At 43.9% G+C, this 144,179-nt stretch overlaps 1 protein-coding gene across 2 annotated transcripts; it reads right to left on the reverse strand.

Moving 5' to 3' along the window:
• Positions 1-18,375: 18,375 nt before the first annotated feature.
• Positions 18,376-101,349, reverse strand: EXOC3L4 (exocyst complex component 3 like 4). Of its 2 annotated transcripts, none has more exons than XM_063439620.1 (12): positions 101,216-101,349; positions 80,583-80,658; positions 77,314-77,695; positions 75,541-76,198; positions 55,783-55,885; positions 53,294-53,394; positions 51,197-51,292; positions 32,226-32,340; positions 30,645-30,767; positions 22,548-22,700; positions 20,368-20,489; positions 18,376-18,653 (listed from the first exon to the last, which is right to left on the reverse strand). In XM_063439620.1, exons 3-12 carry the CDS (start codon positions 77,666-77,668, stop codon positions 18,488-18,490), a joined length of 1,992 nt encoding a protein of 663 aa, XP_063295690.1. In that variant the 5' UTR covers positions 77,669-77,695; positions 80,583-80,658; positions 101,216-101,349; the 3' UTR covers positions 18,376-18,487. The 2 variants fall into 2 exon arrangements, with proteins under 2 accessions (XP_063295690.1, XP_063295689.1); XM_063439619.1 differs by having other exon boundaries at positions 101,209-101,349.
• Between the last annotated feature and the right edge of the window lie 42,830 nt (positions 101,350-144,179).

The following is a 144,179-nucleotide window of genomic DNA, read 5'->3' on the forward strand; positions in this document are numbered from 1 at the left end:
CCCCACCATCACCCCCCACGACCCTCAGCCTCACCCCCACCACCATCACCCCCCACCACCCTCAGCCTCACCCCACCCTCACCATCACCCCCCACCACCATCACCCCCCACCACCCTCAGCCTCACCCCCCACGACCACCATCACCCCCCACCACCCTCAGCCTCACCCCCCACGACCACCATCACCCCCACCACCATCACCCCCCACCATCCTCAGCCTCAACCCCACTACCACCATCACCCCCACCACCCTCAGCCTCACCCCCCACGACCACCATCACCCCCCACCACCCTCAGCCTCACCCCCCACGACCACCATCACCCCCCACCACCATCACCCCCACCACCCTCAGCCTCAACCCCACTACCACCATCACCCCCACCACCCACAGCCTCAACCCCACTACCACCATCACCCCCACCACCCTCAGCCTCACCCCCATCACCACCATCACCCCCACCACCCTCAGCCTCACCCCCCACCACCCCCCACCACCCTCAGCCTCACCCCCACCACCATCACCCCCACCACCCTCAGCCTCACCCCCCCACCACCATCACCCCCCACCACCATCACCCTCACCACCCTCAGCCTCACCCCACCACAACCATCACCCCCACCACCCTCAGCCTCACCCCCCACCACCATCACCCCCACCACCCTCAGCTTCACCCCCCACCACCATCACCCCCACCACCCTCAGCATCACCCCCCACCACCATCAGCCTCACCCCCCACCACCATCAGCCTCACCCCCCACCACCACCATCAACCCCCTCAGCCTCACTCCCCACCACCATCACCCTCAGCTTCACCCCCCACCACCATCACCCCCACCACCCTCAGCCTCACCCCCACCACCCTCAGCTTCACCCCCCACCACCATCACCCCTCACCATCACCCCTCCCCACCATCACCCCCCACCACCCTCAGCTTCACCCCACCACCATCACCCCTCCCCACCCTCAGCCTCACCCCCACCACCCTCAGCCTCACCATCCCCCATAACCCCTCCCCACCCTCAGCCTCACCCCTCCCCACCTTCAGCCTCACCATCCCCCATAACCCCTCCCCACCTTCAGCCTCACCCCCACCACCCTCACCATTACCCCTTCACCCTCAGCCTCACCCCCCCACCACCCTCAGCCTCACCATCCCCCATAACCCCCACCACCCTCAGCCTCACCCCCCCACCACCATCACCCTCCACCACCCTCAGCTTCACCCCCCACCACCATCACCCCCAGCACCCTCAGCATCACCCCCCACCACCATCACCCCCCTCAGCCTCACTCCCCACCACCATCACCCTCATCTTCACCCCCCACCACCCTCAGCCTCACCCCCCACCACCCTCAGCTTCACCCCCCACCACCATCACCCCTCACCACCCTCACCACCATCACCCCCCACCACCCTCAGCTTCACCCCAGCAACATGACCCCTCCCCACCCTCAGCCTCACGCCTCACCATCCCCATAACCCCTCCCCACCCTCAGCCTCACCCCCCACCACCCTCAGCCTCACCATCCCCCATAACCCCTCCCCACCTTCAGCCTCACCCCCACCACCCTCACCATTACCCCTTCACCCTCAGCCTCACCCCCCACCACCCTCAGCCTCACCATCCCCCATAACCCCCCACCACCCTCAGCATCACCCCTCACCACCCTCAGCTTCACCACCCACCACCACCCTCAGCATCACCCCCCTCAGCATCATGCCTCACCACCCTCAGCATCGCCCCTCACCACCCTCAGCATTACCCCCCACCACCCTCAGCGTCACCACCCTCAGCCTCCCCCACTCACCATCACCCCCTCCTTCTCACATCACCCCCCTCTCACTCTCACATTACCCCCTCTCAAATTACTATCACCCCCCGCTCCCTCTCACATTACCATCACCCCCCGCTCCCTCTCACATTACCATCACCCCCCGCTCCCTCTCACATTACCATCACCCCCCGCTCCCTCTCACATTACCATCACCCCCCGCTCCCTCTCACATTACCATCACCCCCCGCTCCCTCTCACATTACCATCACCCCCCGCTCCCTCTCACATTACCATCACCCCCCGCTCCCTCTCACATTACCATCACCCCCCGCTCCCTCTCACATTACCATCACCCCCCGCTCCCTCTCACATTACCATCACCCCCCGCTCCCTCTCACATTACCATCAACCCCCCTCTCCCTCTCACCATCACACCCCCCCGCTCCCTCTCACCATCACACCCCCCCGCTCCCTCTCACCATCACACCCCCCGCTCCCTCTCACCATCACACCCCCCGCTCCCTCTCACCATCAGCTACCCCATACACATAGGGTCTCAGAAAAAAACGCAAACATGCTCACAGAGACATACATTCGCACACACAAGGATACTCTCTGTCAGACACACTCTCAGGCACATACACAGGTAGACAGTGCATCAATGTGTATATGTGACACTTTTTTGTTAGTGGGGCCTCATGTTTGCGTTTCGCCTAAGGCCTCATAAAGTCTAGAGCCGCCTCTGCTGTCAGACCTGAACATAATTCAGCCAATTCCTATGCTAAGATATTCACTCCTTGTTACAGATACAGTCTTAAGACTGAGTCAGGTCTACCAGCCCAGGCCACACTAGAGCCCTTAAGCAGTGCCCACTGATCCAGCCACACACAGTGCCGTAATCAATGGGAACCATCAATGGGCACTTGATGGCGTCGAACCGAGGCCCTCCGAGGTTGGGATCTGTGCTGAGTCTCTTGGCCCAGAAATGTTGTAACGGACTAGAGGTGTCTTGGGGAGTCAACACAGAGACGTCAGCTTGGGATCCAAGACTTGAAGCCAAGGTGAAACACCAGCAATGTATTGATGCAATTTTGCCTAAATTTGTAAATAAAGCTGGTCAAAAGCGTGTAGAAACATATCCATCACAGAGGACAGATAGGTAAGCCATGTTGAAAACGAGTCAAGCAAAGCTGGGCAACAAGAGTTTCTCAGGAGAGGCAAAGTAATCACTCCACCGGTGACCAGAATATTCCCCACTGGTTCAGAGGTTGGGGGAACAGGGCCCAAGTGAGAGGTACAAACAAAGCTTGGGCTGGGGTTAAGCCATCTCTTCTACTCCGATTGGTTCAGAGTTGGATCCATCATGTGTTGCCAGCTAAATTCAGACTAGTCTGGTATTCCCAAGGCAAGTAGAGCAGTGTAACAGCTGAAATTAGTGATTCAGGTAAAAAATAAACACTTAAAATCAATTGCTTCCTCAGGAGCTCCATACTGGTGTGACTTGCTTGATCAATGAGTGAGATTTTCAATTATTAACCATCACAATAAGGAGCTTGTGATGGTTCCAAAAACACCTGGGGCTTGAGCCCAAAACAAAACTTACTGACCCCTACAGTAACAGAGAGGTGGGGTATGTCATGACATATCACAGTTTTTTTCTATGTTTTGTCCTTCCTCTTTACCCATTAACAGCTTGTTGCTGATACTCGCAACGATCCTAATGACCAACCCGTTCTACAAAGCTGGGTAATCAATATCACGTCACCGCCCTACGTAACTAATAGAGGGGTGTGCAGCTAAGGTCTATTTAACAGCACCCCCTCCTGACTGTCATCTAACAGAACAACATATAAAACATGTATATCATAATGTAAGAAAGTGCCAACTGCAGGCAAAAAACGAAATATTTATATTTGGGGACATTACTCGACAAGATTCTCTAATGGTTACAATGCAATGTACAGTTTGGAAAACATCACGTTACTGGCATTATTTTTGGAACATAGTACAGAAACCCTTTATCAAAATCAAATATGGGAAATTCCTTGAACAAACCACAAAGTCATCTCAAGCCTACACCCATCTCTTTCACCATGTCAAACTACCTAGAAACTTAACCTGAATTTTGTTCTTTGGAAATGTCAATCCATAGAGTTCTTTGGTCATATAGATCCTATGTAATAAGCTGCCTGTTCAATTTACACAGTTTACAAAGTTTACTGGAGTAATCAGTGAGACATTACCATTTTGAGGAATGAATCACAGAAGCAATTAGGATGTATGAGAAATGTTTTGGTAGAGGTGAAAGTAATATTAATAATAAATAGAGAATTAAAAGGCATTCTGTATGTGGAGTCCCAAAGGATGACAATGTCATAAGAAGGCCAAAATGTCATATCAAGTGCGTGAATGGTTGACGGGTGACTAAGCACAATTAACATTAAAATATATGATCTGCACAGCACAAACACCTGGAACCGACGCATTGTCAAGTATAGGCACAAGTAGACAACAAGACTTTTAGGTAAATGGAAATTAAATGCTATGAGAAGTTAATAGGTATCATGATTAGTGTTATAGTGCTTTGATTGACCAACCAGGGATTTTATAGTATACATATGGTGTTAATGCTTCCAGAGTAGTGTTGGCAGTGTTTATTTCGAATGACATTGTGATCTATTAATTAAATCTGTTTAATTAACAATAATATGGAAAGTGTTGAAGAAATGTTATGGAACAATGTGGTTGTGGTCGCATCAGTTTTTAGCATGCGGTTAACTATCGAATGATAGACTGTGATCGAGGCTACAATTAAATGCGACAGTTTTCACTTGAAATGTTTGTTGCAATCTAGTCAGTTTAGGGCTACAAAACCTGACCCAAAAGTTGACCCAGTGAGTAGATATATATACCAACAGATTGTATACCAAAACAACGTAGCTGTACAGGTGATAAACAGTATGAATTTACTTGGCATCGAAAGAGAGATTACAAAAAATGCATGTCATGACCACATATAATATAATTACCGGTATGTTATAAAGGGTTAAAATGCAAAAAAATTACTGTTAATAAATTGAGACATATGAATTGAGCCATCATTATTTTGTTGCTGCAATATAACCATGGGTGCAAAGAAGTAAATAAATAAATAAAACGAACACTAGATTCTTGAAAATGATTTGCAATATAGTACTGAAAATAACAATTGTATTTTGGGACTATAGGCTCCCTTCTGTCTAAGTGAAATAAATTTTACTCACCTCGTTTCCAGCACTGGGACTCCTCCTCCTTTAGACGTTGTTATGGTACTTTTTGAAAGTAAACCAAAATGTTCAAAGTCTATCTGTTCCTGTCCAAATCAATAAAATTAAATTGCGTATATACGCTGAAGTAATTAAGTCTGACACACGAGGTTCAGGTTAAAATAACTTCGAGAAAGTTTATTGGCAAGTGAAGAAAAAGCGGGCGCGCAGGCCCTTTTAAGAGGCATTTTGCGTCATCATTGATTATTAGAATATCAGCAAATAAACACCATCAATTGGATTAATTGTTAAGTGACGGGGTTAGTGTCTTACCTATTGGTTCGTAAAATTAAGAGGTTAGTCCCGTGCCCACCCATCAGAGGTGGGATTATTCTGGACACGGGTGGGGGACAAGGGGGTCCTAAGCGTCATTTTACACGGTCAATGATATCAGGCTTTATGTCCAGGTGCAAGGTCTCTTATGAATAGAACATTTCATTACTACTGTGTTCTGTGGCCTTCAAACTGTACTATCTTACAAGCTCTAAGGAGTAGCCAGCAAGTCTTAAGGAGTAGCCAGCACCTCCTGGTACTTGTCCTTGAAGGAAACACGGTCTTTGTCTACTGTATTAATTGGGTTGAGAAGTTCAGTCACGTAATGTAGTTTTAAAATGAACAAGTTAAGTCATGAGGACAAAATGGAGGATTGAAGAAGTCAGGTTAGGAGGACAAAATGGAGGACGAAGTCACAGTATAAAGTTAAAATGGAGTTAGTACAATAATTCAATACAAGTACAATAAAGATTTTTAATAATTCCACATCAGTCCCCCCTATGAAATGTTAGATTCTAAGAGATAAAACTTTATTATATTAGTATCAGAAGACGTGTTAACCCAAAGGCACAGAAACCCCGTGGCCGCTAGCTAGGTGTTAATGCAAAGTGCAAGGCTGTCCCTAGATCTGACCCTAATAGGCTAACCATCCGTCAGTATGGCTCTCGAACGCTTCACACCCAAGGGTATCCCATGGCAGCTAACCCACCACTTCTCCACATGGGGTCTTTACCATTCACTGACAGATGCTGTCCCTGAGCTAGTCCCTTCCTAGAATTCCTGCACTTTATCAACAAAAGGGAATGTTTGCAGCGGCAGACAGGGTGAGTTGATGTCTTGGAATTCTTGGTCATCAACTTCGAGATGGGTCAAAGTGGGTGCTGCTTGGTCAACAGTCTTCATGAGGGATTTTCTCAGACATGGGAGGACACAACAAAAGAGAAGAGCAAAAATAAAAAGAAAAATTAGTATAGCCATACCAATCTGTATTAAAGCCTTTTGCCATCCTGTCATCCAACCAAACCATCTTTCCCAGGGATCTTTTATCCCCGAATTCCTTTTTAACTCTTCAGACAGGTCATTTAATTTTTCTATAGCTAGTGTGACTTTACCATTAGGGCCTGTGTTTTCTGGGATGTAGGTACAACATGTCATAGTGTCGGGCAAAATCTTACAAACCCCTCCTTTTTCGGCTAAGATCATATCTAGGGCCATTCTATTCTGGAAAGTCATTTGGGATGTGGCCTGCAACTGTTCGGCCAACCCCTGGAGGGCGTCTCTGGTGTAATTGACAAAACGCTGTTGATTATAATAAATGTAATTTATCCAATTTAGATTCTTGTTTGCGGTAACTATGGTAAAAATTGATTCAAATCCTGCAGCAACCTCATCTCTTGCTTTAAACTCATTGGGCACCCCCCTGGGCACTCCAATGGCATCAATGTATACATGAGGATCAAAACTTCCTTTCACTGGGGCGTCACGTTTAACCTTAGTGTGGCTGAACTCATGGGTGTTGAGGTGTGTGTCAGAAATAATATGTATAGGCATAATGGCCTTAGTCAAAGTACACTCTCCCCACCATTCTGTGTCCATTCTGGATCTTAGCTGTAAATCCCCACACAACCAATAAATGTCCCCTAGTGACCTAGTGTGATGTTGCAGCAAACGTACAGGGACAGTTCTGTATGTAGCACAATAGCCTTTGGAAAAGTTACCTACAAATTTACCAATACCATCGTACATGGCATAGCAAGTGTAATTACCTTTATATATGGTAATACCATCAGGGGGTTTGACGTCTTTGGCTAGAAGAGGATACTCCTTTGTCCATGCAATACATATGGACCTGTTAAAATTATAGTGATAGGCAAAAAGGCTTAAAACACATTCTTCTATATCTACGGGTAGGATTAAAGGTACGGTACCCAGGTGAGGCCGGGCACCTCCACACACATAACATGCGGTTCTATTATGCTTATTAGCATTATATTTCATCCATTCTAACCATAAATTTACATCATTAAAACCTGTTTCAGCGGCCATGGTATCTTCAAAAGTGGGGTTAGCAATGGCCATCATGTCCTGAAAGGTCTGGATATGGGGTTTTAATGGGTTAGGGACCATATGGGTGGCCCCTTGCCACTCAGAAGAGTTGCACATATCTTTGAGGTAGAAATGCCCTAATTTCTGGTAGGAACCCCTTTTCCAGTACATTCCCATCACATACTGGTCTGCATCTGTTGGGCTTGGGTGCTCAATGTTAAGGATTAATTTCATTGGTGTGCTCCCCCCAGGCTTTCTCAAAGTCATTCTCTGGAGAAGCGATCTACCACGATCATCTACTTTAGCTATGGCACTTTTTGGTTTGTAACCCCAGGCAGGCCCGGCATTCCACCCCGCCGCCCCCCAATGGTCACAATTGTGCCCCCATTGCTTGTCAACTACACAAACATATGGGTCTTTCGAATGAGGGATATCTCTATAGATGCTCTGGATTTGTGGTGTGGGAAATGGGCATTCTACAATATCACAGTAGTCAAAGGTATAAGTAGCCACCTGGGTGCATGATGAATTATACCAGAAGGTGTACCCACTAATGTCTTTGGTAATGGCTACTTGCTGGGCCTTCATAAGGCTAATTAAGGGGAAGATGTACCAGAGATACATGTTTGTGCGATATTCGCTTCCTCTGGGGCAGGAGATTTCTTGCAGTGGGAAGCGTGGACCCAATTTGGCCTACCGGCCAATTTGACGGAGGTTGCGGTAATCAGGAGAACTTGGAATGGACCGTCAAATCTTGGTTCTAGGGTATTTTTCCGCACAAACTTCTTGACCAGGACCCAATCTCCGGGGAGTAGGTTATGGGAACCTGTATCCAATTCGGGATCTGGAATTGAAGAGAAAACTTGGGCATGTATTTTGTTTAGGACATTTGCAATTTCAGTTACATAGTCTACTAAAACATCTGATTGGAGTTGCAACTGCTGCGGATAATAACAACCTAGTCTGGGTGCTGTCCCAAATAGAACCTCATATGGGGACAGTGAATGCTTCCCTCTAGGTGTGTGCCTAACACTAAATAAAGCTATTGGTAGGCTTTCTGGCCAGGGCATCTTTGTTTCTTGTGACATTTTTAACATTCTGGTTTTTAGAGTGCCATTCATGCGCTCCACTTTACCACTACTTTGTGGGTGGTAAGGGGTATGGAAGGCTAGAGTCACCCCTAGAGCAGTCCAAATTTCTTTAGTCACAGTTGCTGTAAAGGCTGGGCCTTGATCACTCTCAATGACTTCTGGGAGTCCGAATCTACATACAATATCTGTAAGTAAGCGTCTTGCGGTTGTTTTTGCAGTGATATTGGCCACTGGGTAGGCTTCTGGCCAGCCTGAGAACATGTCCACTATTACTAGTGCATATTCATGGGGCCCACTCTTGGGCATTTGGATGTGGTCAATTTGAATTCGTTGGAAGGGGTACATGGGCTTTGCCAGGTTCTTTGCAGGCACCTTGACTGGTCTTCCCGGGTTGCATTTTGCACAAATAACACAGGCTTTGCAGAAGTTGCTTATCAATGTTGTGATTCCGGGTGCTTCATAATACTTCTGTATGAGGGCGGCCATCAGTTCTTTTGACAGGTGTGCAGGCCCATGTGCCCATTGGACCACTGCTGGGTATAAATTTCTGGGAAGACAAAATTTGAAGTTGTTGTAATATATTCCGTCCTTTTGGACAGCTCCTTTCTTTTTCCATTTCTGGATTTCCTCAGGAGTGACTGCAGCTTGTTGTTCTTGTAAAATTCGCAAATCAGTAGGAAGAGTTTGCAAAGCAAAAATAGGGACTTCTTCTTCTTCTTCTTCTTCTTGTCCGGACACTTCTTCATCCACTTCCTGCAGATCCCTGGCCGCTAACTTAGCAGCTTGATCAGCCAAATGGTTGCCCTTTGCTTCATCTGTATCCAATTTCCCATGGGCCTTAACTTTCAAAACGGCCACTTCTTTGGGGAGTAGGAGGGCATCCATTAGCTCCTTGATTGCAGTGCTGTGTTTGACTGGTGTACCGGCGGTGGTAAGAAATCCTCTAGTCTTCCAAATTAGGCCGAAGTCATGTGCCACACCCAGGGCATATCTTGAATCTGTATAGATGTTGGCACGTTTTCCTTCGGAAATTTTGCATGCTGAAGTCAGAGCCTGTAATTCAGCTTCTTGCGCAGACATTGCTGGCGGTAAGGATGATGATTTAATGACTTCATCTGTTGTGGTTACGGCATATCCTGTGTGATATGTTCCACCTTCATCGGCATATCTCGATCCGTCCACAAACAGGGTAAAATCCGGATCTGGTAATGGGTTCTCATGCACAGTTGGTAAGTGCACTGTTTCCATTTTCATCTGTTCAAAACAGTCATGAGGTGTTTCTGGGTCATAATCATTCTTTATGACCAGATCTTGGAATTCCTTTTCCAGGAAATGGCGTGGCCATGCTTCTAGAAGGTCAGTTGTTGGGTATTTGACAATACCATTTTCCTGTAGCTGTTCTTCGTTCATGGTGGCCCATAGTTTTGCCATGGGCCCAAGATCATTCCATGACCTTGTCTTCAACTTGGTAACAGGAATATGTGGGATAGCAGTATCCCAATGACGGTAAAGGTAGTTAAGTTGTTGAGGTAGCTGGATCAAGACCATGCTATTGCCTTCAGAGTCACAATAGAAGTCTTGTGCAGTGAGCTTTACATCGGTCCGGTGGTAAAGCTCATCTTCATAGCAAGGTTCAGGAGTAATGTTCGGTTTGTACCACATGGTGCAGAAGGCGTGATCTGGGCCTTCACAGAGAGGTTTTTCGCCTTCATAAAATGTCAAATGTGGATGCATGACTTTCTTGATACATCCACAGAGCAGGTGAATGTAGGTTTCATCCGTGATAAATCCATAATAGATACCCCCCTCAGGGAGTGGAAGAAGAGTGGACGGATTAAGCACTTGACATCTTTGTATGGAAATGTTGTCAGGCAAAAGAAGATGACACTGTAAGCGCAGATGTCTGGCTGGAGACACGTGCTTGAGCTGGACTTGGTTGATGATGGCAGAAATGTCATGAGGGGCCAAAACAACCAGAGGGTGGCCAAGGACCAGGTCTGAGGTTCTTTCTATGAGTTCTCTCGCAGCAAAAACAGCCCTGAGACAGGAAGGAGTCCCTCTGGCCACAATGTCCAGTTGACATGAGAAATATCCAATAGGCCTCTGGCGGCCTCTTGAGTCATTAGTTTGGGTGAGGACTCCTGTAGCATGGCCTTGTCTTTCAGAGACGAATAATTTGAAAGGTTTGGAGTAGTCAGGTAGGCCCAAGGCAGGAGCTGAAGCAATGGCACGTTTTAAAGCATCGAAATTGTCCAGGGCGTCATTGGTCAGACAAAACGGGTCAGACTTAAGAGCGTCATAGAGAGGTTGCATAAGCAGAGAGGCTTCTGGGATCCATGCTCTGCAGTAGGAAATGAGGCCTAGGAAGGCATGAAGAGACTTTGAAGTCCTCGGAGGTGGAATGTCCAGAACAGCTCTTACCCGGTCCCGAGTAAGATGTCTGGTACCTTGAGATAGGCAATGTCCAAGGAAGATCACTGAAGATTGACAGAATTGTAGCTTGATGAGTGAAGCTTTGCATCCCTGTTCTGCCAAATAGGAAAGAAGACTGATTGAACACCTTTCAGTAGTGGGAATATCATCTCCACACAGCAGTAGATCATCCACATACTGAAGTAGGACAACTTCTGGGTGCTCAGCTTGCCATGGGTCAAGGATGGTGCCCATGGCCTTAGCAAATTGACTTGGAGAATTTTGTGCCCCTTGGGGCATGACAGTCCAGGTATACTGTTGCATTTCATGAGTGAAAGCAAACAGGTATTGACAGGATGGGTCCAGTGGGACACTGAAAAAGGCATTGGCCAGGTCAATAACTGTGAAGAATTTTGCAGATGGTGGGACTCCGGAGAGCAGAGTATGAGGATTTGGTACAAGAGGGGTGTCTAGGACGGTAGCTTCATTAACAGCACGGAGATCCTGAACCATCCTGTACTTCTCTGGCTCACCCTTTGGAGTTTTCTTTCTCACAGGAAATAACGGGGTGTTGCATTCAGATTTACATTTGACAAGGGCACCCTTCCCCAAGAGTGCCTTGATGTGGACAGAAATTGCAGCAGACTGTGCTGGTTTTAATGGATATTGTGGTTTTCTTGGTAACTTAGCTCCTGAAATAAGCTTTACCACCACAGGGGGAACATTTAGGTGACCTATGTCCTCTGGGCCTGAGGACCATAACTTAGCGGGCACCTGTGTTTTTAATTCCTCTGGGAAATTGGACCTTAATTCTGCTGCCTCCTCACGGGGCTTTTCTATATGCAGCATCAGAGGCAAAGAGCATAGGGCTGAAGTGTCTGATACAGACAGAGGTGTAAACATTTCTACCTGCCCATCCGGGGTAAAGGTGATGGATGCTTGCAGGCGTGAGAGAACATCAGCACCTAACAGGTTAATGGGGCATGTGGAGGATACTACAAAGCGAGCAAGCAGGCTAGAGCCAACTCGTAGTGGAGTTGTTAAAGGGCTACGTCTTGGCTGGCCATCCACTCCAACACAAGAGACATCAATACTGGACAGGAAGGATGGGTCTGGCAGGTCTTGTTCTCGTAGAACACTACGGGCTGCACCTGTGTCAACTAGAAATGTAGTAGGATGGTCTTCAATGGGCAAAGTCACTGTGGCAAGTGGCCCTCCCTTATCCCCTGTAGACGCTGCCATTACAGGGATTACAGACACAGGCTTGCCAGTTTCCTAATCATCTGGTTCTTCAATAATTGGAATCTTTTTCTCGGTCTTGGGGCCTGGGGCAGATTTAGAGAACTTTCTGGGTGCCCCAGGTTCCTTTTTAGGTTCCGGACAATCACTTCTGTAGTGTCCCTGAGCCCCACAATTAAAACAAGTTACATCCTCTAGCTTGGCACCCTTGGTGCCAGAGGTGATGGGGGTAGCGCGGGCCACCATGAGTGGAGCTGGATTGGGTCTTCTTGGGGTCTGAACAGATTCCAGACCTCTAGCAACTAAAAGCAGGGTATCCAAAGGAACAACCTTGTATTCAGGACGTGCAGCAATGATTCCCTTGCGTATAGAGTCTTTAACACCTTGGACAAACGCACCTGACAGCATTTGTGAATGAATCTTATCTGTAAGATCAAACCCCAAATCTGTGAACATTTGATACAGTCTTGCATGAAACCTTTCCACTGATTCTCCTTTATCTTGAATAACATCAGTAAGGCCAGCAGCCTGATCCGCAAGTTTGTCCTTAGCCCATTCTCTTAATTGGGTGCAAAAAGTTACTCCAGAGGGGTAATCAACATCACTGCTGAGCAGATCTGTACTGAGGTGTCGGGCCATGCTTGGCCAATATGCATCCCCTGCTTTTATAGCACAAATGCTCAGTAGATCACGCCATGCTGCGGAATAAGTCTTTTGAATTTGAACTATCCCTCGGTAGAAGGGCATAGGCTGTTTTTCTGGGTCAGGGAGTGATTTCATTAGAGCACTAGCTTGAGTGGGATTGAAAGCAACATATTTAGGAGGGGCCTGTTCTCCCCGACCCTTGTGGCCAAAGGGGTCATCGATAGAACGATGAGTTGGGGCTCCCGCGGCAAGCTCCGATGAGACATGGGACACCCTGTCCATCTCGTCATCATCGAATTCTATGATATTGGCTCTTTTGCGTGGTGCAGGGCCTGAATGAGGTGAGAGGATCGGTGGTTGGGAACGAGCCCCAGATGCAGGGGTGGCTAGCGAGTCATAACCTGGGGATAGGTAGTCACCGGGAATTACCGGCATCAGGGCCGAACTGGGGGCCGCCATATTGGTGGCCGGAGAAGGTACTACATTAGGGTTAAGGGAAGAAGTGGCGGCCATGTTGGAAGAGGGCACATCCGGGGCAGACTGTGCCGGACTGGGCATGACCGGAACCTGGGGCGTGGCTTGGGGAGTGGGGAGTGGATATCCGGGATAGGGCAGGGCCATGGGATATGGGAAGGGGTAGGGCCAGGCTGGGGAGGGGAAGGAGGTGGGGTATTGAGCTGGGGTGGAGATGGGAGGGAACGGAGAGGGATTGGTAGGGGTGGGTGTAGAGGGAGGAGCCGGGGCAAGGGCGGAGGAGGTGGTTAGTTGGGTGGAAGAAGAGAGGAGGGGGTCATGAACAGAGAGAGAGTGTAGGGCAGGAATGGCAGATGAAATGTTAGGGGAAGGTATAGCAGGTAGCGTAGGGATGGATGAGGATGATGGGAATGTTAAAGATGGGGCAGGGGAAAAGAAAGATCCATCAGAATTCAAGACCGGGCAGACAGGGGAGGTGATGGGATGGGTATTGGGAGTGGGGAACATAGTCAGCTGGCTATCACTAATTGCTGACTGAACCTTGGGGATAGACATTCCCTGGGCGCCGGTTTTGGGCGCTGGCTGAGGATAGACCCCAGCAACACAATTATTATGATACACAAACAATTTCACACCTTTGTGATTTATCTCTTCCTCAACCCAACCTTCTAGCTGAATAGCCTTCGCTACTCTATACCATGCTTCAGCAGTCTTTAATAAACCATTATCTGTAAGTTTGCCTTTCTTTTCTGTCAGTAACCTACGCCAACTTTCTGGTTGCAATCTTCCACATGTCGGTACAGCAATTCTACATACTTTTGCAATCTTTTCAACACCTTTAACCATTTCCTCACCCTCTCTGTCTTCGACTAAATCACATGCTAACCAGCCCTTACTGGGCTTGCTTAAATCCTGTCCCATAATCCCTTTACCCCTATACCAGCGTCCTAGATATAGGGAGAGAGAAGGAAAACTGAACAAGAACGTCTACAATGCTCGACTGCCACCCGAGAATCGTGGGACTTTCTCAGGTGCGTCTTCCCAAAACGTAGACTAGTCACTGAATCCGCCTACCCGGGGTGGTAGACACGGATTGGAGCGAGGTGAGAAGTGTGTGACCAATCACTTCTCTTTCAAGAGAAATGGGAGTGGATAGTATAATAATATAGGAAGTTTAGAAAAGATGAAAGGCAAGGAAAAAATCCTTAGAGACAGACACAGGAGTTCATGAGACTCCTAATAAAACAGGCAAGACAACAATACAATTGAAATACAGTGCATGCATTACAGTTCAAATAAAATCAACAATAATCCCTTTCCTTCTACATGTGCTTACTCCAAAGTCACCTTTCTCAACCTCGTAGTGTCCCCGCTCGGAGAACGACTTTCATAAGTCTCACTACCAGCGGCCAAGGATAACAGCTAACACCGGTCCGAAATCCTTTCCAGCCTCCCTCTACTCTGCAGTCCACAAGAATGTGGCCACGTCTATCCTCACTCCCGTAGTGCCCCTATAAAACCCACCTATAAGTCTCACTACCACGTGATGCGAAAAACAAGCAATACCTGCCTGAATTCCCCCAGGAAACAAAGTCCCCTGCCACAAGGCTAAGTCTCCTACCACGATTAAATAATCAGTGGACCTTCAGCTCAACTAGAGCCGACGGGTCCGGGTCAGGACGTCCCCAACTCAACTAGAGCTGGATGGTCCGGGTCAGGACGTCCCCAACTCAACTAGAGCTGGATAGTCCGAACGCGCACAGTGAAGCTAGCTAGGCTATCAAAGTGTCACAAACTTGGATCACAGGAAACTATGATTCTACACAGATCCCACAGTTCCACAAACTTCTTTTTCCTTACAGCCACAGCCACGAGGCTCCTAAAAGAAGTAAACAGGCAAAGAAGACCCCCCAGGAACACATCCACGGGTCAACCCCCCTTTTTCCTTACAACCACAGCACCGTGGTTCCTAAAAGAGGTAAAACAGGCAACAGAAGACCCCCCAGGAACACATCCACGGGTCAACCCCCCTTTATCCCAAAAGGGGTAAAATACAAACAGATAGACAGACACACAGAAGACCCAGGCAAGTCCCCTCAGGTCCACCCCCCTTTATCCCAAAAAGGGGAAAACAAGCAAGACAGAACCCCAGGCAAATCCCCTGCAGGTCCACCCCCCCTTTATCTCAAAATGGGGAAACAGGCAAACAATTCAAACACAATTCAAACACACCCAGGCAACAGATAGACTAAAATGCAGGTAAACAAGTGAGTAACGAGACACCGGGCAAGATATTACCTGTCTTTGATGTCCTCCCGGGAAGCAGTCACAGACACGTGGACGGGTCAATCAAAGGGGCCGGAACGTACCGGTGGCTCTGCAGAAGTCTCTACCGTGTATCTGGAGGTGATCAATCTCCCTTCCTTCCCCCTGGATTCCTCCGTCCACCCTTGTCTTCCTTAGGACGGCTCACCGGCCGGACATAGCCCGATGCCCCACGTTGGGCGCCAAGTTGTTATGGTACTTTTTGAAAGTAAACCAAAATGTTCAAAGTCTATCTGTTCCTGTCCAAATCAATAAAATTAAATTGCGTATATACGCTGAAGTAATTAAGTCTGACACACGAGGTTCAGGTTAAAATAACTTCGAGAAAGTTTATTGGCAAGTGAAGAAAAAGCGGGCGCGCAGGCCCTTTTAAGAGGCATTTTGCGTCATCATTGATTATTAGAATATCAGCAAATAAACATCATCAATTGGATTAATTGTTAAGTGACGGGGTTAGTGTCTTACCTATTGGTTCGTAAAATTAAGAGGTTAGTCCCGTGCCCACCCATCAGAGGTGGGATTATTCTGGACACGGGTGGGGGACAAGGGGGTCCTAAGCGTCATTTTACACGGTCAATGATATCAGGCTTTATGTCCAGGTGCAAGGTCTCTTATGAATAGAACATTTCATTACTACTGTGTTCTGTGGCCTTCAAACTGTACTATCTTACAAGCTCTAAGGAGTAGCCAGCAAGTCTTAAGGAGTAGCCAGCACCTCCTGGTACTTGTCCTTGAAGGAAACACGGTCTTTGTCTACTGTATTAATTGGGTTGAGAAGTTCAGTCACGTAATGTAGTTTTAAAATGAACAAGTTAAGTCATGAGGACAAAATGGAGGATTGAAGAAGTCAGGTTAGGAGGACAAAATGGAGGACGAAGTCACAGTATAAAGTTAAAATGGAGTTAGTACAATAATTCAATACAAGTACAATAAAGATTTTTAATAATTCCACATCAACGTAATGGTAAGAGATATGCATGCGCAGCCAAATGCCGTGCTCCTCCAATCAAATGCTGCATTGGTTTAAACTTTACTGCAATGTTTTACATGGAAAGGTTAAAATGACAGAACCATTTACACCTATGCAAATTCATTGAGTTAAAGTGGTCTAGCTGACTATAGTGTTTCTATAATTAATTTATCGATACTTTAAAGGACCACTCTAGTGCCAGGAAAGCATACTCGTTTTCCTGGCACTAGAGTGCCCTGAGGGTGCCCCCACCCTCAGGGACCCCCTCCCGCCCGTCTCTGGAAAGGGGAAAAGGGTTAAAACTTACCTTTTTCCAGCGCTGGGCGGGGAGCTCTCCTCCTCCTCTCCGCCTCCGTTCCTCCCCGTCGGCTGAATGCGCACGCGCGGCAAGAGCTGCGCGCGCATTCAGCAGGTCGCATAGGAAAGCATTTACAATGCTTTCCTATGGACGCTTGCGTGCTCTCACTGTGATTTTCACAGTGAGAATCACGCAAGCGCCTCTAGCGGCTGTCAGTGAGACAGCCACTAGAGGAAATAGGGGAAGGCTTAACTAATTGATAAACATAGCAGTTTCTCTGAAACTGCTATGTTTATAAAAAAATTAGTTAACCCTAGCTGGACCTGGCACCCAGACCACTTCATTAAGCTGAAGTGGTCTGGGTGCCTAGAGTGGTCCTTTAATTCTTCAGAATTAACGAGCATTTGACTGGCATGTTTAACCCCTTAAGGACACATGACATGTGTGACATGTCATGATTCCCTTTTATTCCAGAAGTTTGGTCCTTAAGGGGTTAAAGGTCCATGACTATGTAGTAAGCCAGCTCTGCGTTTGCAAGAGTAACGTACGTTACACACAAATAATCCGACAAAAAAAATCACACAAAGAAATATCTAAACAGCATTGCCAAGAGCAGTTGAAAGGGGTTTTGCGGATTTCTGGCCACAAGCCACAAGGTATCGACTACCCCACCCACCCTGTGTTATCTTCATATCCTGTCTGCAATACATTGTCACCATTTAGCTGGGGTCATGGATAAGAAGCCTTTTTCCTTGGGGTCCGGACTCAGGGGCTAAATAACAGGCATCTTCTGTGGAACATTGTGTATCAAGCAAGTGGCAACATTTCAACCTCTAACCAAGGTCATTCTCAAGATGATTTCCTACCACTTTCATACCGTGGTTTCATACCATGTACCATTTTCATACAGTGATTTCATACCACTTACGGGGCTTAGAATACTTAATTGAGAATTTAAAGTGAATTCTAAGAGAATTTCAAATTCAAGGCCAGAGTAGACTGAAAGCATACCCGACAGACCAGTTCAGCTATTTTGACATTAAATTTAAAATTAACTTTGAATTCACCTTGTATTCTTATTTTAGTGAATAACCCTGTTATTGTGTCCCCCATATATAGTTATCAAAATAAAATTTTGTATTTCACATGATGAATAAACGTGGTCCTTGTTTCAAAATGAGCATTATTTCAACTGCGGTGAGATCAAAAAGTTGAAAAAAAATAAATAAATTAGAATTAAATACATTTTTAGAAATACAATTTAATATAGTATCATAATTTTTTTTTTAAATTACTCTCTTTGGTCACAGCAGCCTTGGCAGATTATGTTTTCACAACTCTTCCAGAATGCCTTGCAAGTATGTAAATAAGATAGCACTCACAAAGCACTGGTATGGAAAAAAAAACATGTTATAAACATTTTGAAAATGGACCCTATGGAAGTCTGGTATTGAAATCTGAAAAAAACAACAATTTCAAGGTTACTGTGCCCAAGGAGATTTTTTTTTTTTAATGGTATATATGATTTAATATATTTAAAAATACTATTTCAGTAGATTAAAACCAACTGGCCTATTTAAAATTAGGTTTTCATATAAACTGACATAACAGGTGAACAAAATGAAAACTTTAGAAGCAAGTTGTTCTCGTTGAATTCTCGATCTCTGAAAACAGAGTTTGATTGGGGGGAGGATGGTGTTCCATCCTCTGTAATCCTCTAAAATAATTCATCAATAACGTTTTTTTGCTCCTTCGTATGCCTTGTAGATGGAAGATGGAATATATATGTTCGTCACTGTGAAAGAAGTGTAGAGTATTAATAGTCACTTTCTCTAAAATACAGATGGTTCAATTTTCACTTCTCTTCTCTGACCAAATAATGCTGTGTTACTAGATATAGTTATGCAAATATATCTTTTAGATTCCAAGCTAATGCAGACTATTTTTTTTCCATGATATACAGCCTGCTAAGTGGCTGACCATAAGAGAGACATATGATTTTCTGAATATTGTATTATATATTTTTTTCTATTTATTTCATTATAAATACTGTATAATATAATAATAATATAAGTTAGTTTTTCTCACTCTTTCTATGATTTTCTAAAGTGACTTCTAACTTCCTCCAAACCCAGTTCTCGCTAAAAGAGTTTCTCTCTACCCAGTTCTCTGTGTACACCTTATCTCAACCGGACGTTCTCTTAAGGCACTCAGCGTTCTCTCTAAATGTCTATCTCTTTAAATTAATCCTTAAAGGAACACTGTAGGCACTTATTAAAGTTGTTATAGTGCCTAAAGTCCTGCCCCCAACTCCACCGTCCTACTCCTCCAAAACTCTTTAGTTCACTAATTAGAAGGCTTGGAAACGAGGCTCTAAGTCACTCCTCAAAGCCATATGAGTATGAAAGCCGGCAATTTTAACTCATAGTTTTCATAGCGCAACGCCATGCACTGTGCTCTCACGGTCAGGCCGCCATCATGGTCAGTCATAGAGAATCATTAAATACAATGATTCTCTATTGAGGAATTGTAGGCGTTTGACTCCAGAATGATGCAACATGACGAGGGGGTAGCTGCTACGCCAAAGTAAGACTTATCACTGGAGAAATAGTGAGTCATTAGTTTTATTTATTTTTTATATTACACATGGGGAGCTAATTGATATGGGGAATACAGATATGTATTCTGAAAGCTATAGTGTTTTTTTAACCAATCTCGCTCTAACTCTGTAATTGACACCCAATTCACAAAATGCGTCTTTGATGCTACATGCCTCTCTTTTTCTTTCTAAACTCAGAGATCGTTGAATGTGTAGCGGAGAGATGATTTCCCACAACTTAACTCCACCAATATATTAAAAGGATGCAGGAACAAGAAAAAAAATCTTGGATATGTTCCTCACCCAGATCAGGGCTACCAGGGGGTACCATATTTAAAGATATATCACACATATTTGGGGTACATCTAAAAAGTGGGGGAAAGTATGTGCATTATAATTGTATTAACTGTGAAGCTAAGGGGAGGAGATGGGTGGGAGGTAACGTATATATGATTAGTGTAATGTATAATTGATGTGAATCCCTCCCTTGCATGGGAGAATCTCATAACAGCAAGAATGTTGCCATTAAACTTCAGTTCTACTCCTGATACTGTGTGTCGTCCAGTGATTGGGAAAGGTGATGGGACACTATTGGATTTTATTGCTGATTGTGCTGGATATTCTCTTGGATTTATTACTTGTTCCTGCATCCACTTAAAATATTGGTGGAGTTAAGCTGTGGGAAATTAGCTCTCCGCTACAGAATGCATCTATGTCATTACCTAGCTATGTCTGTCTCTGTAACCCAGCGAACTCTTTCCACATCCAGTTATCTCTAACCTGCAGCTCTTACACATGTGTGATGCCACCATCGAGTCTGGCTAACTTTTAATCAACAAATGACCTAGCACTCAGCATCGTTCTGTACAGTCAAAGACTTATCGCGGTTTACTGCATTAGAAAAATGTACCTAATATCTGGATACGTCTGGTATAATATATCGAGCTTCGATTGGATTTCTTCTCTTTTCCTCAAACAAAGTATTTCAGCAATACAGTGAATAGCAGAAAATAAATATTCGTGTGCAGAACCCTGGAAATTGAAAACAAATAAAAATACAAAGTGTATTAAGAGAGGAGAATTTAACACAGAACACAGGTGTTCCTAATATTAAATCTTCTATTGACCATCTGTTACTTAAAGGACCACTCTAGGCACCCAGACCACTCCAGCTTAACTAGGTGGTCTGGGTGCCAGGTCCTTCTAGGGTTAACCCATTTTTTCATAAACATAGCAGTTTCAGAGAAACTGCTATGTTTATGAATGGGTTAAGCCTTACCCCTATGTCCTCTAGTGGCTGTCTCACTGACAGCCGCTAGAGGCGCTTGCGTGATTCTCACTGTGAAAATCACAGTGAGAGCACGCAAGCGTCCATAGGAAAGCATTATGAATGCTTTCCTATGTGACCGGCTGAATGCGCGCGCAGCTCTTGCCGCGCGTGCGCATTCAGCCGACGGGGAGGATCGGAGGAGGAGAGCAGGAGGAGATCTCTCCGCCCAGCGCTGGAAAAAGGTAAGTTTTTACCCCTTTCCCCTTTCCAGAGCCGGGCGGGAGGGGGTCCCTGAGGGTGGGGGCACCCTCAGGGCACTCTAGTGCCAGGAAAACGAGTATGCTTTCCTGGCACTAGAGTGGTCCTTTAACCTAAAAAATATCATTACTCATGTAGAAAGTGTAGTATATCACAAGAAATGACATATTCAGCTTACAATATTGTTACAACGTTACCAATAATGATCTAATGATAATATAATGTTAAAATCCAATTTTTGGTTTTCGTGATCATTACGTATTTTTAGGGTTATTAACTAAAGTGAGCATTCAAGGTGAATTTAAATTTAATTTTAAAATTCTGGTGAAGATAGCCAAATTGAAAAAAAAAATCTATAAGTCAGCTATGCTTTCAATAACTCTGGGAGACTTTAGTGTCCCTTTGTAAATAAACCCAGGAGTGAGAATAGACATGTTTGACCAATGATGAACATGGAATGTTGTCAATTGTCAGTCTTGTACACATGTATCCAAGTGACAAGTTGTTTGAGAAACATTCCAGAGTTACTTTGGAGAAGATTACAGACTCTCAGGGTTATTTATTAGAATATGAATTGACGGGGAGTACTTCAAACTTTACGCCAAAACAGCGTAATGGAAAATGGTAAACTTGAAGAATTCTCCCAATTTGTCTACTGTGGCCTCAAATTCCCTTTGCAGATCTGATGTCACACACTAGTGATTGACTAAAGAGGTCTTATTTGAGGCCTACACTGTCCAAGGAAGACACGTCTAGCATCTCACACTGTCCTGATAAATTCCTAAGATTTATTTTATTTTCACAATATCACAGGTCGACATTCACTTCTCTTTTTGTAGTCTTGGTTTTATGCACACTAATGTATTTATTTATTTTTTAAAATGTGTTTTAAGAAGCACTATTTCAGTGATGCTTTTAAATAATAGAATATAACGTTTATATTCAGGATTTGGTATCAAAGGTTATTGCTTCTACATATTCAAAGACAACTTTCCTCTAGTGTAATCAAAAACACCTATTTCATATATTACTGACAAAAATCTACGTCATTTGTATTGTTCAAGATTTTAACAATAGAGTGCTCATATTGAATGCCAATCCTTTCACATCCAGTTTGACCTCTATGGTGGAATCCTTTCATGTCTAGTGTGACCTCTATGGTAGAAACCCTTCATGTATAGTGTGACCTCTACGGTAGAAACCCTTCATGTCTAGTGTGACCTCCATGGTGGAATCCTTTATGTCTAGTGTGACCTCTACGGTAGAAACCCTTCATGTCTAGTGTGACCTCTATGGTAGAAATCCTTCATGTCTAGTGTGACCTCTATGGTAGAAACCCTTCATGTCTAGTGTGACCTCTATGGTAGAAACCCTTCATGTCTAGTGTGACCTCTATGGTAGAAACCCTTCATGTCTAGTGTGGTAGTATCTTTTGGCATCCAGTTTGACTTCTATGTTGGAACGTGGTGGAAAGTGGTGGTGCTGGTAAGGAACATATTGCTTTGGGGCATATTTCAGTGATTTGTGTTGATTATATAGTGCACTCATGAGGTTATTCTCACCAGATCCTGTACTGCGGAGTTTAAGTCAGTACCCTCCTGGTTCATTATTTGAGATGCTTTTTTACGTTGGCTCATTGTTAAACTCATTTTTCTCTTCATGATCTCTGTGAGATATCCTTTTACAAGATGCTTGTGAACATCGTTGACAAACTCCTGTTGAACGAAAACAAGCATTAAAGCAGAGCAAAAAAAAAAAAAAAGTGTGGATATTTAAATTTTAAATGAAAAAAGGTAGGCCCTACAATAATTAAACAAATTAATTCAATTAGACCCCACTACATTTTTCTAAAATATACTTCTATACTATACAATACTTCTAAAATATAATAAAGCGTACGAGGTGTCTACAGAAAGAAAATATGGGGTTGACTTCTTTAGTTGATTTTCTTTTGTGATATTACAACAGCTGGATGGGTAATGTCTTATACCTTCTTTTGAGATCATGTATATATGTGTGAGACCAATATCAGGGTTATTCACTGAAGTATGAATTGTTCGGAATTCAAAGTGAATGTTATATTCCAATATTAAGTTCTTCAAGTTAGATTTGATTTTGATTTAGCCATTTTGTTTTTTTAAAGTGGCACTGTCAGTATCTGGGGACTTTGCAGAATTTGCTATGGTGACATCGCTACTGGCGGACCCATGGCTGGGCGGTGGGCAAAGGTGAGTTCTAATGAACTAAACCTGTCCCTCGTGGGCGCTGCCATTGTGTTGTCTAAGGTCCTCTTCAGCCCGTGATGGTTCAGCGCCAAGAACAAATGTGACTGCTGTACTCTTGCGCATGCAGCATTGAGGGTCGTATGAGATCGCAGGATCCTCCAAAGATGGGCTTAATTCCCAGCTGGTGGGATCGAAACCTCTAGATGGTAGTAGCTCCGCCGAGTGTCTTGAAGGGTCGGGCGTAGTTCCTCCTTTGTCTAAGTATATCTCTTGAAAGTTTGGAATTTCAATTAAATGACAACAGTCAATATGAGTATTTCATAAAGACTGACAGTGGTGACAGTATGGCTTTGAATGAAAGTTTCTTGGTTTCAAATTAGTTAAGGTAGATGAGTAACATTATATATAAGTACTGTTAATTGTGCACAAAGCGAACAAACTCAACATAGGGGGTATGGGGTTGCATCTGAAAAAGTACGGAGAATATGCATAACATACTAATATAATACATTACTAGATCATACTGGTCAATAAAGTGTCATAAACCGGGGCGTAAGCAGAATAAGTGCATCCCTAAAGGAGACGAGGTCCGAGCGGACAGACACTGATTGGTAGAGTAGTGAATCTAATCACAAGGACATCCGGAGTTATCATTTCAATGGTTACCAATCCAACCATGACAACCAAATCTTCTCCATTATTTTCCTCTGGGACACAGTAAATGTTGTTATATATTCAGATTTACAATTAATGTGCAGTTTGTATGGCCTTGAATTTTAAAGTCCGGTTGAATTCATTTTGAATTTCCAACAGTGGCGGTGATCAGTACTTTTAGAAATAAAGATGTTCGGGGATTATGTTTTTTGTGATGTCCAGACTGTTATTAGTGACATTTAAGGACTATGTTTACTCTGACATTGAGTCTCCATTAGGGAAATGTAAACCGCTGCAGAGATAAGGTAAGCCATTACTATTCTAGGATAAAGCCGATGAGGTCAATGCATAGTAAATAATGCTGACTCGATATCCTCCTTTACTGTGCCACCTCCTTCCTGACCTCACAGGTTCATGAATAGCATTGACTAGTGAACGTGTGCTGTTTCCGCTCTGTATTGTCAAAGCAGGTGGTGAAGAAGACAGATGGTGGATAGACGAATTAACGAAGGATGATTCTGATGTAAAAGAAAAAGTTTCAAAACGCAAAGTTTTCTGAGAAACATCATTGTGTGTATTGTAAGAGAAGGGGGTAACTCGGGAAGTATACTAACTAATATATACTAAGTATATTAACTTGCTAAGTAATTGCTTTGGTAACTGTATTTCAAATACTTATACTTATCAAGTTTCCAGGTTGGCAGAAAAATAAGATGCTTGGCTGGTGGAGATAAATGTGAGGGTGGCTTAATCTACTGCCAACACATTTCTTCTAACACATATATCTTGCAGCTGGTTGGTATTTACAAAAAAAAAACAACCAACACTTTATTGGCCTTCCTGCAGGACCCACTCTCTTGCCTCTCTTTAAGGGAGGACCCACTGGTGGGGCAAGCAGCTACAGTGACAAAAGAGCTCCTGGAGCTCCCATATGTAAGGTCCTTCCTGACCACATGCTTAGCAAAGTTCTTCTCCGTTATGATGAAATAACATTGTGCCCATGTGCTGCCTATTCAGACATCTGAAGGGTACGTGCAACGGACTGAAGGGTGTCATTAACTGGTAGCAATAATAACATAAATCTTTAACTGAGAAAGCAGACCTTATGACAGGCAACAAACTCATTCTGTCACCTCCATCGAAACTACCTGAGCAACACTGAAAATGGCACGGATGTCAAAGATAGAAAAATAAAAAAAAAATCTAAAAAACCCTAAGTCATGTGCAGGAAAGTGAAAACCCACATCGAACCTTTCCTGTACCTGTTTGACATAATCACTTAGTGCAGAACTGGTCATAAGGCAACACATCTCTTCTCTTTGCATCCAGATGTTAGTTGCAAAAAAACACAACCTTTCTAAAGGACTACTTCAAGCACCATAACCACTACCGCATGCTGTAATAGTTGTGTAGTACAGGAAAAGGACACAAAAAAAAAGTGTTTTTCCAAGCATCTTTCAGATATAAATATTTTTAACGCCGTATAGTCACAGTCTGTTTGCGCAATTCCGAACTAATTCTGACCCCCACCCAGTGAAAATTGTGCAGAAACCGGAACCATAGCGACATGAATCGGAGTGGGCTGACTATGTGAATTGTGGTGTTTATTATAACTTTCATCTTGTGATATTCACACATACAAAGCATTTGCAACGTCGGCCAAGAGGGTGCAATTAACACCCCCGCCCCTCAGAAATTGCCTTTTTAATTAAATGTACAGAGTGCGATGAAAGCAAATTAGTTGAGCTGGAGAGCAGTGCCCAGAAGGCCCCAGCTAAAAAAAGTTAAACTGTGCTAAAATGGTTGGACTACTTGCAAAGGTATGGCACAAGGGCACTCAGTGGCACCATAACCACAATAGTGTTCTGTAGTGGTTATGGTGCCTGAGTGTTCCTTTAATGGTTTTGTTGCAGGATCCACCCACCTGCCCCTCCATAAGTGAGGACCTTTTACACTCTGGACATTTCAAATAAAGGACAATTTCTGAGAGGGGATGCTGATTGCCCCCTCTTGGCCTACAATGCAAATACTTTTGATGTGCGAATATCACAACAGGAATATCATAATACACAACAACGCAGTTCGCATAGTCTGCATCAGTGTTGCTCCATTTCCAGCTCCTGCACAATTTTCACTGGGTGAGACGAAAATTAGATTTGAATTGCCTAAACAGATTCTAACTATATTGTGTAAAAAATATTCCTATCTCAAAGATGCTTGAAAAACACTTTTGTGCCAATTGTCCTGTATTACACCCAAGTATTAAAGGGACACTCCACTAGCAAAATACAAAATAAATAAAAATCACTGTTTAGTAGATGTTCCCCATAGGAAAACATCCATGCATTTAATTATGCATTTTCTCATTGGGGATATCCATAAAAGGCTTGCAGAAGCTGCAGATTGCTGCCTTTGCAAGCCCTCCCCTCTAGCCCCTCCCAGACTTTCTGTGCATGTCCAATCACAGACTTTCCAATGCAGCTTAATGAGAAGTCTTTGCACGGCAGGTGCTCTGGGCAATTGCTGCCTCTTGAGTTTAGTTCCATTGAGCTACCCAGACCAGGAAGTAACAGGACCAGTTGCCTGATTAAAAGTCAAATGGGGCTAACCAGGCTAATTTGTAAAAGTATAAATTTCTACTGAAATCTGCACTTAATACAAAATAAAAAACAGGACACACTCTTCACATATTAAGCTTTTCAGCAAGCTAAGTTTAAGGATCTGGAGTGTCCTTTTAAGTGCAATAAAGACACTTCCAGTGAATACAATTTTACATTATGTATTTTGACAATTAGATAAACATGAAAAGAAAGAGTTTTCTGGGTTTTTTTTGCCCTTTGATGTTTATTGGAAATTACGTGATCGAACATTGTATTCACTATGACTAACTTTATTGCACTTTATCACTTTGAAATATAAATGTTCAACACTTTATTTCATAACTGGGTAAAGAGCTGACGAATGGCTCCACTACATGTGCGGTGAAGGGTAATAAAATAATATGGACTTGGAGGTCCCTAAGTTGCCTACCCAATGATAACCAGTCCAGGGGATAAACCAGTCTCTTGTCTTAATAGCTGTAAGGCCAAATGATGCCCTACCCTCTGCCCAAGAAGTCCTCAAACTATTTCATAAAATATGTAACATAGAAGTTCAGAAAATTTGGAGAATTTTTCAAATTTGGCAGCTTTTTAAAAAAATGTTGACATATTCTGATCATTTATCCACAGGTTCTACCTTGTGAAATAAATCCCAACAGAAAAATTGTGCCTACACCCTCCAATAAAAAAACAAAAAAACAACAAACACTGAATACATTTATTTATTTTTTCTTAGGGCGGAAATAATTTTGATAGAAGAGAGTTACAGGAAATCATTTTTCAAGCACCTGGTTATATGTTTTACAGGAAATCACGTGACTGTGATCGCTGTTAAAAATAAGTGTTGAAAAAGTAACTGGTCCCTGGAGGCGGTGATGAAGACATAATGTCAATGGGACCTGCATGATTTGTACGCCCTGCAGTGCAATCTTAACCCTATGGATGCCAGGAGTGTGACAAAAACAGTATAACATGTATGATATTAAATGTTCTTTATATTTAAAATGTATTAATTATTTATAGAAATAATCATTGTTCGTTAAGCAAACACTCTAATGTTAAGAAGAAATAGATTCATTTTTAACGTTATTGTATTGCTTTTTGTCTGCACTACTGGGGTGGAATATTGCCTCTCCCGCCAAACTAAAAATGTTGTTGTTGCTGGTGTTATCTCTCTGCAGTGTCAATAACATTCTTTTGTTAGGGAAATTGCAAGCACATTCACTCACATTTATATACACACACACACACACTCACATTCATACACACACACACACTCACATTCATACACACACACACATTCACATTTATATACACACACACACACATTTATTTACACATATATATGCACACACTAACATTCATACACACACACACACACATTTGATTTATATATAGACATTTATCCCTGGTGTCTAGTGGTTTTCTGCTGGGATCAGTATGTGCACTGATTGCACAACTCCTTGAAGCTCGGAACTGACGCCGACACTGATCCCATCATTTTTTATTACTGTACCCCCCTCCACCAAAAAAAACCCAAACCAAATAACTTCTTATTGCAGAGGAAAACCAAGAAAATCACACAAAATAGCAACAACAACAACAACAAAAAACACACAATTTCTATCACTAAAGTCTTATACCTGGCATTGGGCAGTCAGCTTTATATTGAATTACCAGAATAGAGCCTTCTCTACTAGCATAGTAGCCCATAACAGTACATAAACAAACATTTGGCTTGATAACTAAACTAGCAACAAACTCCATTTAATGTATCCTGGAGGGAGATTCGCAGAGTCCCACGTAAATAAAAATAAACAGCGAAAAGAAAAGAAAAAGGAGAGGGCAGAAATAAATAAATGAAAGCCTGCGCATACCTCCGGAGTGTTGTAGACAATAAACAAAAAGCGAAAGAGTAGGATGCAGCAACTAATAGATGGGATGGAATACTGTATGAATAAAACAATATCTATAATAAGACAACTTTTAATAAGTAATACAAATAAAAAGTGCAAAATAGCCCCTGCGCTGCCACTCCCACCATATTTTCTTAAGTCTGTTACCTGGCCCTCCAGAGTTCATATTTCTACACCTGCAGCACGGCACTTTTACCTAAATTTCAGATATTTAAGTTACAGAGGACTTGACCATTTTATTAAAGTTGGGGTGGTTGGGGAATAGACATTGCTTATACTGGACAGGGTTTTCTTAGGGGTAAGGAGTGCCCTTGTTCCTTCTATTTCCCTGTACTCTCCTTTTCCCCTATCCCTGGAGTTTTGGATACACGCTTTGGCAAGCTCCAAATCCCCTCTATTACAACAAATATTTTGCTTTCTACCCCTCTTCGCCCCCCAATGGTGTCACTTTCTAATATAATCTGATATCACTAAGCACCATACTTGTCTCCTCATTCAATAGCAGATAATCATAACAAGGATCCAGAGGTGACAAGCAATACCAGCTAGCCCCCCATTACTTCAGGGGAGGCACCCTAAGAGCGCTTTTATCGTCTACATCTTGTAAGTGCAAAAGATTGCTGCGCATGAAATATTGTATTTTATAACAATATCACACTATGTTTTGTTTTATGTTTCTTCTGTAGATTTACACAGCCATATCCCAAATCTTCTTTTTTGGTTTACACTAATCATGCCATAGCCTCTGTATAATATTTATAAGTTACAAAAAGGAAGACTCACTAACTATCCTCGATATTGATACAATTATATCAATCACAGCAAGTGTGTTCACTTGCCCCCTTTATATTTAGTACTCTGTTACATTTACCAGACACAATTTACCAGACAGATCAGGCTTACTGCACTAAGGGTAATGTGAGTTCATATCACTATCATCACAGGGAATGTGCCGAAGTAGTTTTGGTACCATGCTATACTGCAGGGAAGTTTAAACAAAGAAAGGAACGTTTATCCACTAAACAACTACTTGTAGATGTGTTACCCTGTTTAATCATTATTACAGGCTAACAACCAACGTATATCAGTCACCAGATTTTTTTCTTTGGAACCTATCTTATTATAGATATTGGTGGAACAGGCTTAGCTGTTTTTTAACGATTGATGTTTTTTATTTGTTTGTTCGGTTTGGTATTTTTTCTTCATCAATATTTTGTACATAGCACTAGGTGTTCAGTGTTTGTAGTATACTCTTGACACAGTCCTATTTTGGACATTTTATTTTTATTACTTATTAAAAGTTTAGTCTTATTATAGATATTGTTCAATTCATACGGTATTCCATCCTATTAGTTGCTGCATCCTCCTCTTTCGCTTTTTGTTTAAACAGCGTATATGGATAATACCTTCGGAAGATATTCTCAAATGGTTTTTTAAATCAAGCTTATTTATAGTTAACATGGCACTTCAAGAATCTCTCTACGTGACTGAACTCTACTGTAGATATTGTGGGGTTCAATGCTGATCTAGCTCTTGAACAACCCTTTTAAAAAATGTATTATGAAAACTTATAAACGTGTATTATTTTATTTGGGTCTCATTTTAAGGAGTCTAAAGAGAGGCTTCAAGCACTCACTGGGTTCAATTATAAAGCGGTTTTGTTTGACCATCACGTACAGAGCAACGTTTCGACCTTAACAAAGACCTAGCTTGACAAAGACCTATGTGAAGGTCGAAATGTTGCTCTGTGCGTAATTGTCCAATAAAAGTGAATGCAAGGAATTTGCTGATTCGTGGAATGAGTACGGTCCTTTCTTTTTTTTTACTGGTAATCTTTCATTTTAAGGAGTTGTGCAAACTGTTTTCAGTAGACTTTATCATCTTGCCTAAATTGTTTGTCTTCTGGAGTATTTCATCAGCTATAAAAAGAAAATACAATTTTTTCACTAATAAAGACCCTAATTCCCGAAAGAATTTCAGTGAACGGGGGAGTATACAGTAACTAGAAAATCTATTTGTAATTCCGTTTTTTTACCTTTTAAACGTTGATTTATTTAGGTACGTCTTAATGAATCTATTCTACCACTGATTTACAATTTACTTTGAAATCTGGTTAGGGGCAGAAAATACTCGTTTGTAAAAGACTGTTTTCATGTACTATAAATACGGTCAGGCTGTGTGAGGCTACGAGGAATTCCAAATGGTTGCAGAGACATTCCCGCACTTAACTTTGACCGGTTACTGATAATTTCCACATAACATACCTTGTCAAGAGGTGTGATTAGATATTTTAGGTACTGGCATTGTTCCTTAGTAGATTTAATGACTGCATTGAAATCTGTACGTTGTGAAAGCCATTTTTTTGTGATGAGCTTTTTAAAAGACGGCTGGAAAAGAAAGTTGAACATCATACCATTAAGAAAGAAATATATGTATTGGATGTTTAAGTGAAAGTCTGGACAAAATGTGTACACAAAGAGAAAAAGAGACACAAATAAAAATGTATTACTTAAAGGGACACTACAGTCACCAAAACAGCTTTAGCTTAATAAAGCAGTTTTGGTGTATAGAACATGGCTTTGAAGTTTCACTGCTCAATTCACTGCCTTTTAGGAGGTAAATTACTTTTGTTTCTGTTTATGCTGCCCTAGCCACACCTCCCCTGACTGTGACTGACACAGCCTGCATGAAAACAAAATGGCTTCATTTTCAATCTGATGTAACTTACTTGAAAAGTTATTAATTCCTGCTCTGTACATTGAAATTACATACACGAGGCTCCTGCAAGGTCTAGCAAGCTATTAACAGAACAGGAGATAAGACTTTCTAAATTAAACAGAATTTGCAATAAATGAAGTGTAAACATTAAATGACTCTTTACAGGAAGTGTTTAGGAAGGCTGTGTGTTCTCACATGCAGGGAGGTGTGACCAGGGCTCTATAAAAAAAAAGTGATTTAACTACTAAATGGCAGGGAATTGAGCAATGTGACAGCAGGGTCACCCAAACCATACACCAAAACTGCTTCATTAAGCTAAAGTTGCTTTGGTGACTATAGTGTCCCTTTAATTTGAAGACGACGAGGCACAGGTGACACTATACAATGGGAATCACTGGGTCGTTAAAATTTCTCGCCTCATTCATATATGTGAAAGCACTAAATATAATGAGTCAGTTTCCTGTTAAAACATGATATAATATAACAGGAAAGCAATCTATTGGGAACAGAACATGATGACTAGGTTATTGTAAATGACATCTTTTCAAACCCCCTGCTTGGGAATAGTATCACTCTATTCGCGTTTAGCGATAGACAGACATATATTACATGATATATGTATATAATACAAACCTACTGGCTTTAACCATGGAAATTGTCTACGCTCCAATTGACCTATGGTCGTCCTAAATACATAATTGTCAGTAAGCATATGTTTACATATTGAAAATAAATTGAAATGTGTTCTTTTGAAACCATAAAAGTTACCCATTGTTACATACTTTAATCTATATTACTATATTATTTCCAAATAGTCGCTTTCTCAGCCTGCTCTATCTTCCTCATTGCGCTGTCCACCTGAGCATAGTTAGCCGTCTTTGCGCAGCCATAAAATGTAACAAATAATGTATAGCAGAACCAGCAGCGGTGCAATTAATTCAAGCAGTGCCTAAGGGCCGAATAGAGACTCACTCTAATAGTATGAAGTGTTTCTGGCTCTGTGTTACTGTATTTCCACTATTCTCTGGGAAGTAACGGTTTACAGAACTCCCGAAATTTTTTAAATCCACATGATTATTATCTAGGAAGGTGAGGACAATAATGTGGCGGAAACGATAACTGCTTACCAGTGTGTACGAACTGAAAACTTGGAAGAAATGCTTTTTCAAGGTATCATTGGCATTATCGATGCTTGTTACTGCCTGTGTGCACGGCTCTGTGTCGGACTGATTTGGGTTTTTCCTAAAGAGAGAACAAACATTTTATTTGTAAATAAGACCTTATTTCTCCCAAAGGTGTCCACAACATGTTTCCGGATTTGTAATCAAGAGTCACGTAGAGGTATAACGTGTAAGTTCTAGAACCCCGGTGTAGTGTATCAGAGTCCAAAAAATGTAAAGCTGGTAATTTACACAGAAATATCCTCAAATATACTTCGGTTTAAAAAAAATGTTAATATCCCTCTCTCATTGGAGGAGAAAACATTGGTAATACCTGGTGTCTAGACAATGTTGTGAAATGGGTCAATGAGCAGTACGCCTAGTTACATAGATATATAGGCTGAAAAAAGACTTGCGTTCATCACGTTCAGATTTCTAACGTCTGTTTAAGTAAAAGTCCTTTAAATAAAATGGTATGTAGCATTTGTTTATGCACCATGCAGTTTTGTAACGCTACCTTTATATATTTCACGGTTCCACTATCTCTGTGTGTGACACTGGATCGAGGATATAGACTGTTATATCCCCAAATCACTTCATTAAGACAAAGTGATTCTGGTGCTGATTGTCCCTTTATACTGATCCAGATGAGCCAGGTGAGTAGCGGAAATAAGTCTTTTGATGACATAATAGAGGAAACGACACAGGATATAATTTTACATGGGAAATGTGAGCTAACAATCTTTTATTTTTTAGAACAAAGGATACGGCTTACAGTTAGTTTCATGGCAATAGGGTCGAAAAACTTCCCAGGAAATCTGAACAACTCTCCTTTAATCTGTTCCTGCCATGAAAGATCGGACAGATGTGGCGTATACAAACAAGACAAGACAATTTAAGGCTCAAAAGCAGAACAAACAACCAACAAGAAATTCCCTTTCAAACATTGTGTAATCATTTGTTGCAAAAAAATTCTAGTGTAGTCCTTCCACGACCATAATTTTGCTGATTGACTAAATCAATGGAATGCATAATTCCAAAAATCATTAAAAAAACTCTCCACACACGATAACCACTACACCTCCCTTAGAGAAAGTCATCAAACTGCTTAAAGGACCACTATAGTGCCAGGAAAACAAACTCATTTTCCTGGCACTATGTAGTCCTTAGGTCCCCCCCCCCCCCCCCACCCTTATGGCCCCCCTCCCGCTGGGCTGAAGGGGTTAAAACACTTACCTTTCTCCAGCAAGAGCTGCGCGCGCTTTCAAACCGCCCATAGGAAAGCATTACTCAATGCTTTCCTATGATCGTCAGCGTCTTCTCACTGTGATTTTCACACTGAGAATCGGGGAAGCGGCCTCTAGAGGCCTACTAGAGGCTGAATTAACCCTCAGTGTAAACATAGCAGTTTCTCTGAAACTGCTGTTTTTACAGCTGCAGGGTTAACACTAGATGGACCTGGCACCCAGACCACTTCATTGAGCTGAAGTGGTCTGGGTGCCTATAGTGGTCCTTTAAGAATTTTTTTTTCAACTTACCTAGGGTTTCAGGGCTTCAATAAGCACCTCCCTGCTCTGTAAGTTGACCCAGTGTTCTTAAATGGCACTCCTGGTACCATAATCACTACAGCGGGCTGAAGTGGTTATGTCGCTTGGAGTGTTCCTTTAACCCCTTAAGGACCAAACGTATGGAATAAAAGGGAATCATGACATGTCACACATGTCCTTAAGGGGTTAAGCAAGCCGAGTCCAATAATCTGCTATTGAGCTTGTAAGAGCTAGCTCCCTTGTTTCAGACCCATAGATCATTCCCTGAATTTTAGCCCAGACACGCTCAGCTTACCAAGCGATAAAATATAAAGATTTAAACGCTCCCCCCACGTGTAGCCAACATAACAAAAGTTATAGCTCTTTGTTGCTCTCAGCATGCGCTAAGGAATTTGAACCTGTCCAAAGAATGTGCTTCCAGTAAAGTAAAAAAAAAATGCCAGCATTTGGGAATCGAAATATTCTCTTACTGGGAAAAACCCAAGTACGGCTTCGGAGAAAGTTTGTCTATTTTTGTTTTGAACCCTTTTATTGTCATGACGCAAAAAGAAAAAATAAGCTAGGTATTCACAGGTAGTAAATTGAAAGTGGCAAGTTCATGACTTATTGGTTTAAATATTTTGAATTACATTTTAAAAAGACGAAAAAAAAAAAAAGAATTAAAGAGCAATATAACATAAAATCAAAAACTAAGTGACTGAGTAAATCAGCACGATAAATGAGGTCTGCTGCCTCGGTATGCTATATGATGCAACATGGGGGGGAACAAATCCAGCATGTCCAGCATAAAAAGGATTGTGTTATATTACAATGGGGGGTTGGTCCAATATAACCCTGATTAAAGGGACACAATAGACACCCAGACCACTTCAGCTCATTAAAGTTGTATGGGTGCACTGTCCCAGGTCCCTTAACCCTGAGTAGGTAATTATGGAACTTTTTAAGAAACTGCAATAATTACCTGCTAGGGTTAACTCCACCTCTAATGGCTGTCCACCAGACAGCCACTAGAGGGACTTCTGGGCTGTTAGGGACTTTTGGTCACCTAACTGATTATGGACGTCCTCACACTGTGCATGGGGACATCCAGCATCACCCCATACAAAAGCATTGAATAATATGGGGCTGTACTAATGCGAGCGGCCATTGAACATTAGGTCTCCCTCGGTGGCTTATGTCAGCGGAGGAGGAGAGAAGGCAGACCCGAACTAGCACTGAGGGACGTCAGCGCTGGATCCAGGTAAGTGTGGGGAGGGGGGTGGTCCTTGACGTAGAGGGGAGCAGTAGTGCTAGGAAAATTAGTTTGTCTTTCTGGTGCTATGGTTTCCCTTTAAGTATTAATCTGTGAATTAAAAGTGGATTTCATTTTGGACTGTGTGGAACGGTCTAGTGAGTTGACATAAATAATATGACCAGATGGGAAATACCATCCTTCCAACCAATCCATATGGAATAAAAATGATATTTTAGTTTTTAATTAAGATATCGGGGGGTGGGCTAATCCAGTGATATAATATGCTTTTTCGTGCAGTGGCCAAGATCATATGGGCTAATTTGGAAACTTGGTTTGATTGCCCCATCATTACCCCTAATGTTGCCAATATTGGAGAAATGTGAAAAGATTCACTTTTTAATCTCGTTGTATCGTTTTTGACTCGTCTCCTGCATGTTTTAAACCCCTAAAACCAGTGATAAAGGTCTGCTCCGTTCATCCCACACTTTATCAGAACCAAAGCTATAGATGTTTCTTTTATTGCATCCGGATACGTGTTTTAGGAAACCTTCCTTAGCGTGCATTTAAGAAATAAATAATGTGGAATTTAAAGACCATATGAAGAAAGTGAGGACATCCTTCTGCTTTTGTAGAAGAAAGTAGTTCTCAGTTCTGCTTTCTTCAGGGAGTGGATTTATTGGTATACAGCTAGATCCCCTGACACAAGTCAACTGTTGGGTCACCTTCTAACTCACAGTTGGCATTGCATATTTTATAAATCCACCGTGAAATATATCCCCTGACAATGATTACTGTCAATGTGAAGTGCTTCCAGGAGTTAAATAAATGATAGGATGGCTATTGGAACAGTACGTACACTAAATATATAGCTTTCTTTGGATATTTGAGATCAATTGCCAATGAACAGTTCAAATGCCAAGTGAATTTAAAATGATTAGAATTTTCAGAAGGAAATTATTGTAACGTTCAATAGGGAACCCTAACACGCAGACAGGACAGAGTAGAGAGAATTGCAATATCAATCCTTAGAATGGTCGGGTTATGCAAAAAGGGATAGTCAAAACACGAGCCGAAATCAAGGGAAACAGAGAGACAGAATAACGAGAGACAACGCCAAATATCAGTAACCAGGAACTCTAAACAACAAGTGCAACGCTCAATGGTAAACCAAAGACCACAACAGGGCACTGAGGCAAGGGAGAGGTTAGCTTATATACACACAGGGTTTGTCTGATTGGCTAATCTACAATTAGTGTTAACCACAACACGTGGGAGGAGTTTCTTCCCTCCTTTGTGGTCTCGGAGGTCATCACTGTGTGCCAGGTCACATGACCAGGTGCAACACATATATAAGGAAGCTGCTCTGGAGCGTGCAGCGTCAGACACACTGCCAGTCTGGAGACAGGGAACAGATGACACTGCTCGCTGTGATGAGGTAAGCAAGGTCGCCGCAAGCGGCGCGGGGGCAGGGGATATTATCTCCCCCAAACGACCGCCAGCAGGGCGGGAAGCCATGGACTTCAAGGGAAAACGAGAATGGAAGGCCATAACAAGACGAGGGGCGTTCAAATCAGAGGCGGATACCCAGGAACGCTCCTCTGGGCCGTATCCCTTCCAGTGAACCAGGTACTGTAAGGCACCCCTGAAGAAGCGGGAGTCGAGAAGGGACTGCTTAAATGCTGGTTAAACAACTGGGCTAAATCAGCGAACTGTGGAGGCACTGAGGTAGAGAGAGGAGGGGCCGAGGGAGGGTGAAGTGAACAAATGGGATGCATAAGTATAAGACACTGTAATAGACAGGTAGAACCCCAAGACTATATGTCCAAAGTGACCCAATCTATAACAGGGTTGTGCTTTCTCAATCACGGAAACCCAAGGACTATGGGACATGAAGGGGAACTCAACACGTGAAAGACTACGGTGAGTTGCACCTCCTGAGTTTCGAGAGTCACCTTAGGGTTCATAAGTGGCTTGCCATCGAGTGCTTCCTCGGCTAGAGGTGAGGCCTTGCGTACACAACGAAAGACTGGACTATAAAGTTGCCAGCTGCACCGGAGTCTAGTAGGGCCTTGGTATGCATAGTCTCAACATTGAAGGTGAAGGTAACCAATAGAAATGGTCTAGAATATTTGTTGTTAGGGGATAACTCCATAACTCCCAAGCATGGGCGTAGGAACCCAAAAAAATCTGGGGGGGGGGGGGGTAGCATTTTTACTCGCCGAGCATACTGCGCTACTGAATTTGCAGTCGCTATATAAATGATTAAATAATAACATTAAAGGGTCACTACAGGGAAGGGGTTTTATTTACCCGGATACAGCGCCGGGATCCTCCTGATTAGAACCACCCTTACCCCTCCCATGAATATTAGAACCACCCCTACCCCTTCCATGCACAAAAGAACCCCACCTACCCCTTCCACGCATATTAGTACCCCCCTAACCCCTTCCATGCATATTAACCCCCTACCCCTTCCATGCATATTAGTACCCCCTAACCCCTTCCATGCATATTAGTACCCCCTAACCCCTTCCAATAATTTTTCTACCTCCTCCCTCCTACCATCCATATTAGTAGCCCCCCTAAACCCTTCCAATTATTTTTCTACCTACCCCTCTCCCCCTATCCTTATTAGTAGCCCCCCTAGCCCTTCCCAATTATTTTTCTGCCATGTTAACTAACGCCAGTGCTGGAGTGCCGCCGTGTTTACAGTAAAAGGCCTGCAGGGACAGGCTATAGACACCAGAACCACTACATTAAGCTGCAGTGCTTCTGGGGACTATAGTGTTTCTTTAATGTGAGGTAAATTAGAGATTAGTGCCATGAATAATATACTAGATTGCCTACTTACAACCAGATGAGGATGATGATGGGCTCCAGCTGCAGTCTGGCTCCACTGGTCTGGTGTAGAACAGGCTCTCTGGAGGCTGTTTGTAACTGTGGTCACAAAAATCAATGTTCTGGGAGAACGGGAAGCAGCTCCATTTTTGGGGTGCCCTTTACACAGCTCAAGGTCTGGGTCCCAGGGTCCATCTTCATGTTCCACCAATGAGTTTGTTCACAGGGGGTGGAGTGTGTAGGGGATGTCCTGATATGTGTGGAAGGAATGCATTGTGTGAATCTGTGTTTGTATGTGTAAGGGCTGCAAGGTGTGTTTCTGTGTATGTACGGGATGCAGTGTGTGCGTCTGTAAGGGGTGCATTGAGTGTGTGTACGGGGTGCATTGAGTGTGTGTAAGAGTTGCATGATTGTGTGATTGTGTGTGTGTGTGTGTGATGGATGTCAATCTCCCTCCCTCGTCACTATTTCTCCCCCTCCCTCCCTCCCTTGTCACTCTCTTTTTTCTCCCCCTCCCTCCCTCCCTTGTCACTCTCTTTTTTCTCCCCCTCCCTCCCTCCCTCCCTCCCTTGTCACTCTCTTTTTTCTCCCCCTCCCTCCCTCCCTGGTCACTCTCTTTTTTCTCCCCCTCCCTCCCTCCCTTGTCACTCTCTTTTTTCTCCCCCTCCCTCCCTCCCTTGTCACTCTCTTTTTTCTCCCCCTCCCTCCCTCCCTTGTCACTCTCTTTTTTCTCCTCCCTCCCTTGTCACTCTCTTTTTTCTCCTCCCTCCCTTGTCACTCTCTTTTTTCTCCTCCCTCCCTTGTCACTCTCTTTTTTCTCCTCCCTCCCTTGTCACTCTCTTTTTTCTCCTCCCTCCCTTGTCACTCTCTTTTTTCTCCTCCCTCCCTTGTCACTCTCTTTTTTCTCCTCCCTCCCTTGTCACTCTCTTTTTTCTCCTCCCTCCCTTGTCACTCTCTTTTTTCTCCTCCCTCCCTTGTCACTCTCTTTTTTCTCCTCCCTCCCTTGTCACTCTCTTTTTTCTCCTCCCTCCCTTGTCACTCTCTTTTTTCTCCTCCCTCCCTTGTCACTCTCTTTTTTCTCCTCCCTCCCTTGTCACTCTCTTTTTTCTCCCCCCTCCCTTGTCACTCTCTTTTTCTCCCCCTCCCTCCCTTGTCACTCTCTTTTTCTCCCCCTCCCTCCCTTGTCACTCTCTTTTTCTCCCCCTCCCTCCCTTGTCACTCTCTTTTTCTCCCCCTCCCTCCCTTGTCACTCTTTTTTCTCCCCCTCCCTCCCTTGTCACTCTTTTTTCTCCCCCTCCCTCCCTTGTCACTCTTTTCTCCCCCTCCCTCCCTCCCTTGTCACTCTTTTCTCCCCCTCCCTCCCTCCCTCCCTTGTCACTCTTTTCTCCCCCTCCCTCCCTCCCTTGTCACTCTTTTCTCCCCCTCCCTCCCTCCCTACCTTGTCACTCTTTTCTCCCCCTCCCTCCCTCCCTCCCTCCCTTGTCACTCTTTTCTCCCCCTCCCTCCCTCCCTCCCTTGTCACTCTTTTCTCCCCCTCCCTCCCTCCCTCCCTTGTCACTCTTTTCTCCCCCTCCCTCCCTCCCTTGTCACTCTTTTCTCCCCCTCCCTCCCTCCCTCCCTCCCTTGTCACTCTTTTCTCCCCCTCCCTCCCTCCCTCCCTTGTCACTCTTTTCTCCCCCTCCCTCCCTCCCTCCCTCCCTTGTCACTCTTTTCTCCCCCTCCCTCCCTCCCTCCCTCCCTCCCTCCCTTGTCACTCTTTTCTCCCCCTCCCTCCCTCCCTCCCTCCCTTGTCACTCTTTTCTCCCCCTCCCTCCCTCCCTTGTCACTCTTTTCTCTCCCTCCCTCCCTCCCTTGTCACTCTTTTCTCTCCCTCCCTCCCTTGTCACTATTTTCTCCCCCTCCCTCCCTCCCTTGTCACTCTTTTCTCCCCCTCCCTCCCTCCCTTGTCACTCTTTTCTCCCCCTCCCTCCCGTGTCACTCTTTTCTCCCCCTCCCTTGTCACTCTTTTCTCCCCCTCCCTCCCTCCCTTGTCACTCTTTTCTCCCCCTCCCTCCCTTGTCACTCTTTTTTTTCTCCCTCCCTCGTCACTCTCTTTTTTCTCCCCCCCTTGTCACTATTTTCTCCCCCTCCCTCCCTCCCTTGTCACTCTTTTCTCCCCCTCCCTCCCTCCCTCCCTCCCTTGTCACTCTTTTCTCCCCCTCCCTCCCTTGTCACTCTTTTTTTTCTCCCTCCCTCCCTTGTCACTCTCTTTTTTCTCCCCCCTCCCTTGTCACTCTCTTTTTTCTCCCCCTCCCTCCCTTGTCACTCTCTTTTTCCTCCCCCTCCCTCCCTTGTCTCTCTTTTTTCTCCCCCTCCCTCCCTCCCTTGTCACTCTTTTTTCTCCCCCTCCTTCCCTCCCTTGTCACTCTCTTTTTCCTCCCCCTCCCTCCCTTGTCACTCTTTTTCCTCCCCCTCCCTCCCTTGTCACTCTTTTTCCTCCCCCTCCCTCCCTTGTCACTCTCTTTTTCCTCCCCCTCCCTCCCTTGTCACTCTTTTTCCTCCCCCTCCCTCCCTTGTCACTCTTTTTCCTCCCCCTCCCTCCCTTGTCACTCTCTTTTTCCTCCCCCTCCCTCCCTTGTCACTCTCTTTTTCCTCCCCCTCCCTCCCTTGTCACTCTCTTTTTCCTCCCCCTCCCTCCCTTGTCACTCTCTTTTTCCTCCCCCTCCCTCCCTTGTCACTCTCTTTTTCCTCCCCCTCCCTCCCTTGTCACTCTCTTTTTCCTCCCCCTCCCTCCCTTGTCACTCTCTTTTTCCTCCCCCTCCCTCCCTTGTCACTCTCTTTTTCCTCCCCCTCCCTCCCTTGTCACTCTCTTTTTCCTCCCCCTCCCTCCCTTGTCACTCTCTTTTTCCTCCCCCTCCCTCCCTTGTCACTCTCTTTTTCCTCCCCCTCCCTCCCTTGTCACTCTCTTTTTCCTCCCCCTCCCTCCCTTGTCTCTCTTTTTTCTCCCCCTCCCTCCCTCCCTTGTCACTCTTTTTTCTCCCCCTCCTTCCCTCCCTTGTCACTCTTTTCTCCCCCTCCCTCCCTCCCTTGTCACTCTTTTCTCCCCCTCCCTCCCTCCCTTGTCACTCTTTTCTCCCCCTCCCTCCCTCCCTTGTCACTCTTTTCTCCCCCTCCCTCCCTCCCTTGTCACTCTTTTCTCCCCCTCCCTCCCTCCCTCCCTCCCTTGTCACTCTCTTTTTTCTCCCCCTCCCTCCCTCCCTTGTCACTCTCTTTTTTCTCCCCCTCCCTCCCTCCCTTGTCACTCTCTTTTTTCTCCCCCTCCCTCCCTCCCTTGTCACTCTTTTTTCTCCCCCTCCCTCCCTTGTCACTCTTTTTTCTCCCCCTCCCTCCCTCGTCACTCTTTTTTCTCCCCCTCCCTCCCTCGTCACTCTCTTTTCTCCCCCTCCCTCCCTCCCTTGTCACTCTCTTTTTCCCCCTCCCTCCCTTGTCACTCTCTTTTTCCCCCCTCCCTCCCTCCCTTGTCACTCTCTTTTTTCCCCCTCCCTCCCTCGTCACTCTCTTTTTTCCCCCTCCCTCCCTCCCTTGTCACTCTTTTCTCCCCCTCCCTCCCTCCCTTGTCACTCTTTTCTCCCCCTCCCTCCCTTGTCACTCTTTTCTCCCCCTCCCTCCCTTGTCACTCTTTTTTTCTCCCCCTCCCTCCCTCGTCACTCTCTTTTTCCCCCCTCCCTCCCTCCCTTGTCACTCTCTTTTTTCCCCCTCCCTCCCTCGTCACTCTCTTTTCTCCCCCTCCCTCCCTCCCTTGTCACTCTCTTTTCTCCCCCTCCCTCCCTCCCTTGTCACTCTCTTTTTTCTCCCCCTCCCTCCCTTGTCACTCTCTTTTTTCTCCCCCTCCCTCCCTCCCTTGTCACTCTTTTTTCTCCCCCTCCCTCCCTCCCTTGTCACTCTCTTTTTTCTCCCCCTCCCTCCCTCCCTCCCTCCCTTGTCACTCTCTTTTTTCTCCCCCTCCCTCCCTCCCTTGTCACTCTCTTTTTTCTCCCCCTCCCTCCCTCCCTTGTCACTCTCTTTTTTCTCCCCCTTCCTCCCTCCCTTGTCACTCTCTTTTTTCTCCCCCTCCCTCCCTCCCTTGTCACTCTCTTTTTTCTCCCCCTCCCTCCCTCCCTTGTCACTCTCTTTTTTCTCCCCCTCCCTCCCTCCCTTGTCACTCTCTTTTTTCTCCCCCTCCCTCCCTCCCTTGTCACTCTCTTTTTTCTCCCCCTCCCTCGTCACTCTTTTTTCTCCCCCTCCCTCCCTTGTCATTCTTTTTTCTCCCCCTCCCTCCCTTGATACTCTTTTTTCTCCCCCTCCCTCCCTTGTCACTCTTTTTTCTCCCCCTCCCTTCCTTGTCATTTTCTTCCTCCCCCCTCCCCTACCTCTATTGTAGCGTGCCGAGCCCTGTATGATCCGCGGGTACAGGGAGATTTTGTTTCCTGTACCCGGCTGGACTAAAAGGAAGTGCACACTCAGTGTGCACTTCCTGTTAGTCCGGTCGGGTACAGGAGAAAGATGCTCCCCGTACCCGCGGACCATACAGGGCTCAGCCGGGCCACGCTACAGTGAGGGAGTGACAGGAGGGAGCGCTGAGCGCTCTCCTCCTGTCAGCCCCTCTCCTCATGCTGCGCCCGGGTGGTGCGCCCTCATGGACGCACCAGCCCAGGCAAAGCTGCAGCCGCCTGAGGCTCTCTGCAGAGCGCTTGGGCGGCTGCAGCATGAGGGGGGCCGGCTGAGGGGATTTCACCAAAACCTGTCCCCCCCGCATGATTTGCTGGGGGGGATGCGTCCCCCCCATCCCCCCGGTTCCTAAGCCCATGCTCCCAAGACCAACCCCTCCTCTGGTCTTAGGTGCTGGCGTTTCCCTGCAGGTCAGGACATGTTGTCCTTACATGCCCCTTTCGCCGCAGTAGAGGCATAGGCCTTATCTCTTTCTGCGTTGTTTCTCCTCTTCGGGTAACTTAGCGGTTCCTATTCGCATAGGTTCTGGTGGTGGACCTGCAAAGCAGGTAGAGAAACATAGGGCAAGTTGGGCAAGGTTTGATCCTGCATCCAGTTATAAGACTGCCGCTGAGAGCATTTCTCTAATGCGATTGTCTATAACAATGCAATAGTCGATGAGATCATCTAATAAAACGGGTACCTCTCTGGATACTATATCATTGAGTAGGTAATCAGCTAATCCTACCTGAAAAGCTGTTACCAGAGAATCGTTATTCCATGCCACTTCCGCCATTAGAGAATGGAATTCTATGGAATAGTCTACCACTGTTCTGGAACCTTGTTTGATGCGTAACAAGGCTTTCCCAGCTGAAGCTATCCTACTAGGCATGTCAAACGTTCTCCGAAAGGACGACAGGAAATCAGCATAGGTGATGTTGGGACCAGATTCCTATATAGAATTTGCCCATGCTAAAGCACTGCCAGAGAGATGATTGATAGCAAAGGCTATTTTTGTCCTGTCAGTAGGAAGGGAGCGTGGGTTCATAACTATGTGTATATCAACCTTGTTCAAAAACCCATGACAAAGGGCAGGATTATCATTATACCTTTGGGTGGTGTCATGTGAGTGAGAGGAACCTTCCTGTAGAAGTATGCTAACATGGGCCGGAGGATCGGCTTGCTCTGCCCCCGGTTGGAGGTGAGCGCTGCGCTGCAGAATAGTCTGTAATGCCTGGGCGAACTGATCCAAGCGGTGGTCTTGCTCCTCCAGCTTGGAATTCTGAGCAGCTAACTGCTGCAAGATGTCTGCTGGGTCCATTTGGCCCTGTTGTAATGTAATGTTCACTAGGGAACCTAATAATTATATAGTTAACTGGAAACTAAACATTCTGTGTTAAAGGATACTCTTGCTCCCTACAGCTTATTGTAATAGTTATGGTGCTACTTTAGGCGTAGGGCCTACATTGTTTATCAAAACATTTTAAATGGTTTGACAAAAAAGGCACTCTAAGCCCACCTCCCAAACCTAAGGTTTATAGTGGGATGCTTACAGATGGAGTGGTTATAGTCGGCCATCAACACCCATAAACTTAAACAGACACTAGCTATTCGTTCCACATGATCCTACTCCCAACTCTAATTCTAAACACCTCTGTCCTATAACCTTTTTTTTTTTTTTTTTATAAATGACATACAGAATTTTGGTGGTCCTGTTTGGAATTTTTTTTTAGAATTTTGTCTGGATAAATTTTGGTAACTGTTCATCTGACTCTGGAAGAAGTGTATGAGTATAGTAGAAAAGTACTGCATACAATACTGTGACGAAACAAGTTCGGTATAGAAGATCAATAGGTGGTTAGAGTCACGTTAAAATGAACAGAGCCATATTCCACCAGGACGGGACCTCCTGCCCATGTTCCCAAGATTTGGAAGGTGTATAACCACACAAGTGTAGTAGAAAGATCATCGCAGCTGGGAGACCCCTAAATGCATTAACACATGTGGCAATCTTTGTCTTGTTTTACAACAATGCAATCCTGCCTTACGTTTCAGAGTTACATCAGCAACGTACACCTCCCGGCACATTATTAGATATACATTGTGTTATCGGCAGGATACACCTATGTGATCCTGGAGGCCACATCGAAGAGAAGGTGCAATATTCTTGCCAAAAAGCCCTTTGTGCCCTACACCTACTGCGGCATATCTCTGATGATCTCAGGGGCAGATTGGCTATTAAGCAGTGTATGCAGCTGTCTATAGACCGGTATCTAGACTGGTGCTTTTAGATATCACTGATCACTTTTGACCCACAATAGTAAATATAGAGCAGACTTGCATACTGTAAGGTGGGGAGATAGACAGTTCCATAATATCAGTCTCGGTCTTTGTATTGCCCCATTGTAATTGGCAGCCTTTGCTAATTTTAACACGGTATATGTTATGTCAGCACTGGACATGGTTTTGTAAAAATAAACTATTTAAATATGGCGTATTTGTTAACGGCAAAATACAGATTAAGCAACAGCTACTTAATATCGCCTATCTCTGCAAACAAATATGGGGATTCAGTTCCACCATATGGCCATATCGAATCCCATATGGATCTCCATATGTGTTTGCTGAGATAGGTGATTCTAAGTAGCCTTTAAATTTATATCTGTATTTTTATGTGTACAATGCTCCGTTACCTGTATTTTGTATAAATGTTGGTCTCTACGGCAGCACCATTTCTGAGAAATGGATGTTCCGGGATTGCCCCCTAGTTAATTTTTTGTATTGACTTAGAAGTAAATACAGACCTCAATGTTCTTTCGGAGGTATACATTGTACTGTTTAATGGGAAGTGGGAACACAGATCCCAATACTTCCAAACATTTTTTTTTTTTTTTTTTTAAATATGCAAAATCCCCAACACTGATCAAGATTTAAGTAGGTCATTGTGGTATATTTTGTGGGCACATAAGTAATGAAGCCCCATTCTGTTTATCTCTGTCCTACACCATTAGCTAAACTTGCTATTGCTTACTAGTAACATAGATCATAAACTGCTCTTAACTCAGCTCCGTCAGTAGTCCGCTATAAATTGTAGTACCCACTCATGCAGGTCATGGGAACATGAATTATAAAACAATCAGTTCTTAGTATTGATGCCATTTAGACTCAATTCCTCTTTCAGGGTAAACTAAACCACATATCAAAAATAAACATCCCTATACGTTTTGTATTCTGCAAAGAAACTAGCCACAAGTCAACAGTGTATTCTATCGCCATCTAGTGGCCAACTTATCTTTTTACACTAGAGCAGGGTTCTACAATCCCTGGCTCTCCAGATGTTGCTCACCTACAACTCTCATAATTCGTTGAATGACATAGATAGCCAGAGAATCATGGGAGTTGTAGGGCCAGAGTTTGACGTACCCTGCACTAGAGAAAAAACTTATTTTTTAATATTTTATTTTGTTTCCATTAGCTTTTCTTTATGCTACTAAACAGATATATAGCATTGTTTTTATATATATTAAACATACAGGATAATACAATACAATAATACAGGATTGAACATTTTTACTCAACAAGTCTTTGGCTAGTAAAAATGTAGCCCTGCTGAGTAGACAATCACCTCGGGTGAGTGTGCTATGGCTTGCTGTGGCGGATACATATTAAGGCTTGGCTTGGCTTGTAGCATAGGACTTCAAATTGTACGACCTGTATAATATATACCTGTTCCATAGATATGAAAATCAATATTTAAAGATTATAGACATCAGAAAAAAATGGTTATAGGAAAGAAGGTTCTTACAATAAGCATTTTGAACTCAAGCTAATTTTGGATGTTGATAAAGCGTCACGACAGGCGCCAAACGCGTCCAGAGTTACTGTAAGTTTTATTTTGTCTCTCCTCCCTCCCCCCTGTTCTGGCAGGTGCAGGCTTTTCCTTTTTTGTATTTTTGTCTTATTGCATTTTTTTTAAAACCTCTGACTCCCCTGAGGGAGATAAAATCTGCATTAATTGACATGTTTGAAGATCTTGGACTGCCTGTCACTTATGAGGTCTGAACATATTTTTATGAATGAGAAAATAGTGCAGCGCACTCAGACTACAAAAATACAAAAAACAAAGAAGGCTACTAAAATGCCTAACTAAGTATAAATATGGGGATTTGGTTCCACCATATGGCCATATGTTGTTAAGCCCACCACTACTTTCAAAGTACCCCATTTATACTTAGTTAGGCATTTTAGTAGCCTTCATTGTTTTTTGTATTTTTGTAGTCTGAGTGCGCTGCACTATTTTCTCATTCATGAAATTTTGGTCACAGCGGCAGCACCTTTCATGCAAAATTCAGGTCTCGGGAGTGCCCCCTATCCTTTCTCTGTTTGAACATATTTTTATGACATGTTGTTAACCTTTCTACAGTCAATTATGCACTTTCCATGATCTACCCGGTGGATTATTCTGACATCCTTATCGGTGCTGTTTGGTCAGTTTTGGTGATTTCTTTAAAAAAAAAAATACCCTTACTTTACCTTAAAAGAAAACAAAAGCGGCACCCAAAAATAGGAAACCTCCAAACGACCACCCTGGCAACAACTATAAGGGAAATATCCTTCAAGAAAATCCAGCACTTAAAACATATTGTAAGTATTCCCCTAATAAAAGGGGAAGAGTAATGAGGAACTGCCTAAAAAAAAAAAAAAGAACTTACAAATGTAAACTTTTATTGAGCAAAAAAAAAAAGATAATTATTAAATCATAAAGTGATTTAAACATACACTTAAATAATGATTCGAAAACTTAAATACTGAAACATGTAGCTGAAACTGTCTAGAGCAGGGGTGCCCAAAAGGTAGATCCCCAGATGTTTTAAAACTACAGCTTCCATGATGCTTTGTCATTCAAAAGGCATGCAAAGCATCATGGGAGTTGTAGTTCTACAACATCTGGAGATCTACCTTTTGGGCACCCCTGGTCTAAAATGTACAGTTAATATTGTAGGACTAGGGGGGCGGAGCGAGCGGAGCAACGCAGCGGTCGCCATTTACCACCGCTCCGATTCTCCAGCGCACAAATCAACTAAAAACACCGCACAAACGGACCAATAGAGACACAAAACCTACGGGAACTGACTCCCGGGAGCCGGCGGCACCCGCAGATGCCTTTCTTTCAGGCGTCAGGCACAAAACGCCGCACCAAAAGACCCGGGGCCTACCGCACACACGACCAGTTCCAGACCAGGGAGCTGCCGTTGCGGCTTGGAGCAAACTCCCAATACCCCGAGGAGGACTTCTACACCCCAGAAGAAATGGGTAGGAGAACCCTCAAACAGACCTCGAGCGCTCCCAAACTGCACCGGGACATAGGCAGCATGCTTCAATCCCCCCCTCCTGCACGGACTCAAACCGCAGAGGCGGTCTCACCGGAGAGGTCAGAAGCAGGGGACTCCACACACAGCGCAGCCGTGGCAAGCACTGACGCCGCACAAGCACAAACCTCTACTGCATCACAACCAGCAACTAAGCAGGACATTCAGCTCATGCTGACCGGGCTCCAACAGAACCTACAACTGATGTGGCAAGCTGACCTGAAGGGGCTAGCTGCGGAGGTTCAAACGGTGTCGGCCCGCACCCAAGCGGCAGAACAAGAGGTGAGAGAACTTCGCCAAGACCTCACCTCCCTTAAGAACACAGTCACTCAGATCCAAACGGCACAAGCTACCACCAGCAGACAAATTTCCATACTGGATGACAGGGGCAGGAGGAAAAACATTAAAATTAGGGGCATAGCAGAAGCGGTGCCACTGGAAGAACTGCCTCACTACATAAGGCGCTTAGTGGCCTCCCTCCTTCCTAACAAACAAGCAAAGTACTTCACCTTTGACGGTGTATACCGCATAGCCAAACCCCAGCAAGCACCAAAAGCAGCCCCACGCGACACCATCTTGAGATGCCAATCCTTGACGGATAAAATAGCCCTCATGTCAGCCATCAAAGGGAAATCGCTGTACGACTTCGAAACACACCAACTTACCTTTTTCCAGGACTTAAGCAGAGACACTCTCTTATGGCGCAAGAGCTTACAACCCCTCACTGCCACCCTGCAAACAGCAGGAATCACGTACAAATGGACAACACCTAGAACACTGTGGGTAACCAAGAACGACCAACACCACAAGGTTACCAACCTGAAAGAAGGCCCAGCATTACTGACCACGCTGGGAATACCCACCGACGCTGCGATGCCAACCGCTGCCCACCCGGGACGCACGCCCTGACACCCATGCGGACTATACTGATAGTTAAACAATAATGCCATTCCCGTTGATTGTTTTGTTTTGCTTGATATCATTAGCTACGTTACTCAGTTACACAGTCGCATAGTCGCATAGCGCCATGGAAAGGTGCTTATAAAATAGAATACGATACTCATCTCCCCCCCCCTTAATGCCTAAGGTTGCAAGGCATGACATATCGCAGAGCCTCCTCACAAAATAGCCTTGCGATGACATAGTCTCAACCCTATAAAGACACAGAAGCTTATGCTCCATATCATAGTATATTCTAACACTGATAAACCACTGACACCTGGTCCCTCACTCGCTACTACAACCACCATAGCCTAAACAATATACAGGACACGGCCATTTATAAGTTCACACCCTGTACCAGGGACCCGACGTGGCTTAAGCGCCCTTGCGGGATCACACTAGCTAAACTCACCTCACTAACCGCTGGTACAGTAAGACACCTCATTAGAACACACAGTCCCTGATTTCAAAATAAAAATTGTGTACAATGGGAGATTGTTCCCCGTTTAATACAACACCTCAACTGTTATTGAACCAAATGCAAACGCTGTTGTGGCGTCTTTGACCATGTATGTATTATTTCAAAAGCACCAAAAATAAAGATTTACAAAAAAAAAAAATATATATATATATATATATATAGTAGGACTAGGTTATACCACCAGTGATTCTTATATATAGATAACTGGAATCTGAAAGGGGCTAATAATATAGAACAGTCTAATTGTAGTGACATAAAAAGTCTCAGACAAATGTTGTAATTGTTGCAATGGGCTACTACCCACAAGGTAACCATGTACCCTCCTATTCAGATGTTAGACAAGTGAATAGAGATCCGAAAATCCAATAATTCCTAGAATTGTTCACTGCTTTCTTAGTTTGTGTCTTTGTATAATACGGGTCAGTAGTGATCATAAAATTCTAAAACACGTTTGTAGATTGATACTAACTATGTCTTTGCAGTTAGTATTTCCTGCTGTTCTATCTGTCTTTATCCCCCCCCCCAGTTGGTTACCCCTACCCACCTGAACTCATAACCCTGCAGCACCACCACCAAAACCTACCAGACGAAGAGAAACCCACCCAACACTAAACCAGCTACGGCTGCGAGACCTAAGACCCCACACCCAGTTACCGCAAGCATCAACACATGTTTGAACAGATGAACTAAAGAGAAACGAAAAAGAGACCAAAACCGAGGACCCTGAATCCCACCAAAACACACACCTGACACCTAACCAAATGCGGGGACTAGCAACACACCACGTAATAACAGCTTCTACGCAAGCCCTATGACAACAAAAAGCATTAAAAATACTGCTCATCTGAATCAAACTCACCGTGCTACCCCTATCCCCTTTCTTTTCTGTACCCCAATTATTTCATTGAAAAACAATAAATAAAGAATATTTAAAAAAAAAAAAAAAAAAACCCGGACGGGTTCTCAGTAAATATTCGGATGAATGCTTGTTGATACAATATCATAAAACAAGCTGGTAATAGTAGTTCATCCAAAGATACAGAAGGAAAGTAAGAGGACTCACCAAACAGGACAGGACATAGTCCTTATATGGAAACAATGCCACTATTTTTGGTCTAAACTTTACACATTTGTTTTATTTTCATTTCACTACAGTTCACAGAGAATACATTCAAATACGATATTGTTGACACATATTAAAGGGACACTCCAGTCACCAAAACGTCATATAAAATAAGTTGTTATGGTGCCAGGAGCCCCGGGAGGCACTATTACCTCAAGGCGTTATACTGTTCTCAAATGGATAACCCCAAAGTTGCCTCCAGCAGCGATGTCCACTCCCCCCTTTAGATTTAGGAAATGTAGAGTGTCGCCAGGCAAGGGCATCAATGATAGGCTGAGAGCGGTCAGCTGACGCTCTTAGCCAGTCAGTGACTCCCTATTCACTAAACTGGCTTGGAAAAAAAATCCATACATTTTACAGGCAAGCTTAGTGAACTGTGAGTCACTGATTGGCTGAGAGCACTAGCTCTCACCCGATCAGCTGCGCCCCTGCCCGGCAGCACTCCCCGCTTCCTGAATCTGAAATTCAAAAGCCTGAGGGTGAGTGGACATCACTGCTGGAGGCAACTTAGGGGTTAAACCGTTCGAGAACGGTTTATCCCAATGAGGTAAGAGTGCCTCCAGGGGCCTCCTGGTACCATAATAATTCCATATAGATGAAGTTGTTTTGGTGCCTGAAATGTCCCTTTAAATATAAGGTAAAATTGTTATACTTGGTAACGCCTAATAGTCTGATATTATTAGGAAACTCACTAAATCTATCTCTTCTAGAATTACTTCCTTTAGAATAACAAGTATAAAACATTTGTTTCTTTGTAGAGGAAGTAGCTGCAACTTGTATTCAATCAAGTAGGAGTCTTTAAGAAGAATACACAATAATATGGAAACAAACTGCGTGAATCAAAAAACTCATGCTCAACCTAACTTGTCTAGTGGGGCAATGGCTCCGTGTGAACCTGCAGCAGCAGACAAGCTAGGTTGTATCTACTTTCTACGACCTAAAGTTAACCTTTGCTTACCTTAATTTTTGAAAGCTGTTCACGTAGATAACTAAGTATTGAACAAACAAGCCAGTGAAACTTCCCGAGAAAAAGGATGTAAATTCTGATACCAGCCTAAAAAACAAATACATTTTTTAATGGACATGTGATTTCTTAATTTGATACAAATAGCAGGACGAATACATTCTACTTAAGATAAAATTGAAATGATTCATATGTATACTGAGTGAACCAAAGCATCTTGGTAGATGAGATGAATATAAGATAAAGACAACAGTCCAACAAGTGGCAAAAATTTCTATTTCATTTATTATTATTTTTCCTATAAAAGAGCCATTTAATAATAATAATGACTTATTTGCGTTGGTAAATATGATTACGATATAATGATAACTTACTTATATAGATAAATATAGAATCAAGGAAATGTTACCTTTGAATACTTATATAAACTTTATCACATCAAATTTAGTATTTTTGTATTTTGTCAGGATATGCTTTAAGGAACACTACAGTGTTAGGAATCTGCCCTAACGCGAGGGTTAAAAAGTTAGTTTACTCACCTCTTCTCCCACGCTGTGCTGCTCTCTACGTGGCTGTCCCCGCCTCCTTGGCTGAGATCATTCATCTTGATGATCTCAGCCAATCCAATGCTTCCCCATTAGATACCGTGTTTCTCCGAAAATAAGACCGGGTCTTATATTAATTTTAGTCACACAAAACACACTAGGGCTTATTTTCAGGGTAGGGCTTATTTATTTACAGTACCGGTATGTACATTGAACCCCCCCCTTTAATTAATCCACCCCCTCTAATTAATCCACCCCCCTTTAATAAATCCACCCCCTCTAATTAATCCACCCCCCTTTAATAAATCCACCCCCTCTAATTAATCCACCCCCCCCTTTAATTAATCCACCCCCCTCTTTAATAAATCCACCCCCTCTAATTAATCCACCCCCTTTAATTAATCCACCACCCCTTTAATTAATCCACCCCCCCTTTAATTAATTCACCCTCCCTCTAATTAATTCACCCTCCCTCTAATTAATCCACCCCCTCTAATTAATCCACCACCCCTTTAATTAATCCATCACCCATTTAATTAATCCACCACCCATTTAATTAATCCACCACCCATTTAATTAATCCACCCTCCCTTTAATTAATTCACCCCCCTCTAATTAATCCACACACCCCCTCTAATCCACACCCCCTCTAATTAATCCACACCCCCTCTAATTAATTCACCCCCCTCTAATGAATCCACACACCCCCTCTAATTAATCCACACCCCCCTCTAATTAATCCACCCCCCTCTAATTAATCCACCACCCCTTTAATTAATCCACCACCCCTTTAATTAATTCACCCCCCCTTTAATTAATTCACCCCCCCTTTAATTAATTCACCCCCCCTTTAATTAATTCACCCCCCCTTTAATTAATTCACCCCCCCCCTTTAATTAATTAAGTCCCAGACATAAAATACCGGTATCTACTCACAGTTCAAAGAGTCCGACCACTGGGTGCCTCACCGCCCGGAATGGATCCTTCCGCTGAAGATCCGTGAAGGCAGACTGACGGCGCTGCGCACGTCGTCATCACGCTGCGCACGTCGTCATCACGCTGCGCGATGCCGCGGCCCGCAACGCTCCTCCCCCTCCTCATAGAAGAAGGAAGTCCCGCCAAAGGTAAAATGCCTAGGTCTTATTTTCGGGGTAGGGCTTATATTGCAGCCCACCCCGAAAATTCGGCTAGGGCTTATTTTCGGGGTAGGTCCTATTTTCGGGGAAACACGGTAGGAGGCTATTGCGCATGCATGTCGAACCTCTGCTCTGCACTTATTAGATGGTATCCATGAGATCACCTGATTGAAATAACCACATTTTCTCAGCTATCCCTGCGACAGCTACAGTCACTAGATGCATTTAAACCCTGCAATGAATTATTAAAGAAATTTTATAATATAAACTACTGCACTCTAAATGGAGTTTTTTAAACCAGAACTTAAATATGTGACACACAAGTTTTTTTTTTTAATATTACAATAGTCTAGGTCAGTGATTGAAACATTTTACTCGGGGAAGGTTCAAAGGTTTAAAATTGCACAGACCTTTCAGTAAAGGTGGATAGCTCCTCCATACAAATATGAAATGTTGGTGTTTCTAAGTCTTTTGAAAGTTTTGCTGACTCTCTTATATGATTCCCTGTCATCTGGAATTAAAAACGCACATTTGTTATTTAATACTAATACATTGATTTAATATAGTGTAATAAACATACATTGCCTACATTTATGCAATATTTTGCACGTCATTAACAAGTGATGTTGTGTTTTGAAGGCAGGAGAGAACTGACAATTTTTGGTCTGGATACACGTATGGCCAAATGACATTTTTGTGACCAAACTAACTCACCATCCTTCCCCCATTATAATGTTTTAGGGAACAATGTTTAAATACATATGATAAAATCATTCTGCAATTTAATTTGGTTTTACAGCAGATAAGAATATTTGAGTGATACGAATTTACAACGGATACAATAACCTCCCTATTGTGTAGCATATAAAAGAAATTGATTCATTGCAGTAACAAAATGTTCTACTTTTGTCAAATCAAAACAACTCACAGCGGAGTAATTCAATTTATTAAACTTGGAATAGTGGAGAACGGACAAGGGAAATTTCAAATAAATGTATAGTATAAGTAGCTAATGTAAAAAAAATATTTTGACTTAAGATTTTCATTTACCCAGCCAATTGCCTACAACACTATGGGCAGTCATCATATGCCTTCATAGTTTGTGATAGCCAGGCCCACACATTAGATCACAATACTATGTAGATTTATGGGTCTGGGGGCATCTTCCCCTCCCCCTTGACACCCTGCTAGCCCTCTCCTGTTTAAAGGTATCCTGTAATAGTCTTCATATCACAAGAGTTCTTAATATACCGTATAATTTAATTTATCTACTTTTTTTCACTTCTATAAGCCTACAGCTTCACAGTTTAGCAATTTGGGGGTTACACCTTTTATATTAATTTTAAATTCATAGACTTTATATTTGCCAATGAACAGGACCTTGAGTAGCAGCGTATCTGCTATTATCATATAACTGTGATATCGGAGTAACAGTTATTGAAATGCAATTAGTTTAGCCATTGCTATGTTTCCTTTCTATCCAGAGGACATTTCTACAAAAAAAAAAATAATACTAATATATATGACTCACACTATAAAAAAGAAAAACAGATATATTTATTAATTTTTATAACAATCTAATGTATTACTATAAAAAATATTTATATATAATCATTTACTCTTTCTGTAACCAAAACCAATATTTTCAAGTCACAATATGGGGTATTTCAACTAGTGTATATTATTTCTTTGCCCCGAATGTGTTGTGCTACACTCAAAGGTCTGCAATTTTTGGATAAGATGCAGCTCAATGAGAAGTCTATGCAAGGCAGGTGCCAATCGCTGCCTCTTGAGTTTATCTCCACCGAGCTAAACAACCAGGAAGTAACAGGACTTGTTGTTTGATTGACAGTGAGGGGGGTGTAACAAGGTTGCTTTATAAAAGTCCAAATCTCTATTGAAATATGTTATCACTGCCTATTATTATTGGATTACTCTGATTTAAAAATTACTTTTCCACTGCGTCGGAAAATCGGTCTTTTACATACTTGCTCTATGAATAAAAATCTATTTCCCAAAAATCTCTATTGAAATATGTACTTCTTGTCACAACTAAAGTGCTCTAGGTGTTTGTAGTGTGCCTTTAAGAAAAAAAAGATTCTTTCTACTTGCCTCTTCTATGTCGATATAGATATGACAATGGGACGTGTTTTGTAGCATTTCTTGATCAGGTTCATCTTTTTCATTCCACTGTTTTGTCTCTTCTCTGACAATGTTGTTTAAATACATTTTTAAGGTTTCCTGTAAAGTTTTAAAAACAGTTTATCAGTAAATTATTATTTTTTTTTATTATTATTATTTGATCCCTCTGCGATTACAAAAGAGAATCATGTTATCACATGAAAAACTTTCACTTGAAAATATAATTTTACTAAAATTCTAATGGGACACTGCTGGCTTTTTACCTTTTGATTAGCCTTTTACCTTTTATTACCATCCGGATCATTTTAATAATATGAAAACGTACAACCAGGAAAGGTACGTTAAGCTTATTGCTGATTTCTGAGTCCGTCATGGGTACTAGAAGTTACCCAACTTAATGGTAGTCATTTCATTGATCTCGTATAATTGATGAAGTTGATCTTGCCTGGATTTGAATATGTGGTTCTGAGATGCTACGCTGGACCACTATTCACTGAATGATCTCAAAAGATATTCCCTAAGATCCATATTTTACCTTCAATTAAAATCACAATTTTAAATCACTACAATTGTTGGTTTAGTGAATAACTCCCATAGTCTGTCCCAACCTGGTCCTGGCATTTGGGTTAAAATGATCATCCCATATAGGGAGCAAAATTGAATAATCATCTGGCCTACATTTTTTTTTTTACATTGTAGAATTATTAATTTCTGCATTTTTTTTTACAGATCATATAACACAAACATCCATTCTTACCCGAAGCTCAGATTGATAATCACTCTTTAATCTTTGGATGCATTCGTCATCTAACAAAGAAATCTTGGTAACATTAATGTCTGGATGACCCATAAAAGAATCGCTGAAAAAATAAATAAATCAGAAATATTATCTTATATATTAACTTATATAATTTCTCATAAAGGTGATTATTCCATAAAAGGAAATAGTAATTGTTTGAAAGTATACATAAAGCAGATGATTTTTTGGGGCTAAATATATATTTTTGTACTTTTCGTCTTTTTGTAGTGATAGCATTTTCTTCCAGAACTTGGTGACTTGTTTCATTAGCCGTTATATTTTTTAACCAATAGGAACAAAGTAAATTATATTTGCTGGTTAAAAAGATAGCAGAGTATTGAGAGGCTGCAGTCAGGGTGCAATGTCAAAGTATCACAACTTTAAGGTGCCCTTAAAATGGCACTGTCACTGTCTGGAGTCTTTGCATAATTTCCAAAAAACCCCCGACAGTAACATCACTGGGGGTCTGGCGGTCAGCAAAGGTAAGTTTTAATTGCCCAAACCTGTTCCTTGCGGGTACCGCCATCCTCTTTCATCTGATCCTCTTCTGCTCCTTGCGCTTCAGCTGCCATGTGCTGATGTTATTGCTGTACCCTCGTGCATGCACAAGAGTATGTATAGGATCTCGCACATGCACGAGAGTTTGTGGAGGATCCTGCTGTGACAAACTCCCCTTTTGCCAGCCTCCTGTCCACAGACTATGGACCTGGTGAAATATAATGTTAAAGTCTCTGTGTGTGCCTGTTTGGACTTATATGGCCAGTGGCCACACTTCGAACTTTCGAAGTGGCACTTCAAAGTACCGAACAACTGCACGAACCAGAGACCATCCTGGAGCTTGATAACACCTGTTAAAAACTTGGAACGTTTCTCACCGCAGTGTTCTAATTGTTTGTCTGGGTGGCCGCAATTCCTATAGACAACCATGAGGTGGTGGCCATCTTGTTCGCATGAACAAAGGCAGCAGTGTTTGGGCATGAATCTCCTGGAACTAAAATCAGATACAGAAACTCCCGAATACCGCTGGACTTCCATCATCACCTGGGTTTGTTTCTATACAACTTAGAAGGGCACTGTTCAGTGGGATCATTTGTCTGGATGAAGGGAACAAGCTCCAGGGTAAGACTATTGACTCTGTTCGGTAGTTTGTTAGTTTTCAAACTACCGAACTAGACCGACCGCAAGCCCTGATTCTCTGGAACTGTTTTGGACATGGGACAATGAGACATGGGACACAGCCTGTGGTCGGTCAAATAAACTACTTCCATGGAATTTCTGAACCCCTGAACTGATCTGGATGATTTTTGGATATGTTAGTCACCCAGATCAGGGCTATCAGGGGATGTGGGAATATCATGTGTTTTGGGGCACTTTGGGGACTTTTTAGAAATGTGTGGTTTCTCTGCCTGGAGATAATTGAGTTAATCCAGTATCTGATCTAATTATCTCCCAGGCAGAGGGGAGGGATTGTGTGCCATGTTTGAGAGTGCCTTACATTGTAAATGTGTTGTTATTGGTTTGGAAGTTTGTGTCCCTATCCCCAACAAGGTCCATGTGGGCGTACCCCTTGCTTGGGGATTTGCATAAAAGGCCAAGTGTGGCACCATTAAAATCGATACCAGTTTACACTTCAATACTGTGCGTTGTCCTGTTATTGGAGGGAAGGAAGATTTAACTCCTGTGTCTGCTGTTCCAGCTTGCAGGGGATTCAACGGGGAAAGTACTTGTAAGGACTAGAGCTCCCAGGACTGAGTGTCGTCCATTGCCTGGGGGTGTCTAGAGCGAATTCCCCATTCGGCTCCAGGAAGAAGCGGTTCCAGGGCCCCAGTCAAGACACGGCGACTGTGGGCATAAGCTGCGGCTTGTCCCCTGTTACAGCTAGGAAGCCGTCCTAGGCAGAGGTACCCAGCCGGGGTACAGGGAGCTCTTTCACACCCGCCTTTTGTCAAGTTTAGCCAAAAAAAACAAAAAAACGTTTTTGGGAGAGTGACAGTGCCGCTTTAACCCCTTAAGGACCAAACTTCTGGAATAAAAGGGAATCATGACGTGTCAGACATGTCATGTGTCCTTAAGGGGTTAAAAGACCTTATTAGTATTTATAATCTCTAATATGTTTTTTGGTCTACTTTCCCCAGGTGTCTCTCCTATTTGACTTTGCATTTGCCATCAGTGTGTTGCAGAAGGAGTGTAAGTAATGTTTGATAGATATTTCGCATAAACACAGATTGCATAAATCAGATAAATCTGTAAGAATGTCCAACTTTGGCTGAACATTTTAGAAATTTAAGTCAGATTGAGCCAAGGTTTGATATGTTTCCCATCAGATAATGGCAAAATGCAGGGGAAAAGAAAAATCTAATTTCCTAATTTGTGTGCAGTCATTAATGTATTCATTTCATCAGATCAAATTGTAACCACAGAGTATTTCTCCATCATTTCTAGTAGGAGATATATGTTTGTACAAGAGATGTATTGTGTACATTGTGTGTTTCATCAGATTGAATGTCTCAAACTTTTTTCCTTTTCATAGAAACCTGAAAATACAGAGAAAAAAATACCACTTTAAGTAAAAATGTGAAAAGGGCAATGTTTACTTTGAAGGGTCAAACACACCTCCAGTAGCTGTTATATTGACAGCCACTAGAGGCGCTCTTGCTGGAAAGACAGTAATACCCGAGCATGTGATGTGGAAGCACCCATAGGAAAGCATTGATTCAGCTCTTTCCTACGGAGAAGCTTGGAAGCGAGTGCAGCGTTTGACAAGCAAACGCATGAGTATTGGAGTTGGATCACACCTTCTCTGTGACGTTGTGGTTGGAGGAGGTAAGGTAAGCAGAGCCTATGGAGCCTCGGTGCTGGAAAAAGGTTAGTAATAACCTCTATTTTATCATTTTTGGGGGACACATGGGGGAAGGGGAATAGACCTATATAACTAGGGACAAGGACACCAAAGGGTTAGGAACACAGATTTGCATTTACAACGCTTTAGTGCGACTTTAACCCCTTAAGGACCAAACTTCTGGAATAAAAGGGAATCATGACGTGTCAGACATGTCATGTGTCCTTAAGGGGTTAAACTCGTTTTTACATGATGTTTTCATTATTTTGTCCATCCGCATACTTTAGATTTTCAATATACTCAAGAAATGTTTCCATCACTTTGAAATGTAAACTCCATACATTTAAACAAAATTTCTTTAGTTATTTAATCCTGCTGAGTTATCCGATATCTACCAACAGCCACATGAAGTATGTTGCTATGGAGACTAGCCAGGGTTATACAGCGCTATAGTACATGCATTCTTATGGAAGGGCACTTAGCCAATAAGAAAACTGCCGCGTCAAGGCTTCGGTATATAGATTAGACAAAGTATCACACTGCGAAATGCACTTTACTCTATGTAGCAGATTATGAATGTCGAAAAAGCCCTGTGATTTTATTATGGGTATGGAAAATAGTACTTAATGCAATGTATGCCAACTGACGCCCTTCTGTTTCCCCGATGTTAAAGCATGTAAAGTGATACCAAGTATTACTTAAAATATCTGCAAGCTATCAACAAAACTTTAAGAGCTTAGAATTGAATGTTGTCTGAGCACTCAAGGGTTAAATCCAAAGGCATATTTGTATTGAAACAGAGGTAACATTTTGGCCCCCAGTTAGAGCCTTTCTCAAGCCGAGCTATTGCTGTTAAAATTTTAGTTCATACGGAATTGGGTGAAAACTTAATGGGACCCGAAGGTGCCGAATGCAACGATAAAGAGGCGAATGTTATTTGCAGGATATGGGACTCTCACGGTACCCCAATACTTATACTAATATAATGCCTAGCATCATTTACGGTTCGTTATCACTTGACCCCAGTCCCACGCTTTTTGGGGTCGCAAAGGGGACCAATCAGTGTCCACCTCAATGTTTAAATAAAGTTTTTTACCCAATAGTCCTTGCACTGTCGTGGTTTCCTCTTGGTTCCTTGCATAGTGCGTTATAAAGTCTCTGATTTTATAGTTGTTTGATTTTGGCTTGTTTATTGACCCTCTTGACCTCTGTAATCCTGACCTGGCTAGTTCTACCGTAATTCTTTTATTTCTGGTGTCCGGATCTTGGCTAGTATAAAGTTCATGTTTTTTCTCTTTCTGGACGTTAAACCTGGCCATTCTATGGTTCGATAATACATACTTCCTGTCTTTCTATTTCTGACCGATCTCTTAGTGTACCGGTGACAATCGAGTACTCCGTGTAGATTGATGGGAATTTTTTTTTTTTTTATGATTGTGTCTGGTTAATTAAGTATCACGGTGTGTATTACGAGTTTATATAGATATGCTGCACAATGACCACCAGTAGCAAGTGAGACCATTATGAAAATACAAAATAGAAAATGCGTAAAAAAGTGTGCCTGAAATGGCTTCACTTTTAGAACGAGAAGCTCAGGAATAATTAATCATGATGTGTTGGATCGACAACTTTTTGTATCAATGAGAGCAATGTGACTTGGGGCAGGGAATGGAAAATTACACAAGAAATTTCTACTCTTCAAAACAAACTCCTTCTCCCTTCTTACCACTTGGCAAAACCGGTAGGATTGTGTCAAATTTGTTTAACCTTATAGCAAAAATCACAAACCAGGTCTTAAAAACCACAAATATTTCAGGCCTTGTTCGATGTCTTCATTGTTGGAGTTGGGTAAACCTCGACACCTGGCACATTTGACAGGTTTTAAGAACTACTGTGGGAGCTGCTGTTAAAGAGAATTTTCAGAATACAAAAGTACAAAAAAACAATGTGTGTGCACACCCACCACAGTGTAATAAGTGCTTAATTTATATCAGCAGAAAGAAACCTTCCTGTATAGGATGAAATTTCCAATGATATCCCAGAAGACTTCCTCTTGTCTTCCACACAAATACAGACAAAAAATAAGGGATGATCTGCTGAACCAATTACAAATAAAACAACATATAGTGTATAACTGTATATATAGGTTTAAGTAGAAATTGCGTTCACAAATGGCCACTCACACTTTCACAGAAGTTTGCAAGCCTTGAGATTTTTTTCTTTTCAGAATAGGAGTTCCAAATCTTCTATCTGGGTTGGAATCTCCATTGATGTATTTATATGTGCTCAAGAAGAAAATATAATAAAAATGAGATGCACATTCAGAGTGAAGTACAAAATAAGTATTTAATAACTTACATCAAGGTTTAAAATCATCAATGTAGTCCCTCTATGTCACCACCAGGGGTCCTACGCGTTTCATCCAACAAAATAGGACTTCCTCGGGGACTTGTGTGGTGTTTGACACTGTTCGTTGCCTGTTTATCTGTATTTGTCAAACACCACACAAGTCCCTGAGGAAGTCCTATTTTGTTGGATGAAACGCGTAGGACCCCTGGTGGTGACATAGAGGGACTACATTGATGATTTTAAACCTTGATGTAAGTTATTAAATACTTATTTTGTACTTCACTCTGAATGTGCATCTTATTTTTATTATATTTTCTTCTTGAGCACATATAAATACATCTATGGAGATTTCAACCCAGATAGAAGATTTGGAACTCCTATTCTGAAAATAAAAAAATCTCAAGGCTTGCAAACTTCTGTGAAAGTGTGAGTGGCCATTTGTGAACGCAATTTCTACTTAAAACAACATAGTGTATATCTGTATATATAGGTTTATTTGTAATTGGTTCAGCAGATCATCCCTTATTTTTTGTCTGTATTTTCAGAATACTCCGTTGTTGCTGTTTAAGAGTATTTTCAGAATACCTTTCAATTTGCATAGAATGTTTGTCTTGTTTGGTATAAACTGCAGTCATCAACATACAACAAGAAGGAGCATTCTGGCCAGGGCATATTTCCATTTGTGTTTTCAGTCTATAATAGTAACTCGTGATTGATAATAGTGACAGGAAGCAGACAACCTGGGAGTAGTCATATATATATATATATATATTTAATTTTTTTTATTGATGTTCCTGCTCTTAACTATTTCTGACTGATGAGAGTGGTACGTGAATTAATGATTTACAGACCTATAATGAAAACATATATGGCTCAGAGCACAAAATGCTCTTTGAAAATACATGTTTTCCCCATAACCTCTGTTCTAGAAGAGATTCGAGAGAGCAAATATTTAAATCTTAAATGCTTACATTGGAATGATGCCATATTCTACACAAACGTGATTCCTTTGATATATATCATATCATAGAGTAACAGACATAACGTTGAAATAAACAGGACTTTATTCCAATGTAGGTATTCGTGCGTTGATGTTTTTATTCTCTTTTGTGTTTTCTAAAAAAAATTAGGTTACATTTTGTTTTAGAACCTTCCATGATGTGGTCTATCGAAGGCTGGTGGATATATGTGTAAGTGGAGCTACAATGTTCCTGGAGTTGGTGAAGGGGAAACCCTGACCCACAGGGTTGTGAGGCCACCATAAGTGCCCATTAGAGTCCATTCTCTGATAGGATGCCCAGTGCATCAAGACCCTTTAACACTATGTTCCAGTTGCAGAGACCAAAATAAGGGCAGTCTGCATTCCTTATTAGCAATATGATGAGCCAGGGTCAGGTGATTGGTATCTGGGTGATTTCCAGTTTGTGTCAAACCACTCAGAGACAGTTTGACCAAGAACCAGGAGACAGCACTTATAGCTATAGACCACAATAGGCTGAAGTGGTTATGGTACTTCCTGCCCCTTGAAGTCAGTAGTGAGAGGAGAAAAAACAGGAGGGGAGTGGAGAGAAAGGAGAGGAGAGAAAACGGACAGGCCCATGCTGAAGCTACATCTCAGCACAGTTGAGTTGTGCAATTCTGGGCTGAAACTTTTAAGAATCTCAATGTACCATGAGTGTCCTGGGGCATTATCCCGTAAATAAACCCCTGTCCTGATCAAACAGTGGCTGCACTATGAAAGGGAGGAAAATATGGGCTAAGCTGCATCAAGGGACATTTGAGGACATACAGGGCTCGAGTCCTGCAGGAACGCGTGGGAACGGCGTTCCTGCACTTTTTCCACAGCAGGAACGCCGTTCCCATTACTAGTCCTGCAGGACCCAGGGCTGGCACAAGCGGCTGCGAGAGCAGGGGGGAGCACAAATCCGAATCCCCTGCCTCTGACTGGGGACTCGGATTTCTAAACTCACCTCTCCCCCTGCAGTCAGTGGAGTCGTCCAGCCTCTCCTGATGATGTCAGTAGGAGGGGGCGTGACTTTCTCTGCTCTTCTCACAGGACCGCTGGGGAGCAGAGGAAGCCACGCCCCCTCCTCCTGACATCATCAGGAGAGGCCGGCTTACTCCACTGACTGCAGGCTGCAGGTTCCAGATCCTGTCCCACCCCTCCTGGCCCAAGGTAAGCCTCAGGGAGGGGGGAAGGCACTTTAGGTTTTTTTTTTTGTTTTTTTTTATCCCTTTCCTCAGTCCCTGTCCCTGTCCCCCTAGTTAAGGCCCTGTCACCCTATTAAGGCCCTGTCCCCCCTCCTCAGTCCCTGTCCCCCTATTTAAGGCCCTGTCCCCCCTCCTCAGTTCCTGCCCCCCCTCAGTCCCTGTCCCCCTATTTAAGGCCCTGTCCCCCCTCCTCAGTCCCTGTCCCCCTATTTAAGGCCCTGTCTCCCTCCTTAGTCCTTTTCCCCAGTCCATGCCCCCCTCCTCAAGCCCTATCCCCTTACTCAGTCCCTGTCCCCCTCCCCAGTCCCTGTCCCCCTATTTAAGGCCCTGTCCCCCCATCCTCAGTCCCTGTCTCCCTCCTTAGTCCTTTTCCCCAGTCCATGCCCCCCTCCTCAAGCCCTATCCCCTTACTCAGTCCCTGTCCCCCTCCCCAGTCCCTGTCCCCCTATTTAAGGCCCTGTCCCCCCTCCTCAGTCCCTGTCCCCCTATTTAAGGCCCTGTCCCCCCTCCTCAGTTCCTGCCCCCCTCCTCAGTCCCTGTCCCCCTATTTAAGGCCCGGTCCCCCTCCTCAGTCCCTGTCCCCCTATTTAAGGCCCTGTCCCCCTATTTAAGGCCCTGTCCCCCTCCTCAGTCCCTGCCCCCCTACTCAGTCCCTGTCCCCCTATTTAAGGCCCTGTCCCCCTCCTCAGTTCCTGCCCCCTCCTCAGTCCCTGTCCCCCTATTTAAGGCCCTGTCCCCCTCCTCAGTCCCTGCCCTTCTATTTAAGGCCCTGTCCCCCTCCTCAGTCCCTGTCCCCCTATTTAAGGCCCTGTCCCCCCTCCTCAGTTCCTGTCCCCCTATTTGAGGCCCTGTCCCCCTCCTCAGTCCCTGTCTCCCTCCTTAGTCCTTTTCCCCAGTCCATGCCCCCCTCCTCAAGCCCTATCCCCTTACTCAGTCCCTGTCCCCCTCCTCAGTCCCTGCCCCCATCCTCAGGCCTGTCCCTTTCCTGAGGCCCTGTTCCCCTTCCTCAGTTCCTGCCCCCCTTCCTCAGTTCCTGCCCCCCTCCTCAGGTCCTGTCTCCTTCCTCAGGCCCTGTCCCCCTTCCTCAGGCCCTGTCCCCCTTCCTCAGGCCCTGTCCCCCTTCCTCAGGCCCTGTCCCCCTTCCTGAGTCCCTGTCCCTTTCCTGAGTCCCTGTCCCTTTTCTGAGTCCCTGTCCCTTTCCTGAGTCCCTTTCCTGAGTCCCTGTCCCTTTCCTGAGTCCCTGTCCCTTTACTGAGTCCCTGTCCCCCTCCTCAGTCCCTGTCCCCCTCCTCATTTCCGTGTCCCCCTCCTCAGTCCCTGTCCCCCTCCTCAGTCACTGTCTCCCTCAGTCCCTGTCCCCCTCCTAAGTCCCTTTCCCGAGTCCCTGTCCCCCTATTTAAGGCCCTGTCCCGTTACTCAGTCCCTGTCTCCCTCCTCGGTCCCTGTCCCTTTCCTCAGCCCCTGCCCCCCTCCTCAAGCCCTGTCCCCTTACTCAGTCCCTGTCTCCCTCCTCAGTCCCTGCCCCCCTCCTCAAGCCCTGTCTCCCTCCTCAGTCCTTGCCCCCCTCCTCAGTCCCTGTCCCTTTCCTCAGTCTCTGTCCCCCTCCTCAAGCCCTGTCCCCTTACTCAGTCCCTGTCTCCCTCCTCAGTCCCTGTCCCTTTCCTCAGTCTCTGTCCCCTTACTCAGTCCCTGTCTCCCTCCTCAGTCCCTGTCTTCTTACTCAGGCCCTGTCCCCCTCCTCAGCCCCTGCTCCCTTCATCAGCCCCTGCCCCCCTCCTCAGCCTCTGTCCCCCTCCTCAGCCTCTGTCCCCCTCCTCAGCCTCTGTCCCCCTCCTCAGCCTCTGTCCCCCTCCTCAGCCCATGGCCCCCTCCTCCTAAGCTCCTGTCCCTCTTCCTCAGCCCTGCCACCTTACTCAGCCCATGGCCCCTTCCTCAACCCATGTCCCCCCCCCTCCTCCTAAGCTCCTGTCCCTTTTCCACAGCACTGTCACCTTACTTAGCCCCTGTCCCCCTCCTCAGCCCCTGTCCCCCTCCTCAGCCCCTGTCCCCCTCCTCAGCCCCTGTCCACCTTACTCAGCCCCTGTCCACCTTACTCAGCCCCTGTCCACCTTACTCAGCCCCTGCATACGAGCATCAGCCCCTGTCCCCCTCCTCAGTCCCTGCCCCTCTTCTTCAACCCTGTCCCTCTTCCTCAGCCCCTGTCCCTCTTCCTCAGCCCCTGTCCCTCTTCCTCAGCCCCTGTCCCCCTCCTCAGCCCCTCAGTTCCTGTCCCTTTCCTCAGCCCCTCAGTTCCTGTCCCTCTTCCTCAGCCCCTGTCCCTCTTCCTCAGCCCCTGTCCCTCTTCCTCAGCCCCTGTCCCTCTTCCTCAGCCCCTGTCCCTTTCCTCAGCCCCTGTCCCTTTCCTCAGCCCCTCAGTTCCTGTCCCTTTCCTCAGCCCCTCAGTTCCTGTCCCTTTCCTCAGCCCCTATCCCTTACCTCAGCCCATGTCCCCTTCCTCAGCCCATGCCCCCCCCCCCCACCCTCCTAAGCTCCTGTCCCCCTCTCCTCAGCCCCGTGCCCTTACTCAGCCCCTGCATACAAGCGTATAATTTTTTTTTGGGGGGGGAGGGGGCGGGGAGTGGATCTGGGGTGAGTTCCTGCACTTTTTTACCCAGGACTTGACCCCTGAGGACATAGAGCTCTCCAGCTATCTTGGTTTACTAATTTTATTCCCTATTTAGGTAACATCGCCTATAAACACAAAGTGCACTATTAAATTCCACGTGGAAGAAAGGAGAGCAATGTGGATATAGTTATTTAGGAGCAGATTTACATCATGTATTTAAGTTGATCTTAACTTTAAGTTTCATAGCGTCATTTTATGGTTGAACTAATTCTGGTTAAATATGACTGATTTGGAACCGGTATTAGAGCCCAAGACTATAAAATTGCTAAATTGAATCTCCTGATTTAATTTTTCATGTCATTATTCCAGTAGCCGAGTGACACTGGTAAAATTTGACTAAATTATAAATATACATTCAACCACTGTATTCCAAATCACTTTATAATTTTCCAAAAGGAAAATCTGTATTTAGTTTTTGATTTTGTTGCTTCCAGTGACTTGCCAAATCCTGCCGCTTCCATTTGAAAACATAGCTCGCATCCACATGTTGTCTCGCCTTGTCTACTGCAATCTACTTCTCAGTGGTCTTACGTGTTCCCAGGATGCCCTGTTACAGTCTATAATGAATGCAGTGAGGCTCACCTTCCTGTCCTAACGAACCTCCCATTTCTTGTCAGTCCTTACACATAGGCTTCCCTTAAGATTTAGGGCTCAATTAAAGAAATCTGGCACTTGCTTACAAATCTCTACATAACACTGCTCCTACCTACTTATCCTCACTGATGCATAAGTATGTCCCTTTCAGTCCCCTACACACGGCCAAAGACCTGCATCTATCCTCTATTCATACTCGCACCTCTATGCCCACCTTGAAAACGTCTCCAGGGCTGCGCCGTTCCTATAGAACTCCCTTCCCCGCTTCTAGACTCTCACCTAGCCTCCGTTTCTTCAAAAGATTATAAAGAAAATACATTTCTTTAGGGAAGCATGTCAATTAAAAAGTTAATTGCACCTTGGTAACACACCGTGCTTCCTCTCCTTCAACTGTGTCAACCAAAACACTAGCCCTTCACTGTAAACTAGTCTAGAAACCTAATTTTAGCATTCACGAAGTACATCCTGCCATAACGTCCTGTGTCACTCCAACCCACTCCCTCTAGAATGTAAGCTTGTTTGAGCAGGGCCCTCAACACCCCTCTGTTCCTGTGCGTCCAACTCAACCTGTTGCAAATACGTCTGTTAGTTTTCCTAATGTAAAGTGCTGCAGAATTTGTTGGCGCATTCTAAATAATAATTAGAAATATTTTTATAATTGAGCAACATATTCTATCTGTGGTTATTGAATGTATAGGAGTTTATTATTTCAGTACAGTGGGTTCCTTGGGATGGTGGAGGCAATTATAAGATCCTGAACGAGGGCTAATAAGTGGACATTGTAGTACAATTGGGACCAGCAATACATCTGCAAGTGGAAGAATATTAATTAAGAATAAAAGAAGAATTTGTTCACTTAACTAGGAATGGAATATCATTAATAAAGGAAATGCAACGTTTTGATAAAGAATATTAATTCTCTGCAGTTTCCAGTTCAGTGAGAGCCCAAAGTTTATTCTGTGTGATTTCTGGTAAATACATATTTATATTTTCATGATTTATTTTACTCATTTTATTCCCTATTTAGACCAATGGTATTTGTTTCCTCAATCAATGCAAACAGCTACTCAACTTGTGAATTTTGACAATAGACTTTATGCACTGTTCAGATATTGTAGGTAACAATTCTTCTCTGATATTACTTACAAGAAAAAGACTATTGTATCAAACTGGGAAGTATGTAAGTGATGAGTATTTCTGGGATATGACATCAGCCTACCATGAAAAAGAAATGATTATTTGTGTGTATATTTGCTGCAAAATTCATACTGGAATGCTATGTTATTGTCAATGCCCCTGTATGGTAATTAATGGGGTTTCAGTTGTGTCACGTACTAACCCAACACGCAGAACGTAAACCCACCAGAATAGAGACCGAGAAGTCCCTATACGTACGTAGAAAAGAAAAACGTTACCTGCGCTTTCTCCTTAATCCCTATGTATATTTAGACAAATGGAGGTCATTTAGTTGCTCCAATGGCCATTGGAGGAATGCCCGCCTGCCAACATCAAGGCAGACCCCCCTAAGCGGGTCCTAACACTGACCCTTCAGCCTGCTTCCTTGAGCTTCTGGCAAAGATATCTCTAATGAGACAGAAAGGGGTATTTTTTATATACACCCCTATACTTATTAACCCTTAATAGGGAACACATGGGATGGATAGCAGCATTGTAACCAGGCTGTGTGATGCAAAGTAAATACAAATACAAATACAAAAAGAGAAGTCCTGCGCTTAAGCAGCAAGGACTACAACACACATCAGCCCCAATATATAGTAAAAACCAAAGAAAAGAAAAAATACGTACGTACCTATACCGGTCCTTGGAATGGCCAGAAAAATAGGACTATAAATGAAAGGAACATCAGAATAAGCCAAGATCAAAGGAAGCCAGAAAATCACAATAACAATATCCAAAACAGGATAGTCAGAGAACAAGCAGAGTCAAAAGGACAAGGTCTTTTGCACCCTCCTCCAATCACAATGGTCCAATCACAAGCCTCTCAAAAAAAAAGTGATTGGACCATTTCGCCAGCTCAGAGCACATGCGTGGGCATTTTTTATGCCTTGCCACCTGTTTAATATTGGGTGAGGAGGGAGGACGATGACTCCTTTTCTATCCAATTAGTAGCCTTGATAACATATCTTCATTGAGCTTTTCGCAACATGATGAAGCAAGCATATTCTTTATGTTTTAGAGAAATAGATTAAGATTTGTTCTGGATTGTCAGACATGTTGAGAGATTCATTTGTTTCAACTAGTAATATTTCTCAATTTAGCAGATAGTAAACACAGTGCAGGTCTAGGTCTACTGAATTAATTTGAAATTTGAGAGTCCATGATTAGACTGGAAATTCTGTGGTTAGAGAATTTTCCCTTTAATGCATTAAAATAGCATTACTGGGGGGGGGGGGGGGGGGGGGCGCGTGGCCGACCGCCGAGCAACCTGGCAGCTTAGGAAATTGCTCCAGCACCCGGGCTCTCAGAATCCGACGACATCGTCTCCCAGAGCTCTGGAAATCCCCACAAAACACAGGATGGCGAACCCAAAAGGGAAGAAGAGCACACAGAAGGCTGAAAAATTGATTTTTTTCGCCAACAAAAACGTGAATTGTCCCGAAACCGAGCGCGGCTCGATCCAAGATGGCGCCGACGGCCAAACGGCGGGAAACCTCCTAACTACAGGCTCATCTCGTGAAACCCAGGAAAACCTGACTAAAGCGTACCTGGATGAAGCGATGAATGCCATGGCAGACAAACTCATACAAACCTGGCAATCCTCTATAGGACAACTCCGCAAGGAAGTCCAGGACATTGGCAACAGAACCACGCATGTGGAAACTAAACTAAGCGAGTATGCAACTGCGCATAATGATATGGCCGACCACGTAACGAGGCTAGAACACAAAATAGAAACGATGGAAGCACGTATGGCAGATGCTGAAGACCGCTCGCGGAGAAACAACATCAGGCTGTTGTAGAATTATTAACCCCTTATAACTTATATCCAGTATTGGGCCCCTTATAAACTATATAATCCTTACTGGGCCCCTTTTAATACTATATTCTCATATTCAGCTCTCATGCCTCGTAGTTTAAACTTTACACAATTCCTTTGTTCATAGAAACAGCATGTCAGCAGAAAATGCTAGAATCTTCTGATTCAAAGAACACACTGTAGCAGATAGTATTGATAGAGTGTATAATTGCCAAAGAGGCCTTGAGAATACTGAGGATACTAACCTTGAAAGACTAAAGGTACCAGCTACTCTTTATGGATAGCTGCCAAAATGCCCCCTCCCATCGAAAGAACTCCTCGTGCTAGCAAGATGGCGCTGAAATCTGGAGGAGAACTTTATGACGTCAGTTATGATGTAAGACGTAACACCCAACAGGGAGGGCATTTAACTAACCACTTCTTCTCTTAGCCAATTGACAATGTTTCCTCACTTTTTATCTTGATTTTACAATGATGTAATTTTATCTTTAAAAAGGACTTGCAAGCCTGCTTTGTTCAGATGCTAATAAATTTCCTGAAGTGCTTTTAACCTGAACTCCGTGTGTCAGTGTGAATTTACTTCTGCGTATACGCAATTTAAACATCTCTAATTTGGACAGGAACAGATAGTCATTCAAACTTCTTTGTTTGCTTAAAAGATTCCCTTATCAAGGCTACGAGGCGTTCCAGAGAGCATCATGCTGAATGACCTGCAAGCCTATGTACAGGGCCTGTTGCGGGCGTATGATCCGGACATACCCACAGATATGTTCTTAATTGACCGAATACACAGAGTGCCTAAACCACGAAACCTACCTGACTCTGTCCCACGAGACGTCCTGTTGAGGGCACATTACTACCATATAAAAGAGGCGGTGATGCGCGCCAGTAGAAGCCGTACAGAACCGCCTGCGACCTACACAACGATCAAGATTCTAGCTGACCTGTCCGCGGCGACCCTCAGACGCAGGAGAGAATTCCACCCGGTGACAGAGGAGCTGCGTCGCGCTGGGATCAGGTACCGCTGGGGATATCCCACCAAACTTCTAATCACCAAGAACGGCGAGCTCAAACTGGCCCACACGCCGGATGAAGGTACCCGACTACTGAAAGAATGGGGGCTCCCATCAAACTCCCCTACGACACAAGCAAGCCCAGCCGAGCGCCTGATACCAGAATGGCGCCAAGTCCCAGCGCGAACCAAGTCTCCATAAACTATCCGGAGGACTAGGCCGTTAAGGCCACTACCAGGGACACGTGAGATGATATTATATATCCCTAAATTTTGTTCATAAGTTATTAGTTAAGTTCTTATGAGGTTAACTGCTTTTATTAAGCAATTTATTTCTAACATAACTAAATTACAATATGCATGCTTTACTAAATGTTGGCGGGTGAGGGGTCTTCATAAGTAATGATTAAGCTGAATACCGAGTAACAAGGGGGGCCTATATAGTACAGATAGGGAGGGGATCGGCAACCTGGGGTGCTTCTGACGTCCACCCAACCATTGTATGTATTACTGTTAGGCATGCACCAGGAGGGCAGTCCAAAGAGGCAAAAGGCATATAATGATTGTATTGATAACCAGACCAACGTGTGTAAAACGATGCATGTAATTTACCTGAATGCTTAATATGGAATAGCTGTGCCCTAAAAGACTGTTCATCGGGCACTTATTTTGTTAGGACACTTAGTATGAACGCTCTCTTTCATAGGGAAATGATAGAATGTTATATAAATATGGCCCAAAAATGTGATAAACCTGTGACATCACACGCGCACATGGTGCCATAACTAACATGCCCTGCCCAAGGTAACTCTGCCACTCCACATCACAACCGGTGTTACAATACGCTCCCACAAGCTTTAATATGCAAACCGCGCAATAGCACCACATCGCGAACATCAACATGGCGGTGGTGAAAATTGTGCCGAAGAGCAGAGTGATAAACTTCAAAATGCCCCACTGAACCTTCGCGTGAGACAGGTTCACCCTCCCCTAGTACACACCAGCCAGCACAAAAATCAATATGTATACTATAGATCTGTGGAGACATAACCATTGGGTAAGCAAGAGAGCCCAACGGCCACACATTCAGAGACGCCGCTTCAGCGTCCTTCCCCCCGTGGCACAATGCCACAATGCCTTGACCCAAGTTTGGGTCCAACTGTATATACTTTATTTTTCATCCTCCCTCCCCCTCATCCTTCCTGAAACTCCCGATCCCAGGTACAATAATGCACGTTACGCCATAGAATGACAAACAGCGAGATTAGAGATATCACATGGTCAGACCATGCCCCAACCGTAGTAGGGCTGACTGAGGAATACCAACACAGAGGAAGGCCACCGTGGCGGTTAAATTACTCACTTTTAAATGACCAGGCATTCTCCAGAACACTAATGGAAGCCCTATCAGCGTATTTTCAAATAAACGATACGCCGGATGTTCAACCGACCACCGTGTGGCAAGCCCATAATGCGGTCATCAGAGGGCTTCTCATCAGTAGGGCCTCCTATCTAAATAAGAAGGCGCAACGGGACCACTTACATTTGCTGCGCACATTGAGAGACACAACAGCGGCAAATATAGCAAACCCCTCCCCACAACTCGCAAAGAAAATCCAAGACACCACGACAAGTATTAACAACATAGCAATCTCCAAAACTGCACACATATTACACAAGTTGAAATAAACATCGTACTCGCAAGGCAATAAAGCAGGCAAACATCTAGCGGCCCTGTTGCGTCAAAAACAGTCTAATGCTAAAATCCCATTCCTGCTCACGACCCAAGGTGCTAAAATTCATAACCCACAGGATATTAATGATACCATGGCAGACTATTACCACACACTATACAATCTCAAAGACGACCCTAATCTACACCAACCCACGCCTCAGGAAATTCAAAATTTCCTACAAATGTCCTCGCTGCCAACATTGACAGAACAACAATCATCTATATTACAAAACCCAGTCACACAAGAGGAAATACAACACGCTATACACTCACTTCCCCATGGCAAATCACCGGGACCCGACGGATTCACAAACAACTATTACAAAACAATGGCGACAACCCTCACCCCATATCTAGAAAAAACCTTTAATCACATGCTCACGACGGGCCAAATGCCCCAAGAAATGCTGACGGCACATGTAGCTACGCTGCCAAAGCCAGGAAAACCCCCCACCAAATGTCAAAACCTAAGGCCAATTTCCTTGCTTAACACAGGCATCAAATTGTTGGCTAAGATTTTTTCCAATAGACTAACGAACATCATCCCAACCCTAATTCATGAAGACCTGGTAGGATTCGTCAGTGGCAGGCAGGGAGCAGACGGAACCCGAAAGGTCTTGAACCTACTTCAGGGGCGGCGCAGGGGTGGGGCTCAGTGCATCATGCTGTCACTTGATGCTGAAAAAGCTTTTGACAGGTTGCACTGGCCCTTCCTCCAAGCTGTTCTGATCAAGTATGGCTTTCCGGACACTTTCCTAAGGCTGGTAGGAGCCTTATATTCCAGGCCAACGGCGAAGGTTACCAATGGGGGATTTGGCTCCAAACAATTCCACATCACCAATGGGTCGCGACAGGGTTGCCCATTGTCGCCCCTCCTTTACATCCTTTCCCTGGAACCCCTCACACAACTCATTAGAGACAACCCCAACATTCATGGCATCACTAGACGCGGCGAGGAACATAAACTCATGCTTTTTGCAGATGACATCCTCCTAACTTTAGAGCAACCACACATATCCTTACCCAACTTCCACCATACGCTAACTCAATATAGCAAATGTTCCTATTACAAACTTAATATAAGCAAAACCCAGGCAATGGGTATAAATATCCCAGCGGAGGACTTGGAGAGACTGCGCACCTCTTTCAAATATGATTGTCGCAATGACCATTTAAAGTTCCTAGGAATAAACATTACCCCAAACTTAGCAAACCTTTACAAAACAAACTATCAGAAACAATTGACTGAAATAAAAAATGCATTGCTAAGCTGGAAGAGCAAATACATGTCTTGGTCAGGGAGAATTGCTGCACTCAAAATGATTGTTGTGCCCAAATTGCAATATTTATTTAGGACGTTACCCATAAAATTACCACCCAAGTTTTTACACGAGGCTCAACAGATACTATTGAATTTTATATGGAACAAACAAAAAGCGCGAGTGGCGAAAAGCACACTATACATGCCACGTAAACAAGGGGGAATGGGAGTACCCAATCTAGACAGCTACTACAAAGCAGCCATCTTAAGCCCCTTATTAGCAGCTTGCAACAGAGACCACCCAACCCAGTGGATGACACTGGAGGCGCACCATTCTGATAACATACCCATCAGTATACTAGCATGGCTCCCTCAACACAACAGACCGACCATGACCAAATTGCTCCCGACCACAGCCCTTACTCTGTCCATATGGGACAAATACCGCCGCACAATGGGCTGGGTGGGCAAAATATCGCCTGCCATGCCTATAAAAGCACTGCACTATATGATACCAAACTTCAATTATGCCATGTGGCACCGGCATGGAGTAATACATCTACACCAGCTGCTCCGGGAGCATACACTTAGACATCTCACAGACTTAACAACCTCATACAATCTGCCCCCGGCGGCTTCCTTCCCCTACATGCAGTTGCAATCATGGCTCCGCAAGCAAACTCTGACAGGAACTCATAATGTACAGGGGTCACAGCTGACGATGGTAGAAAGAATATGCTCACGTCTCTCAACCCCCAAAAGACTGATATCTGAATTATATCAAACGATGCATCCCCCAAAAGACCATGCAAGACTCTCATTCATTGGAGCGTGGGAGAGGGAATTCGGGTATGCTCTCAGCGAGCAACAATGGAAAGAGATCCTCCTCGCACATCACTCGCTATCTAAATGTATATCCCATATGGAACTATCCCGAAAAATTTTATATAGGTGGTATCTAGTACCCACACGCCTAAAAAACACATATCCGCAGGCCTCCGATCTATGCTGGAGATGCCAACAACACAAAGGCACAGTGCTCCATATCTGGTGGAACTGTCCCTCATTAACGCCATATTGGGATACTATAGCTAACATTATACAAGACAGCGCAAAAATACTACTACCCCGTAAACCAGAAACGTACCTCCTCCAGCTTCTTCCCAAAGGGTTGCTAGGCAGGCAAAAATACTTAATCTACCATATACTTCTGGCTGCACTAACAGTCATCAGTAGACACTGGAAATCGACCATCCCACCTAAAATATCGGAATGCATACGGACAATAGACACAACCAAATGCTACGAATTAGCAGCCAGACGATCAGGTACTCCTAAAAAAGCTTGGCCACAGGCCTGGGAAGCCTGGCAATTATACATGGAGAATAAGGATATACCCTCCGAATGAGACGATAGTAGCAAATACCTACGGATCGACAGCTGTGCCCCTCCAAACATATGATTGTAAACTATCATTCAAATGTGAATAAATATGGGAACTGCGAATAAGGATGGTTAAAACGCAGCTCACAACAAACGTGCGCGAAGGACTAACAGCCCTGCAAAGGCAACCACCAGCAGTTGAAACCTGGGAAACCCTACCCCCCCTCTTTTCCACTCCCCCCTTTTTTTATTTTTCCTCCTGCCCATAAGTCATTCCAAGTTTACCTTTCCTAGTGGTACACGAGACATTAAGACTTTAGACCCTTTACCACAACCGTGCCCAGACGACTGGACACCCTGTAGGGTCATACATGAGCCCCTTAAGGTACTGGGTAATACAAATCGGCGGAACCACCTACTGTAACACAAGATTACATGTTGATATGCTGTACTTAAATATCTGTGTGGAATGTTATCAAGCCAAGATGTATGAGATACGTAAATTGTTTACCACTGCTTCCCTATTCCCCTTTTCTCTTCTGTACCCCTGAAAAACTTCAATAAAAAATGTCAAAGGAAAAAAAAATAGCATTTCTGTGTTTTTACATTAACTTCTCACATCATGCCCGGGTTTTGGAGAATTATAAGAAATTCAAAATAGTGACTTACCTTATGTATATGTTTAGAACCCAATCAAGCAATCCGTGCATCTGGCTGAACGTCAGAGATTTAGATAATATTTCCCCTGTGATGTGGGATGACAGACTGTCATGGAAGCTCCGGACGTAAGTTCCAAACACATCATACTCATCTGGATAAAGTGGCTTCAAAGAATTCTTCACTTTTAATAAGTCTTGAACAATGTTTTTGTTGAGTAACTCTAGATGGTCAGCAAGCCACCGTCGCTCGGTTGTTGATGCCATAGGCACAGAACTGATTCTTTCCATTGCATTCTCTTTTATGACACCTTTCCAGAGTGTCTTCCATTTTCTTGGTATTCCAAGAGAAGGACTCACTAATTTGGCTTCTTCTACTGATAGCTTTCTATTTTTCTTAGATTCTTCATCAATAATATGGACCACCGATCTCACCATATGTTCATCCATTTGATCTTCTTGCACAAGAGAGTTTTTCACAATGGATTTCACTTGTTTAAAGAGCTTGTCATACAACATGTCCACATCTTTGGCTTTTCGTTTATATTCTGATTCGTTGCTCTTGTAAATGCCCTTTTTATATTCTTTCAAGAGATTATCCTCCATTACTTGTATGCTTCCAAATGCCCTTTCAAGTTGATTTTGAGTGATTATTTCGTTTATTTCCATAACTAAAAGGATAAAAATTGTTTTTCTTACGGTTGATAGCCAATTTTATTTTTTTAATAATATAAATTCCATCTGCTTAGCTAGACTACAATTGGCCTGACAGAAACAACGAGCCTGTATAGCACAATCGACAATACAGTTGTCTAAACGTCTATGCTCACAGATATTGCATCGTCTCTTAACCCATAGTCACATGTAACTTATGAAGTATAGACTCTGTATGTCAAATGTCTTGACTGTATATCATCTGTTAATTAGGATGACCAAAAATAAAGAATTAAAATAAATAAAAATTTCCCATGACTTCAGAAAAGTTATAAATTACACAATGTGCCAGGGCAAAACAACGAAAGCACACAAACACTTTATATTCCATACAGTTTGACATTTCAGTCTATATACAAGCTTAGAATAATGCGTCAGATTCAGCCATTTTACCCAGTGCCCTCCATGTATGTTCCTCTAGACTGGTCCTCATCTACCTTTTGTTCCTCTAACATTTTGTAATTGTGTAATTTATTGTTAAATTTCCCCCCCTTTCATAATATTGTAAAGCCCTGCAGAATGAGTTGAGCTATATAAATACCAAAAGTAATATTAATATGTTATTCCGACTGATATTTGTAACCACGTGCAGGGGCTAAAGCCATTCTGACCTTGATATGAAGTCTTCTCATAGAGGTTGAGAAAGTAATAAAGATGTAAATCGAAGGCAGATTTTGGGCTACAAAAATTCTTTTAAAGGGACTTAAAGTTTTAAAGTGCCTGCCTTGGAAAGACTCGATGAGCTGTAATACACATATGCATGGCTCGTCCACAAAGATTCTCAGAGAGAAACTTTTGACTGGCCACTCCCTGGCACAGATGAACCTACGCCTGAGAAGAAGAAGAGGGCTTGCCGTATCTGCAATTTCTGGGTGTTGCGCAAATGCACACCCTGTCTGACTTTTACACCCCTGCACAGATAGAGGGAAGGCTAACCTGCTTGGGAATGAAGGACAACATTAAAAGAGAGACAGTTGGGTGGAATGTCAAGGTTTTCTCTCACTGGTGCCCTAACAAATAACAATATCGGACCACTGACAGTTCACACTCAAATAAGTTGATTTCTTCTTACCTGACAATATCTCCTTCTCCTGAGGCGGTTCTTCCCTTAAAGTTTCACCATTCACAGACATGTCACATTTGTTATCCGAACTGTTGATATCCAGTTTCTTTCTACTAGACCGGAAGCTATTTCTTAACTTGTTTCCAATAACATGTTGCAAATCAGTCGTCTCTTTCTTTTCTGGAGACCCGGGTTCTTCCTGGGTGTCCTTTTTCTTCAAATTTCTTTTACTTAACCTGAAACTCAAACTTTTTAGGAAGGGTCCTTTACCAGGGCTTCCATCATCAGGCAAATCCAAGGTACTGATCTGACTGGACATCTTGTTATTGGAGAAGGGTGAAATGTTTAAGTCTTTGTCCTCCATCTCTTATTGCTAGTGTTTAATGACGGTCTGAAATACAAGAGGAAATTCATCAATTTACGATGCGGAATCACGGTTTGAACAGAACTATGAAGTCAAAAATAGCCCTATGATAACAGGCACAACAGCGCCTAAACTGAAATTGGTACCTACATCCAGAAATATGAGAAAAGGCGTAATATAGTAATTCTTTTTTTTTTTTTTTTATTCTTTATTTTATTCGTGCAAATAATTAACAGGCAAGTTTGCTCTGCCACAATAGCTGAAGCAAACCAGATGATACACAGAAAGAAACAACACTATGCCATTGAAAGCATTGCACATTTTTTGGGTTAAGTGAACAAGATAAACATATAATATAGCTTAAAATTGTAATCTGCATGGTTATTGCTTGGATCGGTTAGTGCTTAATCATGCATGGCAGACATCATTAAATAACACAGCCTTGCTATCGACTTTGTTGTCGTCTCTTAACTTAAGTGAAGGCACCGTATGTGATATTATGGAACTATAGAGATAACATTCTTAAAAGTTAACACTATACGTGTGCTATAAGTGTAGCTGACAACATGGCAACTCTTATGTTTGAATGTCGCTAAACAAGCCACCTATATATAAAAGGTGAGATGAGATGTCCCAGTGATAAGGTTATAATCTGCAAGCTATGTATTAAATAACAAAAAAAGGGGAAAAAACATTATACTCATGTGTGTATAGTGCTCGCTAGTTAGGTAGCCAATTAGCCGCTGGGACACAGGGCAGTTATGATGGTACGGTATGTCATTGTAACAAGATGGTGTCCATTGGGGACTCAGAGGTTAGATGCTCAGCCCTCCGTTTTCAGGGTGTCTCCGGCTCAGCCAATCCCCCGGTTCGGGAAGCTCCCAGGACTCCCGGTGGGGTAAGCTGTACCTCTCTTTTCTTCTCTGGGGAGTTTTGGTGCTTGATGAGTGTCCCGTTTGTTGGAGTGGTCGTTTGGGTCGCTCCTTGCGACCTTTGCTTGTTCTGGAGGGCCATAGGCAGGTCTGTAATGGGAGCTCTTGTATTGGCCGTGTCCAGTTGCCCTCCGCCGCTTCTCCGTTGTCTTCAGCTTTGAGTAACGTTGCTTTGTGGGTGGCCATGTGGCCGTGCCTTGCCCAGCGTGTACCTGGGTTTTGGAGCCCTGGGGCTTGCGGGGAGCCCTCTGGGTGTTTGGGCGGCGGAGCGGGCGTACCTCTGTATGGATCCCGTGCTCGGAGTGGATCTGACGTGCAGCCTCTGGTGCGTGCCCCTGCTTTTCATGCGAGGTTTGGGAGGAAGGTTTGCGCTGTTGTCGCGTCCAGAAGGCACTGCAGAGTTGGTCAAACCGGGCTTCGAAGCGCTGCCTCCATTGCTGGAGCCCTGGGTCTTCAGTAGTGTGTTCAGGACATGGCTTGGCGCCCATCTTAGATGCCTCATGCGATTTGCTGCCGGACTGCAGTTCCCCCTGTGGTAGGTAAATCTGAGTCTCCAGCGGGGTAGCAGGGTAACAGAAGAGCTGCAATGGGATACCAACCCAGCGTCGGGAGATCGTCCGCCTCTCCCGGCAATCAGGCTGCTGTTCATGTTAGGCCTCAGATGCGGATCCTGGCAAACCGGCTTGGATTGCTTCGTGTGAGGTATTAAACTGTTCAGTTTAACTTCGTCGGTAGCTCATTTGATCGCATTTCTGGGCTTATTTGTGTCGTTTTGCCGAGTGAAAGATTGTGCAGAGCAGGAGCTGTGTTTTTTGTGCATCTGCTCAGCTCTGCATTCAGGCCCCGCCCCCCTATAGTAATTATTCTTACTGCTTTAGGAGTTATTCGAAGTATAGGTCAAATTGTCAAGGCAAGATACCATTAAGTAAAATTCAAGCTTTATCTTGTAGCATTAAGTTGGTTCAAAGTGTTCGGAAAATCCAGTTCGCTCTGGAGTTAAATCAATAATCCAGAAATCAAGGGTACAACACATCATCCAGATACTACCTAAAAAATAGTTGTCTTCAAAAACTCTGTGACCGAGCAAGGAGAAGACTTGTGAGGGAAGACAAGAAGAAGCAGTCAGTCGATCAAGGACTGAATTCACTTTCCCTAGCTGAAATTAAATTCAAATTTCAGCATCACACATACCGGTATTTAAATAAGCCCTTTTAATAATTAATTCAGGGAATTTACTACAGAGTTGGGATTATTTGCTAAACTCTGAATTGCAATGAATTGAAATCCAAGTGGCCAAAGTCAGGCTAAAATAGCAGATTTGTAAAAATTCTCCAACCCAGGTCTAAGATTTTTGTTTTGTAATTTTTAAAGGGACACTCCAGGCACCCAGACCACTTCGGCCCATTGGAGTAGTCTGAGTGCCTACTCCCAGTACCCCTAACCCTGCAACTGTAAATATTGCAGTTTTCATAAACTGCAATAATTACCTTGCAGGGTTAACTCCTCCGGGTTTATAGCACTGGTCTTCTGTGCTATAGCATCGCTGGACGTCCTCACACTATGAGAGGACCTCCAGCGTCGCTGAAATCCCCATGGGAAAGCATTGAAAGCATTTTCAATGCTTTCCTATGGGTAGGTCTAATGCGCGTGTGCAGCATTGCCACAGATGGGCATTAGGTCTCCCCCGTCGCCGGCCACGCATGCACAATAGGTCTCCCCCTCCGGATGACGTCGGCGGGGGAGGAGCATGGGCGGACCCTAAACCAGCGCCAAGGGACATGGGCGCTGGATACAGGTAAGTCACTGAAGGGGTTTTAACTGGCACTGTTTTCCTGGCACTGGAGAGTCCCTTTAACTCTGTGCTGCTCACTGTTTGTTAGATAACCCCATATTTTGCAGGTTTTTCCAGTTTCAGTACTGTGCTTCAGTTTGGAATTTCCCTATATTGAAAGCCAGTGGGTAAATGATTCATTATTACTCACCCCAAAGCCGGAGTTTCCTTCACTGGGAGCTGACATTACCAATTCTGCCTTGTACATTGAGCTTGCAATTTATATACTAGAATTAGGAAAAGAACGTTAACATCATCTAAAATATTCACAATGCAAGCAGAATTTTAAATGTAATTACACTTATCGTTTATATTCTGAAATAATTAGAATTGTTTTTGTGACTCGCGATGGGTCATTTATTCAAGTGAGAATTTCAAGGTCAATTCAAAGTGCATTTCAAATTTAAAGGACACAATAGTCACCAAAACAACACACAAGCTTAATGAAGCAATTTGGTTGCGGAGATAATGCTCCTGCAGTATTACTGCTCAATTTAAATCACTTGTGTTTCTGTTTATGCAGCCCTAGCCACACCCTCCCACGCTGACACAGCCCGCATGAAAAATAAAACGTTTCCTTTTCAATCAGACTTTAACTTGCTTTAGAAGTGTTTATCTCCTGTTCTTTAAATTGAACTTTAATTACACACAAGGCTCAATGCAAGGTCTAGAAGGCTATTAACAGAGCAGCAGATACATTCTAAATTAAACAGATTGGGCAATAAAGGAAGTGTAAACATTTACAGGAAGTGTTTATGGAAGGCTGTGCGAGTCACATGCAGGGAGGTGTGACTAGACTGCATAAACAAAGTGAATTAACTCCTAAATGACAGTGAATTAGGCAATGAGACTGCAGGGACATGATCTATACGGCAAAATTGATTCATTAAAGGGAACAACTTTAGCTTAATGAAGCAGTTTTGGTGTATAGAACATGCCCCTGCAGCCTCACTGCTCAATCCTCTGCCATTTAGGAGTTAAATCCCTTTGTTTATGAACCCTAGTCACACCTCCCTGCATGTGACTTGCACAGCCTTCCATAAACACTTCCTGTAAAGAGAGCCCTATTTAGGCTTTCTTTATTGCAAGTTCTGTTTAATTAAGATTTTCTTATCCCCTGCTATGTTAATAGCTTGCTAGACCCTGCAAGAGCCTCCTGTATGTGAATAAAGTTCAATTTAGAGATTGAGATACAATTATTTAAGGTAAATTACATCTGTTTGAAAGTGAAACCAGTTATTTTTTTTTCATGCAGGCTCTGTCAATCATAGCCAGGGGAGGTGTGGCTAGGGCTGCATAAACAGAAACAAAGTGATTAACTCCTAAATGACTGAATTGAGCAGTGAAATTGCAGGGGAATGATCTATACACTAAAACTGCTTTATTTAGCTAAAGTCATTTAGGTGACTATAGTGTTCCTTTAAGCTAAAGTTGTTTTGTGACTACAGTGTCCCACCTTTTGAGGCCTCCTTCTACCAGCATACATTCCTATACATTACTTGATAAGCAATGTTTCCAAGCATTCCTTTCGTGTTACAGAGTTCAACCCACATCTACAGTTACAATATTGGCATTTAAAAACCTAAGAATTCCATATGCTGATAGGATAGGACAATAACTGCTCAGACGTGAATTCATCAGTGTATTAAGTGTAAAATAAGTAACAAATAAATTAGAATATAATATATAGAATATGTGCCATGTTTTTCTGTTTGGAATTTTTCGATATCGCCATCTGTTTATGTGTTCTATGCAACTCTGGCGTGTCTGAGAAATGGTTCAGGTTCAATCTAACATCAGTATCTACATGGTTAAATCACAGAATTAAAAAAACAAACAAAAAAAAAACTGCGCTACTTGCACTGGCCCGCCGTAACGGTTTCCTTACTTAAAGCATTGATGACAGATTAATATTTAAAACTTTTTTGAAGTCTGCAACTGTCCATATTGTCTAGGGGTTTATTTATTTTTAACAGAATATAACAGCTTTTATTTGATGTGCAATATGTGATACCGGAGAAACTGACGGAAGCCAAGCACAGAGAGATGGACACAGGTTTCTTCAGGAAGGAAGAGATTCTTTATTGGATCACCGATCGGGACTCAGAGGGACTAATGTCACCAAAATACAGCAAGTTCTGAGCCCCGGACAATAGTGCAGGCTCCTTATATAGGCACATAACTCCTCCCATATTAAGCTCCACCCGCACATTCTCTTGACCAATCAATACAAATAAGAATTAACTTCCTGCTTGACCGCATGGCTTGTCCGGCACAATGGAGGAGGGGAATACTACATCCTGTATTCTTGCACATGCTCCGTACACTACTGATCGTATCTTGCCTCGTGCAACCAACTGATCGATACGTCAGCATATGCACGTACACATGCCACGTGGTAATCTCGGCCTACTAAATTTATTTTTACCGAGATTCCACCACATTCCCCCCTTTGATGCCTCTTGATATTTCACAATTACTTGAGGCATCACTTAACCTTGGTTTGCATACACCGCAAGTTACCTTGAACCAGACCAGACTTATCTTATGATGTGAATCTTCAACACTCATCTTCCTGCATTGGTTCTCCCTGATCTAGAGCCTTATATTTATAAATTGCCATTATCTGTGCAGCAGCCTTCCTCTCTGCTATATTTTCTATCAGGCTTTGCACAGACCTAACTACTAAGGGTATAAGACACGGCAGGAGTAGACACAACATTAAAATCAGTAGGACTCCACCTACCACTGCCTTAAGCCCTCCAAACCACTCATACCAGCTACCAAACCAACTACTTGGATTATACCCTTTCCATACCTGAGTAGGCACATGCGCTAGTTTAACCATATGGCTAGTAAGCTCAGCTATTGCTTGCCCTTCGTCATCTATTTGAAGACAGCAATTGCTCAGGTTAAACTTCCCACATACACCTCCCTCTACTGCCAAAAGGTAATCCAAGGCTAATCTATTTTGGTATACTGCTGTCCTCATCCTGGTATTATGCTTCGCTAGAAGATTGAGCGCTTGTGATGTCTCGTTAGTAATAATCTCAACCACCGCCTGTAATCGTATAATACGGTTGAGCATATAAATAGGGGTTCTATAACCAAAGGTACCATCCTCTGCCCACGTGGCTGGCCCATAGTAATCTATAATACGCTGGGGAGGCCATTCATTATCTTCCCAGGCACCTATCTCTATGGGTCCCCTTTTCTTCCTATGATTCACATCATACACTTTAACACCTAAAGTCTCACCTGTTTCGATAGGTAACAAGAAGAAGGATGGTTTGAGCATACCCAACACACATGCCCCTTCCCAGTCCTGTGGCAACTCCGAATAGGCTTTCTTACCACAGATCCAGTACAAATTTGCTGGGGCTCTCCAGTTAGATGTGATAGATAGGTCAAACCACACATCCTTTAAATTGGCGTATCTAGCAAACGGGTTAGATGGTTCTGAGACATTTGAAGCCGACCACCAAGTTGTATTCTTTGTATCATCATCATAAGCTTTTTGCCCTAGACAAGTTAATTCTCCTACAGAAGTATTATACATTATTCCTTTCCTCGCTATGCAAACATAACCGATGATGGAGGTCTTTAATCTCCACTCAGATTTACCTCTAACACTCATATGATAATCGGCTTGTGTAGATATTAATTGGTCAACTGCCTCAGAACCGGACATTACCTCCTTTGCTTCCCAAGGCCATTGGTCTCCCATGTTAGTACCTCCACACACATAGCAGTTGGTAACATTAAGACTACCGGCAATACTTTCAGCTAAATCAATAAACAGGTTTTTAGCATTATGGGGGATCTTATTATCTATGCTCATCTCTTCATAAAAGGAATGGTATACTTGATGAGTCTGGGAGGATACCGTATCAGTCTCTATCCCTATAAACAATACTGTCCCAGGATCTAAACCCGTCCCATATATTTGAAACCCAAATAAATTACCATATTTATCTAAGAACTTGTCGGGGTTATTTATAAGTATATGGACTGGATTGCATTCCATAGACTTACAATATGGGCTGGTAGGCAACTTAGTCACAATCATGTCCTTGTCTACTGTCTGTCCCCAAGTTGCCCACCCCACACAAGACCAATATGGGCAAAAGTTATAATCTCTATTTGGGCATCTAGGACTCACATATTTATTTTTACTACTGGGACAAATATATTTATCGTTAGACCCATACGTCCTCTCCCATCTAAGATCCCCACATACATTCCACGGCTTTCTACCACTTGATATCGCCTTACACGCATCAAATAGCAGAACACCCGAAGAATGTACGGATTCTAACACCGTCTTATTAATTAGGGTCCCCTGAGGATCTCCATTCCTGAGAGTCAACCAAATTGTACGAGGTGGATACTCTGGACTGAAGCACTTAGGTTCTCCTACTCCTAAATGGCACACACTATATTCTATATTTAGGTATCTACATCTTGATACATCTCCTTTACACTCGTATTGTGAATGCCAAATTAGGGTTTGGGAAATATGGTTACCTGTTCTTGTAGTCTTAATGCATACCTCACAGCTAGGAGTGTCGGTACATCTACCATTTCTGAATATAAAAATACACATAAATAAACATTATCAGAAGCACATCTTTCGTCGTCATCCTCAGTCTTCGTCCGTGCGAAGGCACCTCAGCTTCCAGGATGTAAGGGCTGCAGGGAATGGAGTTCTGCTCGTCTTCACAGGGGTCCCTTCGAGACTTTTCCTGGCTTATATACTATACGTCGGTGAGCGGACAGGCTTTATTATGGCCCTCTCACTCACTTACCAAATCTCTGAAACAATAAAATTTGTAATACACAAGGTTCCTCGTCACTCCGACTGAGTCGTGCGCTTTAACCGGATCTTGCAGGGATTCTCTGGATCTGCTGTAACTTGCCAAGAATCGACTGCTGCTGGTTTAACCCTGGAGTGATGTATCCACGGAGTCACTTCGGCTACTTTTATCGCTGTAGGGGTAGACAAAAGAACAACATAAGGACCTCTCCACTTGGGCCCTAACGGTACATTATTCCACTCTTTAATCCACACTTGGTCTCCTGGGTGGTAACTATGAACTGGGGGATAAATATTCACAGGTAATCTATCTTGTACCCATTTCTGTACCTCCTCCATAGTCTTACCCAACTCTACAACCTGCTGCCGGGTAATTCCTTCTCCCAACTGACTCAAATCCCCCCTTAAGTTACCAAGTACGGGAGGTGGTCGCCCATACATGATTTCAAAAGGAGAGAGGCCCATCCTTCTGGTAGGTGTACTGCGGATTCGCAATAGAGCTATGGGCAAGAGAACGTTCCACTTAAGTTGGGTTTCCTGACACATTTTAGCCAACTGATTCTTAATAGTTCTATTCATTCTCTCTACCTTACCAGAACTCTGGGGTCTATATGCCGTATGAATCCTCCACTTTATACCAAGCATATGAGTCAGTTGTTGTAGGCACTGATGAACAAAAGCTGGACCATTGTCCGATCCTATAGAGCAGGGTAGTCCATATCGGGGTATTATTTCTCGTAACAGTAATCTCACAACTTCTCCTGCTTTCTCTGTACGAGTAGGACATGCTTCTACCCAGCCTGAATAGGTACACACAATTACCAGCAGGTAACGATGTCCACCCGATTTAGGCATCACTGTATAGTCAATTTGTAAATCGGACATGGGGAGTCCCCCCATAAACTGGACTCCTGGTGGCTTTACTGGTCCTTGCCTTGCATTATTCTTAGCACACGTTACACATCTTCGTACAATGGCCTGAGTCAAGTTGGACAATCTTGGTATGTAGAAATGTTTTCTGAGAGATTCTTCTGTGCTGTCTCTCCCAGAATGTGTCCCGTTGTGATAGTTTTGGACAATTTCTACCGCTAGTGATGCTGGAATGACTATTCTTCCATCTTCTAGCTGATACCATTTGTTCTCCAAATACTTTCCAGGTTCAGTCTTTAACCACTCCTCTTCTTGAGCTGTATAAACTGGAGTCCATTGAGACAGTGGAGTTGGTATAAGAGCAGCTATATGCCCCACATACTCCTGTCTTCCCGATTGAGCGGCACGCTTAGCTGTACTGTCTGCCATCCGATTTCCTTTGGTTACATCACCATCTCCTCTCAGATGCACTCGACAATGTATGATACCGACTTCTTTCGGCTCCCACACTGCTTCCAATAGTTGTAGGATTTCAGCTGCATACTTAATTTCTTTGCCTTCTGAATTCAATAGTCCTCTTTCTTTATACAAAGCTCCGTGGGCATGAGTGGTTAAAAACGCATACTTGGAGTCCGTGTAGATGTTCACTCTTAAACCTTCAGCCAATTGTAACGCTCGTGTCAGTGCTATCAATTCTGCCTTTTGTGCTGATGTTCCTTTTGCCAGTGGCCGAGCTTCTATCACCTTGTCTATTGTTGTTACTGCATATCCTGCATAGCGGATCCCTTCTTTCACATAACTACTGCCGTCGGTGTAATATTGAACATCGGGGTTCTGGATGGGAAAATCACGAAGATCGGGTCTACTTGAAAATACTTCATCCATTACTTCCAAACAATCATGTTGACTTTCAGTAGGTTGTGGCAAAAGGGTAGCTGGATTTAAGGTGTTTACAGTCTCTAAATGCACTCTTGGGTTTTCACACAACATTGCTTGATACTTGGTCATACGGCTGTTACTAAACCAATGATTTCCTTTGTAATCCAACAACGTCTGTACTGCATGTGGGACTCGTACATAAAGTTCTTGACCCAGAGTGAGTTTATCAGCTTCAGCTACTAGCAGGGCGGCTGCAGCTACGGCTCTTAGACAAGGTGGAAGTCCGCTGGCCACTGCATCCAGTTGCTTAGACATGTAGGCAACAGGTCTTTGCCATGATCCCAAGTACTGTGTCAATACTCCCACAGCCATTCTTCTTTGCTCATGTACATACAGGTAGAATGGTCGTGTGTGATCAGGTAGACCTAATGCTGGGGCACTCATCAAAGCCTTCTTCACATCTTCAAATGCCGTTTGCTGTTTTTGAGTCCATAAGAAGGGGTCGTGCTCTGTACCTTTGATAGCTGCATACAGAGGTTTTGCCAGTATCGCGTAGCTGGGAATCCATATCCTACAGAAACCTGCTGCCCCCAAGAATTCTCGCACTTGTCTTCTATTCTTGGGTATCGGTATTTGGCACACAGCTTCTTTTCTCTCTGGCCCCATAATTCTTTGACCTTCAGAGATATGGAATCCCAGATATTTGACAGTTGGCAAACACAACTGAGCCTTCTTTCTAGACACCTTGTATCCTGCCTTCCAGAGAATGTGTAGTAGATCGTGCGTTGCTTGCTGACATATTTCCTTTGTAACTGCTGCTATCAACAAGTCATCTACATATTGTAACAATACACACTCTCCTGGGATGGACTCGAAATCCAATAAAGCTTGACTTAGAGCTGAACCAAATAGGGTGGGTGAATTTTTAAACCCTTGGGGCAGTCTTGTCCAGGTCATTTGGCGTTTTGAGCCCGTTACAGCGTTTTCCCATTGGAAAGCGAAGATACATTGACTTTCTGCGGCAATTCGGAGGCAAAAGAAGGCATCTTTGAGGTCTAAGACTGTAAAATAAGTAGCCCCGCCCGGAATTAAAGCAAGCAGGTTATATGGATTGGGTACAACTGGATGTATACTAACAACCGCATAATTGACTGCTCTCAAGTCCTGCACAGGTCGATACTCATCTGTACCGGGCTTTTGAACAGGCAGCAATGGGGTGTTCCAGGGGGAAGTACAGAATTTTAGGATACCATACCGTATGAACTTATCCAGATAAGATTGAATGTTCTTCTTAGCCTTCTGCGGGATGTGATATTGTCTTAGGCTTGCTGGATAAACCCCAAGTTTTAGTTCGATTTTAATAGGTGGAATATTGCGGGCCAGTCCTGGTGGGTTGTTCTCTGCCCAAACTCCTGGTATGTTGAATAAGGACTCATCACTCCTAGGGTTTTGGCTAGTCAACGCTGTATAAAGTCGCCACTCTTCTTCCTTTGGTACGGATAATGTCATAATACCTGAAGGTCCATTAAACTTTAAGGATGTTGTTCCATTTGGTAGGAACGTAATCTGCGCTTGTAACTTAGATAGCATATCACGTCCCAGCAATTGGACTGGACATTCAGGCATATAAAGGAATTGATGTTTTACTACTGTCAGGATCGGGACAGGGATCCAACACGCAGAGTACAAAGAGTGGAAAGGTACGTATACCGGGCCTTAGAATGGCCGGACTAACGTACCGAGAGTAATAGAGAATAGTCAGAGACAAGCCGAGGTCGAGGGAACGAGAAGACAGATAAGCGAGAGACAAGCCGGGTCAAGGGATAACAGAGAAGCAGGGTAGTACAACAAGCCGAGTCAAAACCAAATAGAGCAAACTAGAATACCAGAGCACTGAGTGACTAGACAAGCTAGAACCACGACAGGGCAATGAGCTGAAGAGAGAAGTAAGCTTAAATACCCTGGCTCCGGATGGTAAACACGCCTCTGACAAGTACCGATTGGATATCGGACACTTGAGTGACAGGTCGCTCGTAATAGCGTCATGACGTCACGTATTGAGCGTCCTGCTAGAAAAGGACGTGGATTCCTCGCGGCCGGTGTTTAAGTGACTGGATGAACCGCGAGGAACGAAGGAAACAGCTCGCCTGGACGGGCAAACCACCAAGTCTCTACCTCTCTTAGAGGTAGAGACCTCAGGTACCCTGACAGTACCCCCCCTCTCAGATACGCCCACCGGGCGGAAGGAACCGGGGCGAGATGGGAAGCGGAGGTGAAATGCTCTGCGAAGGCGAGAAGCATGAACATCCTCCTGAGGTACCCAACTCCTCTCCTCAGGACCATATCCCCTCCAGTTGACCAGATATTGCAACTTTCCCCTTGAAATTCTGGAATCAATGATGGAACTGACCTCGTACTCCTCCCGACCCTCCACCTGAACAGGACGAGGCGAGGAGACCTTAGAGGAGAATTTGTTGCAAATAAGAGGTTTCAACAAGGATACATGAAAAGAGTTAGGAATGCGTAAGGCAGGTGGCAGAGCAAGGCGATACGCAACCGGATTGATACGAGTGAGAACCCTGTAAGGGCCTATGTAGCGAGGAGCAAATTTCATAGATGGAACTTTTAGGCGAATATTCTTAGTACTCAACCATACCCTATCCCCAGGAACAAAAACAGGAGCCGTTCTTCTATGTTTGTCAGCGTGTTTCTTGAACAACGAAGAACTATGTAACAGAATTTGCCGAGTCTGATCCCATAATTTCTTCAGGTTGGCGACATGATCATCAACCGACGGTATCCCCTGAGAAGAGGAAACCGAAGGAAAAATCGAAGGATGAAAGCCATAGTTCATGAAGAAAGGGCTAGAGCGAGTTGAATCACAAACAAGGTTATTGTGTGCGAACTCTGCCCAAGGAATCAGACCGACCCAATCGTCCTGGTGTTCGGAAACAAAGCAACGCAGATACTGTTCGATCTTTTGATTGGTACGTTCAGCAGCTCCGTTAGACTGAGGGTGATAGGCAGAGGAGAAGTTCAATTTGATGCCCATTTGAGAACAAAAGGATCTCCAGAAACGTGAGACAAATTGAGAACCTCTATCAGAAACAATCTCCGAAGGAATTCCATGTAGGCGAAAAACCTCTCTCGCAAAAATCTCCGCCAATTCAGGAGAAGTCGGAAGTTTGGGTAATGGCACGAAATGAGCCATCTTAGTAAATCTATCCACCACCGTGAGAATAACAGTCTGTCTCTTGGAAGCAGGTAAATCAACGATAAAGTCTATGGACAGGCAGGACCAAGGTTTCTCAGGAATGTCCAAGGGGTGTAACAGGCCACATGGAGATGCATGAGGTAGTTTAGTCTTGGCACAAGTCTCACAAGCTGCGACGAACTCCTCAATATCTTTTCGAAGTGAAGGCCACCAGAAATCCTTGGATATCAGAGAGTATGTCTTGCGAATACCAGGATGACCAGCTATTTTACTTTCGTGAAAACATCGTAAGAGCTCCAGTTGAAGTTCAGGAGGAACAAAGTTTCTTCCCTCAGGAGTGTCTCCGGGAGCTAGATGTCGTGACTTCAGGATCTGGTCAAGTAGCGGAGAATGAATTTTAAGACTGGTATTAGCAATAATATTGCATTTGGGTACAATGGAGGACAAAAGTGGTTCAACTGAAGCAGAAGGTTCAAATTGGCGAGACAAAGCATCGGCTTTAGAATTCTTTGAGCCAGGTCTGTAAGTCAGAACGTAATTGAAATGGGTGAGAAACAACGACCAACGAGCCTGCCTGGAGGACAAACGCTTGGCCTCTCCGATATAAGACAAATTTTTGTGGTCCGTTAGAATGGTAACAGGATGTAAAGTACCTTCCAATAAATGTCTCCACTCTTTCAAAGCTTTGATAACCGCTAGTAATTCTCTGTCACCAATGTCATATCTGCTCTCAGTACCGGACAATTTTTTAGAGAAAAATCCACATGAATGTAATGGTTTATCAACACCCAGCCTTTGAGATAGGACAGCACCTAAACCAGTCTCTGATGCGTCTACCTCAAGTAGAAACGGCAGGGAAGTGTCGGGGTGAACTAAAATTGGAGCGGAAGCGAAAAGCTCCTTGAGAGTTTTGAACGCAAGAAGAGCTTCAGTAGTCCAATTCTTAGTATCAGCCCCCTGTTTGGTCATATTAGTGATAGGTGCGATAATTGAAGAATAGCCCTTAATAAAGCGCCTATAATAATTAGAAAAACCAATAAATCTCTGTACGGCTTTAAGACCTTTGGGTAAAGGCCACTCTAGAATGGACTGGAGTTTATCCGGATCCATCTTAAATCCTTCCCCAGAGATCACATAGCCGAGAAAGGTCACCTGGGTTTGATCAAAGCTACATTTCTCCAACTTGCAGTACAAGCCATGCTGGAGAAGCTTGTGCAAAACCCTCCTGACTTGCTTGTGATGAGTCTCAATCTCACTAGAATGTATAAGTATATCATCTAGGTATACAATGACGCAATCTTGCTGAAATTCCCTAAGAACCTCATTTATCAGATCCTGGAAAACAGCTGGTGCATTGCATAACCCAAAAGGCATGACTGTATATTCATAGTGGCCATAGCGAGTATTGAATGCCGTCATCCACTCATGTCCCTGCTGGATTCTCACCAAGTTATATGCCCCTCTGAGGTCTAACTTGGTGAAAATTGTAGAGCCCTTCAAACGATCGAAGAGTTCGGTGATCAAGGGAATCGGGTAGGCATTTTTAATGGTTATCTTATTTAGGCCTCGATAATCAATGCAAGGTCTCAAAGAACCATCCTTCTTTTTAACAAAAAAAAATCCAGCCCCGGCAGGGGAGGAGGACCTCCTAATGAATCCCTTGTCTAAATTTTCGTGAATATACTCCTCTAGAACTCTTTCGTAGATAATGGGTATACATGACCTCTGGGGGGCATGGTACCAGGGAGTAGGTTAATTTTGCAATCAAAGGACCTGTGTGGGGGTAAGGTATCGGCTTTCTTTTTGTCAAATACTGCCTTTAAATCTAGATACTGAGGCGGAATTTGTGTCTCTGTAGGGTTGTCAGAGTTAGCCGATGTGTTGGTTAATCCGAGAGGTGAGACCTTCTGCAAGCATTTTTCTTGACAATTCTGTCCCCACGAAACTATCTCCCCTGACTCCCAATTAATAATAGGGTTATGTCTCCTCAACCAGGAGTACCCCAGGACTATGGGAATAGACGGAGAAGAAATGAGCAGTAAGGATATGTCCTCTCTATGTAGGATGCCAACAGTTAAGTTAATCGGTATGGTCTCATGGAAAATAACAGGCTCAAGTAACGGTCTACCATCGATGGCCTCAACAGCCAGTGGTGTCTCTTTTAACTGGGATGGAATAGCATGCTTGGCAGCAAAACCCTGATCTATAAAGCTCTCCGCAGCTCCAGAATCGATTAGTGCCATAGTCTTAACTACTCCCTTTTCCCACTTTAAAGAAACGGGTAACAGAAGCCTGAGCTCTTTGTAATTGTGAATAGAGGACAAAGTAGAAACACCCAAGGCCTGTCCTCTAGAGAAACTTAGGTGCGAGCGTTTCCCGAACGATTGGGACAATTTAGGCGTAAATGACCTCTGACTCCACAATACATACATAAACCCTCCCTTCTCCTGTACTGTTTCTCCCTCTCTGTGAGATGAGTACTGCCTATCTGCATAGGTTCAGGAATACGTAAGTCCTCGAACTCAGAATTTTGAAAGGTAGGCGCTAATTTAAAGGAGGGTCTACGGGTCCTATCTCGAGTGTTCAGCCTCTCTCTTAAGCGTTCATCAATACGAGATATAAAAGAAATTAAATCCTCCAAATTCTCAGGGAGTTCTCTAGTAGCGACCTCGTCAAGAATTACATCTGATAACCCATTCAGAAACACATCTATATAAGCCTGTTCGTTCCACTTAACTTCTGCCGCCAAGGACCTGAACTCTAGTGCATAATCCACAAGTGTTCGATTGTCCTGTCTAAGGCGCAACAGTAATCTAGCTGCATTGACCTTTCTACCAGGAGGGTCAAAAGTTCTTTTAAACGCAGCTACAAAGGCATTATAATTATAGACTAGTGGATTATCATTCTCCCATAAAGGATTGGCCCATCTCAGAGCTTTCTCAATGAGTAAAGTAATAACAAATCCAACCTTCGCTCTATCTGTAGGATAAGAGCGGGGTTGTAATTCGAAATGGATGCTAATCTGGTTCAGAAAGCCACGACACTTCTCCGGTGACCCGCCATAACGTACTGGTGGGGTAATACGGGAAGAAGCACCTACAGTGGCTACCTCTAGACCTGAGACTGCAGGAGAAATAGAAGGAGTACGTGTCTCCTCAGGTGGATTATTAGCACGAGACAAAAGTGCCTGTAGTGCCAAAGCCATCTGATCCATTCTATGCTCCATGGCGTCAAACCTGGGATCCGAAGAACCAAGCTGACTGTTTGTACCTGCAGGATCCATTGGCCCTGTCGTAATGTCAGGATCGGGACAGGGATCCAACACGCAGAGTACAAAGAGTGGAAAGGTACGTATACCGGGCCTTAGAATGGCCGGACTAACGTACCGAGAGTAATAGAGAATAGTCAGAGACAAGCCGAGGTCGAGGGAACGAGAAGACAGATAAGCGAGAGACAAGCCGGGTCAAGGGATAACAGAGAAGCAGGGTAGTACAACAAGCCGAGTCAAAACCAAATAGAGCAAACTAGAATACCAGAGCACTGAGTGACTAGACAAGCTAGAACCACGACAGGGCAATGAGCTGAAGAGAGAAGTAAGCTTAAATACCCTGGCTCCGGATGGTAAACACGCCTCTGACAAGTACCGATTGGATATCGGACACTTGAGTGACAGGTCGCTCGTAATAGCGTCATGACGTCACGTATTGAGCGTCCTGCTAGAAAAGGACGTGGATTCCTCGCGGCCGGTGTTTAAGTGACTGGATGAACCGCGAGGAACGAAGGAAACAGCTCGCCTGGACGGGCAAACCACCAAGTCTCTACCTCTCTTAGAGGTAGAGACCTCAGGTACCCTGACAACTACGTGGCCTCCCAATGTACAGAGTCGACTTTTAAGAACCGATTTTGCAGCACTTCTTCCAGTTGCTCCTATCACAGTAATAGTTCTTCCAGATGGAGGAGCAACTAGGTCAGTCACCAACGAATGTTCAGCACCAGTGTCGATCATGAACGCACTCCTTTTTCCCCCTATTGATACATCGACCATAGGCTCCGCTCGACCAAGGGGGATGGAGCCCTGTCGGTATCAATAGTCCTCCATGACCGTGTCAGCCAATCCTACAAAGTCCCTACCTTCTCTATCGCGGGACCTTTACGCTGCTGGATAATACCTATCTTCCCTAACACTTCCTCTGTTCCCATTGCTCCCTCTATTACCATTGCTCCCTCCGGGGCCTCCTCTACCTCTCGCTCTGCCTCTAAAGTTTCCGTAACCTGCCCTGGGTTGGTCTCTCTCGTACTGCTCTCTTTGTGGACACTCGTTCCTCCAATGCCCTTCTTCCTTGCAATACGCGCACTGATTCCTACTCAAAGGCTCCCTATTCCATCTACTATCGCCTCTATCTGGGCCCCGTCTATCTACGCCTGCGATCGCTACCGCTAGCATATCAGCCTTTTTACGCATCTTGCGCTCTTCCTCTTTCTTACTTTCTGTTTCCCTATTCATATACACTTTATTCGCTACCTCCATTAGTTGGGTGATAGACATACCTGCAAACCCTTCTAACTTCTGTAGCTTGCGCTTAATATCTCCGTAAGCTTGGCTGACAAAGGCGGAGTTCACCATTCGGGAATTATCTGCGTCTTCCGGATTAAAGGGGGTATACAAGCGGTATGCCTCCAATAATCGGTCATAAAAGACACTGGGCGCTTCATCACTTTTCTGAATCACCTCAACTGTCTTCGACATATTAATGGCTTTCTTCCCTCCGGCTTTCATGCCAGCAATTATAGCATCTCTATAGGCTTTAAGTTGGACCATATCTGTGCCATTAACATTGCAGTCGGGATCGGTGTTAGGATAAGTGTTGCGGCCCATGCTGCTGGATTGGCTTGATTCAAAGCACGGGCTCTATCCTCTAGCGCTTTAATGGCCGCTTGGTTAATCCTTGTCCTTTCCTCATTATTAAACAAAGTCATTAATAACTGCTGGCAATCAGCCCATGTCGGGTTATGTGTCTGAACTATCGAGGTGAACAGATCGGTCATAGCTTGTGGTTTCTCAGTGTACGAGGAATTGTGGGTCTTCCAATTCAAGAGATCGGTAGTCGTGAACGGGACATATACGAAGACTGGGTCAGCATGTGCCATTTGACCTGCGGCATCGATATAGGCTGACCCGGGATTCAGACGAAGAGGCATCTGATAATGTTTTAATTGTTGGGTACCGGTCAGTTGTCGGGTTAGTATGGGGCTACGTGGAGGAGCGTCAGTTATGGGTTCCAGTCGGGGGGAAATAGGGCATGAGGATGTAGGAGCTTGATTTTGGGAAAAGTTAGTAAATAGAATACTCCCAGCCGAGCTAGAAGAAGCTTGACCGGAAGTTTGAAGTGGCGCCAAATCAGGATATTTAGATCTAACGGGGGTTGGTTCTGGTTCCGGAAGGGGAGGTTTAATACGAGGGGGGGTGGATTCTGTACTAGAGGAGGAAGCGGAAGTGGATGAGGGCAATGAGGGGAGGGGTATAGAACTTCCTGCATTCGCGTTACCTCTTCCTGTAGGGAAGTAAGGGGGCGGCAAAGGGATCTCGGACTCAGGGGGCGTGTCCAAAATGGGCCTAACCACAGTCCTAGTGGACAAACAAGTCCTGGCCATCATGAGGCGACATTGCTCCTCGTGGCATATCTGAATCCATTTTGGCGAGTCATTTACGGCCTGTCTCCAACAATCAATATATGGAAACTGCCCGTAAAGTTCAGGCCTACCTGACACAGCCACGTGTACGCGCTGTATCAGGGTTGGATCCAAACTACCACGTGGCGGCCATGCCGCAACCAAAGTAAGCCACTCCCTAGTGCACAAAGTAACCAAATGTACAGGAGACATTTTAACCCCAAAATCACATGTTTTGAATCCCTTTTTAAAATTCTTCACCATACAACCTAAGGGATCCGGAATCGTTGACTCCGACGCGCCCATACTTATCAATGGAACGTCGTTGACAACGAATACTATGCACGCGTACTATTCAACAGTCACACCCGTTTCCTCTGGCAACAGCACCACGTGGTACGGTTACCAAGTGAAACGTACACAATAACACAATAAACACTCAGGGAATTCCCGTACACACACAGCTGTTACACCAGTCACTAGATAATCAATATTATGCCCTTTGGCGAAACTATACAGTCACCCACGCTATAATTCTCTATATATGAATTACCCGTCTATAACACACCCCAGTAACATCGTCTTTTACAAATAGCGGTTACAGTACGGTTAGCATAGGTCATAGCACAATTTAAGGTCACAATACAATTATTAGTGGTTATGGTGTTAAACATGCAATGGGCGACAGTGATTAGTACTTATATACAGTGTCAGTAAATATACAGGGTTATGGTACCGTGCACTATGATACAGCAACACACTATTAACACTCTCGCTAGACGGCTGAGCTCGCGCTATCTAACAAGATATACACTTTACTAAACAATCTTTAACACATTTACAATTCCCAACTAAACTATTGGCCAGTACCTTGAATGGACTACCTAAAACTATGTACACCCGTTTTGGTTAGCCACACTGCCCAAGTGTCAGGGTACTCACCTGTGAGACAGACGGCCAGACGTGGTCGCTCTTGGAATTCCCAACAGGGGACTTGAACCGGGGTACTTATCTATCCTAGTCCTGCTCTCTGCCTCTGAGCCACAGCAGCTTTACCAGAGACTTCTGATTCCGGTCTTGTTCATCCTGTCTTGGCTACTACACCGGGGGCTGCACCTTGACTTGTCTGCTTCTCACCTGACTCTGATCTTCATCAGCAGGGTATTTAAACCCAGCCTCGCCCTGTACTCCTTGTCAAGTCTTTGATCTGTGTTCCTGTGTCGTACCAGTGTTCCTGTTTATTCTGCTTCGTATATTTGACCTCGGCTTGTGACTACGTTTATTCTGTCCTCTGGCATCCTTTGACCTCGGCTATCCCTCGACTATCCTGCTGGTTCTGTCCTTGCCTGTCCTGCGAATTTGGTACTGCATCCTGCACAGCCCCCGTGCACAGACCCACAGGCCAGGTGAATTCTTACCTGACCACCTCGGCCTGTGGCTATCTGCAAGGGTGAGCGACATATCTGCGCTACAGACTCCCAACTCAGGTAAGACCCTGACAAAAGACTTGACCAATATGGAGTCCGCAGAAATGTGCTCACCCTCACTCCAGCAAGTGTCCAGCCTGGCCCAGATTGTTTCGGAGTTGCAGCAGGAACTTTCTTCTCTTAAAGGCGCAGTACATCCAGCTCCGGAACCCTTTGTCATCATGCCCGACAGATTTGATGGTAACTACACGTCCTTCCAGTCATTCAGGATGGATTGCGAGGTATTGTTCTCTTTAAAGCCTCGAACTTACGCCACGGATTTCATCAGGGTCAGAGCGGCTATCAACCTGTTGTCTGGACGCATTAAAGTTTGGTCTTACCAAATGTTGCAGAGGAAGAGTCCTGTCCTTGTCAGCTGGGAGTCCTTTATTATTGCTTTGGACTCACAGTGCAGGACCACTAAGCCCAAGCCAGCTCCACCTACTAAAAAATCGCGGAGTCTACATCACCACACCCCAGTGATACCCTCTTATGATCCAGTTCCCAGGAGAACTCCAGAGGTATCCTGTGTTCAACTTGATCCTGAGGAACCTATGCAAACTGGACGTGTCCACTGCAAAGTCACACCTGGGGAGAGGGACCGAAGGAGAAGCCATGGTTTGTGTTTTTACTGTGGAGAAGGTGGACACTTCATCACGCTTTGTCCTGTTCGCCCTCCTAGACCTCCTGCTCCAGAGTCGTCTGCATTTACTACCAAAGTTGCTTCCTGTATTACCACCACTACTTCCTGCTCACTTGAAAAGGATTTACCTAAGGATTGTGTCATTGCTTCTAATGGCACTACGGTCTGTAAAAAAGACCTGGAAGTGTTCGAAAAAGCACTGCAAGCTACGAGCACTGTCCCTCCCGAAGTTGTGGAAGTTTTTGTCACCCCTACCCGGAACCTAGACCGATCGTCAGCTGTACCAGAAGCTGGTACTGGGAAATCCCGAGCTAATCAGGGATTCCATACTGAGGACTTTCACTATGGGGACTCGATGGATTCTGAGAGTGACTCTGGAGAGACGGATTACTTCAATGAGGAGCCTACTTACGCCCAGAGGTCGTTTTTGAAGGGGGAGGTACTGTCAGGGTACTCACCTGTGAGACAGACGGCCAGACGTGGTCGCTCTTGGAATTCCCAACAGGGGACTTGAACCGGGGTACTTATCTATCCTAGTCCTGCTCTCTGCCTCTGAGCCACAGCAGCTTTACCAGAGACTTCTGATTCCGGTCTTGTTCATCCTGTCTTGGCTACTACACCGGGGGCTGCACCTTGACTTGTCTGCTTCTCACCTGACTCTGATCTTCATCAGCAGGGTATTTAAACCCAGCCTCGCCCTGTACTCCTTGTCAAGTCTTTGATCTGTGTTCCTGTGTCGTACCAGTGTTCCTGTTTATTCTGCTTCGTATATTTGACCTCGGCTTGTGACTACGTTTATTCTGTCCTCTGGCATCCTTTGACCTCGGCTATCCCTCGACTATCCTGCTGGTTCTGTCCTTGCCTGTCCTGCGAATTTGGTACTGCATCCTGCACAGCCCCCGTGCACAGACCCACAGGCCAGGTGAATTCTTACCTGACCACCTCGGCCTGTGGCTATCTGCAAGGGTGAGCGACATATCTGCGCTACAGACTCCCAACTCAGGTAAGACCCTGACACCAAGCACCACATATAGCGAGCTAGAGGACCGAATTTACACAGGCGCCTCTTAGTCGATTACTATCAAAAATCTAGTGGGTTCCAAATTTACACGCCTTCCCACTTAGCCAAGATAGGTTGAGAGCTAGCGAACCGAATTTACACAGGCGCCGCTTAGTCTCCCGGTCCCTCCAACCTAGCGAACGTAATATACACCCTAGAACGCTAGTCTAGACAAGACACCGGTGTCCGGCTAGGGCTATTTACACAGGACCCCGCCTGACTAACCAAATCAAACGGTCTGACTAAAGAGCGTTCGATTGAGCGGTGCGCCTTCGCTCCTTCCCTCCGACAGAGGGGGCAGATTCCATACACAATTCAAACCCCTTATGGGCCTACCGCACAATCGGTATACCCCTAGTGGGTCTGCCGTCTAACACAGCAGTTGTCTTACCTCCTCGTTCCTGAACCTGAGTTCACACTCATCGACGGGGACACCCCAGCACTTCTTACGTAGAGGCCGATGATCTCCTGGACAACAGACCAGTGGCGCCGAGACGAAGGGAGGTCCACGCAGAAGTTCAGGGGTGCAGCCGTAGAGAACGTGGGCAAAGATAGACCGTCTCACGCCTCTGCCTCTCAGCTACCGTTGAACGATGAGCTTCCCGGCCAATGCACCAAATGATACCGGAGAAACTGACGGAAGCCAAGCACAGAGAGATGGACACAGGTTTCTTCAGGAAGGAAGAGATTCTTTATTGGATCATCGATCGGGACTCAGAGGGACTAATGTCACCAAAATACAGCAAGTTCTGAGCCCCGGACAATAGTGCAGGCTCCTTATATAGGCACATAACTCCTCCCATATTATGCTCCACCCGCACATTCTCTTGACCAATCAATACAAATAAGAATTAACTTCCTGCTTGACCGCATGGCCTGTCCAGCACAATGGAGGAGGGGAATACTACATCCTGTATTCTTGCACATGCTCCGTACACTACTGATCGTATCTTGCCTCGTGCAACCAACTGATCGATACGTCAGCATATGCACGTACACATGCCACGTGGTAATCTCGGCCTACTAAATTTATTTTTACAGAGATTCCACCACATATGTACAACAGACTTCAACAATATGTACGATTAAAATAATAAAAAGTTAGAAAAAGAAATCGTAACTTTTTGTTTCACGTTTTCATGTATGATAATGTCTACTGCAGCTGTAGAATAATTATTCAAAACAAATAAATTTTAATTATTTTTATATTTTTTGTGTATTTATAGGATTTCAGCATTTGTAGCTTAGATAATGTATATATGGGTTTATTTATTCCTATGATTCCAGGCTTTTCAGCAGTCATAAAGCAAATTGTACATGAAAATAAAGTATTACTAAGCAGTGTGAATTTTTATATGAATTTAATTGGCTTCTTAGCAACCCTATCGGATGTATTAACTAAACATACAGTAACTGCAAAAGTTAGGCAAAATATCCTTTTTTATTTTTAAACTCGCCAGCTCGGTTGTTACTGTAGATGGCGAGTTAAGAGTTATCTGCCACAGACCTACATCTATCCTCAGTCCGTACTCCCACCTCTAACGCTCGCCTCCAAGATTTCTCCAGGGCTGCACCTCTTCTGTGGAACTCCCTTCCCTTCTCCGTAAGACTTTCACCCAGTCTCCACTCATTCAAAAAAAAGCATATCTCCAAGAAAGCATATTGATTAAACTGTTAGCAGGTTTTTATCCCCCACCCGTTCCTCTTTATCTGTTTTTTGTTTTGTTTTTTTGCATTTTTTGCATCATTTATTGGGTGAGAGGGTCAGCTGACACACTGAACTGATTATTATAAAAACTCAATTAGTCCTTTTCCAATAGCGAATTAATATTTAATGACACTTATCTGAATACAGGTGAAAACATTTGAATATTTTCAGGGAGGGGGGTGCTGATTCCCATGTCCTATTTCAAATCTTTTCCTTGAGGAAAAACAAAAATGTATTTTTTCAGCCTGCACGCATGCCGACAGCGATAGTTAAAATCTAAAATGCCCTTCTGTAAACAAACAATCAGGTAAGCAGCTCCGTTAACGTGTTCAGTACCACAATCCTTTAAATACACAAATGTAAAAATGAACCTTCAAAAATAAATAAATAAATGAGGTAGGATTCATTTACATTTACACTAGATGATTATTGCTGAAATTAAAATTCTCACCATTTACCCAGGTGAACGTTTGCCAGAGGCATTATAGAAGGTGAGGTTTATCCAGAATAGATTCTTGTTGAGAAATCACAAGGATAGCTGTTAGGAATCTTCTCCGGGTGTCAAAAGGATTGCGAGTACAAGGTACGAAAAGTAAAATCTCCACCTGTAAGGAAAAGCTGAATGTGTTTTACTTTTACTTTCAATTACTCACAGGTATCATGTTACACAGGTAGTGCCCTCTGCCGAGCACAAAAGGTCATGGAGATCAGAAATCATAAACATTTTACTGCCCGATTCAAAATATGCATTCATCAGCATATTAATTAGCTACTTATTCGGGTAAGAAACACTAAATTGTATCAAATAGTGAGTCTATGACATATCTTTTCATGTAAACTTAATTTAAAAAAAAAAATGTATTGTGAGTTTGTATTATAGTAGTTTGTTTTTAATAATCTATATTTGTATATCCTAAATTTATATTAAGTATCTTTTCATATAATTTGGCATAAAAGTAGCACTGAATTTGGGATAGCAAATGAGGCTTACAGGGATATATTTGAACTTCGTATTGTCAAATCACTGGATGAATTCTTACAATTAATTTTAGCAAAACATGTTTGATATACGGGACGAGTAGATGAAGAGGGCCTGCCCAAACTTATTTGAGCAGATTTTTAATGTGATTTTACATAGCACAAGTTTTTAAAAGAAGAATGACACTTTCAACGGTTATTTTCTAATGTGAGAATTCAAAGTGAATTCATGTGAATTTCAGATTAAAACCAGAATGACGAGTACAGCTGACTTAGAGAAGTTTTCAGTTTCCGCTATTTTGAACACTGTAGGGTCAGAAATACAAATGTGTATTCTTGACCGTATAGCTTTAAAAACACGTTAGGGGGCGGCTTAGCGGCACACCAGAGCGGTCGCAATTTACAGCGGCTCTGACAGACCGGGACAAAACACGGCTAATAACCGCTGAAACCCGACGAACCCGCAGAAACTCAGAGCGGGACTGTAATAAGTGGGGGGGATGTGATTAACAGCCAAACTGTATGCCAATGAAGTGTTATTGTGATCTAATACAGGGATCCAAGACCCCATTCTACCCTTAGGCAATAATGGAGTCCTCTGTGAAGCACATGGCCTTTCACCAGGCAATATCAGTTGGATTGTTGATAAACTCCTCCTCCATTCCCTTCCAATGCAATCCCCCTTCCCCCAGGAGGCACTCTGGTTCTGTTAGATCCTAAGGGATTGACTAAGGGAGGTGTGTCCAGCAGAAGGAGGGACTAACCTGTTTAAAACCCTGTGAATAGCACATTCTCTCTCTCTCTTTGAATTACCTCTCCTCACCTTCTCTCTCTCTCCTCTCCCCACGGTACACACCCTCTCTCTCTTACTCTCAGCTGACGATCAATAGAGTGGCAACTGTATCACGTGTCTAGGCCTGTTTTACTATGTTAATGTAGTCTACTTTCCATTCAGTCAATGACAAGTTTTAGTAGCAACATATACTAGCCTAATTCAAATGTATATGTATTGTTTATTTAGCCTCTATTAATAAATATTATTGAATTGCCGAAAGCAAGGAGTGTGGACTCTGACTTTACACTCGGTTTTTAAGTTATTATTTTAAGTTATTATTTTTAGTTATTAATGTTATTATTAATTCCAAGTTTACTACAACTTACGAGTTAAACGTTTATTACAGGGACCCACCTCAGAACCCACTAAAAGCCGGCAGACGCCGTACTTTCATGCTCCGGGCACGAAACGCCACAAGAGGGGCACTGCGGCCTACCAAACGGGCACCCGACCACAAGACATAGCCGGCGAGCTTGCAACGTGGCTGGAGACCGGCATACCACAACAAGTCAATCCAGACTCCTACTCACATCAGGAGATGGGGCGGAGGTCCCAGAAACCAACGCAGCATACGCCCCAGACACAGAGCGACATAGGCATAATGCTGCAAACTCCAATATCACGGGCCCAGACTTTTCCTGAGACCTCACCTATAAGGTCAGTGAAGGTAGCTACCTCACACAGCCCAACACCAACCACGGCAGACAGAGAGACCCCCCAGACAAGTGGGATAGGGGCCCCGGAAACTAAACAAGACATCCAAGAAATGCTAGCTGGTCTACAGCAAAACCTCCAACAAATGTGGCAGGCTGATCTTAGAGGCCTGGCGGCTGAAGACCAAACAGTCACAGCCCGTACCCAGGCCACAGAGGAAGAGGTGCAAGCCCTACAACGAGGACTGAATGACCTGCGAGACACTGCAACAAATGCAAGCCTCACACACCTCACTCACCAGGCAAGTCACACTGCTGGACGACAGGGGGAGAAGAAAGAACGTGAAACTCAGAGGGGTTCTAGAATCAATACCCCTAGACGAACTGCCGCACTTCATACGGCGCCTTGTAGCATCACTGTTGCCCTCACGACAGGCCAAACATTTTAACTTTGACGGAGTATACCGGATTGCCAAATCACCGAAAGCCCCACAAGAGGCTCCCCGCGACATCATCTTAAGGTGCCAGACACTAACAGACAAAATAGCCCTAATGGCCGCCATTAAGGGGAAATCGTCATACGATTTCGAACAATGCCGTATTACCTTCTTCGAGGACTTAAGCAGGGCCACACTGTTATGGCGCAAAAGCCTGCAACCAATCAACACCTCTCTCCAGACTGCCAAACTAACATACAGATGGGCAACCCCCAGAACACTATGGGTCACAAAGGACGAAAAAGCCTACAAGATCTCCGACCCAGAAGAGGGTCCAGCACTGCTCAACACGCTGGGTCTCCCCACCCACGCCAAAGGTCTGCCCACCACTAGACCTAGAACTCTGGCTAATGCATCACCCTCACCTGGCGGAGCAGACGCAGGCCCTAAGACCTGAAAGAGGCTGGCACACGAACACGGCAATGCCGACACCTATCTCTCACTTGTTGTTTGATGATCGTTTTGTTCCTTACGTTTTATGTTTAAAACAAAAATAACTGACATGACAATCTGAGCTCACCCAGACGCGACAAGGCACTAAACCTCTGGTGACACACGACAGACTATACTGCACACCCCTCTCCCACCCCAACCCCCCCCGGCCCTTAAGGGACAGGGGACACGCCCATCAGCATACGAGCAGGCAAAGCGCCGAGACTAACCCAGACTAATACCTGGCCACGCTCCCCCTACTAGACCAACAGAAATAGGTCTACACTAAATGGACAATCGTCCACACACAGGGTCACAGACCCTAACTAACCTTAGTACAGACACAGACCCAGGCACCAACCAAAGCAAAGGAGTGTCCCTACCTACGCCTACAACAATAGACGACCAATTTACGCGAAGACGCACTAGAGGGCACTACCCCCAAAACACCATGGATAGGTCACCCTAAGTAGTGCCACATTGCACTCAAACCATACTAATCACTCAGTACACACAGACTGACAGACGCTTATACTGCCTAGCTCACTCAAAATGTGCAATTGTCATAACAGCCATACGTGTTTATTACCTCGCTACCTAAACCACTAACAGTGATCATAGTCATGACATTACCAAATGTTGTAATTACCCTATTTGCAAAAAAACTAAATAAAGAATTAAAAAAAAAAAACACGTTAGGTCACCGGCCACCTCTTGCCCACCTTGAAAATTCACCTTTACTCGTACGCCGCTCAGGTCTGCTGGCGGTGGCTCTTCCCCCACTCCGCCTCCTAGGCTGAGATTATCAGAACGGATGATTTCAGCCAATCCAATGTAGTTCTATAGGAAAGCATTGGGAGGCTATTGCAAAACGCTGCACTGGCCAATCAGCATCTCCTCATAGAGATACATTGAATCAATGCATCTCTATAGAGAGCGTGTTCAGTTTCTCCATGCAGAGCTTGTAGATATTGAATGTCAGTGCTGCACTCTGTGCAGCACTGGCCCAGGAAGCACCTTGAGTGGCTGTCTGAGTGACAGCCACTGGATGTGTCCCAAGGCAGCAATGTAAACACTGTATTTTCCCTGAAAATAACTAAGGTCAAGAGGCAGCAATTGAGCTGCAATGGGAAATTTGTGATTGGACAGACACAGAAAGTCTTGGCAGGGTTAGAAGGGGTGGGTTTGTAAAGGCTACAGACAAAAGATCAGCTAAATGTTTTCATTGGGGTAACTCTACTAAATATAGATTTGATTTTGGTTTTTTTAAGGTATATTTGGGCAGTGAAGTGTCCTTTTAAGACTGAGGAGGTAAATAAGAGCAAATACATTTAGTTTATAATAATGCTTTACAATTAGCAATCCTAGAAAGACCATACCCCCAATGTGAACTCCCTAAACAGAATTAAAAATGTGTAGGGATTGTAGTAAAGATTAATTTCTTTAATACATAGAAATCGTTCACTGGGAGAGATAATTAAACCAGTTAATTAAAGTAGGGGAGTGGGAGAGATCATTTTAAATTAAGTTTTTAATTATGTTATTATGAAAATTAAAGTTAATATATAAAAATAAAAATACTATTTAATTTTCATCATTAAGTCTTTCTCCCAACAGCTATTATCTGGTAATGAAAATATATATTTAAGGGTAAAAAAACAATTATGCTACATTTTGTTATATATAGAGTATAGCACTTAATAATAATATGAGAAATATATACTGTTGATAATACCATCTAGTTAGTCTTACCAAAATCTATGCTTCCAAAACAATAATAAAAAAAAACAACTTGCGGGCACATGCACATGCACAAACCCACTCTAAGGCAGGGCTTCCCAAACCGTTATGGGCCGAGATCCACTTTTTTGACAGTGGGGGGGGGGGGGGGGTGGGGGGGGTGAGGGTGAGGGTGACAGTGTGGGAGGGTGGGGGTTACAGTGTCTGAGGGAGAAGAGGGTGACAGTGGTGGGGGTCAGGGTGACAGCGTGTGGGGCAAGGGTGACAGCATTGGGGGAATGGTGAGGGTGACAGTGTAGGGGGAAGGGTGACGTGACAGTGTGGGGGGGAGGTGATGGTGACAGTGTGGGGGGGAGGTGAGGGTGGGTGTGGGGGTAAGGGTGATGGTGACAGTGGGGGGGAGGTGATGTGACAATGGAGGGAGAAGGTGACAGTGTGGGGGGGAAAGTGAGGGTGACAGTGTGGAGAGGGGGTGAGGGTGACAATGTGGGGAGCAGAGTGATGGTGACAGTATGTGGGAGGTGAGGGTGAAAGCCATTCAAATAACTTTTTTGCAGTCCCTGGCTATCCATTGTCTGTTCTCCTTCCTTCCTCCCTGGTGGTCCGGTGGCTCTTGCTGTCATGCCTGCAGCTCCGCCTCCGTCGGCTGCAGACTATGCAGACATAGCCTTGCTAGCTCTGGCACGTATAGTCTCAGAGCGTTGCTGCGGTAACCTGAGGTAACGATCTGTGATTGGCCGAGCTCGCTGACAGTTACTGCATGGTCTGCAGCTCTGCCCGCGGTTGAGGGGAAGCTGCAGACCGGAAGGTGCACAGGGCTTTATCCCTGTTTCAGAGGGGCCCTGAACCCAGCAGCACATATTGCAAGCCGCTGGACCCCCTCCTGACAGTCTGCCGAGTCCCCGGCGTGGGTCAGTGTGACCCACCAGAAATCAGCCGGCAACCCACAGTTTGGGAAGCCGTGCTCTAAGGGCCTTCAAGATATTAAATCCCTAATAAGGATCCAATCCATTGCCATTTTGAAGATTTATTTTATAGCTCTCTGTCAATAGTGCTGGACACCTTGTTTCTCAGACACATAGTATTTAACCCCTTAAGGACCAAACTTCTGGAATAAAATGGAATCATGACATGTCACACATGTCATGTGTCCTTAAGGGGTTAAAGGGTTACTCCAACCAAAAAACATTTTTACCACCACACCCAAGAGTAAATAAACAAAATTAAAAAAGGAAAGTAGTTACCTTACATTACCATACCAAGTTCTCCCAGCAGCCCAATACTCCTTCGCCGTAATCACTCTCATGCATGCACGCTGTCGACAGGCAACAATATTGACATTGGCCAGCTCGGAACTCTCGAATTTACACTCCTGGCAGCAATGTGCTTTAACTCTTTATGTGCAGCACTTTTAACTGGAACGCTGTACATACAGACTCCAAGCGCTGTAACCACTTCAAATCACTGAAGTGGTGATGGTGCTTGAAGAAACCTTTTAATGGAAATATGCATTTAACTTTTCAAAAGTCCTGCAGTCTAGATTATATATCACATATCTTTCTATATATTTATAGTGCATGAACAGCAAGATTTTAAGTTCTGTAAACTGTGTGGAAAAATATCAAATCTATTTCGAAATTCAGAATACTTGAAAAATATACCCATTGTAAATAAAGGAAGGAATGTATTTAGGCTTACATTTTTTCGCATTAATTTCTGGGAATTGAAGAACATGCAAGCTGACTGAATAAAATAAATTATTTCTTTTTAATACCCAAAAATAACTTACTACTGAGTAGGCACAAAAGTCAAAATTTTTCCAATATCTGTACTTGCTCAGCTGGTTCGTTAGTGACTCTGTCTGTACTCTGAGTAGGTTTTCTTTTATTCCGCCATTTTCTTTTGAGCCGCCATTTTGTTTTCCTTCGTTCTGTTCATGGGTTTTCCTGCATTTTGAATTGGTTTAGTGTATTTCATACACACAGACAATATTTCTACAAATGATGAGTAATTCAAAATAAAAACATGCTTTTATTATTTTTAGGCATTCCTAAATAAGTCTATGTACAAAATCGCAGATGTTCCCTATTTAAGCCACTAAATAGGCATAGCAAAAGAACACAAATATAAACACCAGAAAAAAAAGTGTAAATTACTTAGCTTCAATTAATATGCAGCCTCCCGGGATCGTTTATCCACAACCAACGATCTTTACACAATACAAAAAACCACAAACAATACGGGATACGGCTGTAAAATCTAAAGAGAAAACATACAAAGAACACAATAGTGTAATAGAGTTTAAACAGTTAATCTTGCGCTAATAATGAATGCACTCACGAGATGGTGTAGAAAAAAGCGCTCATAAGGGTGCTGTGAGGAACTGACTCTGCTGGGTTTCGAACCCTGGTTTACATGCTGCTAAACCTCTTCCTTACCAGTACACCAGCCTGCCTTTTGCAAATGTACCTGAGATCTGGTAACCTTGACTCTATAAGCATTGGTATCAGTGACAAGTCTCTTCAGCTGTGTCTGGTCATGTGTCTGGTTCTTGGCCTATAAAAGCCACTTCCTGTCTCTGTACCTTTGCCAGATTATTGTGGTTCCTGTACTCTCTAATCAAGCTTGTTCCTGTTTCTCCTACCTGTTGCTGATTTTGGACCGTTTTGACTTTGCTGCTTCTCCTTCCCACTGACCTCGGCTTGCCTCACTACGATTATCATCTCTCTGTTCCAGTCTCCCATCTCTGCTTAAGACCAGAAGGCCACTCAAGGCTCAGGGGCTCAACCACCTGGGTAACGAGTGGCTACCTCTGGCAGAAAACATTGCTGATCTGGCTACTGGACTCCAACACTTTGTAACATCAATATCATTACAGGTGCCTCCCCTGATGGTATGGGGGGCTAGTAACCTCCTTGCCAATGTGAGGTAGCTGAAAGGTACACAGGACTCCAAGTAGGATCAAATTCCAGATTTTTATTTTTTAAAAGGTGAAAAAAACACCAAAAAGAACAAAATTAAGAATGCGGCAATAGGTCCTACGCGTTTCGTTCAAGCATGAACTTCTTCAGGGACCGCAATAGTTAAATAACCACATACAATATTACACATAGTAAAATCATACATCCTACTTCCCCCTTAGTCCAGTCCCTTTAAATAGGGCTAGTCCCAATGTCCAATTAGTAAAAGCTGGGGGTGTTTCCAATCTTCTCAGACATCATTGGTCCTGGGACAGCTCCTCTCAGCTGATCGTACTTTCAACATCCATTACAATCAAATTTGAGGGCGTTCAAGTGAAAGCGAAACCGGAAGTGTAGTATTCTACTTCCTACTTGATTAACCAAAAAAAAAAAAAAAAGTATTCTACTTCCGCGTTCCATATGCGTTCCATCTGTATAATGTATTCATAGCAACAAGAAACAGAGTGCAAAATGCACTCAAATGCAGAATATTAATATAACAAAGTGCATATCTATACAAAAAGGAAAATGAATTAGTATCTATAATGAAAAAATAAATAAATAGTGAATAAATGAATAATGTCTTTGCCTAATGTGTTTTATGACTCACAGGCTTGTATTATACAAGCATTCTATATAAAGTAAACAATACAATATTAAACAGCAATTACCTTATTCTTTTAACATTTAGAAATGTTCTATCAATAATAGTAAATACCGTATATCAAATATTCTATTCGAAAATTTAAATTAGTACACACATCTTCTAAAAAACTGAAGACAGGGGGAGAAAGAGGAAAAAAGGGGGGCGGAGCCTAACTGGCAAGCTGACAGGACGTGCTCTGCAGGAGCCCCTGCCAAAAATCTGGCAATTACTCGAGCTGATATACCACAACCCTCCTACAAAGGTGCCCACGACACGGGGCCACCTGCCGGAAATCGATGAGACCAAACCCGACACCCGGGAGTACCGGACACCGAAGCGGCAGCACCTTGGGAGGTGGCGAAGGAAGACAGCTGCTTCCCCGCCGAGTGCAAACAGCCGCAAGCGACATTGCAACACCTCCCCCGCCCCAATGGACCGGTGGGGGAGATCCCGGTCCCCGCCCGGCGGAGAATCACCAACTCCACGCCCTACGATCAAGCCCGCGACCCTCTCAAGCAAGGCGGGAGTTGGGGCCTCCAAAATGGCGGACACCACTGCCTCACCTACACGAGGCTCCAAACAGAAGTCAGGGACTCTAAAGCGGATCGACGCACTATTCAAGGCCTTCTGGAGTAAAATAGAGGCGCGACAAGCTGATGCACATGACCCAGCTGGAAAATTACCGTTGGTATCGCCGCCCCAAGCACTCCTCATAAAAGCTCCTCACCAAAAGAGCATGCGGAAAATGGCGTTGCGGCAGGCGCCGCTCCCTGCCGACAAGCAAACCACTGCGATCACGCCAGGCTGCAAGGGCGGCGTTGCGGGAGACACAGCCAGCCCCCCCCAAGCCTCAAAACAAACCAAGAAACACAAAGAGCCGGCAAGCTTACCCATGTGGCACCCGACCAACGTGGGCAAGAAAGCAAAGGGCAACTAACAGCAGGTCACATCCAGATCGCCCACAAGCATCCCAGCACTCACGCGAGCGGACGAGCCCGACAACAGGGCTTTTACGCTGGAGAAGGGAGATGGCTGAAACACAATCCAGACAACCTGATCACCATCCCAGGTATGCACACAAGGCCTCCAGAAAGGGCTGAGGCAGACTAGACGGATGCGACGCACGGCCCGCAGCCTGCGACCCTGCTCACCATGCAGAGACTCCCTCTCCCATCAACCGGAGGTAACAAAAATTTATTAATTGTAAATGTGGGACCAGAAGTTCAGTATAACGTAGGCAGACTACACAGTTATATTTTTTGTTTGTTATGCTTTCTTATTAATGTCTACCTACTGAGACAGCTGATTATAAGCATTGTGTTTGCAGTCTTGAAGGGCCTCAGTGGCCTTAATTTCTGGGAGTCTAACACGCACTACAGCCAACTTACATGCTAGCACTTCGCTACACATACCTCTAGAGCAGGGCTTCCCAAACTTTTATGGGCCGAGACCCACTTTTCAAAATGGTAATTTTTCGGGACCCACTTGCTTTTAATGTGTATTTTAAAAAGTGAACACCATGGCAATCCGCTTCAGAGGCATACAATTGGCACACCATGGCAAACCGCTTTAGAGGCATACAATTGGCAAACTATAGCAATCCGCTTTAGATGCATACAATTGGCACACCATGGCAATTCGCTTTAGATGCATACAATTGGCACACCGTGGAAATCCGCTTTAGATGCATACAATTGGCACACCATGGCAATTCGCTTTAGATGCATACAATTGGCATACCATTGCAATCAGCATTAGATGCATAAAATTGGTACACCATGGCAATCAGCTTCAGAGGCATACAATTGGCATACCATGGCAAACCGCTTTAGAAGCATATAATTGGCAAACTATAGCAATCCGCTTTAGATGCATACAATTGGCACACCATGGCAATTCGCTTTAGATGCAAACAATTGGCATACCATTGCAATCAGTTTTAGATGCATAAAATTGGTACATCATGGCAATCAGTTTTAGAGGCATACAATTGGAACATCATGACAGCTTTAAATACATAAACTTGGCACACCATGGCAATCAGCTTTAGATGCATAAACTTGGCATATCATGGCAATCACTTTTAGATACATAAACTTGGCACATCATGGCAATCAGCTTCAGAAGCATTCAATTGGCACACCATGGCAATCAGCTTTAGATGCATAAAATTGGCATATCATGGCAATCACTTTTAGATGCATAAACTTGGCACATCATGGCAATCAGCTTCAGAAGCATTCAATTGGCACACCGTGGAAATCCACTTTAGATGCATACAATTGGTATACCATTGCAATCAGTTCTAGAGGCATACAATTGGAACATCATGACAGCTTTAAATACATAAACTTGGCACACCATGGCAATCAGCTTTCGATGCATAAACTTGGCATATCATGGCAATCACTTTTAGATGCATAAACTTGGCACATCATGGCAATCAGCTTCAGAAGCATTCAATTGGCACACCATGGCAATCAGCTTTAGATGCATAAAATTGGCATATCATGGCATCACTTTTAGATGCATAAACTTGGCACATCATGGCAATCAGCTTCAGAAGCATTCAATTGGCACACCATTGCAATCAGTTTTAGATGCATAAAATTGGCACACCATGGCAATCAGCTTTAGATGCATAAACTTGGTATATCATTGCAATCACTTTTAGATGCATAAACTTGGCACATCATGCCAATCGGCTTCAGAAGCATTCAATTGGCACACCATGGCAATCAGCTTTAGATGCATAAAATTGGCATAACATGGCAGTTTTAGAGGCATAATTTTGATATATCATGGCAGTTTTAGACGCAGAAACTTTACACATCATGGCAATCAGTTTTAGAGACATACAACTGCTTACTCACAGACTCAGAATCAGAAATGTTGTTGTCCTGCTCTTTCATCCAGGCACCTCACATTGATTATCCTAGTGGTGGAACTAATGTAGAGAGGACCGTGGTGCAAGTATGTTTTCTGGGCCCCCATCTAGTGAAAGTGTGGCCAAAAGGTAGATCTCCATCTGTCGGAGAACTTCAACAATAATATGCCAGATGGAGATCTACCATTTGCACATCATTGCAGGGTTATATTTGTGAGCAGTGTTTGAATGTAAGTATGTTTTTGTATTAAGTATATGTGTGCATGTATGAGTGTATTTGTATGTACTGTTGCTATTGGAATGTAGTGGTGTACTTGTTTGTAATGTTTGCATCTGAATGCAGGGGTGTTTGTATATGTAGTGTAGGACTTTAAATGCAGGTGTGCTTTTTGTGTGTAGTGTTGGTGTTTGAATGAAGGGGTGTTTGTAGATCATTTTAGTGTTTTAATGCAGGGGTGTGTTTGTAATGTTTGCGTTTGATTGCAGTGTGTGCGTGTGTGTAGTGGATGCAGTGTGTGTATATTGTGTTTATAAAATATACATATACACAATGTGTGTTTCAATGTAAGGATGTTTTTTTGTATGGAGTATGTGTGCAGTGTATACACACACACACACACACACACACAGACACACAAATACACAGCGATACACACAATGACACTTAGTTTCCCACACACAGATACACAGACACTCATGTACACAGATACACACAGACACACAAATACACACACACACACTGACACAAAAGGACACGCAGAGACAGGAGGTGAGGGTGACAGTGTGAGAGGGAGTGTGTGTACTGGTAACAGTGTGGGGGGCAGTGTGAGAAAGGGTTACAGTGGGTGGGCAGGGGGAGAAAGGGTTACAGTGGGCAGGCAGGGGGAGAAAGGGTTACAGTAGGCAGGCAGGGGGAGAAAGGGTTACAGTGTGGGGGGGGCAGGGGGAGAAAAGGCGACAGTGGGGGGGCAGGGGGAGAAAAGGTTACAGTGTGGGGAGAGGGGCAGGGAGAGAAGGGGTTACAGGGGGGGAGGGCAGGCAGAGAAGGCGTTACAGTGGGGGGAGGGGGGCAGGCAGAGAAGGCGTTACAGTGGGGGGAGGGGGGCAGGCAGAGAAGGCGTTACAGTGGGGGGAGGGGGGCAGGCAGATAAGGGGTTGCAGTTGGGGGGGAGGGTAGGCAGAGAAGGGGTTACAGTGGGGGGAGGGGGGAAGGCAGAGAAGGGGTTACAGTGGGGGGTGGAGGGCAGGCAGAGAAGGGGTTACAGGGGGGAGGGGGGCAGGCAGAGAAGGGGTTACAGTGGGGGAAGGGGGGAAGGCAGAGAAGGGGTTGCAGTTGGGGGGGAGGGTAGGCAGAGAAGGGGTTACAGGGGGGGGAGAGGGGCAGGCAAGGGGTTACAGGGGGAGGGGGGCAGACAGAAAAGGGGTTACATTGGGGGGGCAGGCAGAGAAGGGGTTACAGTGGGGGGAGGGGGGCAGGCAGAGAAGGGGTTAGGGGGGAGGGAAGGCAGAGAAGGGGTTACAGTGGGGGGGAGGAGGGCAGGCAGAGAAGGGGTTACAGTGGGGGGGAGGGTAGGCAGAGAAGGGGTTACATTGGGGTGAGGGGGCAGGCAGAGAAGGGGTTACATTGGAGTGGGGGGGGGGGCAGAGAAGGGGTTACATTGGAGTGGGGGGGGGCAGGCAGAGAAGGGATTACATTGGAGTAGGGGGGGGCAGAGAAGGGGTTACTTTAGGGTGGGGGGGCAGAGAAGGGGTTACATTGGAGTGGGGGGGCAGAGAAGGGGTTACATTGGAGTGGGGGGGCAGAGAAGGGGTTACATTAGGGTGGGGGGGCAGAGAAGGGGTTACATTAGGGTGGGGGGGCAGAGAAGAGGTTACATTAGGGTGGGGGGGGGGCAGAGAAGGGGTTACATTAGGGTGGGGGGGGCAGAGAAGGGGTTACATTAGGGTGGGGGGGCAGAGAAGGGGTTACATTAGGGTGGGGGGGGCAGAGAAGGGGTTACATTAGGGTGGGGGGGCATTGTTTGGGCTCTGTGCCCTACCTTCATTAGACATCCCTGGTGGTCCAGTGTCTCCCTGGTGGTCCGGTGGGGTAACTCTCCGGTCTGAGCTCCGCCGGGTGCTGAGCTGCAGACAGTGTAATAAAAGTCTCGCGAGCTCCCTGAGTGTTGCCATGGTAACGCTCTGGGAGCTCGCAAGACTTCTATCACACGGTCTGCAGCTCTGCACCCGGCGGAGCTGCAGACCGGAGCTGCTGGCAGACTGACTGGAGGGAGCCCGGCGGCATACAGGGCAAGCCGCCGGGCTCCCTCCTGGTGTCAGTCTGCCTGATTTAGCCAGCGGCCCTGGATGTGTGGGTCAGCGCGACCCACTGGGAATCGCCCTGCGACCCACCAGTGGGTCGCGACCCACACTTTGGGAACCGCTGGCCTACTGTCTTCAGCATGTTTATTAATGTTTATTACTAGTTTTCCCTTTTCGTAAACTCTCAAAGGGCGGGATATTTTGTCTAGGCATACCTGCATACATCTTGTGAACAAACTAAATATCCTGTTCGTTATTACAAGAAACATTACACTCGTAAACTACAGATATAGTAAAAAAATGTGCATGTTCATTCAAATAACCCGAACGTAACGCTTGATAAACAGTCGGAGGATTGCCGTTCAGGGTACCTCAGGCTTGTATGTAAGCATCCTATGCACCGCAAAAAAAAAAAAGAATGGATACCTGTTTAAGAATGTCCACCAAATCATACATACCAGAAACAAATGAACATATCGGAATGAGAAGAAAAAAAAAGGCGTACATGCCGAAACCTTGGGGGCTATTCTTTGACTTTTTCACTCTCCTCTCATTCATTCTGATATTTTCAATTGTTTCTGGTATGTATTATTTAGTGGACATTCTGGGGAAAGGGGGAACGGGGGAGAAAGAAAAAGTTCCATCCAAATATATTAAAGAGTAAAATTTGTGTCGATCTCTTAAATGAAACAATGGTTACAGAGTAAATATACAATAATAAAAATAAAAATATAACAGTTGCCACAATATTATAAACACAGGGTGTGTGATGTTAATTTTATAAGGTATTTGTTCATTGTAGCAGCCTCCCAGGTGTCCCAATCAGGGCCGGCGCGTCCATAAGGCGGCACAGGCGGCCGCCTTAGGGCGCCAGAGAAGGGGGGCGCAAAAATCCGAATCCCCTGCCTCTGGCTGGAGACTCGGATTTTTAATCTCACCTCTCTCCCTGCTGCCAGCACACAGGAGCCTGGCAGTGAAGTCAGCCGTCCTCCTCTGATGATGTCAGAAGGGGGCGGGACTTCTACTGCTCCCAGACTCCCCAGCGGTCCTGATTGCAGCTCCAGCCTCCAGTGCAGCCCATCCCATCCCATCCCATCCGACCACCAGGGGTAAGGTTCTCCCTCCAGGACCAAGGTAAGTCTCTGGGAGGGGGTGGGGGAAGAACTTGTAGCATTTTTTTTTTTTTTTAATCAAAACGTTTTTTTTTTCCAGCCCCTTTCTTCAGCCCCTGCCCCCCACCATACTCCCCCCTGCCCCCCACCATACTCCCCCTGCCCCCCACCATACTCCCCCTGCCCCCCACCATACTCCCCCTGCCCCCCACCATACTCTCCCTGCCCCCACCATACTCTCCCTGCCCCCACTATACTCTCCCTGCCCCCACTATACTCTCCCTGCCCCCACTATACTCTCCCTGCCCCCACTATACTATCCCTGCCCCCACTATACTCTCCCTGCCCCCACTATACTATCCCTGCCCCCACTATACTATCCCTGCCCCCACTATACTGCCCCTGCCCCCACTATACTCCCCCTGCTCCCCCGGCCCCCACTATACTCCCCCTTCCCCCACTATACTCCCCCTGCCCCCACTATACTCCCCCTTCCCCCACCATACTCCCCCTGCCCCCACCATACTATCCCTGCCCCCACCATACTATCCCTGCCCCCACTATACTCCCCCTGCCCCCACTATACTCCCCCTGCCCCCACTATACTCCCCCTGCCCCCACTATACTCCCCCTGCCCCACTATACTCCCCCTGCCCCACTATACTCCCCCTGCCCCACTATACTCCCCCTGCCCCACTATACTCCCCCTGCCCCACTATACTCCCCCTGCCCCCACCATACGGCCCCTGCCCCCACTATACTCCCCTGCCCCCACTATACTCCCCTGCCACCTCTATAGCCCCTGCCCCCACTATACTCCCCTGCCACCTCTATAGCCCCTGCCCCACCATACTACCCCTGACACCTCTATAGTCCCTGCCCCCTCTACAGCCCCTACCCCTCCAAACTGCTCCACCATACTACCCCTGCCCCCTTTACAGCCCCTCTATAGCCCCTGCCCCACCATAGTGCCTCTGCCCCCTCTACTGCCCCATGTGCCCCTCTACAGCACTTCTATTTCCCTCTATAGACCCTGCCCCCACCATACTGCCCCCTTTACAGCCCCTGCCCCCACTATACTCCCCCTGCCCCCACTATACTCCCCCTGCCCCACCATACTCCCGCTGCCCCACCATACTCCCCCCTGCCCCCACCATACTCCCCCCTGCCCCCACCATACTCCCCCCTGCCCCCACCATACTCCCCCCTGCCACCTCTATAGCCCCTGCCCCCACCATACTACCCCTGCCACCTCTATAGCCCCTGCCCCATCATACTACCCCTGCCCCCTTTACAGCCCCTCAATAGCCCCTGCCCCCTCTACTGCCCCATGTGCCCCTCTACAGCACTTCTATTTCCCTCTACAGCCCCTGCCCCCTGCCTCTGCCCCCCTTTCACACGCCTCTACTGCCCCTGTCTCCCCCCTCTACTTCCTCTACCCGCCTCAACAGCCCCTGTCCCCCCCTCTACTTCCCATTTACCCCCTACCATACTGTCCCTGTGACACCACTTTATTGCCTCAGTGTCCCTCGTTACAGCCTGTGCCCACACCATACTGCCCCTGTGTCCCCCCTCTACTGCCCATTTCCAACCACATTGCCCCTTTGCTCCCACCACAGCCCCTATACTCCCTTCTACAGCCTCTAATTCCCTTACTTCACATCCCTTCCACTCCCTTTTACCCCATAGCTCCAGTACAGCCCCTATTCCCTTACTACAGTCCTTACCCCCACTACAGCCCCTCTCCCCCAAATTGCTGCCCATATCCCCCACACTACAGCCCCTGTTCCCACTTGCAGCCATCAACCTACTTCAGTCCCTAACCCCCTACTACAGCCCCAATTCCCCACTACATTTCCTAAGCCCCCAATTACAGCCCCTAACTCTCAACTACAGCCCCTGTCCCCCTACTACAGCCCTTAACTCCTTATTTAGAGCCCCTATTACCCCACTAAAACTCACTACCACCTCCCCCCCCCCCACCCAAGATTAGGTTCTGGATCTGCCCCTGCTCTGTATACCTGTCTGCATGTCTCTGTATGACTGTCTGTCTGTGTCTGTATGTCTCTATATGACTGTGTCCGTGTGTTTCTGAATGTCCCTGTATGCCTGTATGTCGCTGTATGACTGTATCCATATGTCTCTGTATGCCTTGTTCTGTATATCTTTGTGTGACTGTCTGTGTATATATGTCTCTGTATGCATTGTTCGTTATGTCTCTGTATGCCTGCATCTTCATGTCTCTGTATGTCTGTGTTTGTATAACTGTGTTTTTATTTATCTATATGCCAGTGTCTGCATGTCTGTGTGTGTGTGTCTGTATGACTGTATGTCTGTGTACCTGTATGTGTTGATTGTATGACTGTGTGCCTGTATGGCTGTGTTTGTTTGATTGTGTGCCTGCATATTTCTGTGACTATGTGCCTGTATGTGTGTGTGTGTAGCTATATATCTATGTCTATATGGCTTGGGAGGGAAAAGTTACACAAAGGAGCCTGAGGGGAAGAGGGACACACAAAAAACAGGCTGAGGGGAGAGACCCACAGAAAAGGGCTGTGGGAAAGAAAGACACACAAAGGGGCTGGGGGGGGGGAAAGGAGATACACATGGGGGTTGTAAGAGACATACAAGGGGGTGTAAGACACACTAAAGGGGGGTACAATACACTACATGGGGATTTCAAAAGGCTGGATATGAGACACCGCTAAAGATACATCTCATTTGTGTGTGGGGGGGCGGCAAAATTCATCTTCGCCTGTGTAGCCAAAAATCCTTGCACCGGCCCTGGTCCCAATGATACCATAACAGAGTAGTCTGATGGGAATGCTGTCGCAATGCTGTGGGGTGACACCACAACTACTGAAATGCAAATATTATCTAATAATCAGAAGAGTACACATATTCAGAATCGACATACAAAAAGTGCCGTATAAAAAAATATAGAATACAAACATAAAGAGAATCACTATATGAAAAAAATAATAATGCACAATCATCAAGATTGAGAAAAAACAAATAAACTAATGACAGCTATATGTAGCAAAAATTTACAGTATAATCCAGCATGGGTTTCGGAGGATAACAAAACCATAAAGCATTACATACATAAACAACAAAAAACAACAATGTAGATACCACCCAAATATTTAAAAGGAATGGTTATTCTAGACCTTGTGTAGCTCTATTTAGTTTTTATATAAGCCATCACAAATGTAAAGGGTAATTATTAGCCATTTGGGTGGGTTTAAAGTAAAATTGGTCACCTCTTCTTCCAGTCTCTTAATATATGGAGGTCTGTAATCCCACCCTCGTCTTCCAAGCCTCTTCTTAAACACTTAAACACAAAAAAAAATTATATTTAATGACTAGCATACCAGCGTTCAGCTAAGACCTACATTTTTAAAAATAACATTAATAAAGGGTTATTATTATTATTATTATTATTATGATTTATTTTTTTTTTTATTATTTTTTTTAACGGTGGTAAATTTTAAGGAAAATTACAATATTAGGCCATATTAGCCCATCTATAAAAAAAAAAATAGCAATAAAGCTCTTTTTCGTACATAAAATGAGCAATTCCTAAGTCAATTTTTCACATTTGTTTGGGATTAGTGAATATAACCCCAATTTTTATATTTCGTTAGGCTGGATGTGTGCCTACATCTTCTTCTTAAACTTCAATTCCAGGGATGGACATGTGGTGGCAGCATTTAATTGATTTCACTGAAACACCAAGACAAACCTACAGGAGGAAAGGAGCCTCGGTTTTGAATGCCTCCTGCAGCCACCTGTGTGTAGTAATTGCTTGATTTGCATTCATTTACCTGCAGGCATTGTATGTGTACAAGACTGAATGTTGTGTCCTCTACAGGAAATGTGCCATACAAATGATTTGTTTGCACAAATCTTCATGTCCTAAGGTAACCTCGCTGTCATGGGTGTCAGTCCAAAAGGACTCAGGCTGAAACCCTTCACTACGGATTGTGTCTTACACGTCCCGTCCCCTCGCAGATTGTAAGCTAGCAGGAAGAGGTTTGACTACCTACTGACAGGTATAATAAAAACAATAAATTATTGCTTTATACCTTGGTTCCCCTTTTCAGACATGTGAAAAACTAAGTTAACAGACAAAACACTTAAAGTAGAGAATCTCCTCTAGATTGTAAGCTCTTTCGAGCAGGGCCCTCAGCAATCTATTATTCCTGTAATATTTTGTATTGGTCTCATTTATTGTTAAATTTCTCCCTTTATAATATTGTACATACAGCGCTGCGGAATAAGTTGGCTCCATATAAATGCAAATAATAATTTCATTCTTATTATTCATCAGATTCCGTAGCGTTGTACAATGGGTGGACTGACAGACATGTAATTGTAACCAGACAACTGGACGTACAGGAACAGATTGGTAGACGGCCCTGCTCATTGAGCTTACGTTCTAGAGGGAGTGGGGCAGGGCCGGACTGGGGATACAAAGCAGCCCTGGAAAAAAAAATCTTTGCCAGCCCCATAAGTCATTGCGCCATATATTGTTGCATGTAATATGTAAGGCTATGTCTTGCCACCCCAGATGATTGAATTATATATATATATATATTGCTTTTTCTGATATAAAATAGTGGCCCTTTCAGAGTAAAACATTTAATTATACAGTAAGCATACTCACATGCAGACACAGACAATCTCACTGACACACACAAGCTCATTGATACACAGCCTCATAGACAAACAATTTTACTAATATACATAAGCTCATTGACATAAAAACACAAGCTCGGCAACATCTTGGGGGGCGGAGCCTAACCACCGAGCCGACCAGACGTGCTGTAAATCAGCTCCCACAAAAAACGACGAAAACGGGGGTATAATCCCCGCTAACGGACACGTTCTGGAGCCTGAGTGCACCCATCGAATCAGGGTAACCATGGGGCGTCGAATGAAGCCACAAACGAGTAGTAAATTGCCCGGAAACACGAAATCCGTGTATGGGGCCTACCTGTGCCGGAGCCAGGGAGAGACGGCCGCTCTCCTGGATGGTAATGCCAGATATCGACCCTCTCAAGCCCCCATTCCTATTCCGCCCCCCCCCCCCCCCCCCCCGGACCGGTGGGGGTTATCCCGGTCCGCAATCTGCTCCAAAAGCACACAGCCGAGCAGATCGCACAAGCATGACACGGGCGTACTAATCAGCAGGCCCTTAACGAGACCACCTAAAATGGCGGACGGCACACTATCCCGCATGGTGAGGATGTTGCAGCCACCGACCGCACTACTGAGGCACCCAGAGGTGATCCGGTCCCACCCCTGGGACTCACCTAAGGGGAGACAACAGGCGACCCGACCCAAAACGCCTCCACCACAGAAGAACGACAAACGGAACTGTAAATGCTGGGGAAGGAGGGAACTAACCCCGGGTAAGAACCCATCTCACTTACCCATCCAAGCGCAACCTTACCCACCCGGGCAGCAGGCCGTTGGGCATAGAGCCCGTAAGCATCGTCCACATCGGCGGAGGAAACATAAATGCAAGCGACAGACAACGACCCGCTCTTCCGTCTCTCCCACAAGAGGAGGAAACCCGGACCCCAGAGGCAACCGAGTTTGTGGAACGAAGATGCAGGCCTGCACTCCAGCCTGGGGCTGGGGGGACACCCTCTCTGACACAGGAATTGCAGCTAACCACAACTACCGAGAGTCGGACACACATCGCCTTTGCAGAGCCGGCATCGGGTGATAGAGAACCGGATGGAGGCTGCATGTAAGCGCTGGTACGGGACACTGTCACTCTGCTAGCCTGCATACTCTGGGCACTAGCATGCTCTTAGTAGATCCTACCGGACGGTCGGACACGCTTTTGGACAATATGATGCCTATCTAACTGATCTTATACCTTGCTATGTAGGTAAACAGTGGCAGGTACAGATACACGTTATATGTTGCCAGCAAAAGCATTTTAGAGCTTAGACAGTTATGCAACACCGACACATACCTGCCACCTGACCTTACACACACTTGAGAACACATGCTCACATGCATTTGATTTATAAACAGGCATTACACTGTACAGACAGGGACCGGTGCATAGGGGTACCTTAATATTGTCTACATGCCCAAAACCAAACCGTTTAAGCGTTAGTCTAACTGGGTGATACTAAGGGGCAGGAGGCGCTAGACACCAATGGAAGCCGTGTTACAGTTCACTTAGTCCATACGCAGGTCATACCCGCTTAATTTATGTGTTATGTGATTGTCTGCTACGTTACAGTTGTTATATTCTGTTGTGATATGTTAGGTAGTTTTTGGAGCGAATCCAGCCTGAACCGTGCTATATTTACTAACTGCATGTCTAGGAAATTATATTGTATTTTGCTATTCCTTTGACATTCTAACACGTCATGCAGTGCTCATGAATATATTATGTTGTTCCTGAACGACAAGTTAACTATTTAAAAAACGAAGCATCGTTATCCCAGAAATGTAATAGTTTAAAGCTGATAATGTTTAAACCCTCTACTGTAATCAAACTATACTTTTCCCTCCTTCTCTTCTGTACCCCATCAAAAATGCTTCAATAAAAGAAAGATTGACAAAAAACACAAGCTCACTCACTAGCAGGCACACACACACACACATGCAAGCAAGCTCACTCACTAGCAGGCGCACACACACAGCTTAATGTAGTGGTTCTGGTGTCTATAGCCTGTCCCTGCAGGCTTTTGAATGTAAACACTGACTTTTCAGAGAAAAGGCAGTGTTTACATTTCTTCCTAGTGACACCGCTAGTGACAGACACTCAGACGGTCACTAGAGGCGCTTCCTGTGTCAGTGCGGATTGGCTGAGATCATCAAGCTTGATGATCTCAGTCATGGAGGCAGGGCCAGTCGAGGGGAGACCAGCACGACGTTGAAAGAAAAAGGTGAGTAAAACACACACACAGACACCATGACTGACACACACACACACCATGACAGACATACACACACCATGACAGACACACCATGACACACACACACCATGATACAGACACACCATGACACACACACACAATGACAGACACACACACCATGACACACACACACACACACACACCATGACACAGACAGACAGACACACACCACGACACAGACAGACACACACACACCATGACAGACACACACACACACCATGACAGACACACACACACACACACCATGACAGACAGACACACACACACACACACCATGACAGACAATCACAGCATGACACAGACACACACACTCCCACTGACGGACACACACTCCCACTGACGGACACACACTCCCACTGACAGACACACACTCCCACTGACAGACACACACTCCCACTGACAGACACACACTCCCACTGACAGACACACACTCCCACTGACAGACACACACTCCCACTGACACACACACACACACACTCCCACTGACATACATACTTTTTGCTACCTGTGTGGGCCCCGGTCTCATTAAGCTGCACGCGAGGGCGGGGGAGCAGAGACAGAACAGCCTGCTCCCCCAGCGGCCACCAGAAGAGCTTCCCCTGCGGCCGCCATTCATGTTCTCCCTGCGGCCGCAGGTCACCGAAATGTCTCCCCGGCGCCAGGTGCCGACGGCCCACCGGGAAATTTCCCGGTATCCCGGTGGGCCAGTCCGGCCCTGGAGTGGGGTATAGTGACACAAAGGGGTAAAAGTAGGGGTACGAACTCGGTTGTTAGAAAAGTATTCACTGAGGGCTTAGTAGGTAATTTTGACAGTTGCAGCAGAGGAGTCATGGAGGTAACTTGCGGAGCTCATTTGGCTTACTAGGACAAACGCAAAAATTTTTCTTCGCCTGTGAAGTTGCGTTTTGTCACTCCTTCACACTTTTCACCCCCTTTTTAGTAATTCAAAACGTGTATTTATTTTTTTTCTACAGGATCCATAGGGAGTTTGCTTATGTTAACGTCTGTGAACTAGACAAGAGGCTGGTGTTAAGCATTTGGGTTAGCCGCAGTCGGTAATGAATCGTGGCAGTGTTGGAACGCACGCCAGGCAGTCAGTAAACGCACGCCAGGTGATAAAAGTAGCACCAGTCTGTCAGGTAAAAAGTTGTGACAAAATTGTAAATGAGTACTTCGAGACTCCCAATTTTGCATCCCCCCCCCCCCCAGCTTGCTGGAGCACATTTAAGCAGCAGCCTGTGTTGCCTTATGGTTTGAAATTAATTGCCAGAAAGCACTATACACACTGTAGCCTTTTTTTTTTTTTTTTTTTAACTGAATACTCACAGCTCGTATCATTAACTCTTTAAGTACGTAGTGTATCACAGACGTATTAACCTCTGTTTAGCATGGGAGGCTCGGATACATTCCTTTTCAATTCTTCAATAAATAATGTCTCCATCGTTAATTTCTCATAACTCTCTAAGATAATAAACTCCTTTACACTAAATAAGCACAGGGGGAAAATATACAATGTAAATAATCTCTATTGGGGAAAGAAAATAAAGAGTTAAATGTAGATTGTACCATCTTCATGTAAATGTAGAGTTGAGTCAAATTTTCTTTAGCCACTATCAGACTCATTACATAAAGCAATATAAATAAGGAGTAAGTTTCAATTTAAAGACTATATAATATTTTTTTAAGTATTTGAAAAAATGGTCTCAATCCTTTTTAAGAAACAGACCATTAGACTATCAAAAGTTGCTTAATAAAGTATAGCTTATATCGGATTATTAAATTCATTTTATTTTATCATATCATGTCTTGAATAACCGTCTGTATACACCCTTCGCATATCTCATGCAGATGTTTATGGAGCCATCGTTTTGTCCCTTTGTCATTGTCATGAGTCCTCTTACTCCCAATGCTGATATTATAGATGTGAAACATGGTCCGCAATTCACTTTCCTTCGATGTAGCAGTGATAATTTAATCTCATGCCTATATCAACAAGAAAATACTAAAGCATATGCAGATCAGCAGTTTCTAGATACACAAACTGGTTTTTTTTTTTTCTAGATCTGCTCCACACAACATAACTGCGAGAGAGGACTTTCTCCACCTCCTTCTTCTCTAAGCCCCCTTTCTCTTTTTTTTTTCTATCCTTTATTTCCTCTGACTTCCTCTGGTTAGCCATACACGTCACATGGTTTTAGTGAGGACAGAGCAGCCACTATCTGTTCACACTGGTGTTGTTTCAAGAGCAGCAGAGAGATCCAAACACAATGCAGGTCCATCCTTCTCTTTGCATCTCTATTCTCTCTTGCCCGCTTTCAATCCATGTATTATTCCCGGAACCTCAGTGTTCCGTTAGGGAACTAATCTTGATTGTGCATTTATAGATTGTCGCTTGAAAGTGCAAATCTATAAAATAATAAAGCTGTGACCATTCAAGTCTTGGAGCGTTTATTTACTATGGATTTCAATAGAGAGAGGCATTATACAACAAAACAAAGGAGAGCTATTGTCATGAACTCACCATGCATCCCTTATGCTTATACATTTTGTTTATTTTTCATTCATAAGCCACGTTATCAGTTCCTGACGTGTAGAACACATCAAAGAGCCCGTGTAGGTACAGAGTGCCCAGTGTGGATTGAAAACAAGACTGAGTTTGGGAAAACAGTGCCCACTGCAACCCCCTGATAGAGAACTGGTGCGGTGGAGACGGGTGAAGTCCTGTTGACTTAAATAGTTTGACGTGTATCCATATCTGATATAACAGACCGATTTCCACCCATGAAGACAATACAGCCAGGGTGGAACTCTTATATTTCCCATTTCTTACCGTAAACACTTTCAGAGCTCACAGAAATCAATCTGGTATTTACATTTCACAAATTGACATCCTATTTTTAACTCTGGAGCAGAATGTGAGACATGAATATATATAAAGAGAGGGTGAATCTGCAATGTCTTGGGTGAGGGTGTGAATCTCTCTACATCTTGTGTCATCCTTTCCAGGCTTTATACACGCACACAGTTCTCTTTATGGTTTCAGCAGAACTGGCTGGCAATTTATCCAAGTGATTGCCTTTTATGATAAAGCACCAGGAGGTAGATGAGACCAGAACGATCTCTGTTCGCAATGTTAACATTATTTACACTCAATGCTGTGATTGTCGTATTGACTCTGGATCAAGGCAATTTGGTAGCATCACAGTCTATTACTAGGGAACAACATTTCAAGTATCCTCTTGAGAAATAAAAGAGTGAAGAGAGATTGTCTGTGTTGATGATGAGCATGGAATGTTTTTGGAAATGATGTTACTTTGAGATATAATTCCATAATACCTCAAACACTGGTTCCATCAAATAATTATTCAACGGTTGTGCCATCTGTTGATTGGCCAAAAGATTTTAAGGAAGCAGCAAATTGGTGGAAAATGTACCGAGGTATCAAGATGAGAGTTAGGTTTAAAAGTCCTTGTCCAACCTTATTGCACTTCTGGCAATGGAAGAAGACAACTTGCTTATTTGGCCAAAAAAAAAAAAAAGCCTAAATTTAACCGTAAGTGCCTGGAGATCACCAGCTTCCATCACATCCTTATTTAAATTGTGGCCAAAAATTATCAAGAGATATGGAGAGATGAAGGGTTCTGATAGGAGGAAATCTAATTTGTTTTAAAAAAAAAAACATCATTTTTGACTTGTTGGATGATATACAACAGTTATACTGATGGAGAATGGTGGTGGTGGAGTTTGCTTCAAAGGATGAAAAGATTATTAACATCAGAAGGTATAATTAATTGTCCAATAAACAACTACATAATTGATTATGTTTCTCGGGATCTGAAAAAGTTAATTAAATTAATATAATTTAGGAAGTGCGAAGCAATCTAGATTGTATGTTCCCATTGAAATAAAGCCCGCAACTCCTTCTGTATTTGTTTGTCAAATTTTGTATTGTCTCTTAGATGTATTGTACCTTTTTCTTTGTTTTGTTTTGATTGTACTGATGGACAGCATTGTGGAATGTGTTGTCGTTTTATAAATAAAGTATAATAATAATAATAATAATAATAATAATCTCGGTGAAAAGGTGGACCCACTGAAGACTCTACCACATGCAAGCACATGCTGCTCCACCATTTCGGGGACAGATTACAATAATTCTGCATTATTATATTGAATACCTTTCTGTGCGTGGAATGGTAAGCAATACAGTGATTGGAATGAGTTAATGCAAAATACAAGCATTATACAGATTACTGCAATCAATTCTCACGACTATCATTTATCCCGAACAGCTAGATTCTTTCCCAAAGTAGTACTCTAAAAATTTAATTACCCTGACTATTCACTGAGATACAATGTTTCAGATGTAATAAAATCAACAATCTTTCCTTCACACTTGTCTCTAAAGAGAGAGGCATCGCAGTAGACGATTAAATGCCTAGTGCTATCAAATATAATTATCAGTCAACCCCCTGCAGGGTCCCTTCTTACAAGGGTCTCAAAGAATCACCTTGCTTATAATCTACACTTGAGTTCAATAGTCTATTGGAAATGTAAATTATACATATCTATAATCTTTCTCCTAGTAGCTCTTTAATGGCTTTACTATGTCAATGCGCAGCACGTCAAAGCACAAACACCACATTTTCTAGAATAATGTTAAAATATCACCCTAACTGTATATAATTATATTTAGTTTCAATGCAACTGGGATGATATGCTATCCCTTTTATTGAGATTCTACTCAACACACAGTATTAACTAATATGTATGATTGGGTTTTGGTTTTAAATTCACTTCTTGATTGGCCAACTCTTATTGATACATTGAGGCATCACCAAACATGACCAAGCTCTTAAATCATACAAAGTGTTTTATAATGATGGATGTTAAATAGTTACATGTTCTGAGAAAAGACTTGCGTCCAAGTTCTGCCTTCATCCCATTTTCTTTGCTGTGGATCCAAAATAAGACAAAAACCTATTTTTAAGCACTTTTTTGCAACAAACAAGGGGAAAATTCGTTCTTGAACGGCAGTCAGATCTCTCCTTGGTTTAAGAAGCTGTTAATCCACATATTAAATATTTTATCCCTGAATACTATGTTTTTGCAAGAATTCATCTGGTCACTGTTTAAAAGTCTGTACAAACACTGATAAAATCACCTCTTCGGCAACAGAGTTCCACGTCTTTATCGTTTTTCCTGTAAAGAACCCTTTGCCATATACTGAATCTCCTTTCCTCCTATGCAAATGATTGACCATTTTTCCTATGTTACCTTGTGTCTCGTTTGTGAATAGATTTCCAGACAATGGTTTGTATTGGCCCAAAATATATTTGTATAATGTTATTGTGTACCTTTGAGGTACCATTTTTATAAACTAAATACATTGGTATCATCCACTGCTATCAAACACCACTGTGCTGATTTAGTAAAAAGGCACCTACTTAAGTCTTGGCCCATTTATGGTGGTTACATGTGGTGAAGAGGATGTTGGACCTTCTGCCAAGAAGATCCAAACAGGGTTGAAGATTCTCCTATTGTCAGATAATGTACTGTGAGAAAGTGGAGAATTGGTAAAACGTGTTAAAGAACTGGGAGATCTCACAGATAAACTCAAAAATAAGATGGATGAAATTAGGGAATCGTATAATCCTCCAGTAAAAAAAGACACATGATGCTTGCTGGCTGAATCAACAAACGAATTCTAACAAAATCTTGCTGATTTCGAGGATCGGTCCCCATACTGCAATGTCAGGATAAGAGTAATTCCAGACTCTAAACCTGTTAATATTTACATAGCCTATTGCCTGGTATGAGCAAGGAAGAATGCATTATCCACGGGGGTGCTATACTTTCCCTTCGATACCTAAAGGATCCACTTGCACAGGGTTAATTACTAAAGTGATAAATCAGGGTGACAGCTACGTGAATGTCAAATTTAAGGTGAATATAGCAAACTGGACAAATTTGATCAGCTGTGGATTCAGCTCTGCTACTCTGGCCTTAAATTTGAACTTATTGTCATTTTAAATTGATTTTGAATAATCACATTAGTAGATAATCCTGCCAGTTTTTACCCAAAGCCTATTCTGGGATGGAGGACCCACGGTACTCTCTTTTGTCACACATATGATAAATTATGATGAATTATGCTGCAGTCAAATTTGTCTTTCTTCTAAAAATGTAGCACATGCCGCTATATAAAGCATTGAATGACGGTAAAAAAAAAAGTTTGCATCAAGGTCGTTGGCTTTCCCTGAATTCTGACAGAGTCTAAAGTCGGTTAAATTTAGCAGATCACCCAATGTACCACTAGCTGTAAAACCTGGAAGGCTTTCCTGAGCACTAACACTCATTCTTAAATTAATTCTGACATTTTGTGGCTATTTCTGACGTCTTCTCCAAACACTGCTAGCAGATACATTCTTAGGTTAACAAGCACCCACTTGCAGTTTTAAGGTCACTTCATCAAGCTGTGTTACACGGCTCAGGTTTTAAAGTGCACTTGTCATGGTACGCAAGGATTTGAATAAAAGAAAAGTGAATTAAACTATGTTTGTACATCGTGTTGGCAGAATCTACAGCAAATGTATAAATGAGAAGAGGGAACATTTTAGAAATATGGAATTTTGCCTCACCTGTCACTCTATTCTCAGTATAGTCTTCTTTGCCAACAATTAAATGACACGCTGTAGAATGTTAAACAACTTACAGGTGGTTCTCCTGCTCTCTGTCAGAGCAAGTACACAACATGCGCATTGTTGCAGTAGCTTTGATGCATCTTGCAAGACGATATATTAACATAGACAGATTTTACTCCATTCTGATAGTGCCAATAAAGCCAGATTGTTAATGTCATTTGGGAGGTGCTTTTCTTGGAGGGAGGTGTTTCAAATCAAGGCCAGATAAAGGCAGGACATGGAAAGTAGCTGGGGTGAGTATGATGCCCACAGAGCAGAAATCATAACAATGTCTCTGCTCTCAAGCAAATTAATGTAGGTCAAACTTCAAGGACGCATCCTAGCAACCCGGGAGCAAGGAGGATAGAGATGTAGAGCTCACTGATTATCCTACGGAGATCCTTTCAATGCTTTAGCAGCACTCTGCAGTGGCCGGTATAGTATAGAAGTTTGGCACAACTGTACTTTCTATATGTTGGCATTATTGGCCCTATAATATTGACATTCTCACATTCTGATGGTATTTATAGGAAGCCATATTCCAGAAATGCCATCATGTTCCCCAAGGTATCCTGCAAAATGGTATTTATGTTTCTTTTTTTTTTTTTATAAAGAAAATCAGTTGGTACTAAAGGAGTCAAGTAGACAGTAACGTGCTTTATATCATTACACTGGTACTTTGTTAAAGGCAATTCTAGGACTAATATAATGTTAACTCACTGTGTATCAAATAAGCCTGACCCTTTATATTTTGGTTCTATTTCACCTCTTTACTAACACATGGACAGTGTTTTTAGGAAACCTGTGAGGTATAAACTTCTTTTATATAACCTTAAGGTGAAGGCAACTAAACCGCTAAATTTCAGGCTGTAGTTGGCCTAACAGTCTATCAGTTGGCCTAACAGTCTATCAGTCTAACAGTTGGCCTAACAGTCTATCAGTTGGCCTAACAGTCTATCAGTCTAACAGTTGGCCTAACAGTCTATCAGTTGGCCTAACAGTCTATCAGTCTAACAGTTGACCTAACAGTCTATCAGTTGGCCTATCGAACAGTCTAAAACTTTGGCACCCTTACACATGAACAGCTTCAGAATGCACCCAGAATGTCTCCTTTCTCTCCTTCTGATAATAATCGCAAGAAAATGGCAGAAAGATCCAAATTAGATCTATTTAATAAACCAAATATGGATTAACAATGAAACTGAAATTATATTTGGAATATATTTAAATACTGAAAAGCCGAAAAATGTTACTGATGCTCTTCAATCTCCATAGAGGACCTTTCAAGGAACAAACTAAACACCCAAGTCCCTTTAGTGTGTACTCTTTTCTCATTTTACATGTAGTGCAGATTTCACTAGAAATTGTCCCTTTGATCAATTAACCTTATTACACCCATCTGGCTGTCCATCAGACATCCAGTCATGTCACTTCCTGGTTTGGTTAGCTCAGTGACCCTAAACTCAAGAGGCAGCAATTGCCCAGATCACCTGCCTTGCAAAGACTTCTTATTGAGTGGCATTTGGAAGTCTTTGATTGGACAGCAACATAAAGTATGGGCGGGGTTAGAAGGGGAGGGCTTATAAAGACTGCAGACAAGAGATCTGCAACTTATTCAAGTTGTTTTTAGATACACCCACATTAAAAAATGCAATATTAAATGCATGTATGTTTTTATTTTATAATTTTTTTTAGCGTCAGTGGAGTGTCGCTTTAAAAAACAACCAACTATACAATGTTTGAGTGCGACTTATTGTTCTGAGTTTGTTTTATTTAATTCACTCTTTGGTTATGTACAACATTGAAAGGAACACGTGCTCCATATTCATTTCTAAGGAGCTAAGCTGCTTTCAGCCCACACAATGTCAGAAATACTTCTCAGTGTATGACTGTCAATGGTCTAACACAGGTTATTTGATATAAAGAATATCATAACAGTGCAGCTATTTACCTCCCCCACTTTTCCACTGACACAATAGAAAAAAAGGTTCAAGGTACCAGACCTAATTTTTTTTTGTATTTCAACCCATTTAAATGTTGAATTTCCCTTGAGAAATGTTCCAAAAACACACTTCTTTAAGAATTTCAGTAAACACTTTAGGGGCTAGTAAGGATGGTATGTTATAATTATTTAGGGATTACAAATAATTACAGATATTATTATTATGTTATTATTTATATAGCGCCAACAAATTCCGCAGCGCTTTACAGTAGGTGGACGAACAGACATGTAGTTGTAACCAGACAAGTTGGACACACAGGAACAGAGGGGTTTAGGGCCCTGCTCAATGAGCTTACATGCTAGAGGGAGTGGGGTAAAGTGACCCAAAAGGTAAGGATAGTATTAAACTAGTGACAGTTGCAAGAGAAGAATCAGTCGGGAGCTATTAACAGTTTAATTGATACGCTTTTATGAAGAAGTGGGTTTTTAATGATTTTTTGAAGGAGTGGAGACTGAGCATCTTACAGAGGAGGGAAGTGAGTTCTACAGGAACGGTGCAGCCCTAGAGAAGTCTTGAAGGCGAGCATCAGAGGTGGGAGTACGGACAGAAGATAGACGTAAGTCTTCAGCAGAGCGTAAGGGCCTAGACGGGACATACTTGCGTATTAGTGAGGATAGATAGGTGGGAGCAGCATTATGTAGAGATTTGAAAACAAGAAGCAGAATTTTAAATTGAGCCCTATATCTTACAGGAAGCCAATGTAGGGACTGACAGAAGAGTGAGGCGTGGGAGGTGCGGGTGGACAGGAAGATGAGCCTTGCCGCCGCATTCACTATGGACTGTAACGGCGTAAGTTGGGAGCGCGTAAGACCACTGAGAAGCGGATTACAGTAGTTAAGGCGAGAAAGGACAGTGGAATGGACCAGCACCTTAGTCGCATCTGGCGTTAAGTAAGGTCGGATGAGCGCAATGTTTTTGAGATGGAAACGACAGGATTTGGCGATAAACTGAACATGAGGCGTTAAGGGGGAGGTCGGAGTCAAAGAGAACACCTAGGCAGCGAGCCTGCGTGGTGGAGCAGGTGATAGCACCGTTGACTTGGAGGGATGACTTGGAGAGAGACAGACACTGGAGTAGCAACACTTGAGGGAGGACAGACTAGAATTTCAGTTTTGGTCAAGTTGAGTTTAAGGATGTGGGCAGCCATCCAGTTAGAAATAGCAAAGAGGCAGTCAGAGAAACTAGTCAATAGGGACGGGGAGAGATCAGGAGAGGACAGGTAGATTTGCAAGTCATCCGCATAAATATGTATAAATATCAACCTTAAAGGGACACTGTAAGCACCCAGACCACTTCAGCTTATTGAAATTGTCTGGGTACACTGGCCCAGGTCACTCAATCGTGCAAAAGTAATCATTGCAGTTTTTAGGAAACTGCAGTGATTACCTGCTAGGGTTAATGTCATCGCTAGTGGCTGAATACCAGATGGCCACTGGAGGGACTTCCAGGTCATTAGGCGACTTTAGAACCATCTATGCCACTTTTGTAAAATAATAAAATTTAAGAACCACCCACTTCACAGCAATCATCAGTGTGAGCCAAAAAAGAACAAATTAAAACTAGAATTTCTGTTCTGTGTAGAGTCTAGAGACAGAGTTAATAAAATATATTTCTGCAGAGAGTTCTGAGAGTTGTAGAGAATCAACAAGGGAATTGCAAATATAAGACCAAAGTAGATGATTTTGGAAAATTCTTTAATACACTTGTTTTTCGAACTTGGCAAAAAATGTGCTAGTCCCTTTCAGTGCTCAGTGGCTGTCCGTCAATCGAATAAATTTCTATGAATTGTTTCATAAATAGAAGCAAATTGCAGTCTTTGAAAATGAGACATTGTGTTAACAAAATAAGGATAAAACATGAAGTTCAAATGTGCATTAAGAACAGCCCGAGCTCATTATAGTATTCAGTGATCCTGTAACGAGAGCAGCAGACTGACCAATTTACAGAGGGCGGTTAGTATGGAAATAATGAGCTTTATTCGATTCTATAGTAAATTCATTTTTTACTCCTAGACCCTTACTACTGAAACAGACAGCCAGCTTCATCCAATCAGCCTCTCTCTCTTTCTTTCGTAAGAGCGGACTACCGGAGTGTGAGGGGGCCGACAACCGATGGGGGATCCTGATCAGCCAAACTGGACTTCAGTGCTATAGATGTTTAAAATATGTATTTCTTAATTTGGGGTTATAAAAATAGGGGTCGTCTTATACATGGGAGCATCTTGTACACGGAAAAATATTTGCTCTGTTGCTTTATTGCAATTTAAAGGGACACTATAACATTTGGAATACAAGCATGTATATCTAATGTGATGATGTTCTGCTCCCTGTTTAGATTCAGTCCCTCCTAAATGTAATTATAAAGGCATTTTACTTAGCCTTTTTCAAGACTCGGTGCGTGCAGCCTCCCCCTCATTTCTCCTGATGTCTTCCTGGAGGCTGTAGTCTCTTTGTCTTCTCATCCAATCCAATGCTTCTCATAGAGGAGCATTGGGGATGGGAAATTCAAGCGACACGCTCGTCCACTCAAGTGCTTCTCATCGAGAAGCATTGAATCCAGTGCTTCCCAATGATGAGCATTAGAGGACGACCAACATCTGCACGTGCTGTGTGAAGACATTGAATTTCACAGAACAGAGTCTGACTCGGTCGTTGAAGTGCATCACTCTCTTGCGATTTCCAGTGGAAATATGTTGTAATTACAAAATGGCAATGTTTTACATTGCAGGACAAAAACAACAGGACCATGGCACCCACACCCCTTCTTTGAAATGAAGTGATCTGGGTGCCTGTAGTGGTTGTTTGATTAGTGTAACATTGTTAATCTATGCGGAATATAAGGATTGTTCTAAAACAATGTACAATAATATTGGATTAGGTATAATAAGTATTTATTCTTAAAAGGGGTAGCTAAAAAGTATTAAAATACAACTCCCGAAATGCTGAGCATACTTTAACGACACACAGGAATCATGGGATTTATAGCCAAAGATAGTGAGAAAACACAAACATACACACATTTAGCTTGTACTTTAACCTTTTAGGATGGGTGGGCATATTGTTTAGATGCACAAATCAGAATGCCTAGGGAATGGGATTGTGTTTTTTTTTTTTTTTTTTTATTTAACAGAAAGTGCGGTTTTCAATAGAAATTGGCACTTTTATAAATTAGCCTTGTTACACCCCCTGGCTGTCAATGAGACAAATTGTCCTGTTACTTCCTGGTTTGTTGAGCTCAGTGGAGCTAAAAGCAAGAGGCAACAATTACCCAGAGCAGCTGCCTTGCAAAAACTTCTCATTGAGCTGCATTGGGAAGTCTGTGATTGGACAGCAACAGAACGTCTGGGCGGGGTTAGAAGAGGAGGGCTGGCAAAGGCTACAGAGAAGAGAAATGCAGCTTTTTAGTTATAATCCTCAATGAGAAAATGCAGAATTAAAGGGCATGCATGTTTTCATTTGGGTCCTTTCTACTAAATAGTTATTTTAAGTTTTTTGTTTTTGGGCAGTAAAGTGTCCCTTTAAGGTTACATATGGCCTCATTACCATTAATAGAGTAAAACCCCACTTTAAAACTACATTTTCTCTCTATCTATATAATAAATCAATAATGTAACTAAATATAATGTGAAAAAATAAAATGTCTGCATAAAAATACATCCAGTCGTTTCAGATGAGTTACATTATTTTTTTCTTGCATTGGCTTGTCAGGTATCAAAAGTTGGCCCAGAAAAGCAAAGATAGCGAGTCTCCCTTCGCAGCTCTTGGCGGCGCGGTGATCAGGTGACTCCTTGGCTTCTGCATTCTCGTCTGGAACACTGTGCCATTAGAGTCACATCAGATTAGGATTACGTTTTTTTCATCCTCACTGGAGGTCAACTCAACACCTTGTCATTCTCTGGGAATACATACAGTCAGGTGAGTGGCATTATGGCGTGCCTCTGTCTTTGTTAGTAAAGAACACCTTAAAATATACAAGTTACTCTCTGGGTTCTAAATTATCCAGATTTAGAAAGAGACATACAACGAAAAATCCATACAATGAATGGAATGATTATTGCATTATTCCTAGAGTCTTAGGGAAATACACAGTCGGCTGCTGCCAGATGTAAAATTAACCTCCTGGCCACATTCCTTAAGTTTGTGAGCATATAAACCACAGAAAAGTCCAGTCTGCCCTTACTGGAGTCAATTAACAGTAGACAATGATCATGAGATCAGAAGTTAGCAGGTGTAGGCAACCTTCAGCACTCCAGATGTTGTGAACTACAGCTCTCCTGATGCTTTGCCTGCATTATGGCTTTAAGAGCATTATGGGGGATATGGTCTACAACATTCGAAGTTCTGAAGGTCGCCTGCTCTTGAGCTGATTGAGGAAGAACCTTTTGGCACTATTTGTTGAAGACTTAAAAAGGAATATGTTGCAATCTCCCATGCTAAGTGGCGACTCAGACACTTGTGAGGCACCACTCAGTAATGATGACCCTGCCATGGTAGTATATGGTAAAATGAGGATTACATGCACATAACTCATACACCAATCTCTTCTCGGTGATGGCCAACACTGACACTGCAGGTACCAGTGATCTGAAGATCCTGTGATACCCATCCTTCCTACAATACACATGTACTGGTTGGCTAAAGAAGAGATTAGCATTATGGGTTATGAAGGTTAATTCATTTTCACTTTCCAAAAAGGGGAAAAAAAAAAGTGAAACGGCTCAGAAAATTAAATATGATTTAGCTCTGGAACAGCTCAGAGTTTGACAGCCAAGCAGAAGGGATCTTCCAAATAATTTTAATGATTTAGACAAGGAAATAAATTCCTTATACTAAGTAACCTTACACTTAATTCAGGAGAAACAGTATCTCCAAGTCTAAATTCTGCTCAGCTTTTCACAACGATATACTCGTAACTGTATCCAAAGTAGCAGCCATTTCACATCACTTACATTAAAAATATTTTTTTTCTTAAAGACAAAATCTCGATGAAATACCCATTTTGACTGAGTACAGCAGTGACATTGGTTCCTGGTGCTTCAGCATCAGGAGCTAAAGAGGTCCCACCAGAGGTAGATGGCCACACCCGTGAGAGGCAGGTTCAGTTAAGTAGAGACCACCCAGGTCACTGGTCCCCCAGCAGGGATGTCATCGTCAGGGGTCTTCTGCAAAGCCCCTAAATGGTGACAGTGATGCTTTAAGGTATTTAGGGATAACCTGTTTTTCTCACCTCTGGTTCACACAACTTACTTCTTTCTAGCAAAACAATCGAGACATTGCCGGACAGTTAGGATGGACTATGGTGTGAAAATCAGGTTATGAGGCCACCTCGGTTATATTTGGTAATATTTGTGTTCATGAGAACTGCCAAGGCATTATTTTTTTGTTCAAAGATCAATTCTAAAACAACATTCTAAAAGTAGAGATATCTCCATGGAAACCAAAGGCCTCTGTCTACTAATTAGACCGCTTTTAGATCCTCAACCCCAGAATCATTATTTTAAGAACTCCTTAACGTCTTCTTATGTTGTTAATAATGTAATAAAAGCTGGATATTCTGTTTGTCTTACATTTTCCGGTGCAGATTATATTTTCTCCTTCCTGATATTGCCCATTGAGTTCCAAAATCCTTATTACTGGCCCAAGAAAGCATTTTCTATTTTATCTCAAATTCTATTTAAAATTGCCATGTTGGCGCTTAATATCTCCGTAAGCGACAGCAGACGTGTTTTTATGGAGCTCCTGCTTCACCGACCTAAAACAGCCTATAACCGCCACAGAAAGCAGGGCTAAATACCTGGAAACCATGCTATAGTAAGCACTAAACCCCCAACAGAGAGATGGGACGGAAGAATAAAAAAAATCGCCCGTCTGGAGGGTCCTTCTCAGCCCGATATCAGGCGCTCCTTCGAAAGGCCGCAACCGCCTCCACAGCCTAAAATGGCGCCGGGTAGGCCTCGAAGCGCCAGCGACTCTGACTCATCCAGAGAAGGGGAGAACCCCCAGGTAACAACCCCGGACGCAGAAATCTCTGAATCCGAAGCATCGGACCCTGATGACTCGCCCTCCACGAAAGGCGACATTAAAAACTCCTCCTGGACTTAAGGGCGCTGTGGAAAGCAGATCTGGCGGGGGTATGCACAAAGGTGACCAGCGTAAAAGAACGGCTGGACAAAGTCGAGACCCAAGGGGGTGAAAGAGACACCTTGCTGGCTGAAGCCAAAACACGTATAGATTCGTTAACGCTGCAACTTCAAAGACTCACCCACTCAGTTACGGCGCTGGAAACCCGCCACCGCAAACGAAATATCCGCATTCGCGGAGCCCCAGAAGAAATAGACACGGAGGCCCTGCTGACATATGTAAACAATATGGCGCAGTTAATGGGGGCGAAAAAAGAAGGCGACACCCGGACGATAAAGGCAGCATTCCGGATCCGAAAAGCCCCGACTGCCCCCGCAGACGCACCAAGGGACATAATAGCTGTCACCCGAGATGCGGCAGTTAAAGCTACATTAATGGGCTACTCCAGGAAAAATCCCACCATCACAGTGGACAACCGCCCTGTGCAAGTCTTCGCTGACCTCCCATTTCTAACCCTAGGGGAGGAAATTCATGCCGATCACTAGACAACTGAGGGACAAGGGCATCAGGTACCGCTGGGGAGTGGCGGGTACCCTAGTTGTCCCACTAAAGGACTCAATCTTGACACTGTCTGCAGATGAGGACCCTGCGGGATTCTTCCAGGCCCTGCAGCTACAACAACAAGTACCCACAGACGGCATGCGAGAAAACATGAACGGTGCAGGCCGTACAGAGACAGTGCATGTTAGGGAACACGGCACCCGCAGACCTTCTTACGGTCTGGCAAGGGGCACAGAAGGTAACCCACGCAGTCACCGCCGAACGGCGGACACAGGCCCCCCCACCTCAGACTCTGACTGCACTTGAGACAGAAGAGGCATCGAGCTACCAGTAACCTGACTGTCTCTACGCTTACAGACTCAGGTTTTCTCCGCAGTGACTGACCACCCCCGAGGTGTATATGTATATACGTACCCAACTTAAACTGGACAGACTGCATGTAATAGAAGGCAAAACAGTTGCAAACGATTGTAGACGGTCTTTTCACCTGTATATGTGTATTTATCCAACCAGCGAACAGTCTGGCCCCACGTTTAAACGCCTAAATTTTACTAAACACTGTAGATTGCTTACTATGTGGCCAACTAACCCTCTTGCATTGAGCACACATACCATAGGTCACGACAGGATGTAAATTGCTGTGGATCATGCCTTCACTATATTTGTCACTCGTATGTTTTAGACAGCAGGTAGCGTGTCCGACACTAAATCTGAGGGCCCAGGTCCTGTCAGCATAGCAGAATTAGATTGTTATAGATTGTTTTCTCACGCAAATTGTAAATGTTATTTTGCATGTCAAGATGTTTCCTGGACTAAGATGGCTGCTATCAGATATATGACTACAGTTAAAAGGGTTATCTCCCGTCCGGAGGAGAATGTGTTTAAACTAACAGAACACCCATTCGCAGATGTGTCAGGTTCTGCCTTAAGTGCCATATTCTAAAAAGGCTTTATCTGATAAGGCAGGGCAAATTTCAAATGTATAGCTATTCTGCTACCAGATGTATGACTCTAGTTATAATGGATGCCTCCCGTTCGGAGGAGACTGCGTTTAAACTAACAGATCACCCATTTCGCAGCTATGTCAGGGGCTACCTTAAGAGCCGTATCCTAGTAAGGCTCTACCTGATAAAGCAGAGCAAATTTCAAATGTATAGCTATTCTACTATCAGATGTATGATTACAGCTATAATGGTTGCCTCCCGTTCGGAGGAGAATGCGTTTAAACTAACAGATCACCCATTTAGCAGCTAGGCCAGGGCCTACCCTAAGAGCCATGTCCTAGAAAGGCTCTACCTGATAAAGCAGAGCAACTTTAAAATGTATAACTAATCTGCTACCAGATGTATGACTACAGTTATAATGGTTGCCTCCCGTTCGGAGGAGAATGCGCTTCAACTAACAGACCACCCACTTCGCAGCAATGACTGGGTCCACCTTAAGTGCCATATCCTAGAAAGGCTTTACCTGACAAAGTAGAGCAAATTCCATAGGTATTACTATTCATCAGCGCACTTTAACTTAACAACAATAAATGACTAGTTTTAAAATGTTTATTTTAATTGTAAAATGTGCAGAGCACCACATATTCTTGATTCATGTGCCGTGAAGCTGTATCCCATGTACGCTTGTTCGATGTTTATTTCGGCTATTGTGGCCGATGTTCTGTGTATGTATATGTCTGCACACCACAAATAAAGAATTAAAAAAAAAAAAAAAATTGCCATGTTTCTATATTTCATGAGGTGTACTGTGCTACTCCAGGCAAGAAAGGGTAACTCACTGAAAAATACATTTTAAAACTGTCAAACCATAACTATTTTAGAATGTGTGTGTGCCGCAGGGAGAGTGCAATATATTCTCGAAGACATTAAATGTATTATGCACAGTTCCTATATTATTATTTTATATGGAGAAAAATCAGTTTGAGACTTTTCTGTGACTGATTATTGCTATGTAATGATAATTCAGACAAACGGCTGGATCAAAAATAGCACTCTTAGTACATCTGCCTCTCCACTGCATGATTCATAAAGGAATCTACAGAAAAGCTCCATAATATGTATTCTCTGAAGGTTTCATTGCATAGATTCAAACTGGCACTGTCATCATCTTTGTTGTAATCAGAGAACAAATCCAGCATTGGAATATAATTGGAGACTTCTTTTACAAGCAGGCGCAAAATTCCGTTGAAGTCATAATCTGTATTGTCTGTCAAATCTTTTCAAAGCTTGTTGATCCGAGCTACAGGCATGTGTTCCCAACTTTAAATAAAATAAAAGTTATGTTAAAGGGTTTTGTGAAAGCTTTTCATATTTTGTAAGGCAATGAAAACAATACTGCATTTAGACAATTTATAGCGGTTTATTCATTAAAGGACCACTATAGTGTCAGGAAAACAAAGCGGTTTTCCTGACACTATAATGCCTTAAGGGTGCCCCCACCTTCAGGGTGCCCCTCCCGTGGTGCTGAAGGGGTTAAATCCCCTTTAGTTACTCACCTTCTTCCACCGCCGGGCTCCCTTACCTCTCCTCCCCCGCCGACGTCAGCTCCCCCGTCTGACGTCAGCTGAGCGGAAAGCGCATGCGCGGCAGTGCCACACGCGCATTCAAAGTGTCCATAGGAAAGCATTTTTCAACTTTTTAAACCAGATTTGAGAAATATTTGTAAGTTAGCGTTCATTTCAGCTTATTTATGGTTCACACAATCAATATATGCATTTTCTCTTTTTGAAGAGCACTTCACTGACATTTTAATTATGTGAAAAGTAAAGTGAACATGTACATAACTTAAAAATCTTGGCAATTGGTGTGTAATAAGAGTGCTTGTAACGTGTTATTCTTTGTGACCCATGTCAGTGTGGCCATTTCAGTACTGCAAAAGGTTGGGGTTTATTGCTGCTGTCCTGAAAAATATCACTTTATTTTGCTACTGAAAATGTCTCTATTTGTTAAATTTGTTCGATTTAAAGGGACTTTCCAATTAAAACCCCTTTAGCCACTTACCTGAATCCAGCACCGATGTCCCTTGCATTACACTTGCAATAATTACACTTGCAGGGTTAAGGGTGATGGGAGTTGGCACCCAGATCACTCCAATGGGCAGAAGTGGTCTGGGTGCCTGGAGTGTCCCTTTAAAGGAACACTTTAGTCTTAGGAATCCAGAGTTAAATTTACTCACCTGATTCCAGCGTCAAGGTCCCTCGGCACTGGCTCATGCTCCACCTCCTCCTGCGTCAGGGGGAAACCTAACGTGCATGTGCAGTGAGCACTGCACGCATCTTAGGCCTTCCCCATAGGAAAGCATTGAACCACTGCTTTCCTATGGGGAATTTGAAGATGCTGGATGACCTCATTCGCAGTATAAATAAGTCCAGTGTTGTTTCACTAAGAAACATCAGGAAGTGCCTATAGGGGCTGTCTGGTAGACAGCCACTAGAGGCAGTCTTAACTCTGCAATGTAAACATTGCAGTTTCCCCAAAAAGTTGCATCTTAGATCTATCGCTTTTATGGCTATATGTGATGTGTACACTCACTAATCCTACTATTTTCACAGTAGTGAATGAGAATGTAGGGATTCACTAAGATAAGCAGAGAAGGGTTAAATCCTTGTTAAAACACACACAATTATTACTATTAGTATTATTGCCATTTATATAGCGCCAAGAGATTCCATAGCGCTCTACAATATTATGAGAAGGGGGATTTAACTATAAATAGGACAATAACAAGAAAACATACAGGAACGACAGATTGAAGAGGACCCTGCTCAAACAAGCTTACAGTCTGTAGGAGGTGGGGTGTAAAACACAATGGGACAGGAAATAGCAATCAAATAAGGTGGGAGTGAAGCAGAGCTGGAGGAGAAAAGTGCTTTAGGAGAGAGCATGAGACAGGTATGTGAGGTAGCGGTTACTCTGGGAGGCCATAAGCATTCCTAAAGAGATGGGTTTTAAGGCACTTCTTAAACGATTGAAGACTAGGGGAGAGTCTGATGGCGGTAGGCAGGCTATTCCATAGGAAGGGAGCCGCCCGCGAGAAGTCCTGCAAGCATGAGTTGGCCATACGGGTGCGAGCAGCGGACAGGAGAAGGTCACGGGCAGAGCGGAGAGACCGAGAAGGGGCATTCCTATGGATCTTTGTAGAGATATAAGAGGGGCTAGAAATATTCAGTATGGGTTAGCACTTTGAATTGACTCCTATAGGATACAGGAAGCCAATGTTAGGACTGACAGAGGGGTGAGGTGTGAGGACCGACTAGAGAGGAAAATCAATCTGGCGGCAGCATTCATTACAGACTTTAGCAGGGCAATACGGCTTTATGGAAGACCTATTAGGAGAGGGTTACAATAATCCATGCAGGAAATTACTAGAGCATGAACAAGCTCCTTAGTAGCATCTTATGAAAGAAATGTTTTTAAGATGGAATCTACAGGATTTGGCAACATACCGGATGTGAGGCTCAAAGGTGAGGCCAGAATCAAGTATGACGCCAAGACAGCGTGCTTGCAAGGATGGACTTATGTGGATACCACGATTTTGAAGGGAGAGCAAAAGAGGAGAATCAGTATTAGGAGGAGGAAAGACAAGGAGTTCAGTTCTAGAGAGATTGAGTTTCAGAAAGCGGGAGGACATCCAGTCAGAAATGGAAGAAAGACAAGCAGTGACACGTTGCAGGATGGCAGGGGAGACGTCCGGGAAGGAGAGATATATCTGGGTGTCATCAGCGTACAGGTGGTATTGGAATCCAAAAGAGGTAATAAGTTTGCCAAGAGAGGCAGTATAAAGAGATAAAAATGAAGTGGACCAAGGACAGAGCCTTGGGGGACTCCAAACGAGACAGGACGAGGGGAGAAGAAGTCATTAGAAAAGGAGACACTGAATGAGCGTTGGGAGAGATAAGAGGAAAACCAAGAGAGGACAGAGTCACAGAGACCGAGTGACTGAAGAGTTTGAAGAACAGGAGCACGATCAACGGTGTCAAAAGCAGCAGAGAGGTCCAGAAGAATTAGTATGGAGTAATGGCCTTTGAATTTAGCTGCGTTTAGGTCATTAGTGAATTTGATAAGAGCAGTCTCAGCAGAGTGGAGAAGCAGAACCCAGATTGAAGAGGGTCAAGGAGAGAGTTGGAATTGAGGAAGTGAGACACACGGGTAAAGGCAAATCTTTCCAGAAGCTTCGAGGAGAAAGGGAGCTGGCATATCGGACGATAGTTAGAGGGGGAGGATGGGTCAAGAGATGGTTTATTCTTGGATAGGTACTACAGTGGCATGTTTAAGGGCAGCAGGGAGAACGCCAGAAGAGAACAGTTGAAGATGTGTGTTAAGGAAGGCACAATACAAGGGGAGAGAGATCTGATAGTTTTTTGCATTTTTCACACACAAACAAATTTTAACGCTAATACCTTTGGCCAGTGTTTGTGACTAAGTAGCTACTAAAAAAGACTGGACATATCCCATTTACAATACCTTGGGTTGTTTACTATTGCAAATGGTATGCCATCATGGGGGTAATTCTCATTCCTGGGCTACCACATGGTCTCAAAGGCAATGTAACCAATCTGGCGAATTTCAATGTGAAAAAACAGAAAAATTTAACATGCTATATTTTACCCTGTCACTTCACAAAACACTATAAAACCTGTACATGGGGGGTACTGTTTTACACGCAGTGGCGTACACATGACCCATGGGGACCCGGTACAAAAATTGATCTGTGCCCCCCCCCCTCGCGCTTACTCTGCGCGGGCCGGGGCAGCAACACATGGCGGCGGGCACCTGGTCGCAGGGGTTGCAGGGCTGCGACCGCGGTATGTACACCAGTGCATGCAGATACACACACACTTAAAGGACCACTACAGACACACAGATCACATCAGCTCAATGAAGTGGTCTGGGTGTCAGGTCCCTCTAGTTTTAACCCTGCAGCTGAAAGCATAGCAGTTTCAGAGAAACTGTTATGTTTCACTGAGGGTTAATCCAGCCTCTAGTGGCTGTCTCACTGACAGCCGCTAGAGGCGCTTCCGCCATTTTAAGACACTGAACGTCCATAGGAAAGCATTGAGTAATGCTTTCCTATGGGCGGTTTGAATGCGTGCACGGCTC

The sequence above is a fragment of the Pelobates fuscus genome, chromosome 13, assembly GCF_036172605.1.
Source record: "Pelobates fuscus isolate aPelFus1 chromosome 13, aPelFus1.pri, whole genome shotgun sequence".
Classification (NCBI taxonomy): Eukaryota; Metazoa; Chordata; class Amphibia; order Anura; family Pelobatidae; genus Pelobates; species Pelobates fuscus.

Excerpts from the sequence above, each read along its gene's own strand:
- EXOC3L4 (XM_063439620.1), bottom strand. The coding sequence starts at position 77,668 with ATGGAGGACAAAGACTTAAACATTTCACCCTTCTCCAATAACAAGATG. Across the intron at positions 22,701-30,644 it reads TAATCACACCTCTTGACAAG|GAGTTTGTCAACGATGTTCA; the intron begins GTATGTTATGTG and ends TTCGTTCAACAG. Across the intron at positions 20,490-22,547 it reads ACTCCGCAGTACAGGATCTG|GGTTCTGCACACGAATATTT; the intron begins GTGAGAATAACC and ends TTCAATTTCCAG.